We start from the raw sequence: 144,179 nt of genomic DNA on the forward strand, positions 1-144,179 counted from the left end.
GAAAATCTGATGATGTTTGCTTGGTGTTTGACAGATCCGAGAGTATTTAGAGGTCATAACGGGTCTCGAGTCTTCCAACTGAGTCCCGCGTCACTGCTGCCCTCCAAGAAACTATCTCTTACTGTTCGTCGTCGTCGTCGTTGTCATATAGATCATGGCTCACCTTTGTGACCCGTTTGATGAGACCTTTTGATCGGCATCTGTCTCCTGCAATCCGGTAGAGTGTCTTTAGTATTTAGAGGGTGGCTAGTGATTTCCCTAAGGTCGTCAGTCCATCTGAGCTTGAGTCTTCCTTTGTTACGTGTTTCTTCAAAGGTACCTTGAATGATAATTTGTCAAGGTTGTCTCCTGATCTTCTTCTAACGTGACCAAACTATTGTAGCTTGTACTTGTCAATCCTGGTAGCAAGTGGCGGTTGATCTCCGATGATGGACATTAATTGTGTACATTGGTGTTGTAATCTCTTCATGATATCCCAAGTAGCTTCCTCCAACACCACATTTCAAAGGCAGATTGCCGAGCTTCCACCCTCCTTGACAATCATTGACCCAAGAACATTATATAAACTTGTCCACTTGATCAACTTCTTCTCCATCAACCACCATGCTCTGTTGCATGTAGTTAATTTCCACCAATCATGATCTTGGTCTTTTCACATTGAGGTAGGGTCCAAAATATTCACTTGCATCCTTCACTCTTTTTTAAGGAGTTCTAGTAGTTCTTCTGATGTTCTTGTTATAAGTGTTGTCAGTGGCATACTGAGCAAAAACACTTAGAGGGGCAGAAAAACAATCTGCATCACAACCACTCATACATGTTACATGCAGGCCCCGCGGAACTTTTTTTTAAAAGCGGGGTGGGGGGGGGGGTTGAAGTATTTACGATCAGGAAGAGAGGAGCGCAAATTGGCGTGGTGTTCAAGGGTCACAGCCCCCGGAAGCTCAAGGGTTTCAGGCATTTATTAACTATTTAAGATGAACATATTTTGATACCTCATTTCACCTCGGGTCACTTTCTTTCTTTCTAGTTCTCTTTAACATACTTTATACAAAAAGTGAGGGGGGCTCGAGTCCCCTGAGCCCCGCTGTTCTGCGGACCCTGACATGTAGGCTTTTAAATAAGCATATTTTTTGCTTGACTGTGGATTTACTAAAAAGTGAGAAAAAATCCAGGAAAATCATGTCATTTCAGCAACATTTGTAAATCACTGGTATCGAATATATAAAAAAAAAAACAGTTTGAATTTTGTTTGGGGGTTCAACTGTCCCCAACCCCCCCCCCCCATACCCTTCCCCATTAATACGCCAGAGAGTGTTGTATTGTCGGCGTATCTTAGGTTGGTGATCGTTCGTCCACCAACAGAAACTTGACCATAAAATGCCTTTCTCATGATGAATTCAGCATAGATGTTGAAAATTTATGGTGATAGGTTGCAGCCTTGACGGACAACTTGACCAATAGTGAACCTTTCGGTGTAGCCATGCTCTGTTCTTACTGTTGCTTCTTGGTATTGGTAGAGCGACTGGATGAGTTGAATTATATGTGCTGGAAAGCCCATCTAGCTCATAATCTTCCATAGGCGTTTATGTTGTACGCAGTCAAAAGCTTTGGAAATATCAATAAAGCTAGGGAGAGAAGTTGTTGAAACGTGTCTCTAGTGTTGCTAACTTCACTATCTTTTCATGACAACAAACTACAGTTGATCGACATCATAATTATATGCGCGAGTCTGCAGGATGATTGGGTGCTCAGAAATAGGCAAAAGCACAAGCAGGCCTTTACCGTCAAGATGAGGTTCTTGTTGAAGTGATTCCAGGCAGTGATGTCATGCCAAGGAAAGGTCTGTCCACAACATAGTTATGATGAAGCAGGCAACATCAAAGAACAGCAATCGATTGGAATTGATGCTAATGAGAAGATGTATGTTAGGGTCCTAGTGGATGACACAGACGTCTACGTACTATTTTACATCATTATCTACATGACGGACTTATAAAACGCCAATTACCATGGAGACGCCCCTTCACAAATCGAACTGTTATTGATGTTCCTGCCAATGTAGACAAGTTAGGAGATATCATTCCATCGATGTTGGCAGGACATGCGTTGACGGGATGCGACACTCTTGGGGCATACTTTGGCATTGGATAGGGTACAATGCTGAAAGTGATGAAGCAGAAGATTCGACTCCCTTAGGACTGAGTTGGCAATGTTGATGCAGCATGGTCATATGTCATCACTCAACCTACTCAATGCTTTGCTTCATGTTATGGACAGTCAACAACCAACTGAATGTCAGAGGCTCGTATCAACGTGTGGCTATCAAGGGTCCGAAGACTAGGAGCTCCAAATACCCCCAAACCTTGCCTCACTACCTCAAACTACTGAAGCGTTTGTAGAAAATGTTAAGAGAACTCATTTGCAAACATGCGTGTGGAAGCACGCATTACAGTCACGACCTTACTTTGCAGAATTAAGTGTTAAATGACACCCTCTTCCACATGGAATATTTTAGGGTTCCCAACACTATAGAGAGCTTTTAAACAAATTTCAAGATTTTGAAACAAACTAATAAACGGATATAGTCCTGTATCGTAGTGGTAGTTCGTAATTTTTAGGTTAATTTAAAAGAATCTAGTACCTTAGAATACAAATCTAGTTTCTTAACGCTGTCACTGAAAATGGGCATTTATCACCATTATGCCACCTCATATCTATGGGACAGAGAGCATAAAATTCAACCGTGTTTTGTTCGAGTATCAAATTACAAAATAAAAATAAATGTGCAGCACAATCTTTACTCACTGTATTCAGTGCATCTGACTCATGACATATAATCTCATGTTAGAAATTGGTATTTGGCCATCATTTTGACCTATGCAAGTAAATGTGTCTATAGAGGGCGCCATTCCTAATTATGCAAATTTGCATATCAATTGTGATCATACAGCATTGTAATTTTTATTTAGTGATGATTCTAGAAAAAAATCAAGATATTTGACTGCCATTTAATGTAGTAAAATGCTGTTAAAACTTTTTATATCATTAATTTTGGTTAAAAAGGGGATTTTGGCGGCCATTTTGTATGACGTCACATATCTCAAATTGCTCAATGCTGACAGAGTGTCAGCAATCGAATTCTTCAAATTGATGGTCTAAGGAACTATAATCCGGAGGAAAAAAAACTATAGACCCTAAAACAAGGTATATCGAGATGGCTGCCGGACTATTATTAGTCATAATCAGCTCTAATGACGTCATTGTTGCGTATTTAGCGCGTCGAAATATCACTTCAATGATTGGTATACGTATTTCTCTGCAATCAGGCGAATTTTTTGTTAGTAATAGCAGGCCGGCACTCTCCCTGGTAATAGTTATCAACAGTTATCATATACAACAATCCTCAATTGAATACCTGAAGGGGGCGCTATACCACTTTTAATCATGGTCATCAACATCATCAATATCGTCATTATCGTATTCATGAACATTATCATTATATCATCATCGGCAGTTTCTGCATACTTTCATGATAGTAATTCAAGAGCCTAGCTATTTATGCTAAAAATATTGAAGGCATCTTTCTCAATTGCATCTCTCCCCTCTCTCTCTCTTTTCTCTCTTGCTCTGTCTCCCTTTACCTGGTCTTGTTCTGCCCCTCTCCTTCTCTTGGTCTCTCTCATCTTTATCTCTCTTGTTCTCTCCCTCTGTCTTACACTTTCACCCTCTCCCTCTTCCTCTTCATCTCTTGATCTGTCTCCTTCTGTCTCTGTCTCTCTCTTTCTCTACTCTCTCCCCTATTTCTCTGCATCATCTCAGCTTGTCTCATTTATAATGTATAATTTAATCCAAGGAAATTTGAGGCAATTTCTATCGTTTGGCCATTCACTGCAATGCATACTGACAATCGTTTCTAGATTTAACATCATAGCTGTTGGGTTATGGATGGGTACAATATTAATATCTTACTCATATTTTATATTAAATCAGGACTAAATTAAACACTATGTACATTTTGTAATATTTATTTTAAAAAAACTGTTGGATTATGGATGGGTACAATTTGAATATCTTACTCATATTTTATATTAAATCAGGACTAAATTAATCACTATGTACATTTTGTAATATTTATTAAAAAAATGTTTTGATCTTGTTTAGTATAAGTAAACAGTTTAATCCTCTATCGAAAACCTAAAGGGGGCGCTGTGCCACTTTCAATCATGGTCATCATTCTAATATCGTCATCATCGTATTTATGAACATAATGTTTTTTTGATTATCGGCAACACTTTCATGATCAGTATTCACAAGAGCTTATTTATGCTAGAAATATGGAAGGCATTGTTCTCGATTGCATCTCTCTCTCTCTCTCTCTCTCCTCTCTTTTGCGCTGTTTCCCTTCTCCTCATCATCTTCTTTTCATCAGCATCAATATCGTCATTATCATATTCATGAATATTATCAGATCGTCATCGGGACACTTTCATGATACAAAAATAGCTTCGTATCACCTAATTCGTCAAAGTGACGAATTAAAGTCTAGTTATTATTTATTATTCTTCCTCGAATTTGTTTGCAGGATATCTCAAGACTGAATAAAGCTATTGTCATGAATCTTTCAATGATGATAGATCTTAGTCTAACTTAGAACTGCGTGACTTTTCAAAAACTCAAAATTATCGTGACGTCATCCAGGCGCCATTTTGTGAAAATTAACTTATGATCATATCTTCATAACGGAAAGTAATTTTTCATTCATATTTATCATGAATAAGATCAATATCCGTCCGTTCAATTTCAGGTCAATAAACGTGCGCAAATGCGCGCGTGCGCGTTCGTCCGCGCGTTTACGCGCGCGCAAAAATTTATAATTCTCAAAATCATCCCATTTTTTTTTGCATACGTTTCAGGCCATATGGAGCATTTGACAAAAAATCGCGCTCACGCTCATGCGCGCGCGTTTTTTGCGCGTACTAACATTTTGCAACATAGAATCGCCGAATTTTCTTTATCATCATATTTGGCACATTTTTCCAAGCAGTTTGATAACTTGTTCATCTTTTAATAACGCAATGAGCGTCCGCCAAAGTTGACAGCGCGCGCGGATCTGCGTTATCTTTATCCACAATACATGGGCAAAAACATGCCTATACAAAATTCATTGTAACTCTTCAGAATAGATAGGAACTCCCAATATTTTTTCATATGTGGATAGATTTTGAAATGGAGATATGATTTCATGTCTCATTTTACCATCAATTAACTCATGATGTCATCATAATGGCCTCCGAACTCAAAATTTAAATTTGCATATTATGACGTTTGCATATTTTTGAAAAATTGATCTCTTTAAATATTTATTAATTTTCTTTCAAATTTCGATATGTTCTAGCTGAAACAATTTTCTACAAATATAGTGTCCATAATTTTTCATTTTGACAAAGGCATCATGGCGTATTTTTGCGATTAAAGGAGGCATGTCAATTTTTCACATTTTGCGTGTATTCTCTATGGGACATGACTTTTTCTCAAAACTGGATTCTACCTTCCTGTCTTTCACGAGCAAAATCTCCGTTGTCTTAGCTTAGTTTTTGCTGAGCTTCGGATATGATGTAGCTGAGACAATAATCTATCACACGTGTGCCTTTCATTTTTCGATCAGATGCCGGGATTATGCTCATATTTCACTTGCAAAGTAGGATTTGAGAATTCCATTTCCCGTTTACGTGTAATCGCTATGGGAAATGTTTTGGTATATCGGTAACGCACTTGACTTCTAAGATCATCATCGGCACACTTTCATGATAAAAAAAATAGCATACGTATTACCTAATTCGTCAAAGTGACGAATTAAAGTCTAGTATTTATTTTGTGTCTGTATAGAAGAAATTATTATTATTCTTCCTCAATTTTGTTCGCAGGATATCTCAAGAATGGCAAAAGCCATTGTCATAAAACTTTCAATAATGATAGATCTTAATCTAACTTAGAACTGCGTGACTTTTCAGTGACTCAAGGTCATCATGACGTCATCTAGGCGCCATTTTGTGAAAATCAACTCATGACCATATCTTCATAACAGAAAGCCATTTCTCATTCATACTTATCACGATCAAGGTCAATATTTGTCCAGTCAATTTCCGATCAATAAATGCGCGCAAAAATGCGCGTACACGTTTGTGCGCGCGTTAACGCGCGCGTAAAATTTTAAATTGCTCAAAATCTCCTTTGATTATTAAAACACGTAGATTCGCAAATAATGTAATAAACAACCCTTTTTACTTTATTATTACCCTATTTTCACTTGATCCATTACTTTTTGCGTGTAGTCCCTATGGGAGATGACTTTTTCTCAAATCTGGATTCTACATTGCTGTCTTTTACGAGCAATATCGCTGTTATTTCTGCTTGGATTTTGTTGATTTTTGAGTATGTTGTCGCTAAGACTATATGCTATCTAAATCAACCCTCATTTTTTTAATAAGATGTCAGGATCGCGCTCATGATCATGATCATGATCATTATCATCATGATCATCATTATCATAATGATGATAATCATTTATCAATTACATTTTCATTTCTTTGAATAAGATAAAATCGTCAAAATGTGTTCTTCATGATGTAAATTAGAGTCAAAGGTGTAACTGGTTACTGCACAGGGTCAAAGGTCATATATTGTTTCAATCTATCTTCCCTAGATCCCTGATCAAGGGGACGCAATTTAAACTTGACATATGGATAGATCATAATGGGAGGAGCATTTTATAAAATAATATGATATCGTGTAATGCATTCTTCGTTTAATGTAAACCAATATCATACGTATCACCTAATTCGTCAAAGTGACGAATTAAAGTCTAGTTCTTATTATTGTTCTTGTTGCTTATAATTACCTTCGTTTTATACCTTTGACAGGCACGACTGATACACCCAGACAACCAAATGAAACAGGTGAGCAAAATTAATCTTTCATAATCCTTCATGAAAGGAGAGGCGTTGCTAGGATACAGTAAAAAGCACTCCGTCCCTCGGACAGGATGCTAAATGGAGGCCCCGTGTATAGTCACCACTTTTGCATGATAAAAACTTATTATTCGTATAAAAGAAGTGGGACCCTGATGTAAGGGTCCAGCTGCACATCCCGGGGGAACGACCCGAAGGTTACAGTGAAGCAAAATGTTCCTCTCCAAGACACAACGGGGGCTCAATAATAATGAGAATGCTCATTATAATACTTCTTCTACTAATAATAGTAACAATAATAAAGTCAAATGAGGAAAATCTTCAATTGAAAGAAATCCTTCAAGAAATGTGGGAGTAACAGTGCACAAAAGGGACAATTGACCTTTGACCCTAAAAAGGATGGAACAATGAGGGCAGCATCACCAAAAAGGAAAGATGTGTAGATTGTACCAAGATACATCTCTACACAACATTTGAAAGAAATCCGTCATGAAATATGACCTGCAGAGCGCACACTAGACACCCACCAAAACATGATCTTTTTCCCTATAGTAGACGGAACACAGGTGGCAGCATCACTAAACACTAAAGATGTGTAGATTGTACTAAGACACACCTCCATAAAAAATTTGAAATAAACCCCTTCAAGAAATGTGGCAGTAACAGAGCACAAAAGGAACAAATGACATTTGACCTTATAAAGGATGGAACAATGAGGGCAGCATCACCAACAAGGAGAGATGTGTAGATTGTACCAAGATACATCTTGTGGAGTACAGGATGACGTTTTGCTTTAAGCCGATTCTTGTGATGTCACAGGCGTCGCTTTGTAGAAAGTGTATGGATTAGGTCGCTTGAGGGCGTACTGGATTTTGTGTGTTACTGATTTTCCACGTCATGGGATAGTTGCCTCCCAGAGTTGCCTAAGTTTTCGTTTAATTTTGTGATACAAGCCCAATGATGTAAGTAGAAATGAATATGTTATCTTGAAGTTTATGAGTTATATTGTCTTTACAGCTAGATTGCTTAATGAAATATGATGTTTATGACACTAATTTGAGATGATGAAATATGACATGAATGAGTCGTTCAAGTGAAAGATTGTACACGTGTATGTAAGTTATGTAATTGTCGTGCACGGTAGTGCGTCTAAATGTACATGTACGTAGTAGTATAATGATATGACCTTGAAGAATGACAAAGTCACCGTCGGTGCGTCATTAATTGTTGCATGTATTTACCTATGTTAGATATATAATGAAGAAGGCACTGTTTGTTTTCCTTTGTTATGATAACAGATAGTTATTAGGATTTGATACATGATATGTTATTTTCATGTCAGTTTATGCAAGTTGACTTATTATTGTTTATCCTTTTATTAAATCGCAGATTGAACCTTGCCTGCTACAGTGTATAACCAAATTACAGTGCATGGTGTCATTACTATGGGTCTTGGGCAACTAGTTAGTTCGCCAAATCGTCCACCACAACAGTTCAATATCAACTTGTGTGACTGTCATATCCTCCATCATGAGCGTAACCGGCATGGATGGCAGCACAGATCCAGAGGTTACCTTCAAGGACCACAAGTCGGACAGTATTAGACCTGAAGACTCAGCTAGCCAAAGGGGGAGTAGCACCACCTCGGCGAGTTGGAGGATACGGGCGAAGGCTAAGAGAGCTGCCTTAGCCGCAGAAGTAGCAGCTCTTAAAGACCAACAAGAACTTGAGATAGAAGAAATGAAGCTTAAACAACGGAAAGCTGAGCTTCTTCTGAAGACTAGATTAAAGATCGCTGAAGCAGAGGAAACTGTATATAGAGGTACTCTGTCCATAGAACAGAAGACTGAGCCTTCCAAGTCTGAACCTTCCCAGCAAGGTTCATCAACTCCTGCTAGAATGAAGCCAGCAAGTGAAAACCAGATACTGACCAGTCAAGATGAAAAGATAACTGGTAAGATGGACTCTGACATCTTACATCATCTACAGCAAGGACAGAGACAACATCAACAGCTGTTGGAAGCCATCACAATTTCAAGTACCAACATTATGTCTTTTGATGGTAACCCGTTGAATTTCTTTGAGTTCATACGATCATTTGATAGTGTCATTGGAAATTCGTCATTGGACAATAACGCCAAGCTGCTCAAGTTGTATCATCTTTGTACTGGAGCTGCCAAAGACATAATCCAATGTTGTCTCATGATGCATCAAGATGATGGGTACTTTCATGCCAGAACGCTTCTGATGGATCGCTTTGGAAGTGACCATAAGATCAGTGACGCCTGGATTAGGAAGGTCACGGAAGGTCCAGTTATTCAGAGCAATCCTAAACATCTGAGGGATTTTGCTGATCAGCTAAAGACCTGTGCTGAAACTTTGATGGCCCTTGGAATGCTTCACGAGATGAGCAGCAGAAGTGAGCTGGTGAAGGTCATTGAACGTTTGCCATTCCATCTGAAGAGCCGGTGGTTGCGTTTAGTAAAGACCATCAGGGATAGTGGCAGACAGCCTAACATCCAGCATGCAGTTGAATTCATCACCGGCGCAGCTGATGAACTCAATGATCCTGTATTTGGAGCCTTACTTATGGGTGGACCAAAGAATCTAGGAAGTACAAGGAGTGTAAAGGAAAGAACTGTGTCAGGTAGAGGTCAGGCAAGCATGTTTACTACCTCTGTGAATTCATCGACCAAGAACTGCATCATGTGTCAGGACAGCCATGACCTTTTCGGTTGCCAGAAATTTAAAGCCATGGAGCCTGATGAACGCTTTGATTTTGCCTTCAAGAACAGGCTTTGTTTCAATTGCTTGTTACCTGGTCATGTATCCTCAAAGTGCATCCTTAATAGGACCTGCTCAGTCAAGGGGTGCGATCAAAGGCATACCAAGTTCCTCCATACCGGGAGAAGGATGAGACCATCTTCAGGAAATCCTACACCTTGGAGAACAAGAAGGGAATCGAATGACTCATCAACTCAAACTGACTATGATGTAGCATCTCATGCTAGTTCCAATGCCACGAGGGCCGGAGGTTGCAGAGTAGCCCTTCCAATAATTCCGGTTACTGTCAGTGCTGCAGATGGTGGAGAAAGCATTGAGACCTTAGCTTTGCTGGACCCTGGTTCTACGAACTCATTCTGTCTGCAAGAATTAATAGATGTGCTCCAGACAAAGGGGAAAAAGAAAGTCATTCAGGTCTCAACACTGGAAAGCCCTAAAAGAGCAATGGAATGCGAAGCCGTCAAGTTGAGGGTTAAAGGTTCCACAGCAGACAAGATGATAGAGGCTGAATTTCTAACTCGTCCCAGCCTGAACATCAGTACTGCAAACATGGCCAGGGAGGAAGATATTTCGAAATATCAACATCTTTGTGGTATTGATCTTCCAGTCACGGGGAAGAATCAAGTAACCATACTGATTGGACAAGATGTGCCTGAAGCCCTGATGCCACTTGAAATCAAAGCAGGTAAACCTGGTGAAGTTTATGCTGTCAAGACAATACTTGGATGGACGTTAAATGGTCCACTTGGAAATGGAAGTAGTTTACAGAGTTTTCAAGCCTCGTCTAGCTTCATCTCTGATGATGGTAACATGCTCCTGGAAGAACAAGTTCACAAATTTTGGAAGCTAGAAGGGACAGAATACCTTCATGATAATGAAAGGAGCATGTCCATCAATGATCAGAAAGCCTTGAAGACCTGGCAGGAAGGAGTTTGCAGAGATGGTGATCACTATCAACTTCCCATTCCATTTCGGAAGAGGCCTGAAGATCTGCCGAATAACATCCAAGTTGCACTAACCAGACTAGAGTCACTGAAGAGAAGACTGGTAAAGGATGATTGTCTACATGCTAAGTACAGTGAAGGAATGAGGTCTTTGTTGGATGAAGGGTATGCTGAAGAGGTTAAGGACCAGGATCTTGGGAAGGATGAAGGAGTCTGGTACTTACCGCATCACCCGGTATTCAATCTAAATAAACCAGAAAAGACAAGAATTGTCTTCGATTGTGCTTCCAAGTACAATGGAACTTCTTTGAACGATGCGGTACTTCAAGGTCCAGACTTGACGAACAACCTTCTTGGTGTTTTGCTCAGATTTCGCCAAGAACCTATAGCCATTATGGGAGACATAAGGGCAATGTTTCACCAAGTTAGAGTCCCACCAGAGCAGAGAGACTTTCTTCGCTTCCTGTGGTGGCCAGAAGGAGATCTTATCCAACATCCTAAGGCTTACAGGATGTGTGTTCACCTATTCGGTGGGACATGGAGCCCAAGTGTTTGTAGTTTTGCTCTTAGACATACAGCTGAAGAATTCAAGACCGAATATTCTCCAGAAGCAGTGGATGCTGTCGGTCGTAACTTCTATGTAGATGACTGTCTCGTCTCATGCAAAACAGAAGATGATGCAATCAAGCTTGTAGCTGAACTCATGACGCTGCTCAAGAGGGGTGGATTCGAAGTGACCAAGTGGATAAGCAACAGCCCAGCTGTGATCAAGTCTGTACCTTTGGAAGATCGAGCTAAAAACATTGTTGGACTTGATTTGAATCGGGATGCCTTACCAGCAGAAAGGGCACTTGGAGTAACATGGGATGTAGAACTGGACTGCATCACCTATAAGATCACCCCCAAGGGCAAACCAGTAACGAGGAGGGGAATTCTGAGTGAGATAGCATCAATATATGACCCCTATGGATATGCCAGTCCATTCGTCTTGGTTGCCAAGAGAATCCTCCAGGATCTAACTGCTCTGAAGCTTGGATTTGATGACCCAGTTCCAGATGAACACCATTCCAGATGGCTAAAATGGAAAGAATGGCTTCCCTTAATGAGCAACTTCAGAGTGAGCAGGTGTTTCAGACCCTTTGATGATGTGAACGAGTACCAACTGCATCATTTCTGTGATGCATCTGAGTCGGCGTAGGGTGTAGTGTCTTACCTGCGCATGACCAGTGAAGGAGGACAAGTCCATTGCAACATAATTCTGGCTAAAGCAAAATTAGCACCTCTGAAGAAGATGACAATACCTCGCTTAGAGCTCATGGCGGCAGCACTTGCAGTCACAATGGATAGAAAGATCAGAAAGGAGCTGGACTTTCCCTTGAATGAGTCTGTCTTTTGGACAGATAGCACAATAGTCCTCCATTACATCCGCAGTGACAACAAGCGCTTTCGGACATTTGTGGCTAACAGGATATCTACCATCCGTGATGCCTCGGAGCCCAGGCAGTGGAGATATGTCAACACAGAAAAGAATCCAGCTGATGATGTATCAAGAGGTCTAACGCCAGACAAGCTCAATGGCAGATGGCTCAAGGGACCATCCTTCCTATGTGCTGATGAGATGGAATGGCCTATCGCTCCAGCTGATCTGCAAGTGCCACCAAGTGATCCAGAAATCAAACCACCTACAGAAAATGCCAGTGCATTCACAACTCAGTCAGAGGAGAAGTCATTGGAAAGGCTTATCAACACATATTCCTCCTGGTATAAGCTGAGGAGGGGAGTGAGCTGGCTATTGAAGTTCATGCAGTGGTTGAAACTCAAAGGAAAAACCCAGACAGAGCAAGAGCTGAGGGACTTCAAAAGGATCAGTTACGACGACATGCAGAAAGCAGAGAAGAGAATTTTGCATTACGTGCAAAAATGTTTCTTCCAGAAGGAGATTGAATCATTGACCGATTCAGATGGTAAAGTGACAAAGACAAGTCAACTCTACAAGCTGGACCCTAAGATAGACGAGGGTCTTCTTAGAGTTGGAGGAAGATTGGAGAGATCAGCTCTACCATTAGAAGCTAAACACCCAGTCCTCTTACCCAAGGGAAGTCACGTGTCAGATCTGATCTTGAGAGATGTTCATGTTAAGGCAGGGCATAGTGGAAGAAATTATGTCCTTTCTGTGCTTCGTGAGAAGTATTGGATGCTTGGAGCAGGAGCAGCTATCAGGAGCATGATTAGCAGATGTGTCATGTGCAGGCGGCAAAGAGGGAAGAAGATGAGTCAGAAGATGGCTGACCTGCCTGAGAATAGACTGTTACCTGACGAGCCTCCATTTTCCAAGGTTGGCATTGACTATTTCGGCCCCTTTGAGGTTAAAAGGGGTCGCAGCATGGAGAAGAGATATGGAGTCATGTTTACATGTCTTACCACACGCGCCATTCATTTGGAAGTCGCTCATTCTTTGGATACGGACTCTTGTATCAGTGCCATTCGTCGTTTCATCGCTCGCAGGGGCAATATCAAGGAGATGCTCTCAGATAATGGCACTAATCTTGTGGGCGCTGAGAGAGAGCTGAAAAGAGAAATAGATGGATGGAACAAAGCTCAAATCAGCGCAGACCTGCTCCAGAAAGGCATCAAATGGACTTTCAACCCACCCACTGCTTCCCATTTTGGAGGAGTCTGGGAAAGGCAGATTGGGACTGTGAGAAAGCTCATACTGGCAGTAACTAAGCAACAGGTGCTCTCAGGTGAAAGTCTGACAACTCTCTTCTGCGAAATTGAGAGCATCGTCAACAACAGGCCTCTAACAAGTGTATCAGATGATGTCAATGATCTTGAGGCCTTGACTCCCAATCACCTACTTCTGCTGAACAGGAAGCCGCAACTGCCACCAACAGTGACGGACAGATCAGATGTATACTCGAGAAGGAGGTGGCGTCAAATACAGTATCTCGCCGACGTATTCTGGAGGCGCTGGTCTAGAGAGTACTTACCGCAGTTGCAAAGAAGAGAAAGATGGGTACCATCGCATCGCAATCTTCAGATTGGTGACTTGGTGCTGGTTGCCGATGCAAACACTCAGCGGAATTCGTGGCTGCTGGGAAGAGTGCTTCAAACTTTCCCAGACAAGAAAGGCTTCACCCGTAGTGCGAACATCAAGACAAAGAATAGCGTAATTGTTCGTCCTATCTCGAAATTGTGCCTGATTTTGGAAGGAGATTGTTAATTGCCCTCATTTGGAATTCATGGATCACGTGATGTTTAATCATATAAGAAAGAGAAATTTTTGAGATATATAAATTTCATGATCAAGGAGAATTTGTGTCTCAGAGGATGTCGTCGCAGAGATATGATCATATGAAGATCGTGATTTTGATTGGAAATCAGAAGGATCCAATTAGAGCAGAAATGTTATTATCATGAAATGTGATGTCATGATATCGCCAACATTTATTTTACGTGAAAGTGTCAAAATGTGACAATTCGTATTCAACGCGAGGATATAATTTTTTGTTGAGATATGAATCGGCTAGTGATCTACAGTGCAGATTTAGTCACCATAGCAACTCAACAGTGACTGATTCATGTAACTGAGAATTGAGAAACTGAACGGCTTACAAGAAGAAGACATAAACTGATACATTTATAGAAAAATGACTGTTTGCTATTCAAAGACTCATGAACTAATGAACATTAGTGTATTACACTTGAAGTTATGGAGTAATTTTCAAATTTTGACACGATTTGTTATTTTCCAGTGTAAAATGTTAACATGGCATTTGGCAGCATTTAAGTTGCAGTAAATGTGCAGTTGTGTATGTTGTTTAATGGTAATTTATATGTAGCTTCAGTGATTATCAGATTACTGTATATTTACTTATGTAAATGTATTGCTTCATTTAACATTCTGATTTAAGATGAAATTTATTTCAGAATTGGTTTGCATATCATTTTCTTGTTAGTATAGTGGTAAAGTGGTAAAAGAATGTTCCATATTCTGACACAGAAAATGTGAGTTGTGTGTAGAAAGGTTCTACTAGTTGTCATGTTGATTAATGCAATATATGCAAATTTTATTTGAAAGTATGACTGATTATCAGGAATTAAGCATAATGGGAAATTTATCATTCCTCATGTCAAGGCACATGTAGTATACATGTAGTTTGCCTTTTAGTACAGTGTTCCAAATACAAAGGGTATTAAAATAGGAAAGGTCAAGAGTTCAGCTCTTCATGTGAAGCTCGAGTAGAAAGTTACTTACAAACATAAAATGTGTTTACGGTACAGTCTAGTTGTTGGTTGTATGTTTAACTTGACACATCACTCTCAGATCTCCCATCGTCTGAGTCAGTAGGAGGATTTAGTTTTGGATTAAAACATTTCTAGTGTCATTCCTGGTGTCGGGAATTATAGTGAGGAAGCAGCGTGGTTGCTTACAGTTATCTTTGGAGTCGTCGATGTTTACCAAAATGATTCTAAATTCTGACAAGGAATGTTGGGAGTTCTGATAGGGTTGTCATGGTGATGTTGAGAAGGATATTTGTTTTATGTAAGTGCATTTGATATACACTTCGTGCATTTTATGCAAATGTCAAAGCTTTGGAAATTACTTAGTAGTTTGCTGAAAAGAAACTCTTCAGATATTTTATGTTGATATTAATGGTCAAGATCATTGAATAGGTTAAGGGTGATTAGTTATTTAAAGGTGTGAAGAAAAAAAAGGTCACTTGAACAGTATACAAGAACCCACTATTATTATTATTATTTTATAAGAAGTTGAAGAATTTAAAGGAACAATGATTTATTGCGAGTAGCAATTGTGGATAGACTTAATTTTGAAATGTTTCAAATGAACAAAGTATTGTTAAATGTTCAGAAAGGCTTCTCATTTAAGAGGGCCGGAATGTGGAGTACAGGATGACGTTTTGCTTTAAGCCGATTCTTGTGATGTCACAGGCGTCGCTTTGTAGAAAGTGTATGGATTAGGTCGCTTGAGGGCGTACTGGATTTTGTGTGTTACTGATTTTCCACGTCATGGGATAGTTGCCTCCCAGAGTTGCCTAAGTTTTCGTTTAATTTTGTGATACAAGCCCAATGATGTAAGTAGAAATGAATATGTTATCTTGAAGTTTATGAGTTATATTGTCTTTACAGCTAGATTGCTTAATGAAATATGATGTTTATGACACTAATTTGAGATGATGAAATATGACATGAATGAGTCGTTCAAGTGAAAGATTGTACACGTGTATGTAAGTTACGTAATTGTCGTGCACGGTAGTGCGTCTAAATGTACATGTACGTAGTAGTATAATGATATGACCTTGAAGAATGACAAAGTCACCGTCGGTGCGTCATTAATTGTTGCATGTATTTACCTATGTTAGATATATAATGAAGAAGGCACTGTTTGTTTTCCTTTGTTATGATAACAGATAGTTATTAGGATTTGATACATGATATGTTATTTTCATGTCAGTTTATGCAAGTTGACTTATTATTGTTTATCCTTTTATTAAATCGCAGATTGAACCTTGCCTGCTACAGTGTATAACCAAATTACAGTGCATGGTGTCATTACTATGGGTCTTGGGCAACTAGTTAGTTCGCCAAATCGTCCACCACACATCTCTATCCAAAATTTGAAAGAAAGCCGTCATGAAATATGACCTTTTGACCCTATAGAATACGGGACACTGGTGGCAGTATCATTACAAAAAACTATAGGTGCATATATTTTACCAACATACACTTCCATACTCAATTTGAAAGAAATCTGTCAAGAAATGATGCAGTTAGACCGCACACATTAGAGTGCACATGTACAAGATATCTATCAAAATATGACCTTTGACCCTATAAAAGACAGAACACTAGAGACAGCATCACCTTAATCTATAAGCTTGTAGATTATACCAAGATACACCTTCGTTCCAAATTTGCACAAAATCCTTTAAGAAATGTGGCAGTTGGAGCGCACACAAGAATATGACGCGGCGGACGCGGCGTAACGCTGCTCAATCCAAAGTACCCCACCAGCATACTGCCGGGGATACAATGAATCGCTGAACATTTCATACATCAATTCTCCTTGACCTTTCACTCTACTTCGATTTCGACTGTTTCAAAGAGCAAATGAAGTTAACATTAGTAATCAAAGTGTCCATTAATCGGTAAAGACGAAGTAGAGTTGATAAATATTCGAATGTCTAATATACAGAAGATCTCTTCCCCTTCTTTCAGGAACATCATTCCAAGTAAAAACTCACGATTTGTACATTTTCATATGCTTCTAACATCCTAGTCCGCCTCGTTAACGGAGGTATGCCCAGCCAAGGTCGAGTTGAAGTCTACTACGATGGCATATGGGGAACTGTTTGCGATCACTTGTGGAACACCGCGAATTCTCGCGTCGTCTGCCGAAGTCTTGGATACCCAGACGTAATATACTATTTCTATAAGGCCTACTTCGGGCAGGGTACAGGGCCTATACTTCTGAACCATGTGTCATGCAGTGGCAATGAAGATAGTATATTTGATTGCAGACATAACGGAGTTGGCAACAACCACTGCGGTCATTATGACGATGTTGGTGTCAGATGCCAGCAAAATGACTCCTTTCCCTTCTCTCTCATTTAATTAGTGTAGACTCCAGGGTTTCTTTTTATGCTTTAGGGTTCTCCTTATATTTCTTAATTGCGAATTAATCCAAAATCCCTATATATTTTTCAATTACATTTTGACTAATGGTTAATATCTCAGAAATGTATTTATATATATTACAATAATAAGAAAAACATAGAATATAGCGATGCGAATGGGACCAATTCTAAACAACTTCTATCAAAATTGTACTTATTAATAACAAACAGAATTTTACTGACTTTTAATTCATTAAGGATATATTACTTCAGTATTAATCCAGTGTTTGTATGGACACGAACGAACTAATACCTTTAACCGTTATTGCCACAGTTAGGAATAAGTGAAAATCGAAAGATACAATAAGTTGTGTGCCATATTTTAGGTTCCATATTGTTCTATGGAATTCAGTGAATACAGATAAGATTAGATTCCTCTTATCTGATATGCATTCATTGAATCCACTGTTATTACAGGCATCAATACGTACCTAATCAAGGATAATTATCCATTTGACCGCCCATCTTTAATAGCCATCCTATTAAATTGTTTTGGATCATCAATTTCCGGTTATAAAAATATTTAACAAATAAATAAATTAATTAAAGATAAAGACCAGTTATGGTCATGCGATTGCATTGTGAAAGAAACGTTGTGGAATCGATCAGAAAAGGTTGATCATCTAGCATATAAGTATTGGTGTATACTGCAAGGTTCTGGAATCATCAAAATGATAAGAAGTTTGGCCCAGTCTTGGTAAAGTTACAAGCACTGTACACAAAAAGATGTATATGGGACTACGCACACGTGCGCGACACATTCGTTTATCTCTCTCACACCAATAGATAAACTAATTTACCAAATATATCAATTAATAGGCGGTTTCCCGGCAAAATTGTTATCATCATGTATTAGTCAAAACATATTCTTTCACATGATTGGTCATAAGAGCTTCCATTTCATTTTTTGAAATTGGCCCGGGGCGTTTCCACTACTGGTCTTTACCTTTAAAGAAGCATATCTGAAAATCCCTAACGTATTTGATTTCGTTTTAGAACCAACTACTGCAGATACTTGGACACCTCAACCAACTTGGTGGTGGTGGAGTACTAATCGTAAATCTGTCCCTGTTTTGTCATTATTTCATCCCATGCAATCAGAACAGAAGGAATAAATTCCTATACCAATTACCCCTTTTACTACATCTGGGTGGAGAGTAGAAATTTCGATAAATAGGACAATAGAGCCGCGGCGGGACTCGAACCGCGAACCATGTGATCCATAGTTTGGTGATGGATACACAAGACCACGATTCATGAGCTGTATTGCTCATGACGTAGAATATTTGAAAGAAGAAAAAAACATGCAATTTGCAATCAATGAATATAATTGATAAAATACATGAACAAATTTCCATTTGTATTCTCCGCAAACCTAAAAATGTAAATACATGTAGTTACCTTGATTTACAAATGAACTTCAAAAATACATATATTGTTTTTTTTTCCTGAAATTTTTCAGAAAGTTGAAATTATGTGTTCTAGCTGTTGTACGGAATGACAACTTGTTGGAGTAATAAGTTTCCAAGGTTACTGAAACATAACAAATTATCTAGAAAAGAAATAAATGATAATATTGGTTCCTATATCGTTTCAACTTTGTTTCAACTTTGTGTATCACTTATATTTTAGCAAACGGATCAAATTAGTATGACCTTTTCTCTTCTTTGATGGATTGTCATGTACGTTTTTAATTATCATATTTCAGAACCAACTACCGATGACCCTGATGTTACAACAGCGGGGTGGTGGGACACAACAACAGACATGCATGTTGAAGGAGGTACGTATGACTTGTAAATTATTCATGATGAGATCCATCTCAAGATTGAAGGGGGTAAATGTGCATAGTCGCAAATAACACTCGTTCAACACGTCCAGAAAAGGTGGCTCCAAAAAAGAGTGATTTTATAGCAGCTGCTCTTTTTTAGGTATTTTGTATTTATATATTTAGATAAAAATGTGCTTATCATGAAGGTGTTTACTCACGCTGTAAAGTGTACTACTGGTTTAAAGTGGTGCTGACTGACACCTTACAGGAGCAGCTGGTGTAACGAATTCTAGAACGTTTCCCCCAAATGGTTGTACATCCCATATGTCCTATCTCGCACTGCTCCTACGTCTACTTCCAGGACCAAACGTGCCAGTTGTCTTAAGTCCCACTGGTCCTACGTCCCAATTCAGGGCCAATTGTCACTATGGTCCAAACTCCTACATGCCCAATGCTCTATGTCCTATGTCCCGTTGGCTCTATGTCACATTGGTCCTGTATCTTATTGCTCCTACACCTCACCAGTCATATGCTCAGTTGCTCCCATGTTCCTTTGATCCCACGTCTCATTGGTCCAGCGTCTTAAAGGTCCTATATCATATTTTTCTTTCGACCAACTATAATTCAGGGCCGATCTAATAACACAAACAGTGACTCGAAGTATAGGATATCGTTCTTAAGCATGAGACGCTCAACATGAAGGCGAGAAGTATTATAATAGTAAATGTTCGCCATGATGATTTTAAGGTAGTGGCATAGTTTGGCGACCCGTAAAATCCAATTTCTGACGGTTTTTTCTGTTAAAATAGTATAGTCGGCTATGTTACTCATCCCATTCTTTTATCCTTAATGTATGGCACTCATTGATTTTTTTTAACGTCACAATGGCTGATAATACCATATCTGATCTCTTTATTTGTATGTTTATTAGGTGATACGTACGAAGTATACGTATCACCTATTGATCTCGTCAAGATTTTTATTATTCACAAAAAATTATTATTATTCTTCCTCGATTTTGTTCGCAAGAAATCTCAAGAATGGATGAACCCAGTGTCAAGAAACTCGCTATGATGATGGATCCCAGTCTAACTTAGAACTGCGTGACTTTTCAGTGACTCAAGGTCATCATGACGTCATCTAGGCGCCATTTTGTGAAAATCAACTCATGACCATATCTTCATAACAGAAAGCCATTTCTCATTCATACTTATCACGATCAAGGTCAATATTTGTCCAGTCAATTTCCGATCAATGCACGCAAAAATGCGCGTACGCGTTTGTGCGCGCGTTAACGCGCGCGTACAATTTTAAATTGCTCAAAATCGTCTTAAATTTTTTTTGCATACGTTTCAGGCCATTATAAGCATTTCATAAAAAATCACGCAAAACACGCATTTTTGCACGTTTTCGTTCGTCACGGCCGAACGAAAAATAATTCCTGAGCAAAAACTTTTGACAGGATATTCCTCATAATTTTCCGAACAATTTGATACCATGTTTATCTCTTTATCACTATTAATAACGGAATGAGCGTCCGTTCAAAATAACCGTCCGTACGCGCGATTTTTTGCAATACATAGCATATATGGGCAAAAACATGCCTATATAAAGTCCATTGGGATGAATAAGGACTGCCAATTTTTTTTTTCATATTTAGATAGAGTATGATTCGGAGGTATGATTTCATATCTCATTTGGCCATTAAGTACATCTTGACGTCATCATAATGGCCTTGGAAGTCAAAATACAAAAATGCATATTATGACGTCATTATATTTATGGGAAAATGTGTGTATTTTTCTCAACATTCATTAATTTCCTTTTAGATTTTGATATGTTGTAGTCGAGGCAATTGTCTACAAGATCAATACACACTAAATTTCATTTTAATAACGGCATCATAGTACAAAATTCAATTAAAGGCCACATGTCAGAATTTTCTTAATTTGCGTGTTATGTCTATGGAAGGTGAATTTCGTTCACATCATGAATCTACATGACATTCATCTTTGAGCACTATCTATCTTATTTGTGCTCTGTTTTCTCCCGAATTTGGGTATGTTATAGCTGAGACCATGGGCTATAAAAACGGTGCTTTTAGTTTTTTGATCAGATGATGAGATCATGTCACAATTTTCAGTTGAATGGTGAAATGATGAATATGTCACGTATGTCTTATTTGTGAAACTTAAACGTTAGCAGTGTCCTCGTATTCAAATTATGTAAAGAAACCCTTTCACTTTCTACTCTTTACTGTCAGACACTATTGAGTGACTGACTGACATCTTTGTTTCTCTGGTAATAAAATACATAAAATGAGCGTTATAGGGAACATGAGCATTTGGCTACATTAATAACCCACTCTGTTCTCATTGTTCATTTCCTATTCAAGAATTGAATAATGACGAACTTCATTCAATATTTGGTAGTAATACTACAGATACTTATACTGATATCAATGATTTAAACTATTTATCCGAAAAAGAATATGAGTTTCATTTCAGTAGGTTTCTGAACTGTAAATATTATATTGATGAGGATTTTACGACTGAATTCAGTAACATTGACTATCATTTCAGTATTTTACATTTTAATTCGCGAAGTTTAACCAAACATTGTAATGCTTTATCCAATTTCATCTATACTTTATGTATAGAATTCTCTGAAACTTGGATTAATGACAGTACGCCACTATTATTCAATGTGTCTGGTTATTCATTCATACATTCTAATCGCCAAGTAGGAAAGAGTGGAGGTGTTGGTCTATTGGTCGTTGACAATTTTGAATATGAAATACGCAATGATATATTTATATTATACGCATCATACAATTATGAATCACTGTTTATTGAAAGCAACTTGCCGAGACATAAGAATATTATTGTAGGTGTCATATATAGAAAACCCCAATCAAATATCAATGATTTCATCCCTGTCTTTAATAATGTTTTACAGAAAACTTATACTGAACATAAACAGGTTTATATAATGGGAGATTTTAACATTGATCTCGTGAAATTTACTGGCAATGCTGTATGTAATTTCTTGAGCGCAATACATTCAATTTTTTGTATTCCTTTAATTGACAAGCCTTCGAGAAAGACTGACAGATCAATATCCCTCTATTCCACATTCCTTGTACAGTGACAGTATATATCCATCCGATATTTAAAGACTATATTTTCAAGCAACTAGCGAATCTCACGTCGACAACTCAAAATGATCGCTAATGTATTCCCACATTTATTTTGACTTTTCATTTACGCCGGGACATCGTGACGTCATACACTATTCACTTTTAATTATTCAGGCATAAGCTCTTATTTGTCAATTACATTTTCATTTCTTTGAATAAGATAAAATCGTCAAAATGCGTTCTTCATGATGTAAATTAGAGTCAAAGGTGTAACTGGTTACTACACAGAGTCAATGGTCATATATTGTCTCAATCTATCTTCCCTAGATCCATAATGATCAAGGGATCGACACAACTGAAACTTGACATATGGATAGATCATAATGGGAGGAGCATTTTATAAAATAATATGATATCGTGTAATGCATTCTTCGTTTAATGTAAACCAATATCATACGTATCACCTAATTCGTCAAAGTGACGAATTAAAGTCTAGTTATTATTATTATTCTTCCTCGAATTTGTTCGCAGGATATCTCAAGATTGAATAAAGCCATTATCATGAAACTCGCATTGATGATAGATCTTAGTCTAACTTAGAACTGCGTGACTTTTTAGAGAGTCAAAGTCATCGTGACGTCATCCATGCGCCATTTTTTGAAAATCAACTCATGATCATATCTTCATAACGGAAAGTAATTTTTCATTCATATTTATCATGAATAAGATCAATATCCGTCCGGTCAATTTCAGGTCAATAAACGAGCGCAAATGCGCGCGTGCGCGTTCGTCCGCGCGTTTACGCGCGCGCAAAAATTTAAAATGCTCTAAATCATCCCAATTTTTTTTGCATACGTTTCAGGCCATATGGAGCATTTGACAAAAAATCACGCTCACGCGCATGCGCGCGCGTTTTTTGCGCGTACTAGCATTTTGCAACATAGAATCGCCGAATTTTCTCTATCATCTTATTTGGCACATTTTTCCAAGCATTTTGATAACTTGTTCATCTTTTAATAACGCAATGAGCGTCCGTCAAAGTTGACAGCACGCGCAGATTTGCGTTATCTTTATCCACAATACATGGGCAAAAACATGCCTATATAAAATTCATTGTAACTCTTTAGAATAGATAGAAACTCCTAATATTTTTTCATATTTGGATAGATTATGAAATGGAGATACGATTTCATGTCTCATTTGACCCTCAATTAAGTCATAATGTTATCATAATGGCCTCCGAACTCAAAATTTTAATTTGCATATTATGACGTCAGCATATTTTTGGAAAATTGATTTTATTTCTGTAAACATTGATCAATTTTCTTTTAAATTTTAATATGTTCTAGCTGAGACAATTCGCTACGAATATAGTGGCCACAATTTTTCATTTTGACTAAGGCATCAAGGCGTACTTTTGCAATTAAAGGAGGCATGTCAATTTTTCACATTTTGCGTGTATTCTCTATGGGACATGACTTTTTCTCAAAACTGGATTCTACACTCCTGTCTTTTGCGAGCAAAATCTCCCTTATTTTAGCTTCGTTTTCGCTGAGCTTCAAATATGTTGTAGCTGAGACAATAAGCTATCACACGTGTGCCTTTTATTTTTTGATCAGATGCCGGGATTATGCTCATATTTCACTTGCAAAGTAAGATTTCAGAATTCCATTTGCTGTTTACGTGTAATCGCTATGGGAGATGTTTTGGTATATCGATATACGCACTTGACTTCCGACCTTGAGATCCCTGGTTTGAGTCCAGACGTCTCCAACAATTTTTTTCTTTCCTTTTTTTTTCTTTATGACCTTTCACTGTACCATTTACTTTAATTATTAAAACACGTAGAATCGCAAATAATGTAATAAACAACCCTATTTACTTTATTATTACCCTATTTTCACTTAATCCATTACTTTTTGCGTGTTAGGCGTATGGGTGGTGACTTCTTCTGAAATCCTGATTCTACAAATCTCTATCGAATACCTGAAGGGGGCGCTATACGACTTCATGGTCATCATCATTTCAAACCAAAAAAATCATTATCAATATCGTCATTACCGTATTTATGAACATTATCTAAGATCATTATCGGCACACTTTCATGATAAAAAAATAGCATACGTATCACCTAATTCGTCAAAGTGACGAATTAAAGTCTAGTTAGGTGATACGTAACGAAGTCTACGTATCACCTTTTGATTTCGTGAAGATTTCCTTTATTATTTCTTTTTATTCTTCCTCGAATTCGTTCGCAGGATATCTCAAGACTGAATAAAGCCATTATCATGAAACTTTCAATGATGATAGATCTAAGTCTAACTTAGAACTGTGTGACTTTTCAGAGACTCAAAGTCATCGTGACGTCATCCAGACGCCATTTTGTGAAAATCAACTTATGATCATATCTTCATAACAGAAAGCCATTTCTCATTCATATTTGTCATGATCAAGGTCAATATTTGTCGGGTCAATTTCAGGTCGATAAATGCGCGCAAAAATGTGCGTACGCGTAGGTGCGCGCGTAAAATTTAAAATTGCTCAAAATCGTCTTAAATTTTTTAAGCATACGTTTCAGGCCATTATAAGCATTCATATAAAATCGCGCAAAACACGCATTTTTGCGCGTTTTCGTTCGTCACAGCCGAACGAAAAATAATTCCTCAGCAAAAACTTTTGACAGGATATTCCTCATAATTTTCCGAACAATTTGATACCATGTTTATCTCTTTATCACTATTAATAACGGAATGAGCGTCCGTTCAAGATAACCGTCCGCACGCGCGATTTTTGTAATACATAGCATATATGGGCAAAAACATGCCTATAAAAGGTCCATTGGGATGAATAAGGACTGCCAATTTTTTTTCATATTTAGATAGAGTATGAGTCGAAGGTATGATTTCATATCTCAATTGGCCATTAAGTACATCTTGACGTCATCATAATGGCCTTGGAAGTCAAAAATACAAAAATGCATATTATGACGTCATTATGTTTATGGAAAATTTAGTGTATTTCTCTTAATATTCATCGATTCTCTTCTAGATTTTAATATGTTGTAGTCGAGGCAATCGTCTACAAGATCAGTCTACACCAATTTTCATTTAAATCATGTCATCATAGTAAAAAATTCAATCAAAGGCCACATGTCAGAATTTTCTTCATTTGCGTGTTATGTCTATGGAAGGTGAATTTTGTTCACATCATGAATCTACATGGCATTCATCTATGAGCACTATCTTTCTTATGTGTGCTCTGTTTTCTCACAAATTTGGGTATGTTATAGCTGAGACCATGGGCTATAAAAACGGTGTACTTTGTTTTTTAATCAGATGTTGGGATCATGTCGAAATTTTTCGATCGAAAGTTGAAATTGCAAATTTTGAAGGAATCATTAGGTGATACGTAACGAAGTCTACGTATCACCTTTTGATTTCGTCAAGATTTTCTTTATTATTTCTTTTTATTCTTCCTCGAATTCGTTCGCAGGATATCTCAAGACTGAACAAAGCCATTATCATGAAACTTTCAATGATGATAGATCTTAGTCTAACTTAGAACTGTGTGACTTTTCAGAGACTCAAAGTCATCGTGACGTCATCCAGACGCCATTTTGTGAAAATCAACTTATGATCATATCTTCATAACAGAAAGCCATTTCTCATTCATATTTGTCATGATCAAGGTCAATATTTGTCGGGTCAATTTCAGGTCGATAAATGCGCGCAAAAATGTGCGTACGCGTAGGTGCGCGCGTTAATGCGCGCGTAAAATTTAAAATTGCTCAAAATCGTCTTAAATTTTTTTTAGCATACGTTTCAGGCCATTATAAGCATTCATAAAAAATCGCGCAAAACACACATTTTTGTGCGTTTTCGTTCGTCACGGCCGAACGAAAAATAATTCCTGAGCAAAAACTTTTGACAGGATATTCCTCATAATTTTCCGAACAATTTGATACCATGTTTATCTCTTTATCACTATTAATAACGGAATGAGCGTCCGTTCAAGATAACCGTCCGCACGCGCGATTTTTGTAATACATAGCATATATGGGCAAAAACATGCCTATAAAAGGTCCATTGGGATGAATAAGGACTGCCAATTTTTTTCATATTTAGATAGAGTATGAGTCGAAGGTATGATTTCATATCTCAATTGGCCATTAAGTACATCTTGACGTCATCATAATGGCCTTGGAAGTCAAAAATACAAAAATGCATATTATGACGTCATTATGTTTATGGAAAATTTAGTGTATTTCTCTTAATATTCATCGATTCTCTTCTAGATTTTAATATGTTGTAGTCGAGGCAATCGTCTACAAGATCAGTCTACACCAATTTTCATTTAAATCATGTCATCATAGTAAAAAATTCAATCAAAGGCCACATGTCAGAATTTTCTTCATTTGCGTGTTATGTCTATGGAAGGTGAATTTTGTTCACATCATGAATCTACATGGCATTCATCTATGAGCACTATCTTTCTTATGTGTGCTCTGTTTTCTCACAAATTTGGGTATGTTATAGCTGAGACCATGGGCTATAAAAACGGTGTACTTTGTTTTTTAATCAGATGTTGGGATCATGTCGAAATTTTTCGATCGAAAGTTGAAATTGCAAATTTTGAAGGAATCATTAGGTGATACGTAACGAAGTCTACGTATCACCTTTTGATTTCGTCAAGATTTTCTTTATTATTTCTTTTTATTCTTCCTCGAATTCGTTCGCAGGATATCTCAAGACTGAACAAAGCCATTATCATGAAACTTTCAATGATGATAGATCTTAGTCTAACTTAGAACTGTGTGACTTTTCAGAGACTCAAAGTCATCGTGACGTCATCCAGACGCCATTTTGTGAAAATCAACTTATGATCATATCTTCATAACAGAAAGCCATTTCTCATTCATATTTGTCATGATCAAGGTCAATATTTGTCGGGTCAATTTCAGGTCGATAAATGCGCGCAAAAATGTGCGTACGCGTAGGTGCGCGCGTTAATGCGCGCGTAAAATTTAAAATTGCTCAAAATCGTCTTAAATTTTTTTTAGCATACGTTTCAGGCCATTATAAGCATTCATAAAAAATCGCGCAAAACACGCATTTTTGCGCGTTTTCGTTCGTCACGGCCGAACGAAAAATAATTCCTTAGCAAAAACTTTTGACAGGATATTCCTCATAATTTTCCGAACAATTTGATACCATGTTTATCTCTTTATCACTATTAATAACGGAATGAGCGTCCGTTCAAGATAACCGTCCGCACGCGCGATTTTTGTAATACATAGCATATATGGGCAAAAACATGCCTATAAAAGGTCCATTGGGATGAATAAGGACTGCCAATTTTTTTTCATATTTAGATAGAGTATGAGTCGAAGGTATGATTTCATATCTCAATTGGCCATTAAGTACATCTTGACGTCATCATAAGGCCACATGTCAGAATTTTCGTCATTTGCGTGTTATGTCTATGGAAGGTGAATTTTGTTCACATCATGAATCTACATGGCATTCATCTATGAGCACTATCTTTCTTATGTGTGCTCTGTTTTCTCCCAAATTTGGGTATGTTATAGCTGAGACCATGGGCTATAAAAACGGTGCCTTTAGTTTTTTAATCAGATGATGGGATCATGTCACAATTTTCAATTGAAAGTCGGATTTGCAAATTCCGTAGAACTTTGCAGTAATTATGACGTCACGTATGTCCTATTTGTGAAATTTTAACGTTAGCAGTGTCCTAGTATTGAGTTGAATTGATGATGGTTTTATTGAGAATATAAATAAAAGAACAACAATGCATTGCGGCATAAACGGATGAATTAGGAAATGTTTTACAAATTAAAAATACAATATATACAAACATTCATATCAAATAACATCGAAATTAAAGAATTGAACCTGAATGAGTAAATTGTTAAAAATAATATTCAACTTCGAAATTTGTATTTCATTTTTGATCTTCCGAAATCATTTGATATAAAAAGGAGATACACAAAAGTGAAGAAGAACATGATGATGATGTAAAGCAAAGAAAGAAAAGAAAAGTTGATGGTAAGATGGTAAGAGGATAGACAGAGGGTATAGTAACACTATCTTAAGGTATCGATATCAATATTCAAGCATTACACATTATACAAATTACAAATGATAGAGGCGAAGTTATTATGCGAATACTTATATGACAAATTGTACACATTTATATTTTCCTCTAGGTAATAGCTACTACAAGAAAAACGTTATGTTTTATCCAAACTGTAAAAAAAGGGGAATTATTAGAAGAAGTAAAAGTAGAAGAAAGAGGGAAAAGAGAATTGAGAAAAAAGGAGATGGGTGAGATGCCTAGCTGCCTTCCTCTTTATCTCTTGCTCTGTCTCGATCTGCCTCTCTATTTCTGTATAGTCTCCCCCCTTTCTCTCTGCATCATCCCAGTGTCTCATTTATTAGTGTATTACATGTATACAAATCAAATCAAAGGAAATTTGAGGCAATTTCCATCGTTTAGCCATTCACTGCCATGCATACTAACAATTATTTCTAGAATTAACATCTTATAGATGTTGGTTTATGGATGGGTAAAATATAAATATCTTACTCATATTTTATATTGAATCAGGACTAAATAAATCACTGTGTTCATGTTTAATTGATAAAAAAGGGCTTAAAAACTTTATTTGCATGTTATCTCAAGACTTGACAGATGGCACACGGAAGCATTCACATCCTTAGTGCGTCAAAACGTTATTCAAACGGTAGATCTTTCTTTCCAATACGGAACGGTCAATAAGCAGCATGAAACTTAGTTAAGATATAGTCCTTATTAGTCATAATCAGCTCTATTGACGTCATTGTTGCGTATTTAGTGCGTCGAAATATCACTTCAATGATTGGTATAAGTATATCTCTGCAATCAGGCGAAAATTTGAGCTTGTTTAGTAATAGCAGGGCACTCTCCCTGGTAATAGTTAACAGTTATCATATATAACGATCCTCAATCGAAAACATGAAGGGGGCGCTGTGCCACTTTCAATCATGGTCATCATTTTAATATCGTCATCATCGTATTTATGAACATAATCGTTTTTTGATTATCGGCAACACATTCATGACCAGTATTCAAAAGAGCTTATTTATGCTAGAAATATGGAAGGCATATTGCATCTCTATCTCTTGCTCTGTTTCCCTTCTCTCATGTTCTGCCCCTCTCCCTTTTTTGGTCTGTCTCTGCATCTATCTATCTATCTCTCTGTCTTTTACCATCTCTCTCTCTCTATTCTTTCACCCTCTCCATCTCTCTCTCTCTCTCTCTCTTGCCTTGTCTCCCTATTATTCTATTGCTCTGTCTCCCTCTGTTCTACACAGTTGAAAATTGATGGATATACCATAATGGGAGTAGTATTTTATAACGAAAGATGAAATCGTGAAAATGCGTTCTTCATTATGTTACACATGAGCATAATTACGTATCACCTAATTCGTTAAAGTGACGAATTAAAGTCTAGTTAGGTGATACGTAACGAAGTCTACGTATCACCTATTGATTTCGTCAAGATTTTTATTATTATTATTCTTCTTCTTCCTATTATTCTTCCTCGATTTTGTTCGCAGGATATCTCAAGACTGAATTAAGCCATTGTAATGAAACTTTCAACGATGATAGATCTTAGTCTAACTTAGAACTGCGTGACTTTTTAAAGACTCAAAATTATTGTGACGTCATCCAGGCGCCATTTTGTGAAAATCAACTAATGATCATATCTTCATAACGGATAGTAATTTTTCATTCATATTTATCATGAATATGATCAATATCCGTCTGGTCAATTTCAGGCCAAAAAATGCGCGCAAAAATGCGCGTACGCTTTTGTCCGCGCGTTTACGCGCGCGAAATTTTTTAAAATGCTCCAAATCATCCTAATTTTTTTTTACATACGTTTCAGGCCATATGGAGCATTTGATAAAAAAATTACGCACACGCCCATGCGCGCGCGTTTTCGCGCGTACTGGCATTTTGCAACATAGAATCGCCGATTTTTTTCTGTCATCATATTTGGTACATTTTTCCAAGCATTTTGATAATTTGTTCACCTTTTATTAACGCAATGAGCGTCCGTCAAAGTTGACAGCACGCGCGGATTTGCTTTATCTTTATCCACAATACATTGGCAAAAAACATGCCTATATAAAATTAATTGTAACTCTTTATAATAGATAGAAACTCCTAATATTTTTTCATATTTGGATAGATTATGAGTCGGAGATATGATTTCATGTCTCATTTGATCCTCAATTAACTTATGACGTCATCATAATGGCCTCCAAACTCAAAATTTCAATTTGCATATTATGACGTCAGCATATTTTTAGAAAATTGATTGTATCTCTGTAAATATCGATCAATTTTCTTTTGAATTTTGATATGTTCTAGCTGAAACAATTTTCTACAAATGCAGTATTCACAATTTTTATTTTTGACAAAAGTATCATGGTGTATTTTTGCGATTAAAGGAGGCATGTCAATTTTTCACATTTTGCGTGTATTCTCTATGGGACATGACTTTTTCTCAAAACTGGATTCTACACTCCTGTCTTTCGCGAGCAAAATCTCCGTTGTTTTAGCTTCGTTTTCGCTGAGCTTCGAATATGTTGTAGCTGAGACAATGAGCTATCACAAGTGTGCCCTTTATTTTTCGATTAGATGCCGGGATCATGCTCATATTTCACTTGCAAAGTAGGATTTCAGAATTCCATTTCCCGTTTACGTGTAATCGCTATGGGAGATGTTTTGGTATATCGGTAATGCACTTGACTTCCAACCTCGAGATCTCTGGTTCGAGTCCGGGTGTCTCCAACAATTTTTTGCTTCACTTTTTTTTTCCTTTTGACCTTCACTGTACCATCTCCTTTGATTATTTAAAGACGTAGAATCGCAAATAATGTCATAAATAACCCTTTTTACTTTATTATTACCCTATTTTCACTTAATCCATTACTTTTTGCGTGTAATCCCTATGGGAGATGACTTTTTCTCAAATCTGGAGTCTACATTCCTGTCTTTTGCGAGCAATATCGCCGTTATTTCTGCTTGGATTTTGTTGATTTTTGAGTATGTTGTAGCTGAGACTATATGCTATCTAAATCAACCCTCATTTTTTCAATAAGATGTCATGATCGCGCTCATGATCATGATCATGATCATCATGATCATCATTATCATAATGATGATAATCATCAATTACATTTTCATTTCTTTGAATAAGATAAAATCGTCAAAAGGTGTTCTTCATGATGTAAATTAGAGTCAAATGTGTAACTGGTTACTGCACAGGGTCAAAGGTCATATATTGTTTCAATCTATCTTCCCTAGATCCATGATGATCAAGGAGACACAATTTAATCTTGACATATGAATAGATCATAATGGGAGAAGCATATAAATGGGAGAAGCATTTTACAAAACAATATATCGTGTAATGCATTATTCGTTATGTAAACCATTATCATACGTATCACCTAATTCGTCTAAGTGACGAATTAAAGTCTAGTATTTATTTTGTGTCTGTATAGAAGAAATTATTATTATTCTTCCTCAATTTTGTTCGCAGGATATCTCAAGAATGGCAAAAGCCATTATCATGAAACTTTCAATGATGATAGATCTTAGTCTAACTTAGAACTGCATGAATTTTCAAATACACAAAATTATCGTGACGTCATCCAGGCGCCATTTTGTGAAAATCAACTTATGATCATATCTTCATAACGGAAACTAATTTTTCATTCATATTTATCATGAATAAGATCAATATCCGTCCGGTCAATTTCAGATCAAAAAACGTGCGCAAAAATGCGCGTACGCGTTTGTGCGCGCGTTTACATGCGCGCAAAAATTTAAAATGCTCCAAATCATCCCAATTTTTTTTTGCATACGTTTTAAGCCATATGGAGCATTTAACAAAAAATCCCTCAAACGCGCATGTGCGCGCATTTTTTGCGCGTTCTGGCATTTTGCAACATAAAATCGCCAAATTTTATCTGTCATCATGTTTGGCACATTTTTCCAAGCATTTTGATACCATATTCATCTCTTTATCACTATTAATAACGGAATGAGCGTCCGTTGAAGATAAATATCCGTGCGTGCTAGCTCATGTATTACATAGCATATATGGGCAAAAACATGCCTATAAAATGTACATCGGGATGAATAAGGACAGCCATTTTCGTTTCATATTTAGATACATTATGAGTCGGAGATATGATTTTATATCTTATTAGGCCATTAAATACATCTTGACGTCATCATAATGGCCTTGAAAGTCAAAATACAAAATTGCATTTTGTGACGTCATTATATTTATGGAAAATTTAGTGTATTTCTCATAATATTGACTGATTTTCTTCCAAATGTCGGTATCTTGTAGTTGAGGCAATTGCCTTCAAGATAAATACACACTACTTTTTATTTCATTGACGTCATCATAGTACAAAATTCAATTAAAGGCCACATTTTAGAATTTTCTTAATGTGCGTGTTATGCCTAAGGGAGGTGAATTTCGTTCACATCATGAATCTTCATGACATTGATCTTTGAGCACTATCTAGCTTATTTGTGCTCTATGTTCTCCCACATTTTAATACGATGTAGCTAAGAAAATTATCTACAAGAATGACGTACAATATTTATCATTGTGATGACATCATCATAGTTCAAATTTCAATTAAAGGCGACATGTCAGAATTGTCTTAGTTTGCGTGTTAGGCGACTTTTTCTGAAATCCTGATTCTACAAATCTCTATCGAATACCTGAAGGGGGCGCTATACCACTCTTAATCATGGTCTTTATTGTATTTATGATCATTATCATTAGATCATCATCGGCACACTTTCATGATAACAAAATAGCACGTATCACCTAATTCGTCAAAGTGACGAATTAAAGTCTAGTATTTATTTTATGTCTGTATAGAAGAATATTTTATTATTCTTCCTCAATTTTGTTCGCAGGATATCTCAAGAATCGCTAAAGCCATTATCATGAAACTTGCCATGATGATAGATCTTAGTCTAACTTAGAACTGCATGACTTTTCATAGACTCAACGTCATCGTGACGTCATCCAGGCGCCATTTTGTGAAAATGAACTTATGATCATATCTTCATAACGGAAAGACAATTCTCATTCATATTTATCATGAACAAGGTCAATATCCGTCCGGTCAATTTCAGGCCAATAAATGCGCGCAAACATGCGCGTATGCTGACGTGCGCGCGTCAACGCGCGCGAATTTTTTAAAAATGCTCAAAATCATTTCAATTTTTGTTTGCATACGTTTCATGCCATTATAAGCATTTCATAAAAAATCGCGCAAAACACGCATTTTTGCGCGTTTTCGTTCGTCACGGCCGAACGAAAAATAATTCCTCTGCAATAATTATTGACAGAATATTCCTCATATTTTTTCGAACAATTTGATACCATGTTCATCTCTTTATCACTATAAATAACGGAATGAGCGTCCGTCCAAGATAAATATCCGCGCGCGCGAGGTCATGTATTACATAGCATATATGGGCAAAAAACATGCCTATAAAAAGTACATCGGGATGAATAAGGACTGCCATTTTTGTTTCATATTTAGATACAGTATGAGTCGGAGATATGATTTCATATCTTATTAGGCCATTAAATACATCTTGACGTCATCATAATGGCCTTGAAAGTCAAAATACAAAATTGCATATTATGACGTCATTATATTTATGGAAAATTTAGTGTATTTCTCATAATATTGACTGATTTTCTTCCAAATTTCGGTATCTTGTAGTTGAGGCAATTGCTTTCAAGATAAATACACACTACATTTATATATATTTGTACGTGTTGTTAAACGTAAAATAGCGCCAGACCTTCGACATAACTGTGCGGTTGAATCTCTCAGCCACCGCACATTTCACGGTGTTCTCCGTGTTGAAAAATTGAATGTCTCTGTCTTTGAGAAATGTTTGAAATTTTCTATTCATAAATTCACTCCCTTTATCCGTATGCAACATGATAGGACGGCGCCCTTCATCGAGTATCTGCTTAAAAGCCCCAATAACATCGTTTGACGTCTTCGTCTTGAGAGGAATGGCCCATGCAAATTTAGACAACACGTCGATGCATGTCAATATATATCTATAGCCACGGTTGAATTTGCCCAAATTCTGTACGTCGATCAAATCAGACTCCCATATCTCATCCATACCACGCACTTGTACTCTATTGGTTTTGAACTTTTTTCTCACGGGGGCATGCAATGTATATGCATCTTGTTTCTCTAACCATGATTTCACACGATGTAATCTCACATTGGGAAAACCGTTTTGTTTCGCAGCCTGCCATAGTTTTTGTACACTTCCAAAACTTGCACGGTGTTCCGGGCTGGAATAAATATCTCTCAAAACTCTCTCCAATCCTTTCATGTTCTCTCGATCTTCACGCTGTATAAGCTATTGTACACAATGAATGTTCCCTTCACGGAAACGACGTTATATAACTCTCTCTCTCTCTCTCTCTCTCTCAAACATCTATACACAAGCACACGTACACTTAAACACCGCCATCTATGTTGAAACAACGCATAAATACAACAACGAGACGAGCTATTTCGATTCCAACTTTTATTACATTCATTTTATATTCAGAATGCTTAAAAAAAAAAAAAAAATTAAACAAAAACACATACATTTAATGAAAAATTCTATTTACATCCATGTTCAACAAGAATACAAGCCGGTTCAACGCCGTGGGTGAAAACAGCCATGGAAGAAGTCCAATCAGCGATCTTGGTCTCCCAACTCGCCAGGGAATATTGTATTCCGCCATCGCCTTTACAAAGTATGAGAAAAGTTCTTCCTTCTTCCCCGTCGAAACGACCGCCATTTTGTAGACGCTGTCAAAGTAACACAATAATACCACAGCTCGGGTCCATAGATGAGGATGATCTTTTTCTTCCAAGCCTTCTGAAAGTAGAGTGTCTATGAATAGTTTAAGATTGTCGTCCTCTGTAAGACGGATGATAGAGACGCGTTGAAAGTCATCGTGGTGTATTATCCTCTGACATAGGCTGGTCAATGTCGTGACCCCTCTCGCTGTAATCTCTGGACATAGCTCCCGTACAATCTTGGCTATTAGAGTTAGACACATGGCATCGGTGGGAAGCCCCTGTCCACGTCCATGGCACGGTAAACAATCTGTACCGCTGCTTCGATCCCCTCCAGATGACGCGCAATGTTTCTGCGTCTCGCCTCCAATTCCGCCTCCGTCTCCCCTTTGAGGATGAATTGTAGATGTGCCATGTAGAGTCTGCAGTCTACCTGATTGGGTTTCAACCATAACACCCTGGCAACGTGAGGGTAAAATCGTTCCACCTTCTGAGGGTCGAGGTAATTGACTGTGTGATGAACCAGGCAATGAGGGTCGGCTGGTGGTAGAAGGCTGGATATATTGTCTGGCTGGTTCTTGATACACCATTGGGTTTCCACTATCATGAGATATTCTGTCAGCATCAGAAGTTCCACTTTCTCCACGGTCGTCTCCATGTCTCTGCACCATTCGTTTGGAGATTCGGGCATCTTTAAACGTGGGTTCGTTTTCTACGGAGGAATTTGATAATGAATATAGACAACGTCTTGCCCTTCACCTTTATACCAACCAGAATCTATTTTTAACGTATTCACGTCACCCGTGAACGGGTTCGTCTTTGTTCCTCTTTCCTTTTGTTCATTACTTTTCTCTTGTTTAAGGATTATACATGAAATTTCTTGTTTCGTACTTGGCCAACTTCATGGTCTTGTCGAGGCGTGTCGCATGGATGACGTCATTGGGTCGTTGTGCATAACCATGACGTCATTTGCACCGTGGTACCCATGACGTCATTTGTTTTTTCGTCAAGCACTACGTCATCGTTTATAATCCACCTATTGTTTTTAAGGATTATCTTTTCATAACTCTTTCATACGTGTCTAATCCCTTCGTCATTCATCCCTCGCGTTATAATCCCTTCCTATATCATCCATACATTTATAATCCATCGTTGTTATCGCGTAGCGAGGTAATCCCTCCTTTGTCTTTCATTTCTTTAATCCTCTTTCCTTCATATTCTATTGTTATCACGCTTTTAATCCATTTCATAATTTATTATCCATAATCCATATTTCATACTCCATATTTTAATCCATATTTCATATTTCATATTTCCATATTTCATATTTCATATTTCATATTTCCATAATTATTGATCCATATTTCCATAATTCATATTCCATTGTTTGTAAACAATAGGATCATATCATAATTCATATTTCTATTGTTTGTAAACAATAGGGATTAGTATGACGCTATACGTACACCTATACTACTAATATATTCTCTATAAATCTAGTAACATACAGTTGTATATTTATACATTGCTTGTACAATGCATACTTCAATACTTCTTTAATTGATAGACCATTGAATAAAGATTGCTACTTTCTGTCAGTTTGCAGCCAGAAGACTGTTTACTCTGTGTAAAAAGGGTATCAGTTATAGGGAGGCCCATACATGTAGTTAAAATCTGCAATTTTGAAATTTAGGGGTCACTTTGTAGTGACCTTACTTTAAACTGAGAAGAAAAGTCCACCTGAATTATTGGTATGCCTATGAGTAGAAATTTCGATAAATAGGACAATAGAGCCGCGGCGGGACTCGAACCGCGAACCATGTGATCCATAGTTTGGTGATGGATACACAAGACCACGATTCATGAGCTGTATTGCTCATGACGTAGAATATTTGAAAGAAGAAAAAAACACGCAATTTGCAATCAATGAATATAATTGATAAAATACATGAACAAATTTCCATTTGTATTCTCCGCAAACCTAAAAATGTAAATACATGTAGTTACCTTGATTTACAAATGAACTTCAAAAATACATATATTGTTTTTTTTTCCTGAAATTTTTCAGAAAGTTGAAATTATGTGTTCTAGCTGTTGTACGGAATGACAACTTGTTGGAGTAATAAGTTTCCAAGGTTACTGAAACATAACAAATTATCTAGAAAAGAAATAAATGATAATATTGGTTCCTATATCGTTTCAACTTTGTTTCAACTTTGTGTATCACTTATATTTTAGCAAACGGATCAAATTAGTATGACCTTTTCTCTTCTTTGATGGATTGTCATGTACGTTTTTAATTATCATATTTCAGAACCAACTACCGATGACCCTGATGTTACAACAGCGGGGTGGTGGGACACAACAACAGACATGCATGTTGAAGGAGGTACGTATGACTTGTAAATTATTCATGATGAGATCCATCTCAAGATTGAAGGGGGTAAATGTGCATAGTCGCAAATAACACTCGTTCAACACGTCCAGAAAAGGTGGCTCCAAAAAAGAGTGATTTTATAGCAGCTGCTCTTTTTTAGGTATTTTGTATTTATATATTTAGATAAAAATGTGCTTATCATGAAGGTGTTTACTCACACTGTAAAGTGTACTACTGGTTTAAAGTGGTGCTGACTGACACCTTACAGGAGCAGCTGGTGTAACGAATTCTAGAACGTTTCCCCCAAATGGTTGTACATCCCATATGTCCTATCTCGCACTGCTCCTACGTCTACTTCCAGGACCAAACGTGCCAGTTGTCTTAAGTCCCACTGGTCCTACGTCCCAATTCAGGGCCAATTGTCACTATGGTCCAAACTCCTACATGCCCAATGCTCTATGTCCTATGTCCCGTTGGCTCTATGTCACATTGGTCCTGTATCTTATTGCTCCTACACCTCACCAGTCATATGCTCAGTTGCTCCCATGTTCCTTTGATCCCACGTCTCATTGGTCCAGCGTCTTAAAGGTCCTATATCATATTTTTCTTTCGACCAACTATAATTCAGGGCCGATCTAATAACACAAACAGTGACTCGAAGTATAGGATATCTTTCTTAAGCATGAGACGCTCAACATGAAGGCGAGAAGTATTATAATAGTAAATGTTCGCCATGATGATTTTAAGGTAGTGGCATAGTTTGGCGACCCGTAAAATCCAATTTCTGACGGTTTTTTTCTGTTAAAATAGTATAGTCGGCTATGTTACTCATCCCATTCTTTTATCCTTAATGTATGGCACTCATTGATTTTTTTTAACGTCACAATGGCTGATAATACCATATCTGATCTCTTTATTTGTATGTTTATTAGGTGATACGTACGAAGTATACGTATCACCTATTGATCTCGTCAAGATTTTTATTATTCACAAAAAATTATTATTATTCTTCCTCGATTTTGTTCGCAAGAAATCTCAAGAATGGATGAACCCAGTGTCAAGAAACTCGCTATGATGATGGATCCCAGTCTAACTTAGAACTGCGTGACTTTTCAGTGACTCAAGGTCATCATGACGTCATCTAGGCGCCATTTTGTGAAAATCAACTCATGACCATATCTTCATAACAGAAAGCCATTTCTCATTCATACTTATCACGATCAAGGTCAATATTTGTCCAGTCAATTTCCGATCAATGCACGCAAAAATGCGCGTACGCGTTTGTGCGCGCGTTAACGCGCGCGTACAATTTTAAATTGCTCAAAATCGTCTTAAATTTTTTTTGCATACGTTTCAGGCCATTATAAGCATTTCATAAAAAATCACGCAAAACACGCATTTTTGCACGTTTTCGTTCGTCACGGCCGAACGAAAAATAATTCCTCAGCAAAAACTTTTGACACAATATTCCTCATATTTTTCCGAACAATTTGATACCATGTTTATCTCTTCATCACTATTAATAACGGAATGAGCGTCCGTTCAAAATAACCGTCCGTACGCGCGATTTTTTGCAATACATAGCATATATGGGCAAAAACATGCCTATATAAAGTCCATTGGGATGAATAAGGACTGCCAATTTTTTTTTTCATATTTAGATAGAGTATGATTCGGAGGTATGATTTCATATCTCATTTGGCCATTAAGTACATCTTGACGTCATCATAATGGCCTTGGAAGTCAAAATACAAAAATGCATATTATGACGTCATTATATTTATGGGAAAATGTGTGTATTTTTCTCAATATTCATTAATTTCCTTTTAGATTTTGATATGTTGTAGTCGAGGCAATTGTCTACAAGATCAATACACACTAAATTTCATTTTAATGACGGCATCATAGTACAAAATTCAATTAAAGGCCACATGTCAGAATTTTCTTAATTTGCGTGTTATGTCTATGGAAGGTGAATTTCGTTCACATCATGAATCTACATGACATTCATCTTTGAGCACTATCTATCTTATTTGTGCTCTGTTTTCTCCCGAATTTGGGTATGTTATAGCTGAGACCATGGGCTATAAAAACGGTGCTTTTAGTTTTTTGATCAGATGATGAGATCATGTCACAATTTTCAGTTGAATGGTGAAATGATGAATATGTCACGTATATGTGAAACTTAAACGTTAGCAGTGTCCTCGTATTCAAATTATGTAAAGAAACCCTTTCACTTTCTACTCTTTACTGTCAGACACTATTGAGTGACTGACTGACATCTTTGTTTCTCTGGTAATAAAATACATAAAATGAGCGTTATAGGGAACATGAGCATTTGGCTACATTAATAACCCACTCTGTTCTCATTGTTCATTTCCTATTCAAGACTTGAATAATGACGAACTTCATTCAATATTTGGTAGTAATACTACAGATACTTATACTTATATCAATGATTTAAACTATTTATCCGAAAAAGAATATGAGTTTCATTTCAGTAGGTTTCTGAACTGTAAATATTATATTGATGAGGATTTTACGACTGAATTCAGTAACATTGACTATCATTTCAGTATTTTACATTTTAATTCGCGAAGTTTAAACAAACATTGTAATGCTTTATCCAATTTCATCTATACTTTATGTATAGAATTCTCTGAAACTTGGATTAATGACAGTACGCCACTATTATTCAATGTGTCTGGTTATTCATTCATACATTCTAATCGCCAAGTAGGAAAGAGTGGAGGTGTTGGTCTATTGGTCGTTGACAATTTTGAATATGAAATACGCAATGATATATTTATATTATACGCATCATACAATTATGAATCACTGTTTATTGAAAGCAACTTGCCGAGACATAAGAATATTATTGTAGGTGTCATATATAGAAAACCCCAATCAAATATCAATGATTTCATCCCTGTCTTTAATAATGTTTTACAGAAAACTTATACTGAACATAAACAGGTTTATATAATGGGAGATTTTAACATTGATCTCGTGAAATTTACTGGCAATGCTGTATGTAATTTCTTGAGCGCAATACATTCAATTTTTTGTATTCCTTTAATTGACAAGCCTTCGAGAAAGACTGACAGATCAATATCCCTCTATTCCACATTCCTTATACAGTGACAGTATATATCCATCCGATATTTAAAGACTATATTTTCAAGCAACTAGCGAATCTCACGTCGACAACTCAAAATGATCGCTAATGTATTCCCACATTTATTTTGACTTTTCATTTACGCCGGGACATCGTGACGTCATACACTATTCACTTTTAATTATTCAGGCATAAGCTCTTATTTATCAATTACATTTTCATTTCTTTGAATAAAATAAAATCGTCAAAATGCGTTCTTCATGATGTAAATTAGAGTCAAAGGTGTAACTGGTTACTACACAGAGTCAATGGTCATATATTGTCTCAATCTATCTTCCCTAGATCCATAATGATCAAGGGATCGACACAACTGAAACTTGACATATGGATAGATCATAATGGGAGGAGCATTTTATAAAATAATATGATATCGTGTAATGCATTCTTCGTTTAATTTAAACCAATATCATACGTATCACCTAATTCGTCAAAGTGACGAATTAAAGTCTAGTTATTATTATTATTCTTCCTCGAATTTGTTCGCAGGATATCTCAAGATTGAATAAAGCCATTATCATGAAACTCACATTGATGATAGATCTTAGTCTAACTTAGAACTGCGTGACTTTTTAGAGAGTCAAAGTCATCGTGACGTCATCCATGCGCCATTTTGTAAAAATCAACTCATGATCATATCTTCATAACGGAAAGTAATTTTTCATTCATATTTATCATGAATAAGATCAATATCCGTCCGGTCAATTTCAGGTCAATAAACGAGCGCAAATGCGCGCGTGCGCGTTCGTCCGCGGGTTTACACGCGCGCAAAAATTTAAAATGCTCTAAATCATCCCAATTTTTTTTTGCATACGTTTCAGGCCATATGGAGCATTTGACAAAAAATCACGCTCACGCGCATGCGCGCGCGTTTTTTGCGCGTACTAGCATTTTGCAACATAGAATCGCCGAATTTTCTCTATCATCTTAATTGGTACATTTTTCCAAGCATTTTGATAACTTGTTCATCTTTTAATAACGCAATGAGCGTCCGTCAAAGTTGACAGCACGCGCGGATTTGTGTTATCTTTATCCACAATACATGGGCAAAAACATGCCTATATAAAATTCATTGTAACTCTTTAGAATAGATAGAAACTCCTAATATTTTTTCATATTTGGATAGATTATGAAATGGAGATACGATTTCATGTCTCATTTGACCCTCAATTAAGTCATAATGTTATCATAATGGCCTCCGAACTCAAAATTTTAATTTGCATATTATGACGTCAGCATATTTTTGGAAAATTGATTTTATCTCTGTAAATATTGATCAATTTTCTTTTAAATTTTAATATGTTCTAGCTGAGACATTTCGCTACAGATATAGTGGCCACAATTTTTCATTTTGACTAAGGCATCAAGGCGTACTTTTGCAATTAAAGGAGGCATGTCAATTTTTCACATTTTGCGTGTATTCTCTATGGGACATGACTTTTTCTCAAAACTGGATTCTACACTCCTGTCTTTCGCGAGCAAAATCTCCCTTATTTTAGCTTCGTTTTCGCTGAGCTTCGAATATGTTGTAGCTGAGACAATAAGCTATCACACGTGTGCCTTTTATTTTTCGATCAGATGCCGGGATTATGCTCATATTTCACTTGCAAAGTAGGATTTGATAATTCCATTTCCCGTTTACGTGTAATCGCTATGGGAAATATTTTGGTAAATCGGTAACGCACTTGACTTCCATCCTCGAGATCCATGGTTCGAGTCCGGGTGTCTCCCACAATATTTGTCTTCACTTTTTTTTTCTTTTTGACCTTTCACTGTACCATCTCCTGTGATTATTAAAACACGTAGAATCGCAAATAATGTAATAAACAACCCTATTTACTTTATTATTACCCTGTTTTCACTTAATCCATTACTTTTTGCGTGTTAGGCGTATGGGTGGTGACTTCTTCTGAAATCCTGATTCTACAATTCTCTATCGAATACCTGAAGGAGGCGCTATACGACTTCATGGTCATCATCATTTCAAACAAAAAAATCATCATCAATATCGTCATTATCGTATTCATGAACATTATCTAAGATCATCATCGGCACCCTTTCATGATTAAAAAAATAGCATACGTATCACCTAATTCGTCAAAGTGACGAATTAAAGTCTAGTTAGGTGATACGTAACGAAGTCTACGTATCACCTTTTGATTTCGTCAAGATTGTTATTTATTTATTTATTATTTATTATTTATTATTATTCTTCCTCAAATTTGTTCGCAGGATATCTCAAGACTCAATAAAGCCATTGTTATGAATCTTTCAATGATGATAGATCTTAGTCTAACTTAGAACTGCGTGACTTTTCAAAGACTCAAAGTCATCATGACGTCATCTAGGCGCCATTTTGTGAAAATCAACTAATGATCATATCTTCATAACGGAAAAGTATTTCTCATTCATATTTATCACGATCAAGGTCAATATCTGTCCGGTCAATTTCAGGTCAATAAATGCGCGCAAAAATGCGCGTACGCGTAGGTGCGCGCGTTAACGCGCGCGTAAAATTTTAAATTCCTCAAAATCGTCTTAAATTTTTTTTACATACGTTTCAGGCCATTATAAGCATTTCATAAAAAATCGCGCAAAACACACATTTTTGCGCGTTTTCGTTCGTCACGGCCGAACGAAAAATAATTCCTGTGCAAAAACTTTTGACAGGATATTCCTCATAATTTTTACGAACAATTTGATACCAAGTTTATCTCTTTATCACTATTAATAACGGAATGAGCGTCCGTTCAAGATAACCGTCCGCACGCGCGATTTTTGTAATACATAGCATATACGGGCAAAAACATGCCTATAAAAAGTCCATTGGGATGAATAAGGATTGCCAATTTTTTTTTCATATTTACACTGTTGGTCATAATGGTGGAATATTTATTTTTACCCCAGTTTAGGGAAGGATTTTTAAAAATTATTTATTTCTAATAGATCTAGATAATGGCATACATTCTCAGATTTTTTTGAATATTAATTTGCGAGTATTTGTTTTGCGTGACTGCTTAATCATATGTGTGCTACTATGCTAATCAGCTAAGGGACCTACGTCCTTAAGTCATAATTGACAGTAATGAGGATTAATGCGTCATAAAAGGGCACTAATATATAGCTGATCGACACGATTTTTATCCTGGGGCCCCACAGTAACGAGGCCATTCCTTAGCCCCTGAATCATGACTGTACGCAGTGTTTGCAAGGGTACGCGGCCCCTTCCACAAATCCCTCAAAACGAAGAAAATGCAATAAATTGTCAAAAAATCATTGCATTTTCCCCCGGCCCCCAACAGGTAAAATTCCTCTGTAGGGCCATGCATTATGGTTCAAGGCATGGCCACACAGAGGAATTTTTCCTGTTGGGGGCCGGGGGAAAATGCAATGAATTTTTGACAATTTATTGCATTTTTTTCGTTTTGGGGATTTGTGGGGTCATGATTCAGGGGCTAAGCAATGGCCTCGTTACTGTGAGGCCCCAGGATAAAAATCGTGTCGATCAGCTATATATTAGTGCCCTTTTGTGAGGCATTAATCCTCATTACTGTCAATTATGATTTAAGGACGTAGGTTCCCTAGCTGATTAGCATAGTAGCACACATATGATTTAGCAGTCACGCAAAACAAACACTCGCAAATTAATATTCAATAAAATCTGAGAATGTATGCCATTATCTAGATCTATTAGAAATAAATAATTTTTTAAAATCCTTCCCTAAACTGGGGTAAAAATAATTATTCCACCATTATGACCAACAGTGTAGATAGAGTATGAGTCGAAGGTATGATTTCATATCTCATTTGGCCATTAAGTACATCTTGACGTCATCATAATGGCCTTGGAAGTCAAAAATACAAAAATGCATATTATGACGTCATTATGTTTATGGAAAATTTAGTGTATTTCTCTTAATATTCATCGATTCTCTTCTAGATTTTAATATGTTGTAGTCGAGGCAATCGTCTTTGAGATCAGTCTAAACCAATTTTCATTTAAATGATGTCATCATAGTACAAAATTCAATTAAAGGCCACATGTCAGAATTTTTGTCATTTGCGTGTTATGTCTATGGAAGGTGAATTTTGTTCACATCATGAATCTACATGGCATTCATCTATGAGCACTATCTTTCTTATTTGTGCTTTGTTTTCTCCCAAACTTGGGTATGTTATAGCTGAGACCATGGGCTATAAAAACGGTGTACTTTGTTTTTTAATCAGATGTTGGGATCATGTCACAATTTTCAATCGAAATCGAAAGTTGAAATTGCAAATTTTGAAGGAATCATTAGGTGATGCGTACAAAGTATACGTATCATTAGGTGATATGTAACGAAGTCTACGTATCACCTTTTGATTTCGTCAAGATTGTTATTATTATTTATTAGGTGATACGTATGAAATATACGTATCACCTTTTGATTTCGTCAAGATTTTTCTTTATTATTATTTTTTTTTATTTTTTTTTTATTATTATTCTTCCTCGAATTTGTTCGCAAGATATCTCAAGAATGAATAAAGCTATTATCATGAAACTTGTAGTGATGATAGATATTAGTCTAACTTAGAACTGCGTGACTTTTCAGAGACTCAAAATTACCGTGACGTCATCTAGGCGCCATTTTGTGAAAATCAATTCATGATCATATCTTCATAACAGAAAGTCTTTCCTCATTCATATTTATTATGATCAAGGTCAATATCCGTCCAATCAATATCAGTTAAACAAAAACGCGCAAGCGCGTATGTCCGCGCGTCAATGCGCACGCAAATTTTTAAATTGCTCCAAATCATCTCAAATTCATTTTGCATACGTTTCATGCCATTATAAGCATTTCATAAAAAATCGCGCAAACGCGCATTTTCGCGCGTTTTCGTCCGTCACAGCCAAACGGAAAAAAATTACCAGTTATTTTTTTTGGACAGGATATTCCTCATATTTGTCCGAACAATTTGATCCCATGTTTATCTCTTTATCACTATTAATAACGGAATGAGCGTCTGTTCAAGACGTATGCGCGAGTTTTGTAATACATAGCACATATTGGCAAAAACATGCCTGTACAAAATCCATTATAGCTCTTTTGTTGGAAAGAAACCCTCATTTTGGTTTCATATTTAAATAGACTATAAGTCGGAGATATGATTTCATGTCTCATTCGGCCATTAAGTATATTTTGACATAATCATATTGACCTTGGAACTCAAAATACGAATTTGCATATTAGGACGTCATCATATTTACGGAAAATGATTGTATCTCTGCAAATATTGATCAATTTTCTTCTAAATTCTGATATGTTGTACCTGAGACAATTGTCCACAAGTTCATTACCAATATTTGTTTATTTTGATGGCGTCATAATGGTGAAAATTGCGATTAAAGGCGACATATGTCAGATTTTTGCTTAATATGGGTGTTATGCGTATGGGAGGTGATTGATACTACATTCCAGTCTAGACTTGTTCATTATGTTGTGTATGTTGTGCGTCGAAATATCAGTTCAATGATTGGTAGGCTCTGCAATCAGGCAAAAATTTGAGCTTGTTTAGTAAATTAATAGTTTAATCATATAACAATTGTCTATCGAATACCTGAAGGGGGCGCTATACCACTTTTAATCATGGTCATCGTCATTTAAAACCAAAATTTCATCATCATCAATATCGTCATTATCGTATTCATGAATATTATCATTAGATCATCATAGGCATAATTTCATGATACAAAAATAGCTTCGTATCACCTAATTCGTCAAAGTGACGGATTATGGGAGGTGCCAATTTAGTTCAAATCATGGATCTACATGACATTAATCTTTGAGCACTATCTAGCTTATTTGGGCTCTATGTTCTCCCAAATTTTGGTATGTTATAGCTGAGACTATGGGCTATAAAAGTTGTGTCTTTTGTTTTTTAATCAGATGGTGGGATCACGTCAAAATTTTCAATTGAAAGTTGAAATTGCAAATTTCTGTAGAACTTTGCGTAGTTAGTAATACGTTATTACCTATGGGTGACGTCACGATTTCTCTTTATCAGGTGGGCTGTATATAATACAGATCACCTTATAAATGTTTTCGTAAGAGCTTTTCTTGTTAGCACGATAACTTGAAAATGGCTCAATCAAATGCCTTCAAATTTGGCACACATATGTATAGCCATATGGAAAGAGCACAATAAGGTTTTCAACCTTGACCTTGACTGATGACATAATCTAGGCGCCATTTTGTGAAAATCAACTCATGATCATATCTTCATAACGGAAAGACATTTCTCATTCATATTTACCAGGAACAAGGTCAATATCGGTCCAGTCAATTTCAGGTCAAAAAACACGCGCGTACGCCATTATTAACAATTGCATTTCATAAAGAAAATAAAGAAACGCGCACACGCAAATGCGCGCGCGTTTTCGTTTGTCACGGCCGAACGCAAAATAATTCTTCCTAGATTTTTTTTGACACAGTATTCCTCATGTTTTTCCGAACAATTTGATACCATGTTTATCTCTTTATGACCATTAATAAGGGAATGAGCGTCCGTTCAAGATAAATGTCCGTGCGCGCGAGCTCTTGTAATACATAGCATATATGGGCAACAACATGCCTATCCAAAACCCTTATGGCTCTTTGGGATGGACGGGAACCCTCAATTTTTTTTCATATTCGGATAGAGTATGAGTCGGAGATGTGATTTCATGTCTCATTTGGCCATTAAGTATATCGTGTCATCATCGTATTGACCTTGGAACTCAAAATACGAATTTGCATATTATGACGTCAGTATATTTATGGAAAATTGATTGTATCTCTGTAAATATTGATTGATTCTCCTCTTAATGTTGGTATCTTGTGGTTGAGGCAATTGCCTACAAGTTCACTACACATTATTTTTCATTTTGATGACGTCGTCATAGTGAAAATTGCGATTAAAGGTAACTTGACAGATTTTCTTCATTTGCGTGTTAAGCCTATGGGAGGTGCCAATTTAGTTCAAATCATGGATCTACATGACATTAATCTTTGAGCACTATCTAGCTTATTTGGGCTCTATGTTCTCCCAAATTTTGGTATGTTATAGCTGAGACTATGGGCTATAAAAGTTGTGTCTTTAGTTTTTTGATCAGATGGTGGGATCATATCAAAATTTCCAATTGAATTTTAAATTCGCAAATTCTGTAGAACATTGTAGGAATTATGCATATGTCACGTTTGTCCTATTTTAAAAATTAAACATTAGCAGTTTCCTTGTGTTCACATTAAACAAGGAAACCCCTTTACTTTCTAGACTTTACTGTCAGACACTATTGAGTGTCTGACCAATTTTTTTTCCTCTGGTAATAAAATACATAATATGAGCTTAAAGGGTACATGAGCATTTGTCCACATCAATAACCCACTTCTTGTAATGGCCCAAAATAATCCGATTGAATCTATGCGCAGCAAAATGTAGGTAAAACATGACGGGTAGAGCATTTCATGGAAGAAGATGAAATTGTGAAAATGCATTCTTCGTTATGTCAATTAGGGTCAAAGGTAAAACAGCTTATTATATGGGGTCAATGGTCATATATTGTCTCAATCTATCTTCCATAGATCCATAATGGTCAATATACTACACAGTTGAAACTTTTCATATGGATAGACCTTAATAGGAAGAGCATTATAGAAGATAATATAAAATCGTGACAATACATTCTTCATTATTTAAAACATTAACATACGTATCACCTAAATTGTCAAAGTGACAAATTCAAGTTATTATTATTCCCATTTATTATTCTGCCATTAATAAGGTTCGCAGGATATCTCATGAATGAATAAAGCCATTATCATGAAACTTGCCATGATGATTGATATTAGTATAAATTAGAATTGTGACACTTTTCAGTAACTCAAGATCATCGTGACGTCATCCAGGCGCTATTTTGTGGAAATCAACTTTTAATCATATCTTCATAACGAGTCATCAAAACTGAACCATATTTAAATCACATGAACTTCAGGTCAAGGTTCGACATAACATCTCATCAAAATCGGCGCGCGTCTGAATTTTAAAATGCTCAAAATCACTTTTTTTTATCAAAACAGAGTATGTTCTAGGCCATTTAGAGCATTTCGAAAATTATGCACGCGCTTTTTTGTGTGTAACGCCATTACACAACAAAGAAACGCTATTTTTTTTTCTTTCATGTTATTTCATAACGGAATGCGCGTCCGTTTAAGATAAATGGCCGTGCGCACGAGCACATATAATACATAATTCATTACAAATGCAGTTAACAAAATTGTTCACATTTTGCGTGTATTCTCTATGGGACATTACTTTTTCTCAAAACTGGGTGCTACATTTCCGTCTTTCACGAGCAATATCTCCGTCGTTTTAGCTTCGTTTACGCTGAACTTCGAGTATGTTGTAGCTGAGACGATAAGATATCTCAAATTTGCCCTCTATTTTGTCTTAAATTTTAGTTGGACCAGCCCACCTATACTTGTTCCAAACAAGTATTACAAGTCTAGTTTATTATTATTCTTCCTCGAATTTGTTCGCAGGATATCTCAAGACTGAATAAAGCCATTATCATGAAACTTGCCATGATGATAGATCTTAGTCTAACTTAGAACTGCGTGACTTTTTAGAGAGTCAAATTTATTGTGACGTCATCCAGGCGCCATTTTGTGAAAATCAACTTATGATCATATCTTCATAACGGAAAGGAATTTCCCATTTATAATTATCAGGATTAAGATTAATATCCATCCGGTCAATTTCAGGTCAATAAATGCGCGCAAAAATGCGCGTACGCGTTTGTGCGCGCGTAAACGCGCGCGTAAAATTTTAAATTGCTCAAAATTGTCTTAAATTTTTTTTGCATACGTTTTAGGCCATTATAAGCTTTTCATAAAAAATCGCGCAAAACAGGCATTTTGGCGCGTTTTCGTTCGTCACGGCCGAACGAAAAATAATTAATCCTCAATTTGTTTTGACAGGATATTCCTCATATTCTTCTGAACAATTTGATACCATGTTCATCTCTTTATCACTATTAATAACGGAAAGAGCGTCCGTTGAAGATAAATATCAGTGCGTGCGAGCTCATGTATTACATAGCATATATGGGCAAAAACATGCCTATAAAAAATACATCAATGAATAAGGACTGCCAGTTTTTTTCTTCATATTTAGATAGAGTATGAGTCGGAGATATGATTTCATGTCTCATTTGGCCATTAAGTATATTTTTACATAATCATATTGACCTTGGAACTCAAAATACGAATTTGCATATTATGACGTCAACATATTTACGGAAATTGATTGTATCTCTGCTAATATTGATCAATTTTCTTCTAAATTTTAATATGTTGTAGCTGAGAAAATTCTTCACAAGATTATTACAAATATTTATTCAAATTGATGACGTCATGAGATTTTTGCTTAATATGCGTCTTATGCCTATGGGAGGGGATTGATACTACATTCCAGTCTAGACTTGTTCATTATGTTGCGTATGTAGTGCGTCGAAATATCAGTTCAATTATTGGAAGGCTCTGCAATCAGGCACAAATTTGAGCTTGTTTAAGTAAATTAATAGTTTAATCATATAACAATTGTCTATTGAATACCTGAAGGGGGTGCTATACCACTTTTAATCATTGTCATCGTCATTTAAAACCAACAAATCATCATCAATATCGTCATTATCGTATTCATGAATATTATCATTAGATCATCATCGGCACACTTTCATGATACGAAAATAGCTACGTATCACCTAAATCGTCAAAGTGACGAATTAAAGTCTAGTATTTATTTTGTGTCTGTATAGAAGAAATTATTATTATTCTTCCTCAATTTTGTTCGCAGGATATCTCAAGAATGGCAAAAGCCATTGTCATGAAACTTTCAATGATGATAGATCTTAGTCTAACTTAGAACTGCATGACTTTTCAAAGACTCAAAATTATCGTGACGTCATCCAGGCGCCAATTTGTGAAAATCAACATATGATCATATCTTCATAACGGAAACTAATTTTTCATTCATATTTATCATGAATAAGATCAATATCCTTCCGGTCAATTTCAGATAAAAAAACGTGCGCAAATCCGCGCGTACGCGTTCGTGTGCGCGTTTACGTGTGCGCAAAAATTAAAAATGCTCCAAATTATCCCTAATTTTTTTGGCATACGTTTCAAGCCATATGGAGCATTTGACAAAAAATCACGCGTTCTGGCATTTTGCAACATATAATCGCCAAATTTTCTCTGTCATCATGTTGAGCACATTTTTCCAAGCATTTTGATACCATATTCATCTCTTTATCACTAATAATAACGGAATGAGCGTCCGTTCAAGATAATATCCGTGCGCGCGAGCTCATGTATTACATAGTATATATGGGCAAAAACATGCCTATAAAAAGTCCATTGGGATGAATAAGGACTGCCAAATTTTTTTCATATTTTGATAGAGTATGAGTCGGAGATATGATTTCATAGCTCACTTGGCCATTAAATACATCTTGACGTCATCATAATGGCCTTGGAAGTCAAAATACAAAATTGCATATTATGACGTCATTATATTTATGGAAAATTTAGTGTATTTCTCATAATATTGACTGATTTTCTTTCAAATTGCGGTATCTTGTAGTTGAGGCAATTGCCTTCAAGATAAATACACACTACTTTTTATTTCATTGACGTCATCATAGTACAAAATTCAATTAAAGGCCACATTTCAGAATTTTCTTAATTTGAGTGTTATGCCTAAGGAAGGTGAATTTCGTTCAAATCATAAATCTTCATGACATTGATCTTTGAGCACTATCTAGCTTATTTGTATTCTATGTTCTTCCAAATTTTGATACGGTGTAGCTAATAAATTATCTACAATATTGACGTACATCATTTATCATTTCGATGACATCATAATAGTGAAAATTTCAATTAAAGGTGACATGTCAGAATTTTCTTAGTTTGCGTGTTAGGTGACTTTTTCTGACATCCTGATTCTACAAATCTCTATCGAATAACTGAAGGGGGCGCTACACCACTCTTAATCATGGTCTTTATCGTATTTATGATCATTATCATTAGATCATCATCGGCACACTTTCATGATAACAAAATAGCACGTATCACCTAATTCGTCAAAGTGACGAATTAAAGTCTAGTATTTATTTTGTGTCTGTATAGAAGAAATTATTATTATTCTTCTTCAATTTTGTTCGCAGGATATCTCAAGAATGGCAAAAGCCATTGTCATGAAACTTTCAATGATGATAGATCTTAGTCTAACTTAGAACTGCATGACTTTTTAAAGACTCAAAATTATCGTGACGTCATCCAGGCGCCATTTTGTAAAAATCAACTTATGATCATATCTTCATAACGGAAAGTAATTTTTCATTCATATTTATCATGAATAAGATCAATATCCTTCCGGTCAATTTCAGATAAAAAAACGTGCTCAAATCCGCGCGTACGCGTTCGGGGGCGCGTTTACGTGCGCGCAAAAATTTAAAATGCTCCAAATCATTCCAAATTTTTTTTGCATACGTTTCAAGCCATATGGAGCATTTGACAAAAATCACTTAAACGCGCATGCGCGCGCGTTTTTTTGCGCGTTCTGGCATTTTGCAACATAAAATCGCCGAATTTTCTCTGTCATCATGTTTGGCACATTTTTCCAAGCATTTTGATACCATGTTCATCTCTTTATCACTATTAATAACGGAATGAGCGTCCGTTCATGATAAATATCTGTGTGCGCGAGCTCATGTATTACATAGTATTTATGGGCAAAAACATGCCTATAAAAAGTCTATTGGGATGAATAAGGAATGCCAAGTTTTTTTCATATGTTGATATAGTATGAGTCGGACATATGATTTCATAGCTCATTTGGCCATTAAATACATCTTGACGTCATCATAATGGCCTTGAAAGTCAAAATACAAAATTGCATATTATGACGTCATTATATTTATGGAAAATTTAGTGTATTTCTCTTAATATTCATTGATTCTCTTCTAGATTTTAATATGTTGTAGTCGAGGCAATCGTCTTTGAGATCTGTCTACACCAATTTTCATTTAAAAGATGTCATCATAGTAAAAAATTCAATTAAAGGCCACATGTCAGAATTTTCGTCATTTGCGTGTTATGTCTATGGAAGGTGAATTTCGTTCACATCATGAATCTACATGACATTCATCTTTGAGCACTATCTATCTTATTTGCGCTCTGTTTTCTCCCGAATTTGGGTATGTTATAGCTGAGACCATGGTACAAATCTAACATACATCAGAAAAAAACTAAATTAATTGGAGTCAATACATATTCTAAAAAAAGAGATTAGATTTATACAGCAATACATATAACTGTTTTCGAACCTATGATTTTGTAATGATTATTTCCATTTGTATTACCTCCCATGAACGATGTCCCTGTCATGTTTTGTCATGTATGTTTTTTTTTGTTTTTTTTTTGTATATGTAAATATCTTAACTACTGTTCGGGGAACTATGCCTCTACAAGGCCATTTGGCCTTATTTTTTAGTTCCCTTTTTTCATTTTCTTATATATTGCAAATGCTTATCATTGTATATACCTTTGTATTGTTTTTATTGAAAATGAAAATGAATAAAATGAATTGAATTGAATTGAATTTAGTGTAATCACAGTGTAATCAATTAATTATTGGGAACTTGAATTAGCCCGAATGAAATTTTTATTCCTTCCTTTCTGTACATTTATCAGCTCCTGGAATGCCAGGCATTACAGAGCTTACCCCGCATCAGGAAGACAGTGGCACTCCTGGTCTAACAGTATCATGGCAACCTCCTTCCTCGCCTCCATGCCAGCCTACGCATTATGAAATCAAATACTATGTTCTCCAAGGCGATATGTGTGAGGATAACTCGAGGGATCGTATAATGACTTCAGCAGGGACCGTCAATGGTGCAACTTTCACCTTCAATGTCCTGGAGTTGCGTCCCAACTCTGAGTACAGGGTGTTCGTGAGAGGCAGAACCAGTAGCGGTTATGGTGATTCGGATTCCCAATCAGCTACTACAGGATATTCATGTTAGTATTGTGTGTTCATGTACGTAGGGGAGGGTGAGGGTGTGTGTTATGGTGTGAGTATGAGGGTTTGTGTAGGGGTATGTATCAATCACATATATTATTTACATCTGGGAACAGATCCTTTTACACCAATTAAAATCTCAATATCTACTTTGCACGATGCTAGAGTTAGGTCAGTTCTTAATCTGACTAATTTGAACAGTAGGAGAACCATAATCTACACAGGTAGTGGTACGAATATACTTTGAATGAGACCTTGCATCATTGGAGAATATGTTACATGAAATCAGCTGGCCTGAAATTTCTGTTTAGAAAGAAAAAAGAAACATAAACAAGTATGCTACATGGTTTAGAGAATGGTTGAGAAGACAGAGAAAATGGTTACGAACTCAATGAAAATGTAGATTAGCTGATAGTAATAAAATGTAGATGAGGTTAACATGGAAGACTATGTATAAGAAAAATGAATGAGAGTGAGTTTCCCTCCTTTAATTTTACAGATCCTACTGGTCCTCCAACTAATATCCAGTCCGCTTCCAAGAAGAAACGTAGTATTGTCTTCACTTGGGATAAACCAGAATGCGGTAATCGGAATGGACCAATCACAAGCTACGAAGTTATGCTCTCCAATTCTACAGGTAACCTAAACAGAAATAAATACTTTGTAGAGTGCTAAATGAGGTGGAATCCCAGGTATTGCTTGTTAAAAGTAAAGTTTAAAAGAAAATACTATCTGTCCTTCCAGAATAAAGTGCCATTTAATAACATTAAATGGTTAAGCCCTCCGTATTCTTTAATATATCTAGGATTTTCTGAATGCGGTGAGAATCTCGGATCAATGATGAATTCTGGTCAGTACTAGAGTATTGCTGTAAATTAGATGGTGTATTTGTCAGTGATGTATGGATAAAAATATTCAGAAAAATATGGACTAAATAACAAGCATTGATCAAAGGACCACGAAAAATAAGATGCAGTGTTTGTTATGGTGTTGCATCATGATGATGAGTCTTTTGATTTAGTCCATCAACCATACATATACACAAATCTGCGCAATATATTCAAACACATGCTCTCCATTGTTCAATTCCGCGGAGTAATTGTTTAACTTTCCTTAAACAAACATGTAGCCTTGCTACGTCTTCGCGGTACTAGCGTTATACTCCAAGGTGAAATGTACGCTTGATGTATTGTAGAGATGTTTTAGTCCAATGGATAATAATAATAATAATAATAATAATAAAAACGGTGCTCATAAGGCGCTTACCACCGAAGTCAAACAAAATACAATGATAAACAATTACATCTTAAATAAAACAATGCAAATAAACTAAACCTATTAATTACAATACATATGAAATATACATCAATGTGAACAAAGTAAGTTAATCATCAAAAGCAATTTTGAATAGATGTGTCTTAAGACAACAAGGTGCGGGGTTCAAATCCCAACACGGCACTAACGTACTTTAGAAGACGTTATATTGCCACTTCCAACTCAATGGTAAATGGGTACCTGATATGCATGAGCGCTAGTAACTTTGGCGTGTTGGCTATATTAAGCAGGGTAATAATATCAAAGGGCTAAGGGCCAACTGTGTGATGGATAATAATATTCAGGTCTTTATGATAAGCCATTATTATTGCTATTGTTCTTTTCCAGGAGACATGGTTTATCATGGTAATGTGTCAACTGGCGCAGCTAGCGCAGGATATGAGATATCGGACCTCATCCCCTACTCGAATTACAGTATTAGGATCAGAGCTTGGAACTATGAACTAGCAGGGGAGTATGGTCCAGCAATTTGGAAACAGACAGGTGAAGCAAGTAGGTCATAAAATGCATGTCTTTTATTTATATTTTGATAACGATGAAGAAAAGAAATATTTGCGTAAAGGACGAACATTATATCTTTTTCAAATATAGTCGTTTGTTACTAATGCTATGGTCACATTACCCAAAAGTAGCCTGCTCGGCGGCCGAGCGGCGAGATTTTAACCAATTCTGCCCGGCGGCTGCCCGTCCACCGAGCGGCGGCCGCCCAGGCACCGTTTATTTTTAGGGCATCGCTCGGTCGCCGCTGAAGTTTTAGCGCGGAGTTAAAATTTGGGCGGCGCCTGCTCACTTTTCACTCGCCGCCCAAAATACGCTCGGTGCCTGGGCGGTCGCCGCCCGGGCACCGACCTAATCGCTAGGCGATGCCTAAATTCAGCAGCGACCGAGCAGGCTACTGATCGGTCGGTCGCTGCTCTGATTTGTGACCATAGCTTAAACGATGTCAACCGTGTATCATAGAACCGAAAATACAACCTTGATAACAAATCATTTTGTACTCAAAATTTTGAAAGTTTCGACTTGGTAATTTACAGGAACTAATGATATGTGAACATGAACTTGATCAATTCCTTAATTTGTTTTGTTGTTACATTATTCATCCTATTTCCATCCCCTCCCCCAGCAAAAATAAAAAAGAGCGTCGAGAAATCATTCTTTTTAAATAAATGGAACCCTAATTAAAGGGACTTGGTAACATTGTTCAAGTGAGAGATAATAGGGACTTTTAGATTTGCACGACAAGAACGTGGACTGCCACGTTTGACATCCTTTTTAGGCAATGCGACGTCCTTTTAAGGCACTGCCAGTGCATTAAAAGGATGTCACACGTGGCAGTCCACGTTCTCGTCGTGCAAATCTTAAAGTCCGTATTGAGCGGACGAGAACGGCATGAACGTCCACTGATCATGAGTGTCTATGGCAAACCGTTTTAACATTTATTCCTATTTCTTGATATCAAGAAATTATTTTCTGTTGTAAAGCAATGGTAATTCTTGATATCAAGATATAGGAATAAATGTTAAAACGGCTTGCCATAGACAGGCATGATCAGTGCACGTTCACGCGGTTCTCGTCCACTCAATATAAAAGTCCCTAATGGTGCTAAGGTAGTGACTTCAATGCTAGATGTACAATTAAAGATAATCTAAAAGTTTGAGTAGAAATAGACAATTATTAATGATACAAATTGGGAGAAACTGATCTGATCAATTCCTTAATTCCCTCAACTATATTATTACAAATTATCATATAGCTCCGTTTAGTCTCATTTGACAACGCCCCATATCGTTAGAGTCAGCAGCCTAACATGTTAGCCTATGGAATTTTACCCCCCCCAAAAAAAAATCGTTAAAAATTCATTTTTTGTTTAAACGAAAAGCACATCCACCCCGACGTACGTTATCACTAGCTCTTTCATTGGAACCCTCATGTCCCATTGACTTTTGAAAGTTCACCCACCGTAATTTGATCAAAATAGGTTGCAAGCTCGCCATAGCCTATATAACACATGTGAAACAAGTCGAACTTTAGACTCAGTTTGCCAAGCGATTGTAAGGTTTTAGGTCAAGCACACGAAGGATAAGAAGCATGAATTATAATAGATCAGTTCTGATCGGTTCATCATGTCCATTTCATCCAACCCACCACCGTAATTTTTCCATTGAAGATAGGCAAACATTTTGCCGAGGTAAGCAAAAACATGAATATTCATGATCGCCATGGACTATTCGATTATTTACAGAGGGGTGCAATTGTGCACCACATTCAAACTCCCCTACTTTAAGTCAAGTGTTTCATTGTATTATGTAGTTTGGTATGTTTATTTTACTAACTGTTCAATTATCAGATATCAATGATACATGAAGTTTAAAGATATGGAACATGTTCTTGTATTTTGTGTTTAGCAAAGCAATTTCACATACAAATTCACTACCAAGTGTCGTCTAATCCGCCGATTGTCGTCTGCTATATACGTCCAGCGAGCGAAAATGTTACATTTTAGCTGAGTGAAAATCGTCACAAAGAAGAATTTGCTTTATGTACCATTCCAGACATTTAAGTGTCGAAAGATTTTTTAAAGCCTGTTTTATGTCTTATTTTCATGGATAAACGGTTGTTTGGAGAATTTTACTGTTAGAGGGTGTCGCACAGTTTCGCCTTCAGTGAAAACCATAATTATCTTTGAGGCATGAAATTTTTTTCAGGATTCTTTGCATGTTAGAGGGTTAGACAGTAGAAGGAATATAATAAGGAACATTTCATACAAAAATTACGCAGTTTGTTTCATCAACCTTCAACAATGTTACCGAGTCACTTTAAGTATTTATTTTTAGTCATAAAATAAAACGTAATGGAGTTATCTTGAATTCTACATTTCGTGCACCCAAAACCCATGTTGACAGCTGTCCAGGATGGGTTAGTGATTCTGAGTGTGCGTGTGTGATATGTGCAAGTAAAAGAAGATGATATTATTGCTTCCTTCGAAATCACAGTCAATGTGTAGCCTAATAATTATCTTAATTTTTAACATTGCTTGTTGAAATCTATCTTCCGCCAACATTTCCAGTCAGTAGAATTCTCTGAGAATTTCTTTTATTGATACGAACTGACAGAAAACGGGAATGATACTATTTTATACTATCTTCAACGTGTGATAGATTATTAAGTTGTTCGGATCTTAATTATCCTACGACTTTTCTCTATGATGTTTACATTACAGAGCCGGCGCCACCAATCGGAGTAAATCTGCCATCTTCCGACCAGGAGAGCATCACAGTAGAATGGATGTCACCCAACCCTCCTCTGGGCAGGATAATAGGTTACTACATTCTCTACTGGGAGACGTTTGGTAATAGTTCCACGCCCAGAAACGTCAGCTTCTCGTGTCAGGACGGGTTATGCTTTGACATTAACTACAGGTTTTCCAGAGTTATTCCTGATCTCCGGCCGGACACGAATTATTCCGTTCAGGCAAGTGTGATTCTTGAAGGCGTTATCTAACAGGGATCTGTACATTGATGAGGATATACGCATGATTTGATAACAAGAAGTGACGGGAATGATAAATTTAAAAAAAAATTATCGAAAAGAGGCATATTAAAGCGTGTTGCCTTGCACTCATCAGAATAAAACCCAATAAGCGCAAAAGGGAAACGAATTATGATTAGATGCAGATGAAATGTGGACATGAGCCTAGCAGTTACTGGCCACTTAACCAGGATGTGGAAATGGACCCATGGTTTTAAACAACATCCATCAATACTAAGAGTTTTTGTCGGCATGTTCTGCAGACATGGCATCTTTAATCTTTCATTTTACTAAGTTTAATGTAATACATGAAGCTTGACTATGTGTAGGCAACTCATTATAGAATTTAGGGAGTGAAATTAAAAGAATGACACCGGATGAACCCAGGAGAAGCAAATCTGTCGGTTTTTCCCGAGTTTACCAATGAAAAAAAAAAGAAGTCAAAACCCACCTTGGTGTGGGGCTCAGTTTTGTGTGAGCCCGCATGAGTTCCTTCCCACAACATACATGCATTATGTATCAACTAAGCAACATAAGTATAACAATAACATCCTCATCAATATTCAAAAGGAAGTCAGTCATGTGACTACATACTAAATATTCAAAGAAAGTGGGCCAATCAAAAGAAAGTGTGATGTGTCATGTTATGATGTGAAGAGAGGTCAAGGGACAGAAAAAAAAAGGTATAAAAAAAGGGTATATGTAAAAGGTGTCAGAGTGAACAAAGGAAAAAGAAAAGAAAAAAGAAGAACATACTTGGTGGTGAATAGGGACACGGAGTCTATAGAAATTAAAGAGGCTAATTAAAACAACCATTGAACTTACAACTTTTAAGAAAACAAAGTGAACTTCAAAGGTTATCTTTGAGTACAATACACACTCCTACATTGGTATTTTAATTCTTTCTGATGAAATGCATACATGATAAACCATTCGTGCTTATTGGAGAAAATGTCAGGATGTCCATATCTTTTCTGTTCATCCATTCGAGGTCAATCTCTAAACGTCCATAATTTGTTCTAATCTGTCAGTACTTTCCCGCTCTTCTTCTCCCTTTTGTATTACGATGTTTTTCTTTCAATATATAGGTCAATGCGGAGACCATTCGTGGTGTTGGTGACTCAAGCCCGGACCAACCCGTTGTCAGGATTACATCAGAAGGAAGTACGATATTAATATTCTAAATTCTATAATGTCCCATCAAGAAGTTTTAAGAGATGGAGTCCTATCTAGCTCATTCCCTTTGTACCATCTTCGATGCCGCCTGGAGAAAATATGTCAGGAATGTGCTTAAAGCGTTTGTCACAGCCCACCGTGCGTGTTTTTAGTCCGTATGGTGTTTGGGGAGGCCACGGCCGCCACGTTTTTCTGAAAACGTAGGGAGGGAGTGGCAAAGGCAGGGAGGGAGCACCGGAAACGCACGTCACACGCACGCCACGCCTGGCCGTAAGCGGTTGCGTGCATCGCACGTTGCGCACGTGGTAAGTGCGTTGTACGTGCTTACAACGTACGGTCTCCTTGCGGTTGCCACGTTTTCGTATGGAGGCCGTACTTACACGTGCTGCTCACGTACGGTGTCCTTACTCACTCGCACGTTGTAAGAGTGCGTGCACGTGCGATGGACTCGGTGAGTTTTTCCTCCCGATGTCGGGGTATAAATAGGACGACATTCCGATGTTCTCCAGAAGTCCCAGCTGCTGCTGCCTCAAGATGCCGCCCATTCCACCGCAGAGACTATACAGTGCGTCCCAGAAAAAACGAAACCGAGAAGTATCGATGTTCTATCATAACTTAATCACAACTATAATTAATGAATGATACATATTTGGAAAGCTTAGAGTCTCCTCTTTCATGTGATGCTACTCAGATAATGCATATTTCACGCATGAGTGATTAAAAGCAATTTGAAGGAAGGAAACCAAAAAGACATTTGGCGGGCGTTATCTGAATTTCGAAGAAAAATTCACATTTCTAGAAAGTTGAGTTTCTGCCCTTTCATATGCCACCTCAATCAGGAAAAATGAGAGAGGAATGACAAAGTTCTGTTTGTTTAAAGTAGTGCTTGCATTTCCATAGTTTTATCAAACGAATTCGTTTTCACTGGCTGCCTGCCGTATCAATAAACGAAATAAACAAAAGACTTAACTCCGTTTCGTTGACAATCAGCCGTAGACGAGTCTTCATGCATGGCTGATTGTCAACGAAACGGAGTTAAGTCTTTTGTCAAATCTGCTTTTTGCTACGGCAGGCACCCAGTGAAAACGAATTCGTTTGTTAAAATTATGAAAATGTAAGGGCTACTTTAAACAAACAGAACTTTGTTATTCATGGATCATTATACTGCATAAATCAGAGCGCACAACGTGCGTTGTAAGTGCGGAGTACGTGCTTACCCGGTACGGTCTACGTGATTGCTGCGTGCTCATTGGACAGTTGAACTGGGGAAGTGGCGAATACTGGCACGGACCACGCACTTATCACGTGCGCAGCACGCACGTGCTAAGTGTGCCTTCCGTAGAGCAAGTGACCGTGAGAAACAAATTATATATATATACAGGCTTCCAGTACCTATGCGCACTGCAAATCAAGAAAATCCTGTCTGTTGGAAAGAAGTTATCCCATTCTTTAACTTTATAAAAAGAAATAGGTAAAAACTTGTTCAATATTTACGCAGGTAGAAATATATTTAGCTTCATCTTTGCCTGAGAAAATTAAGCTCGGAAGTCCATTAAAATGTAATACGAGTTGCACGACTAACAGGCAGTTCTCTGTGTAATAGTTATTGGTTGGTGAAACGTCACCCGTCTAGAATACAAACCGCTCTCCTGAAATGTAGTATATTTCGCATTATTTTTTTTTCTTTCTCTCTCTCTTTGTATTGAATATAGTTTCAAGTGCATCCGTTTCTTCATCTGGGAATCAGCTACGAGTTAGGTGGAGTGTTCCGTCTCAATGCGATGTGGATTACTACAGATTATCATATCAACTCATCTCACGTAAGGCATGTCAAGATGTTTCTGTAATAGATGCTCCAGTCTACGAACTCAACGTCACATCAAGTTTCGCATATGTCTCCAAATCCATTTCAAACTTGGAATATTACGCCACTTATAACATCTCCATCATAGCTGTGATAAGGAGAGCAGAGAGTCTACCTATGAATGTTAGGGGAGACACACGAGATGGAGGTATGTAAACAATTATGCTAATACTAGCGTTGGCGTATCTATGAGGAGGAAGGGGCACTTGCTCTGGGTGGCACTTGAATGGAACGCAAAACACGCAAAAGAGAAAGAGAAAGGGTATAAGGAGAAGATAAATATCATTATAATATAAACTCCTAATTTGCATAACAAATTTGTATTAGAAATATTTTTGTAATAAGGTTTAAAATGCAAAAGTTTCTAAAGCTTGGTTGCCTATGGCCTTGGTCGCGTATGTCCCTTCAGGTCCCGAAATTTCGCACCCCAATATAAAATATACTTTTTATACAGTATGCTCTCAAGGGTTCAAGATTTATTTTCATGCAAATTATCATCAGCCTTTATTTAAATATAAGACAAAGGGCAAATGCAAAACTGTTAAAGTGATTTGTAAATGTTAAACATTTGAAAGTAATCGTAATTTTTTTAACCATAATCCCGAGATTCGCCACGGAATACTAAATGTCGTATTATATGCATGACATGACAAGTATTAGTCCACGTAATAAAACACATATCGAATCGTTATTTTGTCCTGGAGTTCGTTTACCGTCTGTGGTGTTCTTTAGGCCCTGGAAGACAAAGAACCTTCTATTTTTTTGTAAAGTTATTACGGAGAGCCTTACGTTACCCTAAAAACAAATATAGTCACTTTCCGTAATAATTAATTCTATTTTTTAAATCTGGTTTAATCAAGTACATCCGAATTCCTGTTTTCCATTTCTCCTTTGGATTTAACTCTTATATCTACTTACATCTGCTATATTGTTAATTAACTATTCAACACTGTGATTTTCTTCACAGACCCCTCTGCTATCGAGTCAGTGTCGTACACCTCTACTGCCCATGCCTTGCGCTTTGTGTGGGTGGAACCCTCTTGTGAAAGCCGACATGGTGTTTTTGACCGCTACGAATACGACCTATATGATCCTACTGGTGGGGGTAGATATGTCCGGTATCCAACGACCATACGCAGAAACTATGTACTAATACCTGGTCTTGATGCTTGCACAGAATATCGCTTCAGAATAAGAGTAGTTAATACCCCACTGAGAAGGAGTGAATGGCACATGGAAATGGCATCGACTAATATATCAGGTTTGCGAAATGAGTTATAGGCCTACCGTACATGTGTATTGCTTATACAGACATGGATTTTGCAATTCTTCCGTTGTACACATTGGCACTGTGGGCGATTAAAGAAGAATTGGTTCTAAGAAAAAGCAACGGGAACTGCATTGATTCAAATTGTAATTCAAATTGGCTTTAATTTTATACTGTCCATCTCTTGACGTGGCTCCAAGATAGGTAAATAGCTTTTACTGCTAGCCTAGTTAAAGGCTCATGAATAATACTAATCTAATATACATCAGAAAAACCTAAATTTAATTGAAGTCCATAATATTCTAAAGATAAAGATTAGATTTAGTAAAATCACAGTGTAAAATCAATCAATTATTGGGAACCTGAGTTCGCCTGAATAAATGTTAATTCCTTCCTTTCTGTACACTTATCAGCTCCTGGAATGCCAGTTATTACAGGGCTTACCCCGCATCAAGAAGACAGTGTCACTACTGGTCTAACAGTATCATGGCAACCTCCTTCCTCACCTCCATGCCAGCCTACGCATTATGAAATCAAGTACTATGTGCTTCAAGGCGATATGTGTGAGGATACCCCAAGCGTTCCTAGAAGGAATTTAACAGGGACCGTCAATGGTTCAACTTTCACCTTCAATGTCCTGGAGTTGCCTCCCAACTCTGAGTACATGGTGTTCGTGAGGGGCAGAACCAGTAGCGGTTATGGTGATTCGGATTCCCAATCAGCTACTACAGGATATTCATGTTAGTTTTGTGTGTTCATGTACGTAGGGGAGGGTGAGGGTGTGTGTTTATGGTGTGAGTATGAGGGTCTGTGTACGGGTATGTAGCAATCACATATATTATTTACATCTGAGAACAGATCCTTTTATACCGTCACCATACGAAAAACTGAAATCACTTTCTAACTGCTTAAAGCTACACCAATTAAAATCTCAATATCTACTTTGCACGACGCTAGAGTTAGGTCAATTCTTTATTTGATAAATTTGAACAGAAGGAGATTCATAATCAAAACTCGTAGTTGTACGAATACACTTTGACTAAAACCTTGCAAAATATCATGGGAGAATATGTTAAATGAAATAAACTGGCCTGAAAATTCATTTTAGACAAAAACACTCAAAGAATTATTAAAAAAATTATACTACAGGGATTAGAGAATGGTTACGAAGACAAAGAACGAGATTATGAACTCGCTGAAAATGTAGATTAGCTGATATTAAAGAAATGTAGATGAGGTAAAAAATTGAATACCAAGAAAAATGAATGAGAATGAGTTTTCCTCTTTTATTTTACAGATCCTACTGGTCCTCCAACTAATATTCAGTCCACTTCAATCAAGAAACGCAGTATTGTCTTCTCTTGGGAGAAACCAGAATGTAGTGATCGGAATGGACCAATCTCAAGCTACGAAGTTATGCTCTCCAATTCTACAGGTAACGTAGTAAAACCTAAAGAGGAAAGAGGGAATGGAAACCTTGTCTAGGACTAAAAGGGGTTGTCTAGCTTTCTCCCTTGTATATGTAGTAAATATTTTTCTCCTTTTTGTTAAAACTCCAATTTGCTCTTATCATTATTGTAAGTTCTTAGTTTGCTGTAAGTTTTCCTTACTTCTGTATTATCTATTTTCATGTTTTCTATGTCTATAGGGACCCCTCTGTAAAGCAGCATTGTTATGCGAACAACGCTGAGTAGAGCCATCCCTTCGTCTTCCTTTTTATAACTGTGTCTTTATGATTGTTAATGTATATTTGTTGATGTTTTTTAAATGACGGAAAATAAATACAATATAACCTTAGGTGTAAAAGAGTCCATACAATTTTGATCGATACAATTTTCAGCTTTCCTTCAAAAAACATGTAACCTAGCTACTTTATGTCTTCGAGGTACTAGTTTTATACTCCTGAGTAAAATTGACGCTTGATGTTTCGTAGAGGTTTTGTAGTAGTCTAATGGATAAGTCGCCAGACTGTAGACCACAAGGTACGGGGTTCAAATCTCAGCACGGCACTAATGTACTTTAGCAAGACGTTACTTTTGCCACTTTCAACACAATTGTAAATGTATCTGATATGCCTGAGCGCTAGTTACTTTGGCGGCTCGGCTATAAGCAGGATAATATTGTATAAGGGCCATGAACGTCACTGTGTGATGGATATGAGCGCTTTATTAGAAACCGTTATCATTATTCCTGTTGTTCATTTCCAGGAGACGTGGTTTATCATGGTAATGCCTCAGCTAGCGCAGGACCTGAGCTATTTGAGATATTTGACCTCATCCCCTATTCGATCTACAGGATTAGGATCAGAGCTTGGAACTATGAACTAGCAGGGGAGTATGGTCCAGCGATTTGGGCACAGACAGATGAATCAAGTAGGTCTCAAAATGCATGTCTTCTAGTTCTATTTTGATAACGACGAAAATTATATCTATTTCCAATATATATTTGTTTACAATGTCAACGGTGTATCTACAGAACCAGAAATACAACTCTGATAAAAATCATTTTGTAATCAACAGTTTGGAATTGATCATATACAGGAACTAATGTCATGACAACATGTACTTGTACAAATCTTTAATTTGTTTTGTTGTTACATTATTCGCCCTTTTTTGTATTCCCTCCTCTTTCAAAATCAATGGAAACCTAATTAAGTATTTATTTCCAGTCATAAATAAGACGTAATGGAGTAATCTTGAATTCTAGATTTCGTGCACCCAAAACCTTTATTGAGAGCTGCCCAGGATGGGTTACTGATTCTGAGTGTGCTTGTGTACAATATGCGGGTAAAAGAAGATAATAGTATTGCTTCGAAATATTTTGCTCCTTTCAAAAGCACAGTCAAAGTTATAATTATTTAATGTTTTTTAACATTGCTCGTTAAATTCTATCTTCCACCAACATTGCTAGTCAGTGGATTCTCTATGAGAATTTTCAACAGAAAACGAAACATTTATTTTATACTATGTCCAACGTGTCAGTGATAGATCATTGAGTTGTTTCGTTCATTTTTATCCTACGAATTTTCTCTATGATATGTACATTAAAGAGCCAGCGCCACCAATCGGAGTAAATCTGCCATCTTCCGACCAGGAGAGCATCACAGTAGAATGGATGTCACCCAACCCTCCTCTGGGCAGGATAATAGGTTACTACATTCTCTACTGGGAGGCGGATGATGTTGGTGCCACTCCTCAGACCTTCGGCATCGAGTGTCGGGACGGGCTGTGCTCTGACATTAACTACAGGTTTTCCACAATTATTCCCCATCTCCAGCGGGACACAAATTATTCCGTTCAGGCAAGTGTGATTCTTGCAGGCGTTTTGTAAATGGATTCTGTATATTATAATAAGATGTACATTATTTTTTCATTAAAGGTATTACAAAGTTTTGGTATGGGGTCATGAATTTGGTTCAAATGAAGATATTAAAAGCATATGCGATCCTACAATATTCAGTGATCGTTGTCGCGGTTGAAATCGAGTCTAAAGTTATGAAATTGTAAATAATAAACTCTTTATGTTGTATAGCTCCCTCTCAAGGTCAAGATATTAATTAAGCTATAAAACAATGATTCTTGACTAAAATCGACCGATTAGCTATTTCCGTTTGGAAATTATATATCACAATTACATATTCTGAGATTTTCATGGTCGCAGCTACCATTGTACGGTCGTAAGCGCTTTTTGAAATTTATCAACATTTACCGGGAGCACCGGTACATTTTTTATATTGCATTTTTCTCGAAAGCAGAAGTGTTTTAGGGGCTAAATTTTCTAGTGCTTATAATACGTCCACAGGGGCATCCAATATATAAAAATTGTAAAGAATCACTATCCACTCAATTCCAAAATTTCCCAAAACTTTGTATTACCTTTAATAATATGATAACGAACTCAAGGTTTAAAATAGTATCCATCCGTAAAATGTGTTGTGAAGATATTACTAAAAGACGTAAAGCTTCACGATATTAAAGACAGCTCATTATAGAACTTAACGGATGTCTTTCAAAGGATGACGCGGGATAGAACAAGGAGAAGCGAATTGTAGGTTTCCCGACCTTTCTAATGAAATATGAAAAAAGAAAAGAAATATGAGTATGGTGAAAACAAAAAATTACACCATCTTGGTATCTATATTCTTTCTGATGAAATGCTTTTATAATAAACCTTTCATGTTAAATTAAAAAAAAGTCAGGAGGTCCATATCTTCTCCTTCCATCCATTCAAGGTCAATCTCTAAATTGTCCATAATTTATTCTACTCTGTAAGTCGTTTCCCGTTCTACATCTCTCTTTTCTATCACCATGTTTTTCTTCCATTGTACAGGTCATGGCGGAAACCATTTTAGGTTTTGGTAGCCCAAGCCCGGACCCACCCGTTGTCAGGATTACATCAGAAGGAAGTACGATATTCATTTTCTCATTTCTATGGTGTCCCATGTAGATCAAAATAATTATTGTAGAAATATTATCACCCCATACAAAAAGGGAGAAAAAGAAAAAACGTTGAGTAACATGGTAACACAAACTATATAAACATCACATGTTCATTTTACACAATCGCAGAGACTTTCAAGAAATCAACTCGAGGGTGATTTCAATACCGTATATCGTATTGGCTATGTAAAAGACATCGTCAGATTACGTAATAACGCCGTTGAAAACTTCGCACACTTTATTAGATGAGGCACAAGGCTATTGAAACTGCCTTATGGCGATAATTTAAAGATTTTTCGATGATAATGATAATAATACTATGTCTTGTTTCACCAGGGTAGCCTCATTAGTGTTTGAACTGTTCTCCCTGACGGCCCTGGATTCATGTCATTACCCCCCATGAAAAGGTGCGCAAACATTGCAGGAATGTCCTCCTACTGGGCACCCATTCACCTTACCTGGGTGGAGTGTGGCAAATATAGATAAATATCATTCCAAAAGACATTAGTGCCGCGGCGGGACTCGTTAGATGGAAGTGTGCATGTACATGATGTAACTAAACATGAGTGTTTGTTTGGACATCAAGAGATCCCATAATCCCCGAGTATTACCTAGTTATTAGTTAAGTGTATGCAAGGAAAGACTGCATGGCTACTCAAAAATAAAGGATGATGAATCCTTTCACCATGTATTGCAAAAGTGATCAATATATGTAAGGCCGTTGATGACTTTATTGACATGCCCCAGACGTATGGAAAAGGGCACACGTGTGCTAAATAACAGACATACGTCTGCTAATTGACCAATCACCGCCTGTTATTTAGCAGACGTGTGCAAGGTGCGATAGCACACATCTGCTAGTTTATTAGCACAATTCAAATGACACAAATCTACAGTAGATGTTATATCACTGATATTCCCTTCATAAATACAGCGCAAAATAATGCAAAGAGAGAGAGAGAGAGAGAGAGAGAGAGAAAGAGAAACGAAAATGTTTTGTCAATGCTATAATTTTTGAGAAGCTTCTAACCTTAACAAGAAGATCGTATACAAATATTGACTTGTATTTACTTCATTATTAATCTTATATCCTGCTTTACAGTTCCTAGTGAGCCCCAGGAGGTGGCTGTTTCCAGCAGATCAAAATCTTTGCTGATTACCTGGAAGGAGCCGAGGTACCCCCGTGGAAAAATATCATATACGGTAACCTCAAAACTAAAATTCAAACGAAGATCTAATGACGGTTTCTGTGTATCCGAACTTTAATTATTGTTCTAACATTCTCTCTGGAGTTCTCTTCTTTGTCAACTATTGTTTTCTTCTAAATTAAGTTACCAGTATTTTCTGTTAGATTAATGCAAAACGTGAACTATTATGGATCATTGAATGAAAAAGAACTTTCTAAACTAGTACTGCTGCGAACATTTTCGGCAATATGTCGCCGAATGGTTTCATCCGATTGCTGAGATAGGATCGAAATCTTGATGTATAACTATATTTAAACAATTTCTAAAGGAAACATGTTTTTGTTTAAATATATGAACGAGAAAGAGTAAATTCATGACCAAACTGTTCATTTCTATGCTGAAGTATGGGTACAATTGTGGCTTTTGTCCAACCAATATTTTCAGATGAGCCAAATAAGCTTCTCAGTGGAGTTTACCAGTTGGCGATTCAAGTCTCAATAACAAAACTCTTTTGGACGCCCCCCCCCCCCCCCGAATTTTCTTCATGGAGTTGGATGTTACCGATCTTTTGAAAATGAACCGACAAAGACTTTTCCAGTCGTTCCCAAAGTAATTGCAAATATCCCTACCGTGACCTCAAAACACATCAGTGGATGACAGCATTATTCACAATTGCGTTTTCGGGTCTCTTTCTCTCTCTCTCTCTCTCTCTAGCTGGCTTACAAAGTAAAAGGAAAGCCATACGACAGATCATTCCAGCCAGAAGAATCGTTTACAATGAAAGAGGTAGCGGGAGCCTCTTCGAGCTTTGTGCTTGGTGATCTGGAACCAGCTACACTCTATGAGGTCTACGTGGTAGCGTCCACAAGCAAAGGAGAGGGGGAGTCTAGTCAGCATGTTGAAGAATTTACGGAACCTCCTGCAGGTATTGGAATAAAAATGTTGGAAGGTGGAAGTTATGAGACATGAACATATTTTAAAAGGGATTTTAATTTGTGAAAGGGCAGTGTCGAAATTGTCGTAAAGGTTAAATACGATTGCAAATTTACATGATAAATCTATCTTGATAATGAAGTTGACGACAATTGGCCAATCCCGTTACCACTAAACTTGTCTGGGTGTTTATTATCTCTGACCACAGACCCCAATGTTTAACCATTTCAAATCTCTATGGCAACTCCCATCAAATTATTAAAAAACACTGCTTACACGATTCTTTATAAATCTAGATGATGAGGTTCGATTTACAGCAGGGACAACAAGTCCAGGTGCCACGTGGTAGATAGAAGAAACTTTACTGCAACCGTCTACTTCTACTTTAAAAAAAAAAAAAAAAAAAAAAAGTACCATTAATATCGAACTTTTATTGCTAACATATGCCGGATACAAGTTCTAAGAGAGATACTAAGAGGTATTTTTGTACTAGTCTTGCAGGTTTACTTAACGTGTGCGACTCTAAACAGAGAATAATATTGATTTTAATATTGGATAAAAGTCGTCGTTCAATGATGTTTCAGTTTGATGTTAACATCTCTTTTTTGTAATGTGCCATAGCTGACGAGCTTCCAAAGCCCAACCCACCAGTGATAGTGTCTTCACCTAACGGTTCGCCTACCATTCAGTTTAGCGATGTGCTTGAATCTCCATATATAACGCAAGTATTTTTGCAAGCCGTGTCTCGCGTTCGCCACACTATGAATATGACGGACAAAGAAAGCGGACAAAATATACATTTCCTCATTCTACCCTCATTCTACCCTCAACAATTGCTATGGTAGACAAAGGAACATCCCTCCACTGCTATTATGTAAAAATGTTTAGAACAGGTGAATATGCATGTGACACCTGTTCTACTGATTTTTACATAATAGCAGTGAAGGGATGTTCCTTTGTCTACCATAGTAATTGTTGAGGGTAGAATGAGGAACTGTATATTTTGTCCGCTTTCTTTGTCCGTCATATTCATAGTGCCAGCTACATATTCCAAGCGATGATTTTCGACCTTTAATTATATAAATCTGTGAATCATGTGTATGTGCATAATTAGGCCAGCGCCTTGAAACAGTAGTAATAATCGCTATATAGATGCTATTACGTTATTTTCATTGTTATTATTATTATCATAATTGAATTTACTATTACTACCAATGATACTATCATCGTCATTTTTATTTTATCATTATACCAATGTCTGTCTTTTTAACGCACTGCTCTTGATCTGCGCAATGCTCTTTTTAAAGGGAGAAGCCGGGAATACATTTAGTGGGCCAACGGGTTTCGGTACTGTCTTTGAGACAAGACAGATGGCCATTTTGAACGTCAGAGTAAATTCATGCTACGTTTACACTATGTTCCCGGCGGCCACGGCAGCCCCGTTTGCCCAAAACGTAGTGCGCCATGGGGTTTAGACCAATTTTATCTCTGGATTCAAGTTTTGTTAAGTCTTGCAGAGTTTTCTCACGGTCTACCACGGTATCCGTGACGGGCCATGGGGGAAGGGGATGCTGAGTCCCGGAGGTTCCAAGGCGCACTACGGTTCGGCCCGCGTTCTACCACGGATGTCAGAACGTTCCCTCCCGGCCCATCACGTTCTGATGGGGTCCCTCACGTTCTGTTGGGGTCCCTCATGTTTCTCACGTTCTGATCAAGTTCTGACACGTTTTTCACGTGCTGTCAGGGCTTTCTACGGATGAAACGTGGACGCCGGGCAGCTTTGGAGCACGACTGTGCCCACGGTATAAAAAGTAGGCCTCCCAAGCACTACTGGTGGTGGTGGTGGTGCAGGACGGAGGGCCTTCGAACGTCTTGGCTTCTTCGGTGGCATAGCTTGACCTTCTTTCTTCATATTGTAGATGCAGTAATGTGTCGTCGATTGCTCAGACTCGAATGAAGCTCCTGCCGCGCTCGTCTTTTATATACTACCTCCCGACCGCGTGCGCCGTGTCAGAACGCAACGCGCCCGTAAACCGTCAGTCGCCGGGATGCGCCGTGATTAACCCGACAAAACGGCTACCATACACCCTGCCCTGCCGTGAGAACCGTGGCAAACCGTGGCAAAACGTGGCAAAACGGGAGAAAATGCGCAGCAACCGTGAAGCAACCGTTACAAAACGTGCACTAAACTTGGCAGACCGTGACAAAACTTGAACAGACTGTAAGATGCCGGGGAATGTGCGGGCCTCCCGTCCCACTACGGACCACCTCCAAGTTTTGTTACGGCCTATTACGGACTGTCACGTTTTGTTACGTTCACCCCGTTTTACGACGGCCTACTAGGTTTCTCATCCGCACTGCCCGACTGCCGTGGCACATTTTTTGACAGTTTAAAAATCTGACACGGTATCCACGGCAATCACGGCCTGTCACGTTTGCCCATACGGTCCCCCGCGTTGTGTCAAGTCAATCCCGTTACGTCCACGGTGGCCTGAAACGTGGTTGCCGTGGCCGCCGGGAACATAGTGTAAACGTAGCATTACATTCCTCCTACATTTTCATCATACCTCTCACAACTTTTTTAATGTACAAGCTCTTGGTGTATTAATTGGTATATGGGTAAATTCATTCATTCATAAATTGTGAAGGCTACTTTACATCAAAAAGTAATGTTACATTCGGTCTGCCACTCAGTCTCATGTCATGGAAAGATGTATAAAAGCTGGAGCATCAACATTATTTGCACAATGGCCTAAATTGATATTAATTTTCCTCATCCTTGCTTTAGAATAAAATAATAGTTATTGAAATAAAGGAAAAAGTGACAAGAGGGTATATAATTATGACAAATATCCCTTTGAACTCTCAGGCACATACTTGTTGCTGTTGAAGAGAGAATTCCGGTAACAAGGCGCCGACGTCAACAGGCAGCGTATGGATCCTATGCCGAGAATCCCTCCTCATACATAGCAGCTAACATCAGCAAAGATGATCTTCCGATAGAGCTAACTATAGGGGATAACGAGACTTATGGACATTACCACAATGCACCCCTCAGAGAGAAGGCGATATATGATGTACGAACAGGTGTTGAGAGCAACGTTGGAGGACAGGTACGATTTTTCGTTGGACGTAAATGTCCCAAGTGACTGTCGGCCTACACGATGTAGTGGCTTACGGTTTCGTAGCATAATTATATTGTGGAAATAATGTTTAGGTGCAAATATCGGCGAAAATGCCTAGGTCACATTTGCCGCCGCGGCCGTGGAGTCCAAATATCTACGGCCAATAGCAATTATAGGACCGCCGCAGCATTCCCACGGTCACATACAGTAGCGGTCAAATAATTATGTTAGGGAGCCGCACGGCGTATTTTGAATTTGTGGAGAAAGAAAAGCTGCGACTGCCGTACGGCCTTTGAAGTGATGACGCAAGATCGCCTTAGGGCGTCCCTTCGGCGGCCGTAGCTTTTTGACAAATACTAAGGCAGACGCAATGTAGCCGTAAGGTGCCCGCAAGGCGACCGGAGGGGGACCATACAGCGACTGTCCGTCATTACTTCAAAGGCTGTACGGCAGCCTCAGATTTCCGTTCTCCACAAATTCAAAATACGACGTGCGGCTACATAATGTGACCGTGGGAAAGCTGCGGCAGTCCTATAATTGTTATTGGCCGTAGATATTCTAGACCGCAGGTATTAGGAACAATAATGAGGGGGTAATAATTTGTGGTTGCGTCGTGTGTAAATGATATTGTGATCATTGTCTAATTAAATATTGCTTGTACACTAATTCTACACATCAGAAATATGCAGCATGCGGTTTTTATTAGAAGACAGTTTTTTTGTGGAAAAAAACACAACAACACATTATGGATCAAATAATTCAAGCGTTATAGGTTAACAGTATTTTGTAAAGATTCGTGCTACATAATTTGATGGACCATTAAAGATAAGCCAGATTTTTAAACTTAAAGAGGAATTAACCTCGCGACTATGATTTATTATCATGACATAGAGAGTAAAACAATGTTTCATTTGATAAAAAGTTTTGCTGTAAGCCAAATATTAGCATCTTGCAAGTCCAATAAAGGGATCCCAATTCGCCATATTTCAGACGTCGTCTGCTGCCCAAGGAAGATGCCATCGTGTCGAAATTTCCCTTCCACAACTTCCGGGTTGTGACGTATCGCACGGAGAACTGATGTAGCGCGGCGCGCGTGTTAAATGCAATACACGTCAATGCCAAGAGTTTGGGTGTAATAATTGTTCCAGTGTAATTGTTCCTGGAAACCAGGGGGAAATCCTTTCGTCGATTTCTAGACCCGCACAATCGCAATGAAATTTTCAAGCTATAGCAGCTCCGAAGGTGGAACAATTTTTAAATAAAAAGTATTAGTACGACAGGAAAGACGATGTGATCTGCAGTGATCATTTTGTAGTGCACATCAGGGAAACCTACGTACGCAATATCGGTCGACTCCATGCGAAACGTCACAGAACGGGCCGTGCGGAAGCACAATGACGACGTACTTCAAGTTTCCAGAGCCGCGAACGACGAAGGATTCTGAAGAAGAGTTACGTCCTCCCTTTCGTCAAAATATATGTTTTTAATTTGTTCTGATAATGTTTTTGATGACCTACAAACTGAAATGTACATGTAGTTTGAGGTTGATTCCCCTTAAATCGCCGTTATGAATTCAAAACAATTGAAAGTTGGCTAACTACCTGTCAAAACCTAAGTTCACGTGGAAGTGCAGAATATTTGGCCATTGTATGTATATCGGAGAGGCGTTAAAATGTGCTATGCGCTTCCCTGGTATAGAAAAGGTTATACTAAACTTCATTAAAACTGCCACTAGATAAATACACGAACATCTCATTTAAAAACATTACTAATTAGCTAATTTCTTGATTACCTTTTATTTAGAAATCCACCCTTTTCGGAGATCCATCTGAAGTACAGCCAGGTAGGAACGCATATTTTATTAGATTCTTGTACATTTGTAGTTTGAAAGTGCTTTAGCTTTTGAATGGAAATTGGCCTATGATTTAAACAGATATGGCACATTTCCATTACTTAAACTTTTAACTTCTATTCCCGAACTTACGGATCTCTTCACTATATTCAATATCACTGCTCTCAATATCACAATTAACTACGAATAAGTAAGCATACATTGTTAATTAGTACCTAAACAAAAATTGTTCTCTACGATCCAGAAATGAAAGTGGTAAATGCAGTCAAAATTCATTGAGCAGATTTCTCGAAGTGAATGACTTTTGCCCAAGATTCCTGATTTGCATCAATTTTGGATCCAAGGTCTGGCTTAGTAATGAATATCTATAAGACTATAGCTATGTTTTAAAAGCAAAAGTTTCTAAAGCTCGGTCGCTTTGCTCATCGCGTATGTTCCCTCAGACCCTGGAATTTCGCGCCCCAACATAAGATATACGTTTTATACAGTACTCTCTCAAAAGTTCTAGATATTTTACAATGCAAATACATTTACATGCTCCCTATTTTATGATTAAAAAAAACATATATAAAGGGCAAATGGTAAATGCAAAACCGTATAAAGTGATTTGTAATGGTTCAAAATTCAAAAGAAATTGAGCTATTTTTGCCCTTATCCCTCGATACGCCACCGAATATTACATTTTTTATAAATGATTTGACAACAGGGTCCACTTAATTAAAACACGTATCGAATCATGAGTTTGTCCTGGTGTACGTCTACCATACATGTGGTGTTCTGTAGGCCCGGGAGCGCATATTTTTGTTTACACAACTGTTTAGCCATTTTCGCGAAAAAAATCCTAGAAGTGCTCTGGTGAAAGAGTCTAACTCGTCAGCACACATGTACACCCAGTGCACACACCCATGGAAGGGCAGATGATAGAAAAGGGAAACCAAGGAGAGTGGAGAGGATATAGAGAAGGAAAAACAAGGAAATACACCAGGAAAGAGAAGAGGATAAGTCAAAGGAAGAACATAGAAAAACATAGCGGAAGAGCTAAGAGGATTATAGATTCGGGTATAGACTAAGGAAAAACAAAGAAATAGATGACGAAGAAGAACATGATAGATTGAAGTAGAAACAAAGAATTACATAAAACTGTAGTTGCTGGGTAACTTGCCTACTGGAAGGCCATAGGAGGCACCAACCAAAGACAAGCCAGACTGCTACGGATAATGTTAGACTCTGTTTCTAGTCGTTTGCACAGTATATTTACCTGAACTAGCTAAACAGTTGTGTAAAAAAATATGCGCGGCCCGGGAAGACCGATGGCCTACTGCTTTTGTTGTTATGGTCGTTATAACGGAGAGCCTTACGTTACCCTTACGATGAGATTATAAATTATAAGAGAAATTGTTTCAATATCCGTAATGATTACCTCTATTTATTTATTTTTGCTAGTAGGTAACCTATTGGGAACGGTTTGATTGCATGCAATTACAATTAATTATGATCATCTGGTAGTATCTGATTTATTTATCATTTATCTATCAACTCTGATGCTACCTTGATATGTTTAACTCCTGTCTTTTATTTTCACTACCGTCCGTCTTCCAACAATATCCTCTTCACCTGTCTCTTCTCCATCAAAATCAACTTCAGTTGGAGTCCCTTCAGGTTCCATAGCAAGCATCGTAGGAAGCGCTGTTGGTGCTATTCTTGTGATTGTTATCGTTATAATTGTCATCATCATCTTTTACAAGCGAAGAAGGTTAGAGAGATACCTTGTGCTTAACTTGTCCCTCTCATCAGTCCATTTTCATCGAGATCCTCCATGCAAGATGCTCTAACCGTATGGCCATGAAAATACAAATCTAAATATGATTGTATTAAAAAAAATATAGGCCTATATATGAAGTTATATTGTTGCCTTTTTCTTGTTTTCAAATGCTATTGAATGGAAATATTCTAAAGCATAACTCTTTTAGAATGTTATGGCAATCCGCTTGAAAAGACATATTATGTTAATGATATGCATTTTAAAATTACCATACCACTTACCACATTTAATTTTTACATGTTTCTATATGTCTATTTATTGGGAATTAATAATTTGTTTAATTATGTATTTCATCAAGGCAATTTATCTATGCTTTCATAATATTAACTTTCAGCGATGAATCAGCCCCTACTAGGTCTAAAGGGAAGGAGTCCGATTCGTCTGCGCAGTATGAGAACCCTGTATTTGATCCGTCAAAGACAGACGTCCATACCTACCAGGATCTGCACACTGATATTCATAACTACCAAGATGTTAATACCGATGCTAAGAGCTACGGTAATCTTGCTGACCCTCAGACCGACCAAAATCTAAAGGAACCTGATCAAGAAGCTATATACGAAGACATAAATACAGAATATGTCAACGTGCTCAAGAAGAATTGAATACATTAGAAAAAGGAAGATCCAAGTCAATCGCAATGATTTTGAGTTCTCAAGAATTTAAAAGACTTAAGAGGGATAACATATTTTCAGTCTTAATTTATTACAAATATATTTTCATTTTTCAATCATTTCATCAAGAAGCAACCATACTGTAAATCTAATCGCAAAATATTAAAGTTCATCTTAATAGCTGAAAAAAATCATTCTGATGGACTTGGGCGTTTTTTCTCATGTATCCAATTAGAATACCATGACGAATAGTTGTCAAAAACTATCATGGCTTTCTTTCCTTCATCCTGTGCTTCTCTTTCTCTGTTTACCTTGTCTACTCGCGTTATTCCCAAATCTTTTGATATCGGCGATCCCTTGAAATGTTCTTTTTTTAATAACATGATTCGCACAAGTTTGAAAAATTTGGGTAAAAACAGTTGTAGATCTTAGGTCACACTCTACATGAAAGTCAAGGTATGGGATGAGTTTATTTAAATGTACACATATATATATATATATATATGTACTTATCCCCGTTCATTGAAGTTTGTTTTTTACTATCATTTTCTGAATAATGTGAATGTATAGGAACGCATGAATCTTACATCATGGAGCAAGAAAGATATTTCTATTTCTGATTTGTTTTCCGCCCTTCTCTATCATGTGCTGAGGTTTCTGATGAAAACGATTTCAGGAAATAACAGATATGTTTTTGAATTATTCAATGCAGGTACAAGTATAAAGGAAAACGTATTGAATCATGTATATACACGTAAAATACGAAGGCATGTTCCATCATGTAAATCGTGTTTTGAGGTATCAGTAGGACAATGCAATATTCCGCTGTACTTGTTGTCTGCATGGGAGTACTAGTGTTGATGCCTGCTATTTCTAGTGTAAAGCATTATTACCCCACTGTTTGACAATAATGAATACATTATCAATCATTATTATTGTACTTATTCTTATCATTATTATCATTAGGCCTATTATTATCATAATTATTATCATTATTGTTATCATCGTTATCATTATCATTATTATTATTATTTCTACTTCTCCTAAACGGTGGAATTCAATTTGATAAATAGGTCAACGATAATGTGATAGAATGTAAACGATGAAAAACGAAAATATAAGTTGTAAATATAAACATAAACTACGCATCATAACATGTTATGTGAAAGCTTTGTGTCATGTAATGGTGGGTGTTTAGGAAAAAAATTGTAGATAGTAGAATTAGAAGTTAATTAGTAGAGTTAGATAATGCAATCCAAATCAAAATGTTTATATTTCCATATGAGCAGGAAATGTGTAGGCAAATATTAAATGTGAATACTGATAACTAAACGTATAGAACACACAATATGTATACCTTAAAGAAGTTTTAATAATAAAGAATACAACAAAAGATAGAGTTATTTTGTTTGGTGTGAGCTCGTCAATTAGCACTTTGAACGTTCCTCACCTAAAATTAATCCGTCTGATTATTAAGGCAGTGTGGAATTTGGCAGACTGTGCTAACAGTCCGCCGAATACCAGCCAGATTACTTTGCGGTAACAATTACATGTAATACAACAAAAGAATGCATTAAAGATAAAGTTAAGTTCTGGTCATGCGATTGCATTGTGAAAGAAAAGGTGTGGAATGGAAATCATGTAGCATGTAAATATTGGTGTGAACTGCAAGGTTCTGGAATCATCAAAATCATAATAAATTTAATGGTGGATGATAGTGTTGTTGAAAAGTAAATGTCAGGTTGATTTGCATTTACAGAAGTGTAATTGATGTTGTACTGCAAATTGTAAACACCGCGCCATCACACGTCATTTGTAGATCTCCATTCAGTCATACCATTTAATCTACCATGGCTTAGCAAAGTTTGTCCAAAAACCCAACAGAGAGGGCCTTTTTAATACTCATCTTTCTGGGGCCCGTTCTTTGATACCAACGACATGACAGTCACAACTTGATATGCTACGGAAATGTCTTTGATCTTCCTAAACCGTTTTTACAAAAAGCTGAATAGCTAGACATCTCATGATAACGATACTATTGGCGGGAAGAGGAGCCTAGGCTTTGTTTTTGAGATGGGTACCCTCAATTATTTTCATTTGATAGTTTAAGCAAAAATACAACTTTATAATTTTCGTAGTAAAAATACGATGCTATGAAAATTGCGGCAGGTGTTTTAGGCTTCAACAAAACAGTTAAACGACACAACGCAGGAAAGAGAAATAGGGAGAAAGAGAAATAGGGAGGAAGAGATGGAGAAGGAACAGCAGGACCGCAAGAAGTTTAATGAATACCTTGAAGCGATGAGGGAGACGTAAGTAGAATTTTGTTGTCTATCCTTCAACTCTAGAATGTTTCTGCTTCCTGTTTGTCCCGATTTACATTAACAAGCTATCTGCATTTGCTGACAACAGTACATGAAGATAACATTAGGTTTGTATAGTTTTTGTGACTTTGATATCTTTAAGTTTTTAAGTTCATACAAGATATGTCATATTTGTAAGACAGAAATTACCGAGAATTGAATGTAGATGTTAGGGGTATCTCTTTATGTATCGCGATCAAATATTTATCATGCCATACTTTGCAAAATTGCAGGAAATTTGATTGAATAGACAGCATGTCAAATAGATATTGAATAGATATTGAATATACATTGACATTTCCTTTCCCTTCTCTTCTTTTCTTCCTTGTCTCTCTGTTATTTTTGTTCCTCTCTATCTCTGTCCCTGTCTGTGTATGTGGGTGTGTGTGTTTGTGTGTGTCTTTCTCTCTCTTTCTCTCTCTATCTCTCTCTTTTTCTCTCTCTCTCTTTCCCTCCCTCTCCCTCCCTCTCTCTCTCTATCTATTTATCTTTCTCTCTCTCTCTCCCCCTCTCTCTCTCTCTCTCTCTCTCTATCCCTCTCCCTCCCACTCCCCCTCTCTCTCTCTCTCTCTCCCTCTCCATCTCTTTCTCTCTGGTAGGTATTCAGAGCAAGTGGTGGATACCCTGTCATCCATGGATCACAATGTCTTAGATCTAGATCTCACAGCTGAACTACTGCGCTACATCTCACTGCAAAAACCGGTAAGGTTGCTCACTGACAGTCTGTCATTACTTTCACCCTCTAAGAAATGCAAAGTAGAAAACTACATAAGATGTTTATATACCAGGATATTTGGAAAATGGAGAAAAATTGAGTTTAAAAATCATATTCATGTAATAATCCTGTTTAAAACAAAATACATATCAATTTATGCATGTTTCAATCCTTAAACCCCTTGTCATTTTATAAACCTTTTATAAATCATGGCATCTCAATGGTTGGAATCCACTTTGCATACATGTACATAAGTTGTTGCTATGTAGGGCAAGTCTCTGCCAACTGTCTTAGGTGTCAAGAGAAACTTTCGTTTAAAAAGTGTGCATACATATTAGTTAACAGGTGTATTCCTTATCCACTCTCAATGTAGTAAGCATTGGAACATTATTCCAACCACTCCCTTCAATCAGTTTACTTCATAGATCTTAATCATAAAATTGACATGGAGAAGTAACTATTTCATGCAATTTTGGAGAAAGAGGAGTTTGGAGTTAGACATCCTTAGCAAAGAGTAATAGGGCTTCATTTCAACAGTTGTGAATGAAAGTGTAGAAATACTACTTATGAACTATGATTAGGATCCACTTACCATTTACTGAGTCATCAACTATACAATGGTGTATCTCGATTGAGCTTGACCACACAGTGACTTCCTTGGTCAGTTTTATATCATTTTACCTCTACTCGTGTAGAGGTGTCATGGTCGAGTGGATACGTTGCCGGACTGTCGATCACAAGGTCCACGGGTTCGAGTCCCGCTGCAGCACCAATGTCCTTTGGCAAGACATTGATCTACATCATTTGCCACACTCCACCCATGTGAAGTAAATGGGTACCTGGTAGGAATTTATTCCTTAAACCAGAGCGTGCGTGACAGCTTCACTGCTAAAGCCAGTGAGGGTAATTATGCTGCATTATTGTAGAGTGCTTAGAGACTTCTGATAAAGTAAGTGTTAGGCGCCAATTAAGCAAATATAATTATTATTACTAAAACTCATTCACTATCCCTAGAGGATTCCAATTAGTGAGCAATCTTTTCTCCCCACCAGGAGGGTGCCATCCTTGTCTTTCTACAGGGGTGGGATCAGATCAGTAAGCTACATGACAAACTCACCTCCCAGACGCTCTTCTCAGAAGAAAGGTTCATCATCATTCCTCTACACTCTATGATGCCTACCATCAACCAGAGACACGTAAGTGCTAGCTTTGTCTACCACTCTTCCTCTACTCATCTCACCACTCTTTAGCAACGGAGAGCATCATAATCACTTCAATCACCATCAACTCCTTCCTCTCTTTTTCTCAAAACCCGAAAACATAATGACTATAAATACTTTCAACCTGTTGCCTTACATCGTAGATAAAAAAAATCCCTGTATTTCTAAGAGATAGTAGTTCACTTGACCTCTCAAAAGATAATTGAAAATATACCTCTACAATTCTTTTCTAACCTGTTGATTCTGAATTCTCTAAGTTCCATAGGCCTCATACAGGGACCACTTGGTTCCTGTATACAAAGGGTTAATTAGTACGTAGACCGAGGAACAGCACCTTTTATCCTTTTGAAAAGGTGTTCTGTAAATTCAATTCTTATAATTATTATTATCATTATCATTACTCTTTGATAAAGCTCCATTGAAAAATTGCAAGGCAATCTCATCTCATGATTCTTGGTTTACTTCCCGATTACAAGGCATTTTCGTCTTATCCTTGTCTTCCTTCCCGAGTGTGTTTTTTTTGCAGTTACCATTTTGATTTACATTTCTACTCTTTCCAATGCCTGAATTATCAGTAATTAGAGTTTGATGTTTTCTCATCGTACGCATGATTTATCATTAGGTATTTGAACATCCACCTCCCGGAGTACGGAAGATCATCATAGCAACCAACATTGCAGAGACTAGCATCACCATAGATGATGTGGTCTATGTGGTCAACCTGGGACGAGTCAAAGAAACCAACTTTGATGTGGCCAACAACATTCGGACGATGAAGGCTGAATGGGTCAGCAAGGCGTCGGCTCATCAGAGGAGGGGGCGAGCTGGGAGGTAAAGAACTGGGAGATGGTGTTTGAAAGAAAATGACAAGGATGTATTAATGGTGATGATGATGATTTTGATAATTATTTATTGAAGCTCTTTTGTAGATTCTATTTTCTTTGTCCCTATTAAAATTTCCAAATGTTTTTTTCAACATGCTGATGATAATGATTATGGTGGTGGTGATGATAATTATGATGTAATTGATAACTCGAAATTAATGTGCTTGATGATGATGACGTAGAGTGTACACAAAATAATCTGAAGGGGATTATTTATGATGCTGGAGGTTGTGATGCTGATGGTAATGACAATGTTGTTAGCACCAATGGTAAAGTTGGTCGAAATCATTATTGAGCTGGTGGTAACAATAGTATTTGTTTACCTGGATAGTAGACAGTAATGGTAATGTTAAAGTTACAATGAATACAGGCATGATGGGTGTATGAATAATTGAAAATATAATGATGGATGTTCATCATCATGATAATGCTGATGATGTAACTGTTCTTACATAAATGTATATACATGTAAATGAAATGGAATGGCAAAAAACACATTGGTGATGTTACTTATATATTTGGTATTTACATACATGTATGAAGAGGTGTCAAAGTCAAGTGGTTTAAACATTTGCTGGAGATATCAAGGTTTGATATGGAGCATTGTATTTATTTCCTTAAGCAAGGCATTTTATCAACATTGCTTCTCTCTACCCATGTGTTAAATGAAAACCTGGTATGATGTAAAAGTCAGTGTAGATTGCTCAGAAATGTGAGTGGCTGTTAAATGGTGCCTGGCTGGAATTCTCCCGAGGGATTGGAGAATGTGCATACATTTTATAGGATTATCCGATGACCTGTAAAGTGCCCAGGGTCATTGTAGTCGTATAAAGCTCTATATTAACCTAGAATATTAATATTATTGTATTATATTTTGTCTGAGCATCATTCTATTGAGTGTGTTCATTTATTTTCCCATGCAGGGTGCAGGATGGAGAATGCTTCCATGTGTACAGCCAGCTAAAGGCTTCTGAAATGGTGGAATACCAACTTCCAGAAATCAAGAGAACTCCCCTTGAAGAACTCTGTCTCAACATAAAGGTACCCTGATGGGCTTTTAAAATATTATCCTGCCTGTTTGGAGCCAGAAGGACGTTAAGTCAAATACATGTACTTTAACACAGTATTAACAAAGAATTTCTATCATCTTTTTTAAATTTCCGCTCATTTAAAAAACTTCAAGCATATCTGTATTAGTTTGGCCAGAAGGGATTAAACTTTCCTGCGTGGTCACTTGCAGGTAGTTATTTCATTAAATCAGTTCTTGATTAACAAAGAAAAAGGGGATCATGGGGGACCAACAGGTACCGCTTAGGCATTGTTGGCTATATAGAGGGCGCAATTAGCTACAAGTAGTGCAGTCCTGCTTTAAAATAGAGTACATAATACTTAATACTACGTTATAATAAAATTGTTTGTTTCTTCTCATATTCAGACCTTGAAGCTAGGCAGTGTGCATCCCTTCATCAGCAAAGCTATGGAAACCCCTGACATAAGGGCAATTCAGCTAGCCATCAGCAGTCTCAAACAAATGGTATCTCTCTCTGTTGCTTCTTGTAGTTACGACTTGTGCTCTTTCCTACAATGGGGGAAATAACAAAGGCATACCTGCCAACCATTTGTGTAATGGAGGAATGATTCCTAGTTATCTGCATTCAACATTATGTTATAAACTCTTCATTTCTCTAATTTTCTGAATATATCTGTCCTAAAGTATGCATTAAAACTACACATTATATTGTATGATGTCTGAGGAGACTCCTAATACAGTCAAACCTGCCTATAGCAACCGCCCAAGGAAAACACAAAAGTGGTCTTTGTAGACAGGTTCCTTTGTTGCAGTTCTCTTCTTTTCCTCTCTTCTTTTCTCTTTCTCCAAGCTCTCTATCCTCCTCTCCTCTTTGCCTATCCCTTTCTTCCTTTCTTCCTTTCTCCCATTTATAATGTATAATTGTATTTATGTATTCGGGCGTACCCACTACAAGCTATGCTTTTCGGGTTTCGCGCCTTCTTCCTTGTAATACAAGTTCTTTAATTATATTTATGTTCCTACTTATAAATTGTATTGTTTGGAAGAAAATAAATGTTCATTTGAATGAAATGTTCATTTGAAGTACATGTTTCAATGAGAAACTATTTTCAAGGGTAACAAAAAATGTGGTATTTGTAGACAGGTGGTCACTAAAGCAGGTTTGAATGTATTTGTAGTGGAATTTTGGCAGGTTGGTAGAAGAACTAAAAATGTTTTTGAGTAATAGTTATGACAGTACAAGTCAAGCCAGGGCAACTCTCCATTGGAAAGATCATACATACATTTAGAGTGGGACATACAGTGTATTCCCTAAATCTTGAGACATTCCAAAGTTTACAGTGTGAAGAGTAATGAGAATGCTTGGGACATCTTGACAGCCCCGTAATATAGAAGAGACGACATAGATTAAAATACAAGCCTCTTACTTATACTATTCTCTTGTATTTTGTACCTATTCCACTTTTAATCTAAATCTAGGGTGTTTTTCAATCACTCTCCCTTTGACTTTCTCCGTTTATACACTATGTCTCTCTTACTTTCTATTGCTCTATTCATATGTGTCTTTATCATTGTTTCCAGAGAGCTTTGGTGAGGAATGAAATCTCCAGTCTGCATTTCTTTTTCTTCTGTACACTGGTAGTCTTCTATAATTTTATTGTCTTTCTTAAATCCGTGTTTATTTATAACTGGGATAGGAGTGGAAGAGAGACTTGACTGATTACTTTCATAGTCTCATTGGGTTTGTTGAGAACTTTTGTGAGTATCTTGAATCTTGCATATGTGGTACACCATGTTTAATGTACTGTATGTATTTGTGTTTTTAGAGAGCCTTTGATGATAACGAGGACCTGACAGCTTTGGGATACCATCTATCTCGTCTTCCGGTGGAGCCTCGTATTGGTAAGATGATGCTGTTTGGTGCCATGTTCTGCTGTCTGGATCCTATACTCACGATAGCAGCTTCCCTCAGCTGGAAGGATCCATTCTACATCCCTCTCGTAAGTAATGTCCTTTTTTTTGGAATAACTATAGTGCTTATTTAGCGCCTAACACTTACTTTATCAAGTCTCTAAGCTCTCTACAAATAATGCAGCATAGTTACCCTGGCTTTAGCAGTGCAGCTGTTACGCGTCTGCGTTTCAATTAATTCCTACCAGGAATGTAATACAGTGAAACCTGTCTATAAAGACCTTCCAAGGGAGACAAGAAAAGTGGTCTTTATAGGCAGGTGGTCTTTATGTACAGGTTTCTATAGTAAATGTTTCAATGAGAAACCATTTTCAAGGGAAACAAAAAAGTGGTCTTCGTAGACAGGTGGTCTTTCTGTACAGGTGGTCACTAATGCAGGTTTGACTGTAGTAGTACATTCACTTCTCATGATCACTACAACCAAACTGTTCTATGGAGGCCATGGTTGTGAAATGAGACACCAGGGGGTTGTTTCACAAAGATCCGAAGTTGAACTTATCTCTAAGTTGGACTTAACATTTATGGAAAGCCGTTAGCATCTATAAAAATATTTTGTAAAAGTTATTTTAAAAGGAATAAAATGTTGATTCAAATCATTCATATTTTCTATTATCAAGGTGATTTCATGTTCTTGATGTGGAATTCTTAAAAAGACTAAAATACTTAAATTTTCACTTTTGAATACATTTTATTTTAAGGCTACAAATGGCTCTCCATAATTTTTAAGTCCAACTCAGAGTTAAGTTTGACTTAGGATCTTTGTAAAAAAACTCCCCAGGCTTCTTTAGACACATCGTAAGATCAAAGGGTATGGTGCAGGAATTCAAGCTTGGCAAAGACCAAGTGTAGGGTAAAAAGAGAAGAGGAAGGCAAAGGATTAGATGGATAGAAGGTGTGACCAGAGAAACTGACCAGTCATTATAAAGAGATATATGCCCACATGTCCATGTACTAGCACTGGACAGAGTAGCCTGGAGAGGGTTTGCCCATGGTGTCCCCAGGGACCCGTTTCACAAAGCCTTTTTTCCATGACAAATGTCAAAAATCAGTGACAAATCTGCTTATAACCAATCAGAAGCAAGGATTTTACATAACAAGAACTGTCATTTGTCACTGATGACAAGTTTTGTGAAATGCCCCCCAGGAGTCCAGGAGGAGTCGATGGCACTTAACAACAACAATGAGAGTCTTTGAATACATATGGAATGGAATGTCCTCAATATAAGACACATATCTCATAATCTACCCCACAAAGTGAATGTACAAATTGTAAGGGCTTTGTTTGTTTAAATTATGAAGAAAACAATGATTCCATCTTGGATTTCTGTGATATTCTAGATAATACAATTTAATTGTGTCAAATGCTATGATAACCATACTGAAGATTTCATTTACACTGTAGACCACTTGTTATCATATTATGATAGTTGGACTTCTTATAAAGTAGCTTTGTTAAAAGGAACCAACATGTAAAACCACCTCTTAAACTGCATCTGGCTAATGAACTTTCACCCATCATCTTTCTGGGCAGGCGTACGCCATAAGTAGCAATTTGGACATCATTATATTCCTTCCACACATTGTACATAGTTATAAAGATCCTAGGTTTAGGAATAATGACTAATGATCGGCCAATTGCAATTCTTGGTTCCAAAGCTGTAGTTTTCATGTCCTACAACCTTTCACTATTTGAATTGTTTTCTGCTATAACCTAGGGTAAGGAGAGACTCGCTGATGAGAGGCGTAGGGTGCTGTCCAACAACACTCGCAGTGATCACCTGATGTTAGCTAATGCTATGAGTGGCTGGGAGGATGCTAAGGAACACAGAGGAGAGGGATCCTACTGCTGGCAAAACTTCATGTCTTCAAACATCCTCAGTGTAAGCCTCCCTTCCTCTTCAACTACATGTAATTGTGTGATTGATTTGAAATTCAGATTTGTAACTAGTTTTGAGTTCTGGCAATGACATTTCATTTCATGCAAAACAGCCCTAATTCTGAATTATGAATGAATAGAGGATGTGGCAATAGTGTTTTTAAAACAGTATGGCTTTCACCCATTAGCAACTAGAGATTTTGTAAAAATGGCATATTACTCACTGGAAGATGTTGCAATATTGCTCTCATTTTTACATTGTTCTGAACAATATGAAACATGCGCTATTTTTCAATGCAAAATCTTACTGTAGACATTGTAAGGATTACGCACGTATAACATTATCACGGTAGACCCTAGAACGGATACTATAGCGTGTTGAAAATGGAAGGGCGGTTTTGGGCGGTTCAGTGAGTAAAAGGAGGGGTGGTCTTGGGCGGTTTAGTTGCTAAGGGTTAAAACTAAAATTTGAATTTAATTTCTGTCTCTCCTACAGATGCTGAGCAAGATGAAGGGTCAATTCTGTGACGTCCTGCATCGCTTGAGGTTTGTCTCCAACAGATCACCCAAACACATTGATGCAAATAGAAATTCAGGTAGGTGACAACTCTTGGAAGTAGTGAATATTTTATTATTAATCTATGTGTTATTGTTATTACATTGATTTAGTGTTTAAAGCTTCCTTTTTCCCTATTAATAACAAAATCTTCTCTTTCTTTCTTTCTTTTTCTCCTCTGTTACTCTTCATATATTGTAGATCTAAAATTTGTTTATAGCTATTTGTGTCTTTCTCTCTTCTCTTCTTTCTTCAAAACATCTCTGTGATATATTTTCAGTCTCACTTAGTAAACCTATTTTTGTTTCCTCAATCTATTCCTTATTAAGTCTATGGTTTCCCCTTCGATATCTGGAAAACGCTTAGAGATGGTAACAAACTGATGCACTATTGCCCTGTGATATATGTATAGCGCTTAGAGATGGTATTCTGTTTTAACAGCTAAATAAATCAGATTTATCATTATTAGTACAAGTTTTTTCTTCTTTCAAATCTCAATAGAGTGGTGAAGTGTGACGTCATCAAAAATCTATTTGTAGAATTTCTCAATTTTTTCTTCATATTCCGAAAGAGCATACAAAATAATGTCTGAATGTCGAAAACCAATTGAATGTATTAAGTATTGGCCGAGATATGACCATCTAAATAAATAAATGTCCTATGGGAACTCAGTGTTATAGTGCTCTGGTTCATAACATTAGGAACCTGAGCACTATAACACTGAGTTCCCATAAGACATATATTTATTCAGATGGTCACATCTCAGCCAATACTTAACATGTTCAATTGGTTTTCGACACTCAGACATAATTTTTTATGCTCTTTTGGAAAATGAAGAAAAAATTGAGAAATTCTAAAGATTGTTATGATGTCACAGCTTTGGTACTCTATAGATCAGTTGTAGAGCAGTGATCTTGTAACCATGAAGTCTCTGACTTAAAACCAAACTGATGCCCTTATGAGCTTTAATAAGGTGTGAACCTTAAATTGCTTAGTCCTTTTGATAGGACTGTGAGTTGTAGGTCATCCACAGGTTGCCCATTTATGAGGGCTCCTTCAGATATAACATGATGACCCACCTTAACAAAATCCCAATTTAAAAAAAAAACATGTAAAAGAATGGCAACTGCACAACAAAGGTGCTATGTGTATTTACTTATCTCTGTGGTACAAGATACAGAAATATGACTCCAATTCCACTGAACGTCGTCAGAAAAAAACACACAGTTTTGGCGCGTCATATCTGAATGAGGCTTAAGCATATTATAATCACTCTAAATTGTTGCGAATTATTTTTTTAGAGAATGAGCAGCTTGTGAAGGCAGTACTGTGTGCTGGTCTCTACCCAAAGGTTGCCCACGTAGATAAGGTGCCTTTCAATCGAAAGACGGGACAGAATAGGTGAGTCTAACTTAATGTACCATCCCTCATGTCATTTAATTTCAAAAAATTCCATCTAAAGTGAAAGACAACTCTAATGGTCCTTCGTGCATGATTTTGTTTTACTGTTCTGTATTTTCCTATGTCCCTGTTCTGTCTTCTATAATGTAAGGAAACAAAGAATTTTTAAATAAACATTAACGTTTAACCCATTGACTACTGAATTCTCTTATTTCCATAGGCTTTGATACAGGGGCCAACCTAGTTTAGGTAGGAAAAGGGTTTTAGAAGAATAGTACAACTTCTGTTCATAATGCAGTACAAGTAACTCTAAAGTCACAGATATCATATTACTTTACATGTATAAGAGTACAATGTATCATCTAAGATATTCCTTGAGGTTGTCATGACTTTTATCCTCTTGCTTCCCATAAACCTGCTTTCCTTCAGCTACAATTTTTGTAAAGTTGATCAATAACTTTTTTCTTTTTCTTCAGAGAAGATACAGTTAAATTCCTTAAAAAAGGGGAAAAAATAGCAAAATAAACAAATGCATTTCTTGAATGACAAACAGTTGGGGTGTTGGGGTCGTCTATAATTTTTGGGAAGATTGAATATAGTAACGAGAGACTTTTTCACACTGCTAACAAGTATGCTTAGCAATTTGAGCCTAGTAGCTCTTGATGGAATGCTCCCCAGGGAGTGAAGAAAGTGCATATACATTGTGCGCGGGCAAGCCATAATCCGATGACCGGGGTAATAACTGTAGAGGGCTTAGAAACTCAGACATTGCTGATGTATTAATCGCTATATATGCAATGATGTTATTATTTATTATTATTATTTATCTCCTTTTCAGACCTCCAAGGCTAAGCACCCCAGAGGATGGTCGAGTTCAAATCCACCCTAAGTCTGTCAATGCAAATGAAACAACCTTCAGCAGTAAATGGTTGCTCTACCATCTCAAACTCAAGTCAACAAGTGTAAGTTTGCCCACTCTATCTTGTAGGTAAGGTGTAGCTTCAAGGAGATGCTGGGAGGGATCACTGTAATGATTAGTTGATCATTTGATAATCACATTTGACAGATGTGAACATAGGGGAGCATTGTAATGACATCCAATTTGAGTTCAATGCGATGGACAGTATTGGTAAAGTCAAAGGGGTCAAAACCTGGGAAGTGTTTCAAAAAGACTAAGATCGACTTTCAGTTGGAGTTAAACAGGCCTTTCATGCCACTATTTTCTCTCATCATTTACTCCAGACATCGGTTTTTCAAGGGATGTAAAATTATGGTCACAAATCTACATTTTTTAATTTTTTTATTGTTCATTATTGAAGGAAAATATATATCATCTAAAGATCATAATCAAGAGACCAATGGAGATATCAACCAGTGGCATGAATGGCCTGCCATAGTTAAGTCTTACTTAAAGTTGATCTTAGTTTTTGTGAAACACCTCCCAGATCTAGTTTTTAATTATTCAACCTTAATGAACTTTCAAAACTACTTGATATTGAATTTGGTCCAGAGGAGCAGAGATGAATACATTTTGACAGAATTCAAGACCATGACCAGCACTACATATTACCCTTAACATACTTTTTGTACACACAGCATTGATGCATAGAAATCACATTGAAATTAATTTTGTTGAATATATTTGAAACCACATGATAGATCTTTAGTGATTGGCATGATTTTGGCAGAACAGAATATTCACGCTGTTCTTTCTTGAAATTTTAAAAGAGTAGGAGTTTCTATTCCTCGAGTTGGTCTGTATAGTATAGATGTGTTCCTCTTGATTCTGAAAATCCTTTCGTGTTGCCAATTTACTGGACAGGTCTTTCTCCATGACACTACCATGGTTGAGCCTTATCCCTTGATCTTCTGCGGCGGTAAGATCTCCTGGGACGATGACCAGGGCCATGAAACGGTCTTTGTGGATGACCACATCAAGTTTCACTGCTCTCAGGAGACGGCACATCTCGTCATTGTAAGTCACAGCAGCAACAGTTCTATATTAAACATAAGAAATTTGTGCATGCATGAAATAAATGATTGAATTACACACTTAATGATAATGATGATAATATTATTAATAATAATACAGCGCTTTTGTAGCCCATATCACTGCCATAGCATGTCTATTCGCTTAAGATATAAAAGTGAGAAATCTATGGATTCTATTTTTCAATATTCAAATGTAGTCGAGGATGGCAAAGCTTTTTAAAAATAAATTACTACCAAAATAGCAACCTACAAACAAACCATCAAACAACATGTTAAACAATGAATGATTAAAATCCTTGAGTATCCTCTGTCTGTTCCTTGTCTTTTCTGTGTTTTGTAGAAGTTACGTGAGGAGCTAGACAGAGTCATGGAACAGAAGATCACCAACCCAGGACCCACCAACTGGAGTCCGGCAAGCCATGAAGGCAGAGTCATGAGGGCCATCATCGACATCCTCGTCATGCAGTCCAGAGATACCTACGATAATGATGATCAGGGATTCGTACACAGCGCTAGGGGCAATAACAGGCACGGTGGTAATGATGATGATGATGATGATGACTGTTATGATGATGAAGCTGGTGAGGCTGGTGGTGGCCGACAATATGGACGGTCCGGAAATAGGTACAATAATGATGACAGGCCTGGAAGCAGTCATTGGAGACCAGACTCGCATCGTAGGAGAATTCAAGGAAATCCACAACAAGGTTTCTGGACTCAGAAATAATGTTGCTTGATAATTGAGGTTGACATCAGAGTTCTTATCCTGGATATCCTCATATTGAACTCTGAATTCATGAAACACGTACAGTTGGGGTTAACATCATGGCCGTTATAGATGGAGTCTACTAACTGGAGTCGATATCGATAGCATTAATGCAATTGAGTTTCACATCGATAGGAGACATTGAGGAAACCTTGATCAGTGACAGTGGACTCAGTTGATGACGCATGTAACTCAGGCTCACACTGCAATTAACATTGAGGAATTTCTCACACCCTGGACCCTCAATCTATGGCACATGGTTAAGTGTGATTCATGATATAGGAGACATTGAGGAAAACCACATACATACTGTACCTTTATCTGCAGTACATACTCGTACAACTCACAACATTGAAGAAATTAATAAAATTAACTGGGGTACAGTTTGTGACCAAAGAATGAGATGGTGCTTAATGCTCAAACTCTAGATTTATGATGATGTTTGTGGAAATAAGTTTCATTGTCTTACCCGGTTTCGATGAACCACTATTATTTATGTAGAGTACCTTACAAAAGTGACCTTCAGTATTCCAATGCAAATTTTCACATAGGTCGATCTATTTTCTTGGAAAAACTACATTGTATTGTAGTCCTTCAGTTCACAGAATATTGACTTAAGACTGCATGCAAAGGGTTGGCAGCACAATGGCTGAGTGATAGAGCAGCGTCTCATAAATGAGAGGTCCTGGGTTTGACACCAAGTCCCTTGGATAGCACTTGAAGATGTTGGTCTCCTGGTTCCTTAGTTACAAGGATACACATGCCTTCTTAGCAATCAGGTAAAATAAACCATCAGTCGAACCAAACCAAACCAATAGTGAAACGGTCTTTGTGGATGACCACATCAAGTTTCACTGCTCTCAGGAGACTGCACATCTCGTCATTGTAAGTCAGAGCAGTAACAGTTTTGTAAAATGAGAACTTTTGCATGCATGAAATAAAATGATTGAATTACACACTTGATGTTTATGTTTGATAATAAAAACATTAACACTACAGTGCTTTTGTAGTGCATATGACTGCTGTAACTGGGAGGTCCAGGATTTGAAACCAATTGGATGTGTAGGTGCCTTGTGTTAAGGCATTAATTCTCATCACCAAGTCCCTCAGAGAGCACTTGAAGATGTTAGTCTCCTTGTTCCTTAGACACAAGCATGCATTTACTATAGCCTACTTCACAATCGGGTAACATATACCATCAGTCAAGCAAAACCAAACCAATAATCTCTTCTAGGAAGTACATGTACCTGTACTTTATATCCATCACTGTGACAATCTCACTACGATTATTTATGTAGTAGTTATTATCTTACCTTCTCAATACAAGTCATGTAGATTATTTTTAAATTCTGTATACTCACAGGCTGAGTAGAGTTTATAACTATTTCCAGTTAGGTTCACTGGTTTTTATAATACAATTTACATAATTTATGAAGGGAATATATTTCACAAAAAGCTCTTTTGATAAAATGGAAATTTTGCCATGTCAGTCTCTTTTCTATGTTTGTATTCAAAAAATATTTTGTATATGGTTGAGTTACAATGTACTGACAGAATTACATTTAGAGTTTGAGAAGCAATCGTCTGTTTGGAGGTTGTGTCGTGTCGAGCTAGACCGTCTAGCTTGAATTTTACCTCGCGTTTACCTCGTGTTCATGCTTTGTCCTCTACAGTAGACAAAGGATGACACAAGGCAACCTCCTCACGTTTTTCATAGATCTAAACAGGGTATTATTCTGCATGCATCCATTGTTATCTTCAGGAGCATCATTGCATCTTTGCATTGTACATGCCATTAGAACTATGTATGCCTAGTCAATATTTTATGCTATACTGCACAGCAGTTAGTAGTGATTTGTCATGCCTGCAATTCTGACCAATCAGGCCTAGAGTTTTGACATGTGGTATATAAAATTATGTCTGTTGTTTACATGAATATACATGCAATGGTTAAGTCAGCATTTGATTTTTATGCTGGGCAAAACAGTTTCTGAAATGCTTCTTAAAGTTATCAACACTTAATCTCCTTTTGTTGTATTGTTTTGTATTCCTTTCCAAATGTTAAATTGTTAAATGAAAAAATAAATGCCAATTTGAAAGAAGCCCTTAGAAATGATGAATATATGCTGCCCTTTCATGCTACTTCATGTCATGTGACTCATATTGTGCAGACACAGTAAAGAAAGATAATGAGAAAGTATAAGCTGAGAGAGAGAGAGAGAATGAGAGAGAGAGAGAGTATGGAAAGAGAGAGAACTGTGGTACAGACAGGAAGAGGGAGAAAGAGAGAATGTGTGTGTGTGAGAGAGAGAGAGAGAGAGAGAGGGAGAGAGGAAGAGAGTATATAAAGAGAGAGAGAGAGAGAGAACTGGTACAGAGGGAGAGAAAGTGAGAGGAAGAGAGTATTATGCAGAGAGAAAGGTGGTTCAGACAGGGAGAGAGAGGACGAGCAAAGAGAAAAGAGAACTGGTACAAACACAAAGAGAAAACTGTGGTACAGAGAGAGGGAGATAGAGAGAGAGAAATGGAGAGGAATGTGGTACAAAGAGGGAGAGGGAGATTGGAAGAGAGATAAAGAGAGATAGGGATAGAAATAGAGAGAGAAATGTGGTACAGAGAAGGTGGGAGAGAGAGAGAGAGAGAGAGGGGGGGGGGGTGTTAGCGAGCGAGCTAGGAATGGCAAATGATTGGGAGAGGGGGAGATGGGGGAGCAGCTCCCCATATTTTAGGAACAAATTAGGGAAAAAATATTAAGACCTTCGTGTCCAAGAGCTAGTGCCCAGAACATAATTTGCACTCTAAGCACTGGGCGTCTGCCGGGATTAAACAATTGGACAACTATAAGACAACCGATAGCGGAACTACAGGCAAAACCTGTGATCTAAGGTCATACTCCTTTAAAAAAGTCAGAAAAATCAAGGTAAGTCCCGTAAAACTTGTAACATATCATGATCATTGCAAAAAATCATGTAAAAACATTACTTATTAAATCATTACTTTTTATATCCGGAGAGAGGAGATTATCAGCGCTGAAGACAAGTTCTTTTGGAAAGCGGGGCGGTATTATGAACCCTGTGTTATCTCTAATATTGTTGTATCTTTGAAGATAAGATATAGTTGGTATTCTGAAAATTGTTGTAACTTTTCTCTCATCTCTTTGGCCGCGCCTGCGCTCAAACTGGGTTCCAGTTTAATTGCATGGAAACCAATATCCATGGCCACAAAATCTGAAGTAGAGGGTGAGGAACGATACATTTCTTGATAGTTTAATTTCAGTAATTTCAGGCCACGCCAAAGAAACGCAACAAACGTATGTGCCTATATTCTATTAGCAAGTAAAGACTATATGATCCAATGATATAAGCATGATAGATTTCATTCTTTATATCAATACATTGTAGAGACCTTCTTACTTTCTAGTTTCCAGTTTGATTAATCAATGCCGTTGACAGGCGAGAATCTCTGGCCGCTTCAGATCTCCGGAGTAAATACAGGAGTTTACAGCTGATGGCTGTAAGCATCAAATGAATATTCACTTTGTCTTTTACTGTATCCTCTTGCCTTTTTTAAAAATATAACAAAAGAAAGAATTAAAAAAGGTCTGAAATTAAACTGGGGAATGGCACTTCATCTATTATGCACAACTCTATGCGCAGCCGGAGATCTGAAGCGGCCGGAGCTGCTCGCCTGTGACACCGTTCGACCCTGTTAAGGAATATATACTGTAGCTGTACTAGCTGTAGCATCACCTTCACTTGTCAAATTCTACCTGTCCTAGTTAGTATATTTACTCTCTTATAGTAACAAATAAGGCCATGTCATAATGAAGCCATGATAACAAATTGAAAACAAAATTCTGAACGTCTGATCGTGAGTCCAAGTTAATGACTTATTACTTTGCGAATGATCTCAATTGAAGAAAGATCAAAGCCAAAACAATATTTTGAAGAGACAATGGTCTACATACCTCACAGAAACATTAACCAGCAACATAGACTTTTGAAAAAGAAGAAGAAACAACAACGTATATTATAATCAATTCATGCTTTGTTCGAACAAAGGAAGTGAAAAGAATCAAATACACTAAACACCATTTTACTCCTCTTCTCAATCGCTCTTAAGATCTAAAACAAGATATAGTGTATGTACACACACCCATAGACACGCACACACACAGACACACACAATACACACCCACACATCCACTCACATATACACCAACCCACACACGCTCTCGCACACAGATCCCACATACACCGGCCCACATATACCCACCAATTATTGTGTGGACCTATATTACATATTAAAATATACCACCGCTATAAAGACAACACTATATACAAAGTATAAAAAGGAGTAGAAGGCAAATAAGTAACCAATGGAATCAATAAGTGCGTTCCGTGAACAATCCTAATTATGATAACATCATGTTATCCAGTTTCTGCAACGTTCCGCCTTGATATCCGGCAGCGTAGTGGTATTTTCCCCTTTGGATGAGGCAAATCTTCTAGCTGCAAAGTGGGGATCAAACACAATCTATCGGAGCACGCTGCTGGTTGTTCAATGACGTAGTTTGAATCGCATTTGACTAATGAACACGTCGTTATATGCTTTAAAAAAGATTTTATACTGTCTAGGACGACTAACTAAGGTATAGACCGGACTCAAATTTTGCATTTTGTCTGAACTAGGAGGGAAATACGACAAAACCACAAGTGGTGCAAAATTAAGCTCGGCCGAACTTTCTTCTTGGTGGATAATTTTATATTGGAAAACCCCATTTTATGAGTGACAACAAATTGTATCCATGACAAATTAAAAATAGGACCTGAGACTAGATTTTTTAAAGCAAGGAAACACTACGCCTGAATATAACCTGGACAATTTCATGCTGCATCGTTGATGGTTCCTAGATTACAAATCTAAATCAGTTCATTCTGTTAATCTGTTGATGAGGTTCGCTCAACTATTCGTCTTCAAGGTGTTCAAGGTCCTGATCTTCACCAGACCAGCTGGATTAATGGAAGCACGATGCTGACCTAATATTGCTTCATCTGCGTATCGATCGTGATTGGATTTATTTATTTTTAAATAGAAAGAGAGAGGCCTATATCATACAGTCCTCATTTAGAATCTCCCAAATAGCCTAACTTGGAACCGTAAGCGTCACCAGAGACACTGTAAATTAATAACGGCAGATATTGTACCTTACCCAAGTGAACAAAGAGTTGTAAAGAGACTGGTTTTGAAATGCTACATGTACAAAGGTATGCTTGGATTGTCCAATAGATTAATTAGGGGCCCTGCACCTTAAATTTGGAGGCCTTTGTGTCTTTAGTATTGAACACAATCCCTTACAGAGAATTCCACAAGGTTTAGGAATGGTGTATAGAGCAGAGGGCTCGACTAATCACTGATCGACAAACTTATTTTACCTGTTTACTAGAGTTTCACCTACGTATTATGGCGTCCTTACTAAGATGGAACAAGTCCTTTTCTGGACTCATGATTGTTTTGTTCTACATAGCTGCTACAAGTAATGGTAAGTAAATAATTACACATTATCATCTTTATCTTTATAAAATTTACAATGTACCTCGTATAACATCCATTCATTCAAAACAGTATTTTTGAATAAGGAAAATTCAATAAGCTATGCTGTACAGTGTATGCACTTGGAGAGCAAAAGAATTATTCTATTTTATTTACTAATGTACTAATGTAAAGCGTTTCTGAGCATCATGTAAAGGCGCTATATATTTATATATATGTATTTATGTATGTATGTAAAAATAAGAAGAACAAACAAATAAACATAACAAATTTCTCCTTTTAAAGTCAATATAAGTCTATACATATTATAGTATGTATATCCAGATATATTTTGCTTGTGTAACGTTACTTTATACTAGGTGTGAAAAAAGAGGAAAATAATAAGCTTGGACACTTTTGACTGTTACAAGATCCATAGGCAAAGTTCAAACCAGATTAGTGTTTGCATAGTATAAAATGTAAGTCATTAAAAGTCAAATTTGTGACAATTCTTTTTAAAACGATTATCTGAATTTCTGTTTACATTTAAACCAAGGGTGTCGATTTGTATCCGTGGTTGGGGGGGATGATAGGTGCCAAAATATTGTCGGCAATGGATCAAAGCAATCAAGAGGTAGAAGCGTGTGGCAAGTTGCACCCCTCCCAAGCGCGTAGCCAGGATTTCATTTTAGGGGGGGGGTAGTGAGCACGCGAAGTGCGGAAGCTTTGACGTTTCACTAAATTATTAGAGAAAGAAGACGATTCGTTGGACCGTTCTCGACTCTTAATCCTTGTTTGAATCAAGTTCCCCTTCCCCCGCGCGTAGCGCGGAAGCTCTGACGTTTCATTATATTATTAAAGAAAGAAGACGATTCGATGTACCATTCTCAACTCTTAATCCTTGTTTGAATCAAGTTCCTCTTCCTCCGCGCGTAGCGCGGAAGCTCTGACGTTTCATCAGATTATTAAAGAAAGAAGACGATTCGATGTACCATTCTCAACTCTTAATCCTTGTTTGAATTAAGTTCCCCTTCCTCCGCGCGTAGCGCGGAAGCTCTGACGTTTTATCTGATTATTAAAGAAAGAAGACGATTCGATGTACCATTCTCAACTCTTAATCCTTGTTTGAATCAAATTCCCCTTCCTCCGCGCGTAGCGCGGAAGCTCTGCCGTTTTATTATATTATTAAAGAAAGAAGACGATTCGATGTACCATTCTCAACTCTTAATGCTTGTTTGAATCAAGTTCCCCTTCGCCGCGCATAGCGCGAAAGCTCTGACGTTTCATTAGATTATTAAAGAAAGAAGACGATCCCATGTACCATTCTCGACTCTTAATCCTTGTCTGAATTCATTTTCGCCCATTCCTGCGCGAAGCGCGGAAGCTTTCACATTAGAGAAAGAAGACGATTTGTTGTATCGTGCCCTTCATGAATTCAGTTCCCCCCCCCCCTACCGCGCCAAGCGCGGAAGCTTTAACGTTTCAATAAATTATCACTCTTAATCCTTGTCTGTATTCATTTTCGCCCATTCCGCGCGTAGCGCGGAAGTTTTCACGTTTCATTAAATTATTAGTAAAAGAAGACGATTCGTTGTATCGTGTACTTTGACGTTTTATTTGATTATTACTCTTAATCCACGTCTGAATTCAGTTGCCCCCTAACAGCTTTGCCCTTTTCACTAAATTAGTAGAGAAAGAAGACGATTCGTTGTACTGTTCTCTATATTAATCCTTGTCTGAAATCAGTTTCCCCACTGAAAATAAGTTGTGTCACAAATAAGTTGTGACATAATAATCTTTCTCCAAAAATAAAAAATGTTTTAGGAAATATCAGGAAATAAAATGAGTGAAAAAAACAAAAATAAAGATACAATGACGTGAATTTTAAAAAGGATGAACGGAAACAACATAACAACTATTGAACTATTTTATAAGTCATACTAATGTCCGAAATTCTTTCTCCTTGTCTCCGATCTCATCACGAAATAGTCACAGAGTTCATCTATGTTTACACTGTCCAGGATTGTATGATGTGCATTGCACATTGCTACTTTTGCGCTTCGCGCTTAACATTTAGCTCGTTGCTTTTTGACACTGCGTCTTTGCATTTGGCGCACTGCATTCTATGATGCTGTTGATTGAACAAATTGAATAAATTCATCAATTCCTGATGAAGCCGTATGAGCGAGAATTCAATTTATTCTTGTCTCATATACGGTTGTTTTATTTACTTCGTATATATGTATGTATTATGAAAATGAGATAGCAAAATGTGTATATTGATGGTCATCTTGCGAGTAATAACCATTAACTACTCTCATCGGGCTCTAGCTCGTCCTTAATATTTCTCTTCATTTTTTTTTTTTTGATGGTGAATTATTGGGGGGGATGATTGTACATGCCATCCCCCCCACCTGAAATATTGGGGGGGGGGGATATATCCCCCCCATCCCCCCCGGGATCGACACCCATGATTTAAACTATTGGACAACTCAGGGACTTTTACTTCATAACACAGCAGTGCCGTCGTGAAATTGTATTATAAGAGTTATACGGGGTAATACAAACGAAGGTCGCTTCTCTCAATAAGCCATTTTCGTAATGTATTCAAATATATCTTTTCATCACTGTGCAGTAGAGTATATTTATATAGTAGCTGCGCCATTTAAATTGATCTGATTATTATTAATCGGGCGAGCCATAATGTCTGTCGGACCTAGCAACAACTGAACAGGTGAAAGAAATGGCTCATTGCTGGGAAAACGTGTCTCAATTTGAATGCATATCAAAAATAGGTTATTGACCAAGTTGAAAAAAAGTCATTTAAGAGTTACACAATCAAAATACTCTGCGGAAAAACATGTAAATGCAGATAAATTGTTGCTTGTTAGAGAATCTAGAGGTAAGAGGAATATCAGACATCGATGAAATATAACTAAGCCAGGTCTGAGCCATTCTCTTGTTGTATTTCTTACTTGGGGGGGGGGGGGGTCGTTATCTTGAATATTCATGTAATAAACCTGATATAAGTTAACGTCCTTCTGTCTCTCAACAGACGATGCACGGCACCCTCACTCACTTTTCGATTTTGAATCTGTGTAATGTTTTTGACCTGTGTTTTCCTCCTTTTTAACATCCATTATTATCATCAATTTCATTATAAACTGCTTAATTTTTAGACACACATACCCTTATAAATTCTGATGTTATATACAATCATGATTAAATATTGTACTCATGAGCTTACTTTAATTTAATTTATAATGTGTAATAATTCATTTATGTATTTATGTATCAGACTTGATAATTTCTTTGTCTGTGTACATTATTTCTACCATTGTTATGTATCTTTTTTATTTTTTTGTTTTTTATTTGAAATCTTACCCCAAGTTTTGGTTGCCAAAAAAAATAATGATAATAATACATTCTGGTTTACGTAATCCACTGAGATGTACATGATATTTAAATATATTATTGACTATTGTTTTGTCTTTCTAGGAGACATCGTAGACCTGACATTAGTGACCAATCACCCCCTCCTGGATCCTCCCAACACACGTGATCAATATATCGGCGCCTACCTAGGACAGAAAGATGCAAGCATCAGAGACAATATCACGTTTAACCGAATCATCCGGACCGTTGATACTGCAAGTCTCCCAGACTATAGCGACACAGTTAATGAAGGTCACCGTATAAGAAAGCTAATATTCGAGCAGTCTAATCAAACCGAAGCATTAGGAGCATTCCATGCAGCTTTCGAATATGAAGGAACCACACGTATGACTTCATCTGTTGTCTTGATGCACAATGGTGAGTATAAATATTTGTAAAAATCGAGAGTCTTTAATACCTCGGTCAAAGCGCACAACCAACTCCAAACCGACCAGTTTACTGGTCGGTTTGGAGTTGGTTTTGCGGTGTGACCGAGGTATTAACCACTGGATGTAATGTAACTTGTTTACTGGGTCTGTAGTCGGTCTTGTATCGGTCTTGTTGGGTTCTAGGACAATTACTCACTGGACAATTGAACCCCGACCAATTAAAAGCGGGATAGTTACCCCCCCCCCCCATGCTAATTACACTCCGGAACAAGACCTCCCGAGAACAGTTACCCCTGGACAATTATCCCCCGTGCACAATAACATCCGAGGACGATTACTCCTCAAGGACAATTAACTCCCTGTATATTACCCCCTAGGATTACCCCCCCCCCCCCCCCCCCAGGACAACCAGCCCCAAGATTAACCAAAACAAGGACAACCACCCCCGATGACGAATACCCCCCCCCCCCCCCACAGAAAAAAAAGTAAATCTTATTAGAAATAGGAAAGTTAATATTTCATTTTTTTTTTGGGGGGGGGGGGGTTGTTATTTATGACGGAATTTAGAATTGTTTCATCAGGTGTTGTATAAAAAACACATATTTGCAATATAGAATACAGAATACAGATTGTTTAACGTGGTTAAGTACATGGGAAATGGGAGGGAAGGTCGCAAGATACGTCACAATTCGTATTTATTACGCGAAGATTTAATTTGTTTTATAAGATTGTAGAATTCAAGATTTTCTCCTAAATGAATTGAATGATGGGGCAAGTTTGATAAATTATGTAGAGAGTCCCAATTTTTTTGGCTTTTATAGATAAATGTATTTTTAGCGAGAAATGCTTTTATAAGAGGTAAATAAAAGTCAACACAATGGCGAGATGTTTAGTTTTCCGGGGGGTAATTGTCCTAGAGGGGTGGCTGTCCTTGGGAGTAATTTTCCAGAGGGGATAAATGTCTTTGCGGGTATTTTCCCGGGTAATCTTTAGGGGTGCTTGTCCAGGGGTAATTGTCCTGATACGGTCTCCTTGGTGTGACTAATTTATAATGCTTGTACGTTATTTCCGTTTCTTGGAACATATAAGAACAGCCAAATGGGAGCCACCATTTTTTGTTCAATCTTTGTAAATGGTTAAAATCAGGGAAAAGATTATAACCTTCCGGACGTTCCTCAATAGTTTACTTTAGGAGAAACATACAACTAGCTCGAATCTTAAGGAAAACATATTCTTCAAAACTGAGATTGGTTTTAAGAAGATCTTTGAACTTTTAAAAACGAGATTAGGGTAATAGCAAATTCATGTATTCACACTGTTCTATTAATTTTATTGAATTTTGTAAGGGAACATATCTACTTCTAATTAAATTGGGATACAAAATGTATATTCTAAGAATTTGTTTCACTCAATCCCTGACCTGATGTAATGTAATAATAATATGGTCTTCCCTGTCTTCGGGTAGCCATATTATTTTGAATATTGTTCATTCCTCTTTCCCCAAGGCCCCGAAGCGTCGAAGAATTTATTCCCACCAGGTACCTTTTTATTTCGTTGTGGCGAGAGTGGCAAAAGTAGAGAAACGTCTTGACAATTCAGTTACTCTATTTCTAGACCACGACACCTTCAATATAACGATTGACTCAAATAGACGTCAAAATATTTACATATGAGCATAATACATACATTCAAAAGGATACCCCATTTTGACTTTTACATTTGATGATTTCTTTACTTCCAGTACTAAACATCAAGCGTATATCTGCATATGGTTGAACAACAAAAAAAACCATTCATATGCTTACAAGCCAATACAGATCATACAGTCGATCAGTGACTTAAGAAGTAGCCTATACAACTAATCACTTATTTCTGATTTTTTTTTCTTCTCCAAAGCTGCTTCTGCACTTCATAATTCTTTTCCCTGGCATATTATAATCCATTTACTTTACAGCGGCAATCTTGCCTGAACGGACCACTTTGACTGTCCATGTCGGGGAAACTGTGACATTCGCTGTTGTCACCAACGTAACGGAAGATGATTTGCGATGGCGGTTTAATTATGATAAGATATCTGACAGTAATGGAAAGCAGAGTCTTACCTTGGTGAACGTGAGGCTAAACCAAGCTGGGGTATATCAGTGTTTTGTAAATGGAAAACGATGGGATGCAGGAAATGCAATATTCCTTCTTCATGTCGTCAGTAAGTTGACAGCTTACATATCCTTACATGTTTCTTGCCCTAGATATTATCTTTTTCCAAAGCACCTTTCATTTCTAGCATCGTTGAACTTGCAACAAAAGTACTTATAATTTTATATCATTCTTGTCAGCGAAATGTCAGTGAAATTAATGCGAAAGGTCAAACAAAATTTAATGTATCTATGTTCTTTGGATTTCAGTCATGCTTCTATATGGCTGTTCCCATACTAAAATGGCGCTTTTAATTATTAATACATTAATTTCAACGTATTACAAATTGGATATTGACAATGGTATCTTTTTGTTTGTGTTAGGGGGGGGGGTGTGTAGAGAATGAAAGTTATAATGCAGGCATGTCGATGCATATTGGCATATAGATTTTTTTTATTTTTTTTACTTCTAAATTGTTTGTATTTGTATTTTGTTGGTATTTTATTTATTTAATCACGGTTAAAAAGCCTGCTATCAGCTAGAAGCTGCTTTTCAGCAAGGCCGTGAACAACAGTTCAACACAACAAGTAAACGAATACAAAACTATATACAAAAGAAATCATGAAAATTATCATAACAACATAATAAGATGAAAACAAACAAAATTAATTAAAAATTACTTGGATAACAGAAACGATGGAGGATGCTGGATTATTTTCCACTTCGAAATACTAATACTGTTTACTTTAAACAGGATGCCCAGCTTATCGTTGGGGATCTGAATGTGAACATACCTGTACTGAGTGTCTCAATGGAGGCAAGTGTGATGCAGACACAGGAGAGTGTGTATGCCCTCCTGGTTTCAACGGGACAATATGTAAACACGGTAGGTTTTACACTTCTATGGGTCCTCTGCACTTCGAGACACTAGCACGAGACACTGACATACTTATTGAACAAGGCGGGGGTGGGGGGGGGGGGGGCACAGATGGAGGATGACACATAAAGTAAAAGAGTCACATACTTAAACACAAACATACGCTTTGTATCTCTTGGATTCAACCCGATATTTGATGTGAATGAAAATAATGATTTCATGTAAAATACCTGCTTGAATCAAAGTTCAATCTGAATACCCTATAAGCTACGTCGAGTGATACAAATAACAAAGCTTTCATTAATAACATTCAATAGATGAAACCCTTAGATGAACAAAAAGCATTATTTCATCGGTAATTTTGTACATTTTGATCGTTCAATACCTAAACATCTTTTCAATATAGCTTTTACGCGAATCAAAATTAATTCAACTCAAATGTCAAACAGTATTACTAATCTGTTGCGTAAGGTCGTTTCAAACGCTATTATGAAGGCAATTGTATCATTATCTCTTTATTGTCACTGCATCCTCAGTCCTGGGCAGCAACCGATTTGGGCAGGATGGCAGCTTTTCTTGTGATTCCTCAGGAGATGATCACAGTCCAGGGTGTCGGGGTAAACTCTTCTGCCTACCAGACCCCTTTGGATGCACCTGTGCAGCAGGATTCATGGGAATCAATTGTACAACAGGTACTTTGAGTCATGTAAATCAAATTCTGGAATCATCCCTAAGCGAATATTTTTACTTCTACAGACCTCCAAAATACATCATCTTGAAAGAAAATTTGGTATGACGTACTCTTGTAAAAACATATTACTAATTTATGTACATGTACATGTAAACTAGTACAGTTCCTCACATGTCTATTCCGGTAAATAATTGTATCTTTCATGGATTTGACACTCTACCGTTTGAAATATTTGATATTCTTAGGCGTAAAGTGAAGATAACGAGAAAAAAGATGAACCGTGACGCAGCTTTCATCATTAGCGCTGGAAAAAACTGAATGCGAAAGATATGAGTGACGAAGAAGTCATATTTATATTTTTAGTATTGAATGGGTTAAACCATCGAGCCCGAAAAAGAGTCTGACCCATGTGTGACCTTGCATCTTGTGTGATGAGAAGAGGTATTTGTCTACATAGAAATGCTTTTCAAAAGACAACTTCTTCTTGTCAAGTACATACTAAGGCGTCTGTTCTGCCTTAAATTATTTGATACCTGAACTTAAAATGAGCCTAGGGATATCCTGAATAGAGTAATTCGAGAGCAATGTTATAAGTACCTATCAAGGAACTTGGTAACATAATAATACCATGAACTAGTATTCTCTTTGAGGATCAAAGAGATTCCATAATGGGATATACTCTGCCTTTCGAAACCTCAGCTTTGTTATCTTTTAACAAGTGGTGCTTGGGTTGAAAGTGAAGGTGTTTTATTTGTCATTATTCTGTAACCACGTAAAGGAACAAAAAAAAATTTTTTTTCTTTTTCCAAGGGACATTTAATGTTTCCTTTATCCTTATTTGGAAAAGACGTACACAGTAAAACAAGCGAAAAATAATGGTGTTTTTTTTAGTAATCAAAATTTGTGTACATGTAATTTTTAATTTTATGAGAAAGAACTGGAAAGCCATGGACTCTTTTCCGTATGAATATATTTAAGTAACCATTAATGATCAAGCACGTAGCCCTTGAAAATTGTGCTCGATAAGAAGGAAGGAAACCGAATTGACAATATTATGATGGGTGATGCTTCCCCATTCCACTTTCTAGATAAGAGGTTTAAAAATATGTCCATCGTAACAATTTTCTTAGCCAAATTATGTTAGGGAAAATGTTGCATTACTAAAATAATATGAATGTTCATCATTTCCTTGCTTTAAAACCCATGTACTATAAGCTTTCATAATTCCATTTAAATCCGTCGAAGCGGTCCCGTTTGGATTGAAAAGATTTTTTTTTAAACGGTGTGATCTACAAATACATGTAGAAACCTCGTTATCAAAGTTAACTGAGTAATTTATTCGACAGTGTACTGGAATTTAACAGATTAAAACAATAAATGTTTCTTCATCAATAAATGGACCAAACTAAAAAGTATTAAATACGTTCTAATGCACTTGTGGGTGGGAGCTTTTTCAAAGAATAAATTAACCGAATTAGCAAGGCCAAATGTACCAAGCATTCAAAAAGCACCCTTGATACCTCATTGACCAATTCATTTAAGATTTGTGTGATTCTTTCTAGAAATGTAATCTCAAGGCAACAATTACATCGACGTACCTTGGGTTCCTGGGCCTGCCCCTTAATGTGAAATATTGATGACTAAAAAGCGCATTAGGTCTACCTCATAATGCTGTTCCTTGTATTCTATTACTTTATCAATCCCCATAATTTGTCTAAAGAATGTAACCCAGGAACGTATGGAGCCAATTGTTTGCAAGAGTGTCACTGCTCTCCAAGTAACATCTGTACCAAGGATACAGGAGAATGCATTGATGGGACTGCGTGCCAAGAAGGCTGGACTGGTGTCAACTGTCAAGGTGATTTTTTTCTTCAAACAGACAGTTTTCATACTAATGTGTATTTTTTAATTTGTAATCTTTCTTTTTTATTTAATATATATTATTATCACAAAATAAATACAACTCCACTGAAGAGACACAGTCCTTTTCTAGTGCTTGGCATAGCAAAAAGCAAAATGGAAAAGGAATTTTTTGTTTGTTTTGAATAAAAACAGATTTAATTTGTGGCTATATTTGCAGTTATCATTTCACACACATTCACTGCTTTTGTCTATGCTGAGTTGAACGATGAATTTTTTTCTCCAATCTATGCAGACTTTAATATTGATCTAAGCTAATTTTTTCATTTATTTCAACATAGGTAGACCAAATGTCACATATCATCATTAGCTGTGCCTTTAAGGTCATATGTTCATTCAGTACATCCTTCAGGTCGTATAACAAAATTGTCTTGTGAATTATTATACATGTTAGTGCAAATGCACTCGAAGCGTTCTAGGTGATATAATTAGATTGTTTTTGCACAGCAGTAATTAAAAACAAAATATCGCCTCGTTCGGAATGGTTCGGAATGAGTTTAATTATTTTGCTTATACGATCAAAAAGTCTGCTTCTCATGTAGACGAGCTGCAAGTACTTCACTAATATTCTCAAGTACGTGCTCTCCAGTTAAAAGCTATATTTTAAAAGCATCATTTTCTAACAATTATTCTTTTTCCCATAGTGGTAAATTTGAGCCCTGTCGTGTGTAGGAAAGATGTGTTGGCTGGACGAGGGGACGAGACTATTTGTATAAAACATGTAATAATTTTGTTTATAATCATTTTCCTATTTTTGTTCAGTTCGAAGTTCCCCCATTCAGGACATTGACGCTGGTACACGTAAGCTAACATGGGCTCATAGATTAACATAATAACATAGGCTACTACTACTACTACTACTACTACTACTACTACTCCTACTACTACTACTACTACTACTACTACTACTACTACTACTACTATACTACTACTACTAGTAGTAGTAGTACTACTACTACTACTACTACCACTACTCCTACTAGTAGTAGTAGGTAGTCGCTAGAGCAGTGGTCTTGTAATCCGGTGACCCGGGTTCGAAACCAAGGCAATGCGCTGCATCTATTCAAAACTTCTATTCTAAGGCACACAAGGAGAAATTTATAAGAATAAGAGTCTGAATAACAGAGGCCCTGCGCGTATTCTGATCGTTAAAGGGATTGGATATCTTTTCCTCAGATTCTAAACAAAATCTTGGATTAGGCTCATGCTGCAATCATAATTATAAACCTTTTGGTCGGTTAGGAATCACATGACTTTTACAAGCTGGAATTATAAATGTCAAAAAGTGTTTTTTACAACACCACAGTCTAAACGTGGAACTCCTTGCCCCCTGTATTACAGAATTGCTATACTCTCACAGCTCTAAAGGTGTCTGAAAAAACGTCTTTTTCTAATTTGTTGTAATATTCCTTTCTGTTTGTAATCAATATTAGCTCCGTATGACAATGTTCTCTCTTTTTGTTTGATTGTTTGTAAATATTTTCTTTTTAATGCGCTTCGTATCTAATGAAATATATAATATATTATTATACACATGCCAATGAAGATGTCCCAGTGTTGGATTCTAGAACACACTCTTAATGACTTTTGTCTGGGCATTAATCAATCAGAATGCGACTATACATTACTGCCATGGTTTTAACCATTGGTGCCCCTGGATTTAGACCATTTTATCATGGCCGGTAGGTATTTCTGCCAACTACCTTGAGAGCTACATTATTGATGAACATCGAAATTGTAATTTCTATTCGAGGTATGCTCACAATAATGGAAAGATGTTTTTTTATTATCGAAATCGTTGCACATTTCTAATATATTCATCTTTTGTCTCTTCTCTATCAGTATCAACTTCAGCTGGAGTTCCTTCAGGTTCCATAGCAACTGTCGTAGGAAGCGCTGTTGGTGCTATTCTTGTGATTGTTATCGTAATAATTCTCATCATCATCTTTTACAAGCGAAGAAGGTTAGAGAGATACCCTGTGCTTAACTTGTTCCTCTAATCAGTCCATCCGCATCGACCACCTCCATGCAAAATGCTAAAACCGTATGGTTATGAAAATACAAGCTGAATTATGATTGTATTTTTAAAACAAAATCGTTATAGTTATTGAATTACTTCTTTTTTTCTTCAAAATGCTATTCAATGCAAATATTCTAAAGCATAGCGCTTTATTCATTTTATGGCAATCACTTTGAAAGACTCATTATGTTAATTGTTTGTATTTTAAAAGTACCATACCACTTCCCACATATCATGTTGACATGTTTCTATATACACTGTTGGTCATAATGGTGGAATATTTATTTTTACCCCAGTTTAGGGAAGGATTTAAAAAAATTATTTATTTCTAATAGATCTAGATAATGGCATACATTCTCAGATTTTATTGAATATTAATTTGCGAGTGTTTGTTTTGCGTGACCTGTTAATCATATGTGTGCTACTATGCTAATCAGCTAAGGGACCTACGTCCTTAAGTCATAATTGACAGTAATGAGGATTAATGCCTCACAAAAGGGCACTAATATATAGCTGATCAACACGATTTTTATCCTGGGGCCTCACAGTAACGAGGCCATTGCTTAGCCCCTGAATCATGACTGTACGCAGTGTTTGCTAGGGTACGCGGCCCCTTCCACGAATCCCCCAAAACGAAGAAAATGCAATAAATTGTCAAAAATTCATTGCATTTTCCCCCGGCCCCCAACAGGAAAAATTCCTCTGTGTGGCCATGCCTTGAACCATAATGCATGGCCCTACAGAGGAATTTTTCCTGTTGGGGGCCGGGGGAAAATGCAATGAATTTTTGACAATTTATTGCATTTTCTTCGTTTTGGGCGATTTGTGGGGGCGGCCGCGTACCCTAGCAAACACTGCGTACAGTCATGATTCAGGGGCTAAGCAATGGCCTCGTTATTGTGAGGCCCCAGGATAAAAATCGTGTCGATCAGCTATATTAGTGCCCTTTTGTGAGGCATTAATCCTCATTACTGTCAATTATGATTTAAGGACGTAGGTTCCTTAGCTGATTAGCATAGTAGCACACATATGATTCAGCAGTCACGCAAAACAAACACTCGCAAATTAATATTCAATAAAATCTGAGAATGTATGCCATTATCTAGATCTATTAGAAATAAATAATTTTTTAAAATCCTTCCCTTAACTGGGGTAAAAATAATTATTCCACCATTATGACCAACAGTGTACCTATTTATTGGGACTTGATGATTTTCGTAATCATGTATCTAATCAATGCAAATTTCATTTTGCTTTCATAATATCAATTTTCAGCGATGAATCAGCCACTACTAAATCTAAAGGGAAGGAGTCCGGTTCATATCTGCAGTATAAGAAACCTGTATTTGATCAGTCAAAGACAGACGTCCATACCTACCAAGACCTGCACACTGACAGCCACACCTACCAAGATGTTAATACCGATGATAAGAGCTATGGTAATCCTACCGACCGCTATACCTTCCAAGATCTTAAGAAACTTGATCAAGAAGTTATATACGAAAATCTAACTGACGTCTAACTGACGTCTCATAACAGCATATTTCATTATTTTAATCATATCATGAACAGAGATTATATCAACGTGCTGATTAAGAATTGATTACATGAGAAGTAAAACAAAAATAAAGTCCATCACAAAGATTTTGAATTATCAAGACAAAAAAAAACTGTTTACAATTTTGATAGAGATAAACAATTTCAGTCTTAATTTATTACAAATATATGTCCATGTACCAATCCTTTCGCGAAGATAAAACCATGCTTAAAGGTATTACAAAGTTTTGGTATGGGGTCATGAATTTGGTTCAAATTAACATATTGGAAGCATATGCGTTCCTACAATATTCATTGAGCGTTGTCCCGGTTGAAATAGAGTCTAAAATTATGAAATTATAAATAATAAACTCTTTATGTTGTATAGCTCCCTCTCAAGGTCAAGATATCAATTTAGCTATGAAACAATGTTTCTTGACTAACATCGACCGATTAGCTATTCCCGTTTGGAAATTATGTATCACAACTACATATTCTGAGATTTTCATGGTCGCAGCTACCATTGTACGGCCGTAGGCGCTATTTGAAATTTATCAAAATTTACCGGGAGCACCGGTAAATTTTTATATTTAATTTTTCTCAAAAACAGAAGTGTTTTAGGGGCTAATTTTTGTAGTTCCTTTAATACATCCACAGGGGCATCCAAATATATCAAAATTGTAAAGATTCACTATCCACCCAATTTTCAAAATTTTTCCAAAACTTTGTATTACCTTTAAAAAATTATCGTGAAATATTTAAGTTTATCTTAAAAACTATAGGCTGATGGACTTGGGCGTTTCCTTTCATGTATCCAATTAGAATGCTAAGTCGAAAAGTTGTCATAAATTATCATTGCTTCCTTTTCTTCGTTTTCATTTACCATGTTTACTCGCGTTATTCCCAAATCTTTTTTTTATCGGGGGTCAGTTGAAATGTTTTAAATAAAATAATTTGCACAATTCTGACAAATTAGGGTAACAATTGTTGTAGACCTTAAGTCCCACAGCTACATGAAAATCAAGTTATGGAGTTATTTTCTTTAAATGTATATATATACTTATCTTTCTCCATTGAAGTTTGCCTCCTATCTGAATATTGTGAATGATGTATAAGAAAAACATGAATCTTACATCATGAAGTAAGAAAAGATAATTAGATTTTCAATTTTGTTTTCCTTCTATCTGCTGAGGAACTAATGAAAAGTATCCCCCAAAAATAAGACACGTTTTTATTGAGTCATGTATATCAATATGTATGCCATAAGGTACAACAGCATATTCCATTATTTTAATCGTATTTTTAGATATCAGTAGAAAAATATCATAAATTTTACTGTACTTTTTGCATGTTATTGCTGGTGGAAGACAATATACAGATTTGTGGAAAAGAATGAATAATTTTTCCATTATTATCATTATCATTATTATCATTATAATTATTATCATTAATATTATAATTAATATAATCATTACAACAAATACGACGACTTCTACTTCTACTTCTACTAAGCAGTGGAATTCAAGTTGATTACTAGTTTAACGGGATAGTTGAGTTCTGTTTTCAGACTGCAAATGCCTTCAAAGTGCATGGTTATTGCTCGTATTCTTATGCATGACAATTCTTGTGCTCTTTTAGGACCTAAAATTGCTCTGAAGATAATTTTAGACCTTAAAATGTGTGACATTTAGCCAATACGATCATACCAATTCAGCTCCACTTTTAAAATAATACGGTGACTGTTAATGAACTAATTTATTAAAAATAACAATACCTGGGCCGGCTGGTTGTGCGTAATAAAACCCACACGAAAAGGCCAACAACAAAAAACCAACATCGGCATTGGCTGAAATACAACGTAAAAGGCGCTATTTCGTTTCTTTAACGGCTTTTTCAAATTATTGAATATTTGTGGTGGTACACATATATTAGAAAGCGTTATATTTATGAATATTTCAGCCGTCTCTGAACCGATTTTGATTAAACAAAGATGATTTTGTCATTTAAACTGTATGCTCTTTCAAATTTGACACTCAGTTTGTCATTATCTCACAAACAATTATTTTGTGTAGCGCCCTCTGCAACAGAACTCAACTATCCCTTTAACGATAATATGTTAGAATGTGAACGATGAAATGTGAACAAATAAGTTGTGAATATAGACATAGACTATGTACATAAAATAAATGTGAAAGCATTGTGTTATGTAAGGGGAGATTTTTAGATCAACATTGAAAAGTAGATTTAGAAGTTAATTAGTTGAGTATGAAAATGCAATCCAAATCAACATCTATGTATTTCCATATGAGCAGGAAATGTTTAGGCACAAAATTATAATTGAAATAAAAACACGCAATATGTAACCCTCAAAGAAGTTTAAACAATAAAGAATACACAAAATAGAGTTATTTTGTTTGGTGTATAACCTCTTCAATTAGAACTTTGAACGTTTCTCAACAAAATTAATCCGTCTGATTATTAAAGCAGTTTGGAATTTGGCAGAGTGTTAGCGCAGCCAGTCAGATACAAGCCAGATTACTTTGCGGTAACAACTGATACATTTAAAAAAATGCACTAATCAGGAGAAGATGATTATAATCACCTCCGTGATGATATGCCAGTGTTTCTAACCGTCTGAGTATACGTCTTTTAATGGTGGATGAAGGTGTTGTTGAAAAGTATATGTCAGGCTGATTTGCATTTACAGAAGTTTTAATTGATGTTGTATTGCAAATTGTGGACACCGCGTCATCCCACATCATTTGTAGATTTCCATTAAGTCATACCATTCAATTTACCATGACATAGCAAAGTTTGTCAAAAAAAAAAACCCAAAGGGAAAGGGCATTTAAATACTCATCTGTCTGGGACCCGTTCTTCGATACCAACGACATGGCAGTCATATCTTGATATGCTAACTACGGAGATGTCTCTGATCTTACTAACCCGTTTCACAAAAGTTCTTTAGCTAGACATCTCATCATGACGATACTATTGGCATGACGAGGAGTCTAGACATAGTGTTAGTCGCAATTCCACCCTTTAAAACAAACATTATTTCAGGAAATACAGTAGTTAAAAATAGTAGCCAGGGAAAAGAGTTGGAGAAGGAAAAGAAAAAAAAATCAGAAATTATGTAGATTTTATCATAGAATAACCTGTAAAATACACATTGTGGGTATTTCATTTCATGACCAGTGAATCAGTTTAGTTGTTGATATGGGTACCCCCAAATACTATCATTTGGCCGTTTAAAAAGAAATACACCCTTATATATTTTCTTAGTAACCATACAATGCTATGACAGGTGCTTCCAATGTGTTAGGCTACAACAAAATAGTAACACGACAACATTTAGTTTTAGTTTAGTTTTCAGTTATAGTTATATTTCACATTTACATTCATTATATAAATCATAAGTAATTTACAATACACTTTTTCTTTCAATATTTGTACAAATAATAACAATAATATCAGGCTGTCAAAATATTAATACAGTCAGCGTTCCGCTCATCGTATGCTAAATCTGGTACGCACAACATGTTTACACCACGCCGCCGCAAGATGGCAATATTTCTTACCGCCAGCCAGAGCCATTGATGAGGAGAGTTTGGCCAACCCGGTTCGGGTTGGACACAATATGGCGACTACTGCTTTGTTGGGCAAGCACAAGACAAAGTAATATACACCATATTGTGACCCAGTGAAACCAAGTCGGCCAAACTCTGTATATAGATGGCTCTGCCGCCATCTATGTTAGAAAATATGCCCAATATAAGACGGTTTGTGCATTAGGAATATTGCCTAATTTGAGAGAAAGACCACAGGTTGACAGAGCAGAGGGCTCGACTATTCTCTGATAAATTTATTGTACCTGTTTACTAGTGTGTTCACCTATGTATTATGGCGTGCTTACTCATGCTTGTATTGTTATTCATAGCTGCTAAGAGTAATGGTAAGTTAATAATTACCCATTACCGTTTTTACGAAACGATGTATACCTTGTAAATAACTTTCTTTCATTTACAAAAGTATTCTTGAATAACTCAAATTCAATAATCTTTGCTGTAAATGTTTTGCTGGTTGTCGTCGACAAATCCGTTTTGTTAAAGTTAATATAGGCCTAGGTCTATTATATATCCGGATACCTTGGACCCTTTGGACACATGATTGAGGTTCGCGTAGTATGAAGCCAATGGATGTTAAAGTCATTTTGAGTCAAGTTTGTGACATTTCTTTTGAAAAGAATTTTCAGAATTTCTGATTACATTTCGACCTTTTTAAAATTCGAGGACACAAAATTCGGTGTCAGTATTCAATTCAGAACACAGCAGTACTGTTGTGAATTTAAAGTCGAAATCGTCTTTTATAACACAGGATAATGTAGACGAAGGTCGCTTCTCTCAATAGACCATTTTCGTAATGCATTCAAATGCATCTTTTTGTTTTCCCTCGATATTCAGTGACATGTATAATTGTATGTCAGTATGCGAAATTGCGTTTATTACACGTTGTAAGGTAGGATTTATGGCTTGATTCTCATTTTAACATGGAGAAGCTCATATCCAACAAATGCAAATCTGCCTTTTATATATAAATATAAATACTCAGACCGGAAAACACCGAAAGCCTTGTCCATGCTTTTATTACCAATATGCTTGATTATTGTAATGGATTATTGTTTGGCTTGCCAGATTCACCAATAATCAAGTTGCAGCTTGTTCAGAATGCAAAACTTTTGTCCAAAACCTCCAAATTTTCCCATATTACACCGGTTTTAGTTTAAAAGGTACATTGGTTGCTAATAAGGCATATTCTTGCAAGTAAGACGCCTTTGCTTGTTTACAGAGCATTGAATGGTAAAAGTCCCAAATTATTTGTCTGAATTATTATCTTTTAAATCACATCCATATGCACATAACTAACGAAGTACGCCTTCTAAACCTACCTCACACAAAGAAAAGAGTAACTCTGCGATTGCGCTTTCAGTTGCGCCGCTCCAAAGCTTTAGAATAATCTACCAGTAAACATACGAAAAGCCTTATCTGTTGAAGACGCACTTTTTCAGGAGCTTTTGATTTTTGATTTTTTGTCTGTAAATAACCTTTCATATTTCATGTTCTTTATTCGCTTACAATTGAAAAGTCCATAAAAAGTCAAGGTCACAAAATTGACGTTAACATGATATATACAAAATACACCACATTTCTAAAAATACACCGAGTTCTCTTAATTGTTTCTTCTCCTGTCTTTCGTTTTTTTCCCTTTCTTTGCTTTCTTTTCTCTTTCTTTTTTTCTTTGCTTTCCATCTCATTTTATCCCTCCCCCTTTTCTCATTTTCCCAACGGCAGCGCAATTTTACCGACAATATCCCATATGGAAACGTTTGCTTGTATTTGTCTCATAAAAGAATTTGACCACGAACTGACTCCCACACGGTGTTGAGTGCTCAGGGGTCACAGGCCACTGGCTTCATCGGGCAGGTAGTTCCATTATGTTAATGGGTAAATTAACTATTACAAAATGAGGGGACACATTACATTGTACAATAGGGACACACATTGTTTTTATTGTGCAGAACATACTCTTTTATTGACTTACTTATTGCATGAAACTATAAAACCAAAATGCATTTTGTATTCTAACAATTGGAGTACAAACAATAATAACAGGTGAATGAAATGCATAAACACCACAAACACCTGGGGAGGAAGCATTCATAAATTTGAATACATATAGTTGATAAACGACTCCGATGAAACTATCAAACCAAAATAAAATTTGCGTTCTGGCAATTGGAGTACAAAGAATGATAGCAGGTGAATGAAATGCTTCAACAGCAACACAAACACCTGGGAAGCTAGGAAGCATCCATAAATTTGAATAATTTAGTTGATAAACGACTCCGCATGTGGACGTTTGTTGGAGCAGAAAGCAGTGGATTCTTAACAACACGAACCCATTTAACAGAATGTCGGAAAGTAAATTAAGTTTGGCGCGGTTGGAAAATGCCTCTTTCTACCCTGCGACTTTAATGGTAGGATCCAGTAAATTAAAACAGTAAAATGGCTCTTATTTTAAAATTTCTCATTAAATAAAACCCAAAACTTCAGTGATATCAGAAAAAATATGTTATATCTTACTAATTGTTTCGATGATCGAAACTTATTTCTAGTGGATTTGCCTATATTTACTCTTTTTCTTGTTTATTGAAAGATACCATAGGTTTTTCGGTTTACGGCCGTTTATAGGTGGATAATTTTAGCTTCGAAACATGTCAGAAAACCCGAGGCCACAAGTTTCGACCGAAGGCTTGAAATTTCAACCGTATGTGCAGATTTCGTCAAGCTAGAAGTTTGGCCGACTCTCATTATGTTTAAGAAAGTTTATAGTTTATACCCTGTCAAAAGATTAGAAATAAATAAATAAATAAATAAATAGTTCCTGCCCAAGAAATTGAATTATATATTCTTCAAGATCTCTTGAACTGCGTTGTTCGACGACATTTGACTCACATCGTTGGTCATTTGATTAAAGTACTAATCAACGCCATAATACAATTTCGTGCAGAGAGTCGTCTTTTTGTCCTCAGCAAACCACTAATAATTAAAAAAAGATGTATAAACATTGTGAAAGTGTAGCATTTTACGATCAAAGACACCGCTTTAGCGAAGATGACGTCATTAGTGCGCTTGCATCAGGGAATTCAAGGTCAAAAGGTCAATTCAGACGCTGATATGTTATTGGTCGAGCCTTTTTGTTTCCTTTATTCCGACAAAATTATACAATCAATCAAAACAAGTTTGATACCAGAAGAAAGCTAACGATTAGTATTTTCATTAACCGCTTGCCCCAAAGTCTCTTGACCACAGTGAAACGCGTGAGAGCTTGCGAGAGCGGCCAAAGTGTGATTGAAACTCGCTATTTGCTCTTCTCCAACGCAAAAAGAGACGACATTGTGCTGGATAAATGTATTTTTTCCGACAAAAGTACAGAAAATTTGCATATGGTCTTTTTATATTATACTTTATGAAATGTTACCCGAGTGACTTCTGGGCGCCCCAATGCTGGAAAGAAACGCACATTTTAGAAAACTTCACTTTTTCATGGAAACATGCTTATTTGTTCTATGCACGCAAGTCAGATTGAGCGGATGATACAACGTTTCCATATGACGCGTGGGGGTGGGGGGGGGGTGTAGCCCCTGCGTACATGTATATATACACACACACACACACACACACACACAAACACACGCAGACACACACCCACACACACACATACACACACACCCACACAAGGATTCACCAGTACACATACAATCACACGATCCCCCCTCAGCTTTCCCCTAAATTATAAGGTTTGCAGAAGCTCAAAATACTCAAAATTACCCCAACCCATGAAAGTTTTCTGTATCTCTGTTTTTATGTTTAATTGTCATAAGCTGTTACCATTTCCGAATATGTCAAATGTAAAAGACCAAATACAAGTGCTCGTTAAATTTCTTGTTCAGTAGTGTCAGAGAACCTTTTAAAATGGGAACAAATGGGGAGGGGGAGGGGCGGTCAGACCATTTTGCTGACAAGATAGCCGATGATGTCACATAAATGTCTTCATTTTTTTTTTTTGGGGGGGGGGGGTATTGGCCCACAGAAAATTTGTAATAGGGGTGTCGCAAAGAGAGGAGTCTTCTAGGAATATTTTGATGTAGATTTTGTTTCATGTATATCGTGGTTTAGAGAGCAGATGTAATTTCATTATAAACTAACAAATTAAAGATTTAAGAAGTACTCTTTTTTTCAATTAATGCATTCCGAGAGGATGTACTCATCAAAATCGAATTTTATTTGTCCTATTAAGATCGATGGTTTTATCATAAACTATTCTATCCCATATAAATATTAAGCAAAAATAATTCAATTTTCGTGATTAAGCAAGCGGGGGATATCTAAATGATTGTTTTCTTCAATCACTGCCATGTTTATTTTAAGAAAAAGAACATCTGTTTGTAGTCTGTTTGTAATCTCTAGACATTCTGTATCAATTAGCAATACAATATGATGAAAGCGATGCAAAACATGCTATGAACAGGCAAAAAGGGCGAGGTATTACCCATTTAAAACAAAAGTGTCATAAAAGTATAATTACAGTAATGAAATGTTAATGTGCCTAAAGTCAATGCAGTTAACTTTAAAAAATGGTAAACGTGGTATTACATACTTTTTTGTATTTAAACGAACAAATTAGAGATATTAAAAAGTAATTATTTGTTTTGTTGATTCATTTCGAGAGGAATTAGAATAAAATTTCATTTACCCTATCATGATTGAGATCGATGGTTTTGTCATAAATTGTTCTACCCCATATACTTTTCTTGCATAAATAATTCACTTGTCGTATTTAAAATATATTTCAAAGCTAGTTTGATTCTGTAAATATGCTGCCCCTATCAGAATTTTCTTCCCCTATCGAACCCGAACTGCACGTAAGAGGCGTTTATGATAATGATAATAATAAAGATGTAATAAATGATAGTAATAAAGTTAATACAAATAATAATAATTACAGTAAAATATAATAATAATAATTGGATTTATACAGCGCATTTTTCAGAGGACATAAGGCGCTGTCCCTTAGTCTAACAACGAATAAAGAAGATGTCTTTTTCTACATTTTTGGAGAAGTCAAGTAAAGTACTGTTTCTTAGAAATGCAAGGAGTTAATTTCGTAGGCGTGGGACAACGAATTGAAGCCAGCCTGATATCATTATAATAATTAACAACAATAATAATAATAATAATAATAATAGGCATTTCTATAGAGCCGTCTATCTAGAAATTCTATTCCGAGGCGCATTTATTATTACCCAGGCTTTATAGCATAGCTGCCATTACAGCGCTCCAGCATTTCAAGGAAATAATTCCTGCCAGGTACTCATTTACCTCACCTGGGTTGAGTGTGGTAAATGAATATTAATGCCTTGCCGAAGGACATTAGTGCCGTGGCGGGGATCGATCTACGACCACGTATCTCGATCCAAGGAGCTTCTGATACAACTATAAGATTACAAATTTGCCTGTTTAGGGTACGACATAAGGAGGTAACATGATCACCCCTTTTCATATCCCTACCAAACACTACACTTCTCACCTTGACCCAATCCATATGTTAAATATGAAAGAAAATAGAAAGACACTGGTTAAACACATATCTGCTTGTATCCTAAATTAAAATGCAATTGATGGGCATGACCTGTACGTGGTTACAGGTTATGGCATTGGCAACCGGATCTGTTGCTACAGTGACAGGAAACCAACTTTTATAAAGGAAGGAAATGTGCCAGGGTAGAAGCGTTCGGTCGACTTTGCAATATTCTTCTTTAGACAAACATTTACAATTTCCATAGGTGAAAAACATTTTAGAAGAATTTATTGATATACATTGATATTATACGAATAATACACGGCAGTGAGGGCATTAGTAAGAATTACCCACACAAGTTACCTTTGGAACAGTTTAACCCGCCCGTGGCGATAGCCGAGGATTTTTGTACCGTTTTAAAGGTACCGAGTGTGGGTAATTTTGTACTAATGCCGTATAAAATGATGTGCATTATTTGTTTTTATTAGATTATGTTTTTTTCTTTTATAAAATTATGTTTTATAACATGATCTTACTAATGACCGGTCGTTAGCATTTGATAATGACCGGCCATTATCAAAATTACGTGTTAGGCAAAATAAACACCTGGCCACGTGCACGCTCTCAACCAATTATTTGATTAAGAGCCACGTCATCATCTTATAAAATTATGTAAAGAATGATTGGATAGTTGGTTAGACTACTTAAAGGGAATAAATCAAGTATTCTTTGATTCACTTTAAATTTCTGTTGCAGTCGCAAATTGAAGCACAAAGTTTAATTACTATCAAGTCACAATGGGTTGAGTTGCTCACACTACCCCCCCCCCTCCCCCCACTTAGTAAAAATAACGGTCTGTGCGATTTTCAAATTTCTGGGGGCCAAACGAAAAACAAATTATGTTCACTACCCCCCCCCCCCCCCCCCCCCCCCACTGACCGAAATATTGGCCGGCGCGATTTTCACCACAAACAAAAACAAACAAAACGAGAGACGAGACTAAACTAGACAACATGGGAGAAAAGAGCACAAAACAACAGGGAGAGGGAATAAAAGGTTGACAATCTGAAAATATTCAGTTAGACACATTTTAATATCAAGAAGAAATTTTACATTTATAGTAATACATAATAGATCTTGGCACCAAAATAACTACAAAAATGAACTACTCTATGAGTCACAGTATTTATCGAGAAGATAAACCTTAAGTGTACACTTAAATGAAGAGAGACTAACAATTTGCTAAACGCTAGAGCCTAAAGAGTTCCAAAACCTAGGTCCAGTAAAAAACAAGGTTCCACGGCGACCATACGTCGGGCGTACGATAGCCTTGCGTTTTATATACTCCAGGGGTGAAGCGGTAGCATCAGTCCGACTGCATGGTCGCCGTATGGTTCCCCTTCGGCCCCCTTGCGGGCACCTTTCGGCTACCTTGCGTCTGCCTACGCTTCGGCCGCCGCAGGGACGCCCTAAGGCGACCGTGCGTCATCACTTCAAAGGCCGTACGGCAGTAGCAGATTTTCTGTCTCCTCAAATTCAAAATACGCCGTGCGGCTACCCTAACATAATTGTGTGACCGCTACCGCATGTGACCGTGGGAATGCTGCGGCGGTCCTATAATTGCTATTGACCGTAGATATATTTTAGACCGCACGGCCGAAAATAAAAGTACTACTACTACTGATAGTAATAACAATGGTAACAATATCTGGCATTTGTACTGCGTCATCTATCTAGAACTTCTATTCTGAGGCGCACAAGGAGAAATAGATAAGAATAAGAGTTTGAATAACAGAGGCCATGCGCGTATGCTGAGCTATGTGATTAAGATACAGAAATGTGAAGTGTATTACACTTTACGGTATCACCAACAACAAAAAACAGCTGCAGTTTACCGCTAAATATCTGAATGAGTTACGTAGAAAATATATGAGGCATTTCCATCTCTGTTGTGATAGAAAAGAGATTGAAACGTTTTCACGGGGTCAGACGGGGATATAAATCAAGACTAAAATATATCACTGCCCTGTGAAATTGCTACTTGCCATTAGAATACTTAGATGTCATGATTATGTTAACTAAACAAGTATAAGCATATGTGGGTTAGTGGTATGTGCGTGCGTGCGTGCGTGAGGCGTACAATCTGATATTTTAACAATGTTTTCTCTTCTCCTCACCTTCATATTCAGCGATTCCTGGTACAACATCGACATCGGCAAGCCCTGGTACCACTTCTTCAACCATCCCCACCATTGAAACCACTTCTGATATAACTGAAGCTACTACTAGTGCTACCACTCCTGCCACCACTACCATCCCTCCTCAGTCTGTTCCTTATTATGCCATAGAGAGCTTCAACTACACCAAGGTTAACAATGGCGAACTTACAACATTGGTTTGTATCGTGACAGGATCACCCCCCCCGACCTCCGAAAACATCAGCGTCACCTATGCAGCCGGTGCAGATGAAGGGATTGTCTTTCTGGGGACCAATGTCACTGAATCAACCAGGACATCCCGGTACCGGGTTAGGGTGAGTCTGGATGAGGTACCTCAGAATTTCATGTGTCTTTTGCGCAGACCGGACGGGGAAAGCGTCTCGAAAGATCTGGCTGTCTCTGTTTATGGTAAGTAATTCTGAACCACAATAGCATTTGGTTTTACTGACAAGAGCTAAGCGTCCTTTGTAAACAATCACTGTTAGTACTATGACAATTTGTAACTTTGTTTATATTGTGTTTATGTCTATTAAAGGGTTTCCATGTGTTATTATGAAAGGTCTGTATGTCGAGGTACGATAGTCGATTTTTTTTTGTGGAATGTTGTTTTTAACTGCATTTGTGAAGGCCACGGGCTCGATCGCAGGTACAGAACATACGACTCTAACCACTCCGTATCCATTGCAGAAAGAAATATGGACCTAATGGAATGACGCTCACCATTGTCTGGAATTTTGTCCAGGGAGCAGAGATGGTGCACATCTTGTGTTCCTTAAATGTTACAGATGACGGGGAAATATCTTTGAAACGTTTAGTATCATTCGATATATATCCAGATATTCAGTGACATCTGTCAACGCAATATGTATTAGGAACAAGAAAAGTCCGTTGGTCATATATTGATGAACATGAAAGTTTGTACCTTTCTGAAATACCCCAGAGTAAAAACGTTTAACGTTTTGATCTACCATGCAGAAAATTTAGTCATTCGTATCCACTCCTGGGAACCATTTGCCTATATAAAAACATAGGATGACTTGACTCAGACCTGCATACAATTATCTGTTTTATTTTTCTTTTGTCGTTATTGTTTTGTGTTTATTTGTTAAAGATCATTTCCAGTTGTTCGTGAGAAGGGGATCGAGATATAAAACTTATGTCAGTAATAACATTTCCCTGTAACAACCATTTCCCCCTCCTAAATATAAAGTCTTAGAGAGTTGATGGCCTCATAGAACGTGTTTAAAATTCAATTTTCGTTCAGAACCTCCAAGCTTTATTGAGGCTCAACTACTCGTCCAAAAGAGGACATCTCACTCGATCACCATAAGCTGGATACCTTGGAATGGGAATTATGATCATGGTGATGGGCCAGTAATTGGATATCGAGTCTACTACAACACAACCGGACAGGGTGACACATCCAGGGCTTCAAGAGATCTCATCAGAGATACAGCTTTCACCATCACGAATTTGACACGGGACACAGAGTACGATTTCAGAGTGAGTGCTTCGAGAGAGGGTCCAGCGGGCGAGGGGAGGTACAGCCCAGTTACAAGAGCTAGGACAAAATGTACTGGTAAGAGCAGTATACAATTATTGTGACAACTAATAATTACTGGATCATCATCATCATTTGATGGCCGCAATCTAGAAGGAGCTCACTCTTTGAGCCACTAGTTATTTTCTATCATGACCGTATTAATGTCCTCTAATTTAAAGAGAAGGTTGAGTTCTGGGGAGAGGTGAACAATAATTTGTGAGCGTTGTCAATGTTATAATGCAGTTGTGGAAGAACGTGAAAGAAAAAATGTTCCCTGAAAAGCATGGCTCTTCAAATGCCTTCATATTCTAAATACACATGTATGACAAGTAACAGCTTAAAAATGAGGCCCGATTTTTATGCCACATGTTTGTGAAGTCCAATAAACATCTTTCTGTGTACAATGCTTGTTACTTTACCAAGAATAGGCCAAAGTTTTCATCAGTTTGATGACTCAAGAACCTAGCAGTACACACCAATACTTATATGCTACATGATCAACTTTTTCTGATCGATTCCACATGGTTTCTTTCACAATGCAATCGCATTACCAGAAGTCAACTTTATCTTTAATTTTAAGTTTACGTGCACTTATATTATTGATAGGTGGGAAAATTAAATTGAATGAATTGAATTCATCTGTTTTCAAGAATTGTATACAAATATTAAAAACTAAGGCATTTAACCAAGCAGTTACCAAAAAGTATCTGCCGTTGACATTTCTTTGGAGAAAGAAATCTTCAACTAGTACACAATTTTCTTAACTGTTTGTATTTTTTTAAAATTTGTTATAGATATCAAGGTCCCTTGGTAAACAATATATTTATGCAGTATATGCACAAGGACACTTGAGCGTTAAGAAAACTTTATTATTTGCCAATAATATTGACAATCAAACCACAACATAAACATAAATAATGGTACAAATAATGAAAGTAACAGTACAGCACACTGGTTGTTACGATTGTTATTTTTATCCTGACCGTTATGATATATTAACAGTGGTGTTTAAGGTTCCAAAGACCTTCATTAATTTTTGTTAAAGGTTCTCGCTTGTTGAATTTGAAAATCTCAAATGTTGAGCTGGTAAATATATGGACTGAATGTAGTAAAGGCAAACGAATTATCTAGAAAGCACATTACAAATTGTACATGACGTGAATATTGTATCGTAAGTTATAATGACCAGCAACTGAATTACGAACATAAAACTTATATGTCTTCGTTTTCGTATTAATAATTTTCAGCACCTTCTGAGGCACCTGTTTTGTCTGTGAGAAATAAAGGTCAAACATTCATCACTTTGGATTGGGAGGTAAGCTAAATTGATGCATATACTTCTTATTATTAACTATGCATACACGCATTTCAGTTTAATTTTCATTATATCACAACTTAAAACTTGCTTGATTTGAAAATGAAAGTTTTTTTACATTTTCTGTCTTAGCGCTTATAAACAGTCGCAAATACTGTAATGTGACATTAAATTATTAAATGTCCACTCGAAGAACTAATTCTTTTCTGTTAATAAATTTGGACATAGCATTTCGTATGTTTAGTCCGTATAATAATAAATCATCAATGAGGATTCCTCCGCTGAGAATATATTGAAAATGTCAGGCTTGAAGGTGAATATGGTAAACTTATTATTAGCCAAATTGTCAAATGGGTGCATTCTTCCAATTTTACATATTTATATCGATAACAGGTAATACCAGAGCAATCATGGGGATGCAGTGCCTTATCTGGATTAGAAATCAATGTTAGCACCGATGGACAAAATGGCTTTCCTCGAACCTTGTCATTTAATACTACTGCGGATACTGCTAACATTGGAGAACTTGAGGATTGTAATACGTATAACATCAACGCAGCATTTAGAAACAAAGACGAGTTGGGGATCTCTTCAGAAATATTGTCAGTGAGCACATCTTTGATGCGTAAGGATATTTGTTTTCTTATTTATGTGTGTATTTGCGTTGAGTTGTACAATTATAACGATTGGGCTGTAATACATTCACAATACCTCAAATCTTATATCTTGACAGATGATAGACAAGTTACTATAAATACTATATCACTACGCTAAAATTATATGTATATCATAAAATAATTTTGTAACTTTTCAGAAAACAGGTCTGTCATGAGCGGAAATTTCACGAGTAACGTGGTAGTCAAATATGGTCTAAATGCTTTCATCACTTGTACGTTTAACGACATTCATTTTTTCATAAAGTTTTCTTTCAATCTGCAAATTTCAAGTTCCGTTTACCTGTATATTTCAAATTCATTTCCAGGACCCGCAAGTGTAGAAGCCCTACAGATGTCACCTTCAACCACACAAATTGAAATCAGCTGGGAAACGTCATCAAGTCTATGCTCCCCTGACTACTATATCATACGCTATAGTCTATCTCAGAAGCTTGCCTGCTCTTCACTAGAAACCAACCAAACAGAGTTTGAAGTCAACACCACCTCTACACAACATACTAATCTAGCGGGGTTGGAGCCTTACTCGCGATACAATATCTCAGTTACAGCTGTAAATGGTGCCGGGCAGAGTGAACCTACGATGGGCTATTCAGATACAATCCCTGGGCGTGAGTCATGAGCAAATAAGTAAAATATCCCTTTCCCTTAACAGTCTTAACAAAAATAATGTACAAGGTGATATATTTTGTTATTCGTAATAATTCGTAATAATGACTATTAGATTTCTCTTAATACAGAAAGAAGTTGTGATTAGTCCAAAGTTTGTCACGTGATATCAATTCCAAGGATCGTTGTTAATATGCATTACTCCCGGTTAAGCTATGATCACAACTCAGAGCGGCGAACGATCAATTTGTAGCCTGCTCGGTCGCCGCTGAAATTTAGGCATCGCCCTACAATTTTTGGAGAAGTCGAGCAGGCAGTAGAGCCCCAGCTATGCCTGGGCGGTGCCCTGTCGATTTAGCGTCGTTCGATTTCCCGACGGCACCGCGGCAGTGACCGACTGATGGCCGACCGATTCCCGAGCGGTTTCCCACCGGCCACCGGCTGATTTTAAATAAATTGCCCGGCGGCCGGCCGGTGATCGGCGGGGCACCAAAATGCGCCCGGTGCCCGGGGGGTCGCCGCCCGGGGAATCGACCTTATCGAGCGTTCACCGTCGATCGATTTAAGTGAAAAGTCGAAGCCGCTAGGTCAAAGGCTGCCGACCGATTTTGAACTCGCCGCCCAGTGACCGACTGATCTCCCAGCGGCGACCGTATGGAGACCGCTCGGCAGCCTTTGACCTTGTCGCTTCGAGTTTTGACTTAAATCTCTCGATTAGGTCGGTCGTTATCAAAGCGGGCAACACGTTAATAGGGCGTTGGCGCTTATTTACACCCGGTGGGACCCGGCGAAAGTTTTGGGCATGTTCAAAACTTTGGCCGGCTGGCACCGGCCGCAAGTAAGCGGCAAGAGGACGGTGTTGAACGGTATGAGGACGGTATGAATACGTTATGAAAACGGTCACACTGTATGAACACGTTCACAACACGCTCATAACCCGTTACAGAACGGTGATGAACGGGCAAAAAAAAAATCCACCGTCTGCAACGGGTTGTAAGCGGGTTGTGAACGTGTCATGAACGTCAGCAGTCCGGGGACTCGCTCACAGGACGCTCCGAGCGATGAGGGGACGCTAAGTGACTGGTAGGTGGCTGCTACAAACCCGGTGCACAGTTTCGAGACCCGGTATGGGCCCGGTATGGAAACGGCCAAAATTTTCAACAAAAGTCAATCTGGGCGGTGAAGACGGTAGAAGCACGTTCAACACCCGGTATGCGCACGGTGAGAACGGTCAGAAGATGGCAACGAAACGGTGAAAAGATTAATTTTATGAATTTTTTTTTGCGGCCGGGGACAAGTTCGCTCAAAACCCAACGTTCTGGACTCTGTTTTTTTTTAATAGCCCGGCAGGTGGACGGTAGGCCTACACGGCAGAGTGTGAGAGCTCCATTAGCTCCGTGCTAAAACTTCAGAGGCGGACGATCGATGCCCTAAAAACAAGCGTTGCCCGGGCGGCCGCCGCTCGGTGCCCGAGTGAAATTGGCTAAAAACTCGCAGCCCAGCAGCCGGGCAGGCTCCTTTTTGGGGTTTTGACCATAGCTTTAGCAAGGGAGCATGAACCGTCATGATCACAATCCCCTCAGCGCTGCGCACTTCGTGAACAAAAAAACCTTTTGATAATATAACTCCCTTCGGTAGTCCAAAAATGTTATATTATACACCCTACCAGTCAATATCTGCATAAGATTCCCTTCATATACCATACGCATCGGTGTCAAAAGATAATTTTCAAGACTTATGCTTTATGCAAAGTATGAATGGTACAGTTTGGTGGCGATGTAAACTCCCTTCAACCTTCTCGCTAGCTTATTATATACTAAACGAACAACACGTCAAGTTACGGATTTACATAATGTTCTCTCATTTTGCTTCTCTTTAGCACCGTCTGACATTACACATGACCGGGTGGCGACTGTTCGGCTGCCTTTGACCTAGCGGCTTCGATTTTTGACCTAAATCGCTCAACGGCGAACGCTCGATTAGGTACTTTGGGCGGCGAGTGAAAGTGAGCAGGCGCCGCCCGAATTTTAAATCCGGGCTAAACCTTCAGCGGCGACCGAGCGATGCCCTAAAAACAAGCGTTGCCCGGGCGGCCGCCGCTCGGTGCCCGAGTGAAATTGGCTAAAAACTCGCAGCCCGGCAGCCGGGCAGGCTCCTTTTTGGGGTTTTGACCATAGCTTTAGCAAGGGAGCATGAACCGTCATGATCACAATCCCCTCAGCGCTGCGCACTTCGTGAACAAAAATAAACTTTTGATAATATAACTCCCTTCGGTAGTCCAAAAATGTTATATTATACACCCTACCAGTCAATATCTGCATAAGATTCCCTTCATATACCATACGCATCGGTGTCAAAAGATAATTTTCAAGACTTATGCTTTATGCAAAGTATGAATGGTACAGTTTGGTGGCGATGTAAACTCCTTTCAACCTTCTCCCTAGCTTTATTATATACTAAACGAACATAAGGAATTTCACACATGAAAATGATAAAACGGGGGGTGGGGGGGGGGCGGTGATTCTTAACTGAATATGTAAGCCTCTTTTTAATTAATATTAAAGATACTATGTCCCTTTTGCAGCCAACATCAAATTATGTAGAACTTTGCAGGAATTATGAATATGTTATATATGTCCTATCTGTGAAATTTAAACTTGAGCAGTGTCCTAATATTCAAATTATGCAAGGAAACCCGTTCACTTGCTAGACTTCACTGTGAGACATCATCTTTGGTAATAATATACATAACATGAGCTGTAAAGGGTACATGAGCATTTGTCTACATCAATAACCCACTTCTTGTAATGGCCAAAATTAAACTGATTGAATCTTTGCGCAGCATAAAACGAACGACCATTCGGTACAATGGTTTGAAAAATCAGACTATTACTTACTGGCTTTATAACTCCTAAGTCGGTTCGACAACTAACAGTCATTATTTTCCCACTTAAATACATTTTCAAGCCCCCTTTTTTTAGGAAAGTTCTAAATGAGTATTGTCTTTCAAATGCCGTTGGAATGTAACCTTTTCATTTTTTTGGCCTGCAAATGGGACATAGTACCTTTAAGATACGCCATGCATTATAAATGATTATTATAATGAAATGTGGTTCATATATGGACCCTGTATTGATAAGAGAGATAACATTTACCTTGAGAGGAAATTGGTCCAGATAAAATGATAAGAAAATATAAACAGATGAAATATATTTCTTGTATCATGCTTTTGTCCACTACAATCAAGGATATCCTGTCTGTTGGATGAAGATTATTAGATTCCTTAACTCTAAAAAAGAGATAGCTAAAAACATGTTTAATGTTTACAAAGGTAGAAATATCTTTAGCTTCGTCTTTGGCTACAGAGAAAATTAAGCTCGGAAATCTATGAAAATGTAATACGATGGAGTTGCAAGACTAGCAAGCCGTTCTCTATCTAATAGTTATTGATTGGTGTAATTTCGCCCCTTCTAGAATACAAACCGCTCTCCTAAAATGTACTATATTTCGCAATATTACAAATTTACTTTTTTTTCTCTCTTTGAATTGAAAAAAGTCACAAGTACATACTCTTATGCAACTGGGAATCAATTGAGAGTTCTTTGGAGTGTTCCGTCTCAATGCAATGTGGATTACTACAGGGTATCATATCAGCTCATCTCACGTAAGGCATGTCAAGATGTTCCTGTAATAGATGCTCCAGTCTACGAACTCAACGTCACACCAAGTTCCTATTATGTCTCCGAATACCTTTCAGACTTGGAATATTACGCCACTTATAGCATCTCCCTCATAGCTGTCATGGCTAGAAAAGCAGAGAGCCCACCGTCGAGTTGCATTGGACACACAGCAGCTGGAGGTATATAACAAATAACGCTGATACTAGCAATGGCGTATATATGGGCGGAGGGGAAGAGGGGGCATGTGCTCCGGATGGCACTTGAAGGGAGCCCATACAAAAACACTATAAGAGAGAGAGGGCGCAGGAATAATAAAACGCAAACTAGCAAGAAAAAGGGGATAAAGAGAAGTAAAATATGATCATAATATGAACCTTCAACTTGCAGATAAATTACATTCGAAATAATTTGTTTAAATTAAGGTTTTAAATGTGAATGTCTAAAGCTTGATCGCTTTGCTCCTTGCTTATATTCCGTTAGGACCCGAAATTTTGAGCTGTTATCTATCAGATATAGTTTATATACAGTTTTCTTTCAAGGGTCCAAGATTTGTTTTATGCAAATGCCCTTTGCTTCTTTCTTATCTTATACTTATCATCAGCCTCTTGTTAAATATTAAATATTACAGTTTAAGTATTGTATAAGACAAAGGATCAATGCTGAACCGTATAAAGTGATTTTTCATGGGTCAAAATTTGAAAGAAATTTAAATTTTCCGTTTTTGTTTGTTTGCCCCGGGCATCATTATCCCTAGAAATGCCACGGAATACTAATTTTGTTATGGATGATATGACAAGAGAGTCCACTTAATAAAACACGTATCGAATCATGAGTTTGTCCTGATGTACGCCTACCCTCTGTGGTGTTCTGTAGGGCCGGGAAGACCAATGGCCAACTACTTTTGATGTTATGATTGTTTTTGATGAGATTTTCAATTATTAGTGAAATATTGTCACTTTTCGTAATGATCACTTCTATTTTTGTTTCAGGTTCAAATAAGTACACCTGTTTGCGATTGACCTTTTACAACTACCTACATTTACTACGTTATTTATCATTCAACGCTTTGATCCTATTCACAGACCCCTCTGCCATCGAGTCGGTTTCGTACACCTCTACTGCCAGCTCCCTGCGCTTTGTGTGGGAGGAACCCTCTTGTGAAAGCCTACATGGTGCTTTGGATGGCTATGACGTCGAACTCTATGATCCTACTGGTGGGGGGAGATATGTCCGGAATACATCGATCCCACGAAGAAACTATGTACTAATAACTGGTCTTGATGCTTGCACAGAATATCGATTCAGGATAAGAGTAGTTACTACCCAGCCGTCAAGGAGTGCATGGCATATGGAAATGGCAATGACTAATATATCAGGTTTGCTAAATGAGATATCGGCTTACCGTATATGTTTATTGGCTATAAAGACATACATTTTGCAATTTATCCGTTGTACAAATCAGATTTCGGCGATTAAAGAGTATTTGTTTCTAAGGGAAAGTATGGGAAACTGTATGTGTAAAATTCAAATCAAAACGGCTTTAATACAGTCCATCTCCTGACGTTGCACCAAGAGAGATAGAAAGCTTTTTAACTGCTAGTCTACTTAAAGGCTCATGAATAATACTTATTTAACATACATCAGAAAAAAAAACTAAATTTAGTTTAAGTCAATACATATTCTAAAGATAAAGATTAGATTAAGTAAAATCAGAGTGTAAGCAATTAATTATTGTGAACCTGAATTCGTCCAAATAAAATGTTTTTTCCCTTCCTCTCTGTACACGTATCAGCTCCTGGAATGCCAGTTATTAAAGAGCTTACCACAAATCAGGAAGACAGTGGCACTACTGGCCTGATAGTATCATGGCAACCTCCTTCCTCACCTCCATGCCAGCCTACGCAATATGAAATCAAGTACTATGTTCTTCAAGGCGATATGTGTGAGGATACCCCGAGTGATCCTAGAATGAATGTAGCAGGAACTGTCAATGGCTCAACTTTCACCTTCAATGTCCTGGAGTTGCGTCCCAACTCTGAGTACATGGTGTTCGTGAGAGGCGGAACCAGTAGCGGTTATGGCGATTCGGATTCCCAATCAGCTACTACAGGATATTCATGTTAGTATTGTGTGTTCATGTACGTAGGGGAGGGTGAGGGTGTGTGCTATGGTGTGAGTATAAGGGTTTGTGTACGGGTATGTATCAATCACATATATTATTTACATCTGGGAACAGATCCTTTACCGTCACCATATGAACAACCGAAATCACTTTCTAATTGCGGTCCGTCTGAGTCAGTTGTAGGAAAAAGACAGAAAGCTTAAAGTACAGCTACACCAATTAAAATATCAATATCTACTTTGCACGACGCTGGAGTTAGGTCAATTCTTTATCTGACAAATTTGAACAGAAGGAGAACCATAAGCTAAACTCGTAGTTGTACGAATATGCTTTGAATAAAACCTTGCAAAATATCATGGGACAATATGTTAATCCAAATAAGCTGGACTGAAAATTTAGTTCAGAAAAACAAGAAACAAAGCATTAAAAAAATTATACAACGGGGGTTAGAGAATGGATAAAGAGCGAGATATAAACCCGCTGAAAATGTAGCTTAGCTGATAGTAACAAGATGTAGAGGAGGTAAAAATTGAGTTTTAAGAAAAATGAATGAGAATAAGTTTCCCTCTTTTGTTTTACAGATCCTACTGGCCCTCCAACTGATATTCAGTCCACTGCCACCAAGAAACGTAGTATTGTCTTCTCTTGGGAGAAACCAGAATGTGGTGATCGGAATGGACCAATCTCAAGCTACGAAGTTATGCTCTCCAATTCTACAGGTAACGTAGTAGAACCTAAAGAGGCAAGAGGGAATGGAAACCTTGTCCGGACTGTAGACCACAAGGTACGGGGTTCAAATCCCAGCACGGCACTAATGTACTTTAGCAAGACGTTACTTTTGCCACTTTCCACTCAATTGTAAATGTATCTGATATGCTTGAGCGCTAGTTACTTTGGCGGCTCGGCTAAAAGCAAGATAATAATGTATGTGGGTCATGAACGTCACTGTGTGATGGATATGAGCACTTTATTCGAAACCGTTATCATTATTCATGTTGTTCATTTACAGGAGACGTGGTTTATCATGGTAATGTGTCAGCTAGCGCAGGACCTGAGCTATTTGAGATATTTGACCTCATCCCCTATTCGACTTACAACATTAGGATCATAGCTTGGAACTATGAACTAGCAGGGGAGTATGGTCCAGCGATGTGGGCACAGACAGATGAATCAAGTAGGTCTCAAAATGCATGTCTTCTAGTTCTATTGTGATAACGACGAAAATTATATCTGTTTTAAATACAGTTGTTTGTTTATAATGTCAACCGTGTATCTACAGAACCAGAAATACAACTCTGATAGAAAATCATTTTGTACTCCAAATTTTTAACATTTGATCATCTATACAGGAACTAATGTTATGCGAATACATAATTGTACGAATCCTTAATTTGTTTTGTTGTTACATTATTCACTTTAAAAAAAATCCGCTCCTCTTTTAAAGTAAATGGAGACCTAATTAAGTATTTATTTCCAGTCATAAATAAGACGTAATGGAGTAATCTTGAATTCTAGATTTCGTCGGCGGCTTAGCGCCAGCTAAACATATTAACATCCTACAATGTTTCATTTGAGCCGTTAAATTTTCTTTTATTTATTTTCTGAATGTGATGTGAATGTGAGTATAAGATACATGTTATTACATAGGTGTACATGGAATGATATAGATCGAAGGGATATAAAATAATATACAATGACTCATTCTCGGAACAAGCTAAAACTATTCGCACTCAGGAACATTCTCCCTCGGGCTGATGGCCATCGGGAGAATAGTACTAGTTGATGTTTCTTCAATGCGAATAGTATAGTATTAATGACTGCTTTGGAAAAATTAAAGCAGTCATTAATACTTTATACCGAAAAGGGTCATAGAATACATGTGCGACTTACCAATCATGGTAATCAAGTTTGTTTACGCTATCGAGACAGCAGACAGTGTAAGGGCACAAGATACATACAAATACGTGTGTGGGACTATGAACGGGCTGGATTTTTTGTGTAACTGAAATGTGCTCAGAATTCAAGTAATTCATCTATTAAATGACTATAACAGACAAGAAACAAGTCAAAGGTAAGGACAGGAATCAGTGCTTATCAATATAACAGAAATTTTGCATGAAAGACCATCAGGAAAGCTATCTAAATTTGCCAGAAATTAGCGACAAACACACCAAATTCAGCGCTGCAATGACGCACAAAACGGCGTAGAATTCAACTTTTCATCCACCAAATGAATTCAAACATTTGCATTATACAATCTTCAACACCTGTATCACCGTTATCGCATGCAATAAAATCACAATCTATATCTATACCTAGATCTACGGCTAATATTAAAACGTAGGGCCTACCCTTTTGGTGTTTTTGTGCTGTCTAGCGACCAATTCTTCGCACACACACAATGTATGTTATCCGCGATCGCTCAAACCAGTTTTTAAAGGCCCGGTCATACAGAGAGGACGCATGGGGAACGCATGGCCAGCGCATGGGAAATTTGCAATTTTGGCCAGTGCGTTGTCGTGCGCCCAACTTTTGTCGAAGCTATAGCGAGCTGACACCAAATGCATAGCGTGTTGCTAGCGCGCTGAGCGCATACAGGGCGCATACAGTGCGCATACAGACCGTACACAGAGCGCACACGATAACAACTTCCACGAATGCATAGCGCGTTGCTAGCGCCCTGGACGAATGGTCCACGCATGCACGGCGTTTTACGACGCACGGCCCGCGCATTGGAAATCGGAAAAGGCCGTCTGCCTAACTTTTGTCATGATTTTGGAAAAGCTAGCGAGCTGACAAAATATGCACAGCGTGTAGCTAGCGCGCTGTGCGTATACAGGGCGTGTGCTCCGCGTATGTCTGGCGCTGGTCTAGCGCGCTCCACGCATGTCTGGCGTGCCTTTGGCGTGTACATTCATGCGTCGAGCTCCGCGCATACTTTTGAGCATGCTAAAAAAAAAACCAACGCACACAACGAATGACGACGAATGCATAGCGCTGGTCCAGCGTTGGTCCAGCGCGCTCGACGAACGAGTAACGAATGATGACGCACGCCTAGCGAACGACAACGCACTGGCCCAAATTGCAAATTTCCAATGCGCTGGCCGTGCGTCCCCCATGCGTCCCCTCTGTGTGACCGGGCCTTAAGCAAGACTGAACTATTCCCGGTAACTTGAATTTTACCCTCGAACTATTACATGGACGTGGCATTTTTCGTTTATTTACGGGAATGGCTAAAACCATTACTGCAATTTCGACCAATCAGATGGCTGGATTTCTTAAGTAAGGTATATAATTACAGCTAGATCCTCGAGTGTCATTGTATATTTGTATACTATTTTCAACGTGTGATAGATCATTGAGTTGTTCCGTCCATAATTGTCCTACGATTTTTTTTCCAAAGAGCCGGCGCCACCAATAGGTGTAAAACTTCCATCTGCTGACCTGGAAAGCATCACAGTAGAATGGATGTCACCGAACCCTCCTCTAGGCAGGATAATAGGTTACTACATTCTATACTGGGAGGCGGATGATGTTGGTGCCACTCCCCAAACCTTCTGCATCGAGTGTCGGGACGGGCTGTGCTCTGACATTAACTACAGGTTTTCCACAATTATTCCCGATCTCCAGCGGGACACAAATTATTCCGTTCAGGCAAGTGTGATTTGTGCAGGCGTTTTGTAAATGGATTCTGTATATTAATAATAAGATGAACATTATTTTTTTCATTAATAATATGATTACGAACTAGATTAAAATAGTATCCATCCGTAAAAAGTGTTGTGAAGATATTACTAAAAGACGTAAAGCTTCTCGATATGTTTGTTATAAGACAGCTCATTATAGTAATTAAGGGATGACATTCAAAGGATGACGCGGGACAGAACCAGGAGAGGCAATTTGTAGGTTTCCTGATCTTTATAATGGAATATGAAAAAAGAAAAGAAATATGAGTATGGTGAAAACAACAAAATACACCATCTTGGTATCTCTATTATTTCTGATGAAATGCGTTTGTAATAAACAATTCATACTAAATGAAAAAAAATAGTCAGGAGGTCCATGTCTTTTCCGTCCATCCATTCAAGGTCAATCTCTAAATTATCCATAATTTGTTCTACTCTGTAAGTCATTTCCCGTTCTACATCTCCATTTTATATCACCATGTTTTTCTTTCATTATACAGGTCATGGCGGAGACCATGCTAGGTTTTGGTATCCCAAGCCCAGACCCCCCCGTTGTAAGGATTACGTCAGAAGGAAGTAAGATATTCATATTCTCATCTCTATGATGTCCCATGTAGATCAAAATAATTATTGTAGAAATATTATTACCCCATTGAAAAAAGGGAGACAAAGAAAGAAACGTTGAGTAACATGGTAAACAAAACCATAAACAAATCACGTGTTCATTTAACACGAGAGCAGAGACTTTTAAGAAATCAACAGCAAGGGCAATTTTAATACCGTATATCGAATTGGCTATGTAGAAGACATCGTCAGATTACGTAATAACGCCGATGAAAACTTCGCACATTTTATTAGGTGACGCACAAGGCTATCGAAATTTCCTTATGTTGATATGTGAAAGATTTGTCGATGATGATGATAATAATATTATTTCTTGTTTACCCAGGGTAGCCTCATTAGTGTTCAAACTGATCTCCTTGACGGCCCTGGAATCATGTCATTACACCGGCTTTAGCTGATCTACCATGAAAAGATGCTCGAGCACTCCAGGAATTTCTTCCTACTGGGTACCCATTAACCTCACCTGGGTGGAGTGTGGCAAATGTAGATTAATATCTTGCCAAAAGACATTAGTGCCGCGGCGGGACTCGTTAGATGGAAGTGTGCATATAAATGATGTAACTAATAACCACGAGTGTTTGTTTGGAGAGCATGAGATCCCATAATCCCCGAGTATTATCTAGTTATCAGTTAAGTGTATGCAAGGAATGACTGCATGGCTACCTAAAAATAAAGGATGATGAATCCTTTCACCATGTATTGCAAGAGTGACCAATGCATGTAGTTTTGATCTCAAACTTAACCTCCCATTCAAATGACACGAATCTACAGTAGATGTTCAATCCCTGAAATTCTCTGCATAAATACAGGGCAAAACAATGCATTGTGGAGAAAAGTTGCTAACGGTATGATTGTTTTGTTTTAGAAACAAAATCTAAATTAGACAATCGTACACAAATATTGAATATTTATTTACTTCATTAATAATGTTATATCCTGCTTTACAGTTCCTAGTGAGCCCCAGGAGGTGGCTGTTTCCAGCAGATCAAAATCTTTGCTGATTACCTGGAAGGAGCCGAGGTACCTCCGTGGAAAAATATCCTATACGGTAACCTCAATACTAAAATTCAAACGAAGATCTAATGATGGTTTCTGTGTATCCGAACTCTAATTATAGTTCTAACATTCTCTCTGGAGTTCTCTTCTTTATCAACTATTGTTTTCTTCTAAATTAAGTTACCAGTATTTTCTGTTAGACTAATGCAAAACGTGAACTATTATGGATCATTGAATGAAAAAGAACTTTCTAAACTCTAGTACTGCTGCGAACATTTTCGGCAATATGTCGCCGAATGGTTTCATCCGATTGCTGAAATAGGATCGAAATCTTGATGTATAATTATATATAAACAATTTCTAAAGGAAACATGTTTTTGTTTAAATATATGAACGAGAAGGAGTAAATTCATGACCAAACTGTTCATTTCTATGCTGAAGTATGGGTACAATTGTGGCTTTTGTCCAACCAATATTTTCAGATGAGCCAAATAAGCTTTTTTGTGTAGTTTACCAGTTGGCGATTCAAGTCTCAATAACAAAACTCTTTTGGACGCCCCCCCCCCCCCGAATTTTCTTCATGGAGTTGGATGTTACCGATCTTTTGAAGATGAACCGACAAAGACTTTTCTAGTCGTTCCCGAAGTAATTGCAAATATCCCTACCTTGACCTCAAAACACATCAGTGGATGACAGCATTATTCACAATTGCGTTTTCGGGTCTCTTTCTCTCTCTAGCTGGCGTACAAAGTAAAAGGAAAGCCATACGACAGATCATTCCAGCCAGAAGAATCGTTTACAATGAAAGAGGTAGCGGGAGCCTCTTCGAGCTTTATGCTTGATGATCTGGAGCCAGCTACACTCTATGAGGTCTACGTGGTAGCGTCCACAAGCAAAGGGGAGGGGGAGTCTAGTCAGCATGTTGAAGAATTTACGGAACCTCCTGCAGGTATTGGAAGAAACATGTTGGAAGTTGGAAGTTATGAGACCATACTTTAAAAAGGATCATACTTTTGTGAAAGGGGAGTGTCAAAATTGACGTAAAGGTTAAATACTATTGTAAATTTACATGATAAAAAAGTAACAAAAAGAATACGATTGTAAATGGTTTTATCTCCATCTTTCTTGACAATGAAGTTAACGACAATTCGACAAACCCGTTAACACTAAACTTGTATTTGCATGCATGTTAGCATAAGTTTGACGGGTGTTTATCTCTGACCACAGACCCCAATGTTTAACCATTTCAAATCTCTATGAAACCTCCCATCAAATTATTAAAAAAACACTGCTTACACGATTCTTTATAAATCGAGATAATGGGGTTCGATTTACAGCAGGGACAACAAGTCCAGGTGCCACATCGTAGATAGAAGGACTTTACTACAACCGTCTTCTACTTTAAAAACAAAGTACCATTAACGTCGAACTTTTATTGCTAACATATGCAAGATACAAGTTCTAACCGACGTGTATGGCTGTGGTCAAAATTTAGTTAGAATTTTCTTACTAGTCTTGCAGGTTTACTTAACATGTGCAACTCTAAACAGAGAATATTATTGATTTTTATATTGGATAAAAGTCATCGTTCAATGATGTTTAAGTTTGATGTTAACATCTCTTTTTTGTAATGTGCCATAGCTGACGAGCTTCCAAAGCCCAACCCACCAGTGATAGTGTCTTTACCTGACGGTTCGCCTACCATTCAGTTTAGCGATGTGCTTGAATCTCCATATATAACGTAAGTAAATAGCTACATATTCCAAGCGATAATTTTCGACCTTTAATGATATAAATCTTTGAATCATGACTGTGAATAATTAGGCCAGCGCTTAGAAACAGTAATAATAATCGCTATATAGATGCTAGATGCTACAGTAAAATGAACTCTTGACGATTGAAGAAATCAAGTTAACAATAACCGGCACAATCGTATGAATAACATGCGTCATACATTAACATGTCTCATAATATGATATTTCATTTCCCGTCAGCTCACCCCCCCCCCCCCCAATCCGCTAGCTCCCGATCCACGGTCTCCAGCTCTCCGTTTGATTGCACTTCAATAGCAGCTATTGAAGTGCAATCAAACGGACAGCTTTTTTTATCTCGCATTATAATTATAAAATATGAATGTAAATCTATTTATTCCTGTTTTTTCTGCAAAATCCATAAGCATCTGTGGATCGGGAGCTAGTGGATGGGGGGGGGGGGGGGAGCTGACGGGAAATATTATATAAGGAGACATTTTAATGAAATATCATATTATGAGACATTCTAAATTATGACGCATGTTATTCATACGTTTGTGCCGGTAAACTGTTAACTTGATTTCTTCAATCGTTAAGAGTTCATTCTACTGTAGAAGTGTTGCCGTAATTATATCTCGCATTTATAATTATGAAATATGAATGTAAATGTATTTATTCCTGTTATTTTCTGCAAATCCAAAACCATCTGTGGATCGGGAGCTAGCGGAGGGGGTGGGGGGGGGGGGGAGAGAAGCTGACGAGAAATACTATATTATATTTTGAGACATTTTATTTTATGACGCATATTAAATGTAGGCAATAAGAAATTGAGGGGCACATGCACACTATAAATAATTATCCATATTTATGTACATAGTTTCCTACTGTTAAATGTTATATTGTATTTTCTATCATTTGTATTTTCACTGTAAAAAAGCCATTGGAAGCAAAATTTCTATGTAATGTTTGCATGCATGGACCAATAAAATAATCTTGAATCTTGAATCTTGAATTACGTTATTTTCATCGTTATTATTATTATCATAATTGAATTTATTATTACTACCAATGATACCATCATCGTCATTTTTTATTTTATCATTATACCAATGTCTGTCTTTCTAACACACTGCTCTTGATCTACGCGATGCTTTTTTTTTAAGGGAGAAGCTGGGAATAAATTTAGTAGGTCAACGGGTTTCAGTACTGTCTTTGAGACAAGATAGATGGCCATTTCGAACGTCAGTGTGAATTTACATTCCTCCTACATTTTCATCATACCTCTCACAACTTTGTTAATGTACAAGCTCTTGGTGTATTAATTGGTATATGGGTAAATTCATTCATTCAAAAATTATGAAGGCTCCTTTACATCAAGAAGTAATGTTACATTCGGTCTGCCACTCAGTCTCATGTCATGGAAAGATGTATAAAAGCTGGAGCATCAACATTATTTGCACAAGGGCCTAAATTGATATTAATTTTCCTCATCCTTGCTTTAGAATAAAATAATAGTTATTAAAATGAAGGAAAAAGTGACAAGAGAGTATATAATCATGACAAATATCCCTTTGAACTCTAAGGAACATACTTGTTGCTGTTGAAGAGAAAATTCTATTAACAAGGCGCCGACGTCAACAGGCAGCGTATGGATCCTATGCCGAGAATCCTTCCTCATACATAGCAGCTAACATCAGCAAAGATGATCTTCCGATAGAGCTAACTATAGGGGATAACGAGACTTATGGACATTACCACAATGCACCCCTCAGAGAGAAGGCGATATATGATGTACGAACAGGTGTTGAGAGCAACGTTGGAGGACAGGTACGATTTTTCGTTGGACGTAAGTGACTGTCGGCCTACACGATGTAGTGGCCTACGGTTTCGTGGCCTACGGTTTCGTAGCATAATTATATTGTGAAAAAAATGTTTAGGTGCAAATATCGGGAAATGCCTAGGTCACATTTGCCGCGGCGGTCGTGCAGTCTAAAATATTATAGGACCGCCGCAGCATTCCCACGGTCACATACGGTAGCGGTCACATAATCATGTTACATGTAGGTAGCCGCACGGCGTATTTTGAATTTGTGGAGACAGAAAATCTGCGATTGCCGTACGGCCTTTGAAGTGATGACGCAAGGACGCCTTAGGGCGTCCCTCCGGCGGCCGTAGCTTTTTGACAAATACTAAGGCAGACGCAATGTAGCCGCAAGGTGGCCGGAGGGGGACCATACGGCGACTGTGCGTCATTACTTCAAAGGCTGTACGGCAGCCTCAGATTCAAAATTCAAATTCAAAATACGCCGTGCGGCTACCTAACATATGTGACCGTGGGAAAGCTGCGGCAGTCCTATAATTGTTATTGGTCGTAGATATTTTAGACCGCACGGCCGCCGCGGCAAATGTGACCTAGGCATTAGGAACAATCATGAGGGGCGTAAGAATTTGTGGTTGCGTCGTGTGTAACTGAAATTGTGATCATTGTCTAATTAAATATTGCTTGTACACTAATTCTACATATCAGAAATATGCAACGTGCGGTTTTTATTAGAAGACAGTTTTTGTGAAAAAAACACAACAACACATTATGGATCAAAGAATTCAAGTGTTATAGGTTAGCCTTTTAGAGAATAACAGTATTCTGTAAAGATTCGTGCTACACAATTTGATGGAACATTAAAGATAAGCCAGGTTTTTAAACTTAAAGGGGGATTAACCTCGCGACTATGATTCATTATCATGACATAGAGAGTAAAACAATGTTTCATTTGATATAAAAAGCATTGCTGTAGGCCAAATAATAGCTTCTTGCAAGTCCAATAAAGGGACCCTAATTCGCCATATTTCAGACGTCGTCTGCTGCCCAAGGAAGCTGCCATCGTGTCGAAATTTCCCTTCCACAACTTCCGGGGTGTGACGTATCGCACGGAGAACTGATGTAGCGCGGCGCGCGTGTGAAATGCAATACACGTGAAACATAGTGTACTGCCAAGAGTTTGGGTGTAATAATTGTTCCAGTGTCAATGTTCCTGGAAACCAGGGGGAAATCGTTTCATCGATTTCCAAACCCACACAATCGCAATTAAATTTTGAAGCTATAGCAGCTCTGAAGGTGAAACAATTTTTGTACAAAACGTACATCTTGTCAAGTACGACAGGAAAGACGATGTGATCTGCAGTGATCATTTTACAGTGCACAGCAGGGGAACCTACGTACGCAATATCTGTCGACTCCATGCGAAACGTCACAGAACGGGCCGTGCGGAAGCACAATGACGACGTACTTAAAGTTTCCAGAGCCGCGATAATAGTCCGGCAGCCCAGAAGATTTATTCAAGGGAAAAGCGCCGGAACAACTGACCCCATAGGCCGATGGGGTGGACCCTAGACCTCACGAAAATGGATTGCTGCCGGGTCTGAGCTGTGGTCTTCCCGCCAAAATCACACAATTTGTGACGTCACTACCGGAAGTTCCATTTTTGACAATGTACAGAGAGGTACACATGACACCATCCCATAAAACATGTCCCCTACCTATTTTGAGGGTTTTTTTTTTTTTTTTTTTTTAATAATTTGACTAGCCGATAGTATACAATACACCACAAAGAGTTTTCCCGGTGTTTGCATCCCCGAAATCGATGATTACGACGATAGCCTTAAGTAGCGACGTCGTCGACATCGGGCCAATTTGTCCGATTTTTTACTCAATTTCGGGTTCAAATATTGAAGTTTACTTTAAATAGCTTTTCAATTGCCCGATAGCTCTGAAACTTAGTTTACATACGGAGCAAGTTCCCCACTTTTCAGAACATATATGGATGTTAAACATATTTGCATACTTAAGGTTTTTTCTGACCATTTAAGTAACATGGTTATCAGGAAAATCTGTCAAAAATTAGAGTTTTGAGGTAAAATTTTAAAGTCAGTTTTGCGCAAGTGCTGTGATTTAAAAATGTTATTCTATTTTCACTATTGTTAATTTTTGACTTATTGCACACCTCTGTTTTATAATTAAATATATTTAAAGTATGCTCAAACTTGTAGTTAAGTGGTCCCGTGGTCATTTCCATCATGATTTATTCAAAGTTATGCAATTACGACATAACATATTTGGTAAAATTTGCATATATGTTGCTGAAAGTCGAATATACGGGGTTGTATATTTTACAAACATTTTACTTGAAGTGTTTTATATCAAGGAAATGATAATTAACCATTGATGTATTCAAAGATAAAGTTTAACTGCTGGAAAGTGAATTATCTTCGCCCAATGAAAAGCGCCCTCATCGCCAATGATATTTGTCATTACCAATCACTGTCGATTCGCTGGAAGCCTGCTGGAGTCACGGTCTCCCAAAACTATTGGGAATAGCATATCATCTGATGACAACTGATGTCAGGTAAGAATCTGTGTGAAACTCATGTAATACAAATGAATAAACTACCCCGATGTTTATGAACAACTCCTTAACAAATATATTTAATAGCGGTTCATCTTTTATCTGACCAAGTCAAGTAGATGATCACTTATTCATTTAATTAGTGTATGAGTAATGAGTGGAATGGTTAATATGATTACACTTTTGATTAAGAGGGTATTCAGATATTAGAGATGGACCGTTATGAAACTTGTGCCTGGGTAAACTAAGATATGTCATTCTAGTCTTATTTGGTTCTCCTCATATAGTTCATCAAGGAAAGGTAGACTCAGTTGTAATAAGTTTGAGACAAAAGTCCTGCTCGAAAGAATAAGACTTTTTTTTTTCCCATGTAGGCCTGTAACAATAAAGGCTGTCAAATATGATCAAAGCCTAAATCATTTGAAGTTGAAAATTACTGATTTAGTACTCGATTCATCTAATCTATAATCATTCTTCATCAAGTCTTTCAAATAGCATATACCGTTTGTCAGAAATGGTAAAACGATGGAGGCTAGGATAAACATTATATAGTATGCTCAGGGAGCACAAATTAGCTTCACACAACATTGTTTATGAAGTGACCTGGCTCATTTCAATCATCACCACTGGTCTCCGCTCATGGCACATTGTTTACAAAACATGATTCGGCTAGTCTTTGCCCAATGCTTATCATTCAAAAGACTTCACATTCAATAAGATATCACCTCAGTTTGTCGTTTATTTATGGGGTAATATTAATTTATTATACCTCACAATGATACTGGGATTGCCAGTAATGTTTCATCAACTTTTTGCTACCACCAATCAAGTACCTTGCTTTTTAACTCTACAGCCAAAAGTCTTTGTTACAAATTTGAATCTTTTTCACAAGGAGCTCTTTTTATGGTACCTTTTCACGAAAACATAAAAAAACAAAACGAAACAAACTGTAAAGTACGAAACCTCTGTGAAAGTTTTAATAGCTGAGAACCCTGGACTGGAGATGAATGAGGGATATTTGTTTGGCAAAGCCCCTTCCTCCCCTAAGTTATCAACCAGAGCCTATATC

General features: G+C 37.3%; 5 protein-coding genes across 5 annotated transcripts; all 5 read left to right on the forward strand.

Annotated features, from left to right (window-relative positions):
- The first annotated feature begins 7,733 nt into the window (after window positions 1-7,733).
- LOC100893665 lies at window positions 7,734-11,894 on the forward strand. The gene is made up of 2 exons (XM_030996678.1): window positions 7,734-7,930; window positions 8,358-11,894. Exon 2 carries the CDS (start codon window positions 8,499-8,501, stop codon window positions 11,892-11,894), a length of 3,396 nt encoding a protein of 1,131 aa, XP_030852538.1. The 5' UTR covers window positions 7,734-7,930; window positions 8,358-8,498.
- Window positions 11,895-12,035: 141 nt separating this feature from the next.
- LOC100889851 lies at window positions 12,036-13,919 on the forward strand. Its single transcript, XM_030996679.1, has one exon. It carries the CDS (start codon window positions 12,036-12,038, stop codon window positions 13,917-13,919), a length of 1,884 nt encoding a protein of 627 aa, XP_030852539.1.
- Window positions 13,920-37,560: 23,641 nt separating this feature from the next.
- On the forward strand, window positions 37,561-78,437 carry LOC105436872 (protein sidekick-2-like). Its single transcript, XM_030996407.1, has 20 exons — window positions 37,561-37,631; window positions 53,571-53,897; window positions 54,398-54,535; window positions 55,561-55,725; window positions 58,454-58,704; window positions 59,850-59,925; window positions 61,650-61,949; window positions 62,769-63,062; window positions 63,482-63,808; window positions 64,366-64,503; window positions 65,276-65,440; window positions 66,118-66,368; window positions 67,398-67,473; window positions 68,610-68,710; window positions 69,409-69,619; window positions 70,249-70,348; window positions 72,497-72,740; window positions 74,556-74,595; window positions 76,249-76,357; window positions 76,761-78,437. The coding sequence occupies exons 1-20, from the start codon at window positions 37,616-37,618 to the stop codon at window positions 77,029-77,031; spliced, it is 3,600 nt and encodes a 1,199-aa protein (XP_030852267.1). The 5' UTR covers window positions 37,561-37,615; the 3' UTR covers window positions 77,032-78,437.
- A 252-nt stretch (window positions 78,438-78,689) lies between these two features.
- On the forward strand, window positions 78,690-91,812 carry LOC587426 (ATP-dependent DNA/RNA helicase DHX36). The gene is made up of 13 exons (XM_030996408.1): window positions 78,690-79,352; window positions 80,003-80,105; window positions 81,171-81,314; window positions 81,961-82,169; window positions 83,146-83,263; window positions 83,658-83,756; window positions 85,079-85,252; window positions 86,939-87,103; window positions 87,596-87,695; window positions 88,957-89,056; window positions 89,895-90,018; window positions 90,879-91,031; window positions 91,389-91,812. The coding sequence occupies exons 1-13, from the start codon at window positions 79,291-79,293 to the stop codon at window positions 91,773-91,775; spliced, it is 1,938 nt and encodes a 645-aa protein (XP_030852268.1). The 5' UTR covers window positions 78,690-79,290; the 3' UTR covers window positions 91,776-91,812.
- Window positions 91,813-104,129: 12,317 nt separating this feature from the next.
- Window positions 104,130-108,669, forward strand: LOC115928782. The gene is made up of 5 exons (XM_030996680.1): window positions 104,130-104,189; window positions 104,717-104,872; window positions 106,592-106,729; window positions 107,554-107,592; window positions 108,634-108,669. Exons 1-5 carry the CDS (start codon window positions 104,130-104,132, stop codon window positions 108,667-108,669), a joined length of 429 nt encoding a protein of 142 aa, XP_030852540.1.
- The last annotated feature ends 35,510 nt before the right edge of the window (window positions 108,670-144,179 follow it).

Source organism: Strongylocentrotus purpuratus, unplaced genomic scaffold (genome assembly GCF_000002235.5).
Source record: "Strongylocentrotus purpuratus isolate Spur 01 unplaced genomic scaffold, Spur_5.0 spur5_scaffold_3, whole genome shotgun sequence".
NCBI lineage: Eukaryota > Metazoa > Echinodermata > Echinoidea > Camarodonta > Strongylocentrotidae > Strongylocentrotus > Strongylocentrotus purpuratus.

Excerpts from the sequence above, each read along its gene's own strand:
- LOC105436872 (XM_030996407.1), top strand. Across the intron at positions 55,726-58,453 it reads GAAACAGACAGGTGAAGCAA|AGCCGGCGCCACCAATCGGA; the intron begins GTAGGTCATAAA and ends TTTACATTACAG. Across the intron at positions 74,596-76,248 it reads TCCATCTGAAGTACAGCCAG|TTGGAGTCCCTTCAGGTTCC; the intron begins GTAGGAACGCAT and ends AATCAACTTCAG.
- LOC115928782 (XM_030996680.1), top strand. The coding sequence starts at position 104,130 with ATGCAGACACAGGAGAGTGTGTATGCCCTCCTGGTTTCAACGGGACAA. Across the intron at positions 104,190-104,716 it reads CGGGACAATATGTAAACACG|TCCTGGGCAGCAACCGATTT; the intron begins GTAGGTTTTACA and ends CTGCATCCTCAG. Across the intron at positions 106,730-107,553 it reads GACTGGTGTCAACTGTCAAG|TTCGAAGTTCCCCCATTCAG; the intron begins GTGATTTTTTTC and ends ATTTTTGTTCAG.
- LOC587426 (XM_030996408.1), top strand. The coding sequence starts at position 79,291 with ATGGAGAAGGAACAGCAGGACCGCAAGAAGTTTAATGAATACCTTGAA. Across the intron at positions 80,106-81,170 it reads ACATCTCACTGCAAAAACCG|GAGGGTGCCATCCTTGTCTT; the intron begins GTAAGGTTGCTC and ends TCTCCCCACCAG. Across the intron at positions 85,253-86,938 it reads ATCCATTCTACATCCCTCTC|GGTAAGGAGAGACTCGCTGA; the intron begins GTAAGTAATGTC and ends GCTATAACCTAG.
- LOC100893665 (XM_030996678.1), top strand. The coding sequence starts at position 8,499 with ATGAGCGTAACCGGCATGGATGGCAGCACAGATCCAGAGGTTACCTTC.
- LOC100889851 (XM_030996679.1), top strand. The coding sequence starts at position 12,036 with ATGGATAGAAAGATCAGAAAGGAGCTGGACTTTCCCTTGAATGAGTCT.